Source organism: Rattus norvegicus, chromosome 6 (assembly GCF_021556685.1).
Source record: "Rattus norvegicus strain SHRSP/BbbUtx chromosome 6, alternate assembly SHRSP_T2T, whole genome shotgun sequence".
Lineage (NCBI taxonomy): Eukaryota > Metazoa > Chordata > Mammalia > Rodentia > Muridae > Rattus > Rattus norvegicus.
Genome location: NC_141539.1, coordinates 119996050 through 120140228, shown reverse-complemented (window position 1 = coordinate 120140228; position 144179 = coordinate 119996050). Strand labels below are relative to the sequence as shown.

The 144179-nt window shown below is 36.7% G+C and overlaps 2 long non-coding RNA genes across 13 annotated transcripts; one reads left to right on the top strand and one right to left on the bottom strand.

The window, feature by feature from the left end:
• Window positions 1-50852: 50852 nt before the first annotated feature.
• LOC120103596 (uncharacterized) lies at window positions 50853-89802 on the bottom strand. Of its 11 annotated transcripts, XR_015622519.1 has the most exons (8): window positions 89589-89802; window positions 84539-84634; window positions 80782-80891; window positions 69974-70035; window positions 56798-56935; window positions 55859-55923; window positions 55584-55643; window positions 50853-50997 (listed from the first exon to the last, which is right to left on the bottom strand). It is a non-coding gene; the product is annotated as an uncharacterized LOC120103596 (long non-coding RNA). The 11 variants fall into 11 exon arrangements; XR_015622517.1 differs by lacking the exon at window positions 55584-55643 and having other exon boundaries at window positions 89589-89790; XR_015622523.1 differs by lacking the exons at window positions 69974-70035; window positions 80782-80891 and adding an exon at window positions 54866-55084 and having other exon boundaries at window positions 89589-89790.
• A 93-nt stretch (window positions 89803-89895) lies between these two features.
• Window positions 89896-117947, top strand: LOC134479460 (uncharacterized). 2 transcript variants are annotated; one of them, XR_015623499.1, is made up of 2 exons: window positions 89896-90006; window positions 117775-117947. It is a non-coding gene; the product is annotated as an uncharacterized LOC134479460 (long non-coding RNA). The 2 variants fall into 2 exon arrangements; XR_015623498.1 differs by having other exon boundaries at window positions 89896-90105.
• Window positions 117948-144179: the final 26232 nt, after the last annotated feature.

The window sequence follows — 144179 nt, the reverse complement described above, 5'->3', positions numbered from 1 at the left end:
TGGGAGGAAAGGTCCTTGGTTCTGGGAAGGCTCATTTCCCCAATGTAAGGGATTTCAGGGCATTTAGTTGGGAGTGGGTGGGTGGGAGTGGGTATATCCTCATAGAAACAGGAAGAAAAGTTATGGGAAAGGGGAAAAGGGAAAAGGGATAACATTTGAAATGTAAATACATAAAATAGCCAAGAAAAAAATTTAAAAAAGAGAATTCAAATAGTATAGATCATTACTATGGCACAGAGCATAGTTTCTTAGACCTCTCATACCTCACTTCACTTCTTACCCTTCACCTCCTGACAATTATTTATATTGTAACTAGTTACACAATCTTGATTTTCACTAAAAGTCAGATGTCTGTAAAAGTCTCCTTCTAGACTGACTTCTTTCAATCAATATATAAGTAGGATATATTTGATGACTCCTCAGTTTATTCCCTTTTGATGCTGAAGAAAAGTGTAATGTAACCAAGGAGCTATGGCCCAGGGTTTTTAAAAATTCATGTATTAAAGTGTATCATGGTTGTTTCTAGTTTAGCAATTAACATAATATCACTTTATAAAAACATATTGTATGCATCCTTTTATATGTAAAGAAGTTGGTAAAATCCAAAGGGAATATATTCTAAGAAAAGAATGTATTTTACTTCAATGAGAAACTGCTAATCTGTCTTCCAAAACAAATTTGTCATTTGCATTCTTAATAAAGAATGGAAGTTCACATTGATATACATCTTTGTCATCAATGATGTTGTCAAATTTTCGATTTCAGCATTTATGATTTATGCACAGAATTTCATTCTTGGTATAATGAGCTATTCTTTAATGCAAATGATAATTAATCTGTGTGACTTTTTGGTCAGCTATATAATGAGATCATTTGTATGTTTTTATTCATTCTTGTTGAGGTTTGAACGTCTTTCTTATATTTGACAGTCTTTTACTAGATTAGTATAGTACCTTTTCTCTTCATTTTGAATTTTCTTTCACTTTCATAACAGTATATTTATACTTTTTAATTATAACATGTTAGCTTAGCAATCATTTGTATGATTAATGATGATACTTATGTTATACACATCATATTACAAAAACATATCAAACAAAATATACTGGGATTTTCTGCTATGTTTTCTTTATATTTTCACAATCTTGAATTTTACATTTAGGTTTATTATGTAATGCTAATTGCATTTTATCAAGAAGACTATTTTTTGTATATTTTATTGGTCATTTTTGCTTATGAATTTCCAATTATTCTAACATTATTTGTTTCAATGACTCATTTTTATTTTGATTGAATTTTATATCTTTTTTTAAGACAGAGTTTCATGTATTACAGCCTAGCCTTGAAATTGCTATGCTACCAAGAATGATCTTGAACTTCTGAACCTCCTACCTCCACAAGCCAGGTTCTGGGATTACAGGTTTGTACCATCATGTCTGGCAAGCTAAGGTTATTTAAATTAAAATGAGTCTCATTTATCTTTTTTATCTTTCTGAAATCATTTCATGCCTACTGTTATTCAGTTCATAGAAAAAAATGACATTATGTACTTTTACTATAATCTATTATCATTAATGACTCAAGTTTTCATATCACTTATAAGAGTGGGTGATCCATTTGAATTCATGAAGCTAGCAGGCGGGGAATTTTGTGTGTGTTTCCATTCCATTTTTTCTTTTGTCCAAATCATGTTACAGACTTACTGGGAGATATGTCACTAGTAAATATTTTTGTAACACAATCTTTAATTATCAACAATGCTATGGAAAAAGTGGAAATAAATGTAGCTGAATCACTTTGGTAAATCCCAGATAATCTCTTTATTTTGTATGTGTGATTACATTTACAAGTGGAACTTTGTTCTAATTGGGGTTATACACTGATTTCTTAAGTTGTTGAATGGTTAGTTATAATGATATTCTGACACTTAATAGTCAAAACATCATATTTCATCTTACAGAAACTTTTAATATATTTTATTTTGAAAAATAATGTTATTAATTTCCTTGGTACTTTAAGTTAAGCTTATTTTGTTTCATGTTTCCTCTGTTCCCATGTTGCTTTATCTTTATCTTATTTTATGTATCTCATGTGTTACCAGCATGTACATCTATGTACCCTGTGGATATGATGCTTTGGATCTACTGGCCTTAACTCTACAGATAGTATGGGTACCAGGAAGGAACCTGGGATCCTTGGAATTATAATAACTGCTCTCACCCATTGAGTCATTAAATTCTTGGAGAAATTAAATGCATTAGTTGTGAAAAAATCCTCACAAGGGCTCTGCATTGATTTCATAAAGACCTAAATTGCATGACCCCTTCAACTAGCTCTAATCTGAGTTTTTAGGTGAGCTCTGGAAAGATCTCTTCCCCTGTTCCATTTTAAGCTCTAAAAATCACACATTCTTCTCTGGGTTATTTTTGCTCCTATTTGTACAAAGTAAAATACATGGGCAGGCATCTTTCAAAACTATACAATTATGTGTACTCTTGGTAATAGGCTTGAACAGATTGACTTGGAATTCCCAAAATCAAGTTCTCTCCACAAAGGAGATGCATTCTGCCTCTGTGGGACAGAGGGCAAGGGAATAAAAGAAAAATATAGGAGACAGAGGATGTGAATAAGGAGAAATAAATAAGGGAAAGGGGACAGGGATATTTGTTATGGAAGGACAAAGAGCTGTGCCTAAATAGAGAGCAGACAGAGTTGGCCCATGGGTAACTGACAGTTTATAAAGATAGAAAGGGAAACCACAAGTAGGATATAGGCTTAGATTTTTCAAAACCCATTTTATTAAGGGTTATCAAATGCTTTGACCCTGTCCCCTACTAGCCCACCATTAAAAGGTAGGGGAGAAAAAGATGATAAATAGAACAAGAGTATGGGGATGCGTTTAGATATAGTTGGATAGATTCCAATCTCCCTAGTCAGGATCCTAGAAGTCCAGGTCTGTATTATCAGGATACCAAGAGTCCAGTTCAAATAGTGTGGCCAGACATAAGTGAGCAGTGGCTACACGATCCAGCAGAAACAGCCATGCCTCTGCTCAATCGGCACTGAGTCAGCTAGAGCTACAAGAAACCAGCCAGAAAGCCAGAAGTTCTATGCCGTGCCTCTCTCAAGGATGTGAAGATCAATGGAGATGAGAGACCAACACAGTATTGCATAGCTACCTATGCAAGTATTCTGTCACTGTCCTATATATATTTTCCCCAAGCATCACATGTCCTCCCACAGGTCTTGCTTCAGAAAAATATCACATGAGTCCATATCACATGACACAACCAGAAATTTCCACTTCATTAGGATGAAGGGTTTCATTTTAATTGGGCATGTTAATTAAGTGAGCCAAAGGAGGATTTGATTGCTGGTTGGATCCCAATATAGTGGGATGTCGAGAGGAGGAAGTTGCCCAATAAGGAAATAGAGCCTTAGGACTATAATCTAACCATTTTTACCAAGGCAGCGGGAACTAAAGAGAAAGGTAATGCCTAACAGAGCCATGCTCACCACTCTCCAGCAGGCCAGAGTCCCTTCAGCTTCATCAGTAATTCGTTGGCCACCTTCTTGTTCTCTGAACCTTCTGAGCATGTGCACACTTGGTAGCTTTATTGATTTGATGTGAAACCCTTTTTTAACTGTGCTTCTCTTTCTCTGACACTGGCCAGAGTCTTTTCACCTTCATCCTTCCTTTTGTCCACGTCTTCCTCCTGAGGATGACTACCAAGTTCTGGCTATCAAAGTATTGTAGTCCAGTAATCAACAGCCCCCTTTGGCTCAGCTATTTAACATGACCAATTAAAATTAAGCATCTCATCCAAACACAGGATTTTCTATTGTGCCATATAAACTGTCTTTTCCCTAGAGGCCACGTCTGCCTGTTCTCTTTCCAGAGGCAGTCCTTTGCCCCTCTTTCCAGGACAAATATACCTGCTCCCTTTCCCTTGTTCCCTTGCCTTCTTCCTTACCTCCTGTCTTCATTTCTTATTCCCTTTGTCCCTCTAAAGCAAATAAATATCCTTTGTGGTGAGGCCTTGTTCATGTAGGTCTGAGCTGGAACCCTTTCCTTCAGGTTACGGTAAAGTTTGTTTCTGGGCTTGATAGTCTCTAGAAGATGGACTTCAACTGAATAATTGTCTTCATCATGTTAGCCTGGAGTTGTGTCAGTGGGGAATTTTCTTGGCAGGCCTATGATGATAACACCCCTAAAAAGTAGGATTAAACAATATAGGAAGGTTAGCTAACTACAGTCCTAGGCACAAGACAGGAAGTAGAATTGTTTTGTGGCCTTTGCTTTACTTCTTGTCGCCATGTTTCTGCCTTTCTGTCCCTTGATAATGGACTATTCCTGTGATCTAAACAAACGCCTTCCTTGAAAAACATTTGTCTCTTGTCAGAATTTTATCGTAGGAGCCTAAGGTTATACACTTAGTAATCTCTATCTGATACTTCGATTCTGTATTACACTTGAGTAATTATGACAAGTTATTGGAAAGTAAATTTAAAAGGCTTGGTCCAAAATATCAAAAAACAAATAAACCAACAAACACACAAACAGAAAACCCAAAAGCCAAAACTAAATTCAAGTTGATGAGAATTCCCTTTGTTAGACCTATTAATTATCATTGTTCATTTAACTAAGACCTGTAGATGCTAGCATGTGTTTATTCTTTCATGGCATGAATTATAAGTCTAATATCTAACTTATAGCATCATCATTATCCACTTTTGGTAATTTACTTTAGTGAGTATTAAAAAGTGAAACTTGATCCTGTTCATTTCATTAAATTAATAACTGAGAAAAAAAGGGGTATTTCTAAGTACTCATGTCTCCTGTACTGCATTTCTCAAATTGGCACAGAAGTATCAATAATTATCATTAATTTTTTGTTGGACTTATACTTGCCAAGGCACTTTGCAGGTTTTTTTTTTTTTGATGTTGCATTTAGATAGAAAAAAAAAATCCGTCTTTCTAAATAGGGAAGTAAGTGAAACCAAATTATTTGATGGATAATTCTTTACTGAGAGGGCTCTATGACAGAGACGTCCCATTAGAATCCAATTATGTTAAACTGTGAAATGTTAAAAGCCCTTCATCAGAAAGTGTAGTGCTTTCTCTCTGTGCCTAAGTGCAATCTAATATTTACCTCTCCTGGAGTCTTTTGTAAAGGGTGCCCAGAGGAACTTTATTATGGAACAGGCAAGATTGAAATGTTTTAGTTTATTTGGTTTCAATCCTTTAAAACTCGAGTTGCCGCCTGCTAATAGGCATTCTTACAAAGTACACTATATGTTCCCTGGGTTATCAATGAGCTCCTTATAGAACCCATAAAGGAGCTGGCAGAACTCGCAGAATGAATGTCTCTCCTGAACAGCCCCATTGTTCTTCTAAGTAAAGCCAAAGAGGCACTGATGGAAGAGATTCTGATTTTATTCTATGCAAGAAAGAAGCCTTAGGAATGTGAACTATGACTGGCACTCTCAATACTAAGAGATACTCCTAGCAATACAAAAGATAATGCCTGATGGAAATCAAAGCAAACATGCCCATTTCAAACCACTGCTGCTGTTTCAAAATGTTTCTTCTTGCAAGACTGTAAACATACGTACTTCGGTTTCTTTTATTTATTTATTTTATTTTATTTATATATTTATTTTATTTTAACTTGAGTATTTCTTATTTACATTTCGAGTGTTATTCCCTTTCCTGGTTTATGGGCCAACATCCCCCTAATCCCTCCCCCTCCCCTTCTTTATGGGTGCTCCCCTCCCCACCCTCCCCCCATTGCCGCCCTCCCCCCAACAATCACGTTTAGTCTTAGCAGGACCCAGGGCTTCCCCCTACACTGATGATCTTACTAGGATATTCATTGCTACCTATGAGGTCAGAGTCCAGGGTCAGTCCATGTATAGTCTTTAGGTAGTGGCTTAGTCCCTGGAAGATCTGGTTGCTTGGCATTGTTGTTCATATGGGGTCTCGAGCCCTTTCAAGCTCTTCCAGTTCTTTCTCTGATTCCTTCATCAGGGGTCCTGTTCTCAGTTCAGTGGTTTGCTGCTGGCATTAGCCTCTGTATTTGTTGTATTTTTGCTGTGTCTCTCAGGAGAGATCTACATCCGGCTCCTGTCGGCCTGCACTTCTTTGCTTCATCCATCTTGTCTAATTGGATGGCTGTATATGTATGGGCCACATGTGGGGCAGGCTCTGAATGGGTGTTCCTTCTGTCTCTGTTTTAATCTTTGCCTCTCTATTCCCTGCCAAGCAAGCTATATAAACATAAATATTTTTATTCTGTTTTCTGATATATAAATATATAGAATTAAAAGTGGGGTTTAAAAATACTATTTCATTTTATTACAGATACAATTTATGATTTTTTACTTGTGTTCAAGGAAAAATATACTTAATATTTAAAATCTCATTTCACTAATTTAATTTTCATTTGTTTTTCTCAAGGCAAAAAAGGCAAATATATAAACAAAGAGTTTTAACACTGAGAGCACTTAAAGGTAGAAAATAAGAGAAAAAGGATTTGGTGACTATTTAACGTGCTATGCAGTTTTTACATTAAAATTTTTCAAAACTGTGATTATTTGTGTAATAATAAAGCAGATGTTTCTGAGCAATGTGGTCCATTTTTATAATCCCAGCAGCTGAGGGCAGTGTTAGATGGATCACTGCAAGGTGAAGGCTAGCCCAACAAATACGTTAATTTTAGGCTGGTCAGACATATATATTAAATCCTGTCTCAAAACAGGAACAATAGCAAAGCTTATTTTAACTTAGAGAGTAGAGTCTTCCTAAAATTTCTATCCAGTTAACTGTAATAACATATATTATTAAAAATAGTCAAGGAAGAACATTTTAATCTGTTGCTGTCTTATGAGCTATGTCTAATAATTGTTAGTACTTAACAAATCTAAATATTTACATATTTTCCTTTATGGTTTTTATTGAATTACTTATTTCGATCCTCCTAAAGTTATAAGTCAAAGAATGGAAATCAGTGGACATCATCAGAGGAGAGTTTGTGATAAAGGAGGAAGCACAGACCCCCGTGAAATTGTATGGAGACTCCACTCTATCTGAGATGATGTTATGATGGGAGAGAATTCATGAAATCAGGAGAAGAATGACATTATAGTAATCCTATGTATTAGAAGACATAACTGGGGAGGAAGGGGAAAATGAAGAAATGAGATAAAGAGATTAAGGATGGGGCTGGGGATTTAGCTCAGTGGTAGAGCGCTTGCCTAGGAAGCGCAAGGCCCTGGGTTCAGTCCCCAGCTCCGAAAAAAAGAACCACAAAAAAAAAGAGATTAAGGATGACATAATCATAGATTCATTTGTTTAATTTTTCAAATGGATTTGCCAAGTTTCTAATTGTGCACAATATTTTGCTGTGTTATGCAGATTTCTGAAGTGTAAGACTTTGGGACGTTCTGTTCCAGAAACTTTCCGACACTACCAATATATTGGGAGACCCTCATATTCTAGGAATACATCACAGTTGATATGAATGATTTCCAGTTCCTATGGACAGTCAGTCCAATACTCAAAACTGACCTGACACTTAGTGTCACCTGGCGTAAAGGGAGTCCATTTTGATCTTCCGTGCACAGTCATGAGATGACCAGGGCCTCAGTAATATCCGTATAACAGTGGATAGAAGGCAGGAGAGGTAAAAGGAATATACGCCCAGAAATACTCCTCATGGAGTAGATGACACACTAGACATTGACTGTACAATATTGTGACAGGTCTTGATCAGGGCTTGAAGGAGATGCATTAGGGAAAGCTCTTAGGCTCAAGTGAAGCCAGAACATTCCAGGACATACAACATATAAAAGAGTTAATTCTGTGGGCAGGTCAATCACCCAGCTAAGGAACCACCCGTCTGAAAGTCACAATCACACCTAAGAAGGGAATTCATCCTCAAACCACACTAAACACATGGAAAAATAATTGTTGATTTAATGAGATACTCTCTGCTTCATTCTAGGACTTCTGCTATCCCCTGGAGTGCCTTCCAGAATCCCAGGCATGCGCCTTTGTAAGTTGGCCCACATTTTGGAATCGTCCAATAACATTTTAAGTTTCTCCTTTTTAAATGTGTCTATTCTAACCAAACAGGCCTTACTCTTTCTCTAAGGCCCCCCTCACTGCTGTAGCTGCTGCTTTACACTGAAGCTGAACTTTCTGTCTGTCTAATTCCAGGCTTTCTCGCTTCTTCTTCCTTGCTACCTCCCTCTTGCAGGAAACTTCTGGGATTTACTTTTTATCTGCTTTATAAGTTTTCATTTCAATCCCAGTAAAAATTGCCTTCGAACACTCTTTTGCGTCCTTTCTTAAATTCCTTTTAAAATTAAACTAAAAGCCCCCCAAAGGGGCACCTGTTTATTCCAACAAGGACACTTTCAATAATTATTCTTCGCTAAAACAATGAAAATTTGTATGTGGGCTTATATTAAAATTGAAATTATTTTTAGCAGCTTATAAAATTCAGAATTTCTTCTTCCGATAGGAAAAATAGAGTTTAAGAAACAGGAGCTAGTGTAAAATTTACGAGTTTATGAGTAAAAGGCAAATAACTACATTAACCTTTGCACTTTAATTGAAAGTAATTATCATGTCATTTATGAATCGTGTCACTTATGAATCGATACACATCAAAAGTTAAATTGAATGAGTGTACACCAGTCATTGAGGTCTTATGCAAATAAAAGCAAGCCATCTAAGCCTTAAAACATTAAATAAAATGTTATTTATAATGCAAAACACATCGTTTTACATTGGTACTTTCTAGTATTTAAATATACTTTGTACAAGTTTACAGTGAAGTTCAAAGACTGAAAGTGACAAAGTGTGGTAGGTGTGTAAGTTATTGACTGCATCTTAGGGAGATAACAGCCCAGTTACAGTGCGATATAAAGTGGTGATTTATATTTTCCCTATTTATTCCTTCAAGCCCATAGATGGCCCTTCTGATCTCATCTGAGGTTGACGTCTGTTTGCATGACATTTGAAGGTGATTTGTGTATAAGCAACGTTGATCACTAGGCACTTTGTGTCCACATCTTATTGCCTTTGCATCTTGGTTAGTTGAGCTCCTTTTCAATGTGGAAATTTCTAAGGGATGCTGGGAGATGACTTGGATACATTTAAACACAAAACCTGCAAGAGTGCATAATGACAAGCATTGGAAGACACCGTGTTTCCTATTTCCTGAATTCTGATGGCAAGACCTTCTCCGATCAATAGACCAAAGCTAAGCAGAGGCACAGGGAAAGACTTCACTTTTGACTATGAGTGTTATTAAGTCATATTGTGAAATGTATGTGGCATATGAAGTACTGTCACAGTACTTTCTGGATGGTCAGAAAGGGTTGTAAGAATACTATAGATCTAGATGATATCTAAGTGAATCTAAACAGTGCATGTATTCATAGCTTTTTCTAGTTGTTCTGTCATATAATCATTTTTCAAATAAAACCTTGCCCTAAAAATAGTGCTTTTCTTTTTTCTTTTCTTTTTTTTTTTTTATTAACTTGAGTATTTCTTATATACATTTCGAGTGTTATTCCCTTTCCCGGTTTCCGGGCAAACATCCCCCTAATCCCTCCCCCTCCCCTTCTCGATGGGTGTTCCCCTCCCCATCCTCCCCCCATTGCCGCCCTCCCCCCAACAATCACGTTCACTGGGGGTTCAGTCTTAGCAGGACCGAGGGCTTCCCCTTCCACTGGTGCTCTTACTAGGATATTCATTGCAGCCTATGAGGTCAGAGTCCAGGGTCAGTCCATGTATATAGTCTTTAGGTAGTGGCTTAGTCCCTGGAAGCTCTGGTTGCTTGGCATTGTTGTACATATGGGGTCTCGAGCCCCTTCAAGCTCTTCCAGTTCTTTCTCTGATTCCAATAGTGCTTTTCTATTCTAAAAGCAGACAATCCTGATTTACTCTTAGAATCTATAAATATGAAAAAGATATAGTTGAACATTTCTTTAGCTGCTTCATGGCCATTTAATATTCCTCAGTGGAGAAGTCTTTGTTTAGCTCTGTACCACATTTTTAATTGGGTTATTTGATTCTCTAGAGTCTAACTTTTTGAGTTCTTTGTATGTATTGGACATTAAACTTCTATCAGATGTAGGATTGGTAAAGATCTTTTCCCAATCTATCAGTTGCCGTTTTGCCCTATCGACAGTGTCCTTTGCCTTACAGAAGCTTTGCAATTTTTTGAGGTCCCATTTGTTGATTCTTGATCTTAGACCATAAGGCATTGGTATTTTGTTCAGGAAACTTTACTTGTGCTCATGTGTTCGAGGTGCTTGCCCACTTTCTCTTCTATTAGTTTGAGTATCTGGTTTTATATGGACATCCTTGGTCCACTTGGACTTGAGCTTTGTACAAAGTGAAAAGAATGGATTGATTTGCATTCTTCTACATGCTGACCTCCAATTGAACCAGCACCATTTGTTGAAAATGCTGTCTTTTTTTCCCACTGGATGGTTTTAGCTGCTTTGTCAAAGATCAAATGACCATAAATGTATGGGTTCATTTCTGGGTCTTCAATTCTATTCCATTGATTTACCTGCCTGTCTCTGTACCAATACCATTCAGGTTTTATCACTCTTGCTCTGTTAAAGTGTTTGAGGTCAGGGATGATGATTCCCCCAGAAATTCTTTTATTGTTGAGAAAAATCTTTGCTATTCTGGATTATTACATGCATTCTTTAAGTGTCTAAGGGAAAAGTACATACATTCTGTGGGAAGAACTAGTCAATGGTATTTCAAACTTTTGACTGAAAAACATTTAGAACAAAAAGAATCATAAGAAAGTATGAATGGTCTGGTTGTCTCTGGTCTACACCTGTGATTCTACAAATATTTTAATGAAGGTGATAGACTTTAAAATGCAGATTGTTTATACAGTAATGTGAAAGAGGACAGCAAAGGGCTATGGTTCCGATGATTTATAGCCACCAAAGTTTCTAACCATTCTTTAAAATCTTTCTTAGGCAGCAGGAGCAGCTCGTAAGAGAACGAGATTAGAGAGAGGGAAGTGGTCATAAACAATATCCCATTATCTTATAATTAAAACTATATAAATCAGTTGCCACACACACACAAAATTGGCTTAGATAAACTTATGGTTGTGAAGCATGGTTTTGACTCATTTCTAAGTTTTCTGTTGGAAATGATTTTCTTTCATTCTTTTTCTGTTTGTAGGATGAGTTAAATTAAGCTCAAAATTTGGAGAGAAATCTGGCTCAAAAGTATTTTATAAATATTATGACAGTAAGTCTGTAGAAAAATGACTGCAGCCATGTTTACAAAAGGCAATATTTAAATGCCAAAATACTCTGGGTGTCTGAATCAGGGAAGATATTGAACTGTTTTCAGTGCACACATTTTCACATGTACTTTGGAGCAACTGATTTATCAGCATACTGGGACATATATTGTTCAATTTATATTACTTTTTTAAATTTATTACATATACATACATGTATGTATAGTGGTCAGAGGACAACTTCCAAGGGTTAGTTCACTGCCCTGATGGTGTGTGTTCTAGAAATCAAGCTCAAGACCTTAGGTTGAAGGCAGATCCCATTGGCCAGTCTAGAAACTAAAATTTCTATGAAAAGGATAGAAAAGCCTAAGTTGGACTTTTGGGCTCATCTTTGGGTATATATTTGTTCTCTTTGGGATGTGTGCTGCAAGGCAAACCATCCTGTGATTTTATACCATCTGTCAATTTTCTGTGAAGTTCTTAAGTACATACATTGCAACACTGACAATTCAGGCTAATTTTAAGTCAACTTGACAGAAACTAAAGTAATTTGAGAAGAGAGACTCTCAATTAAGATAATCATTCCATAACGTTGGACAATAGGCATGCCAATAGGTTATTTATCCATTCAATTACTAATATGGGTTGTGTTTGTGGTTTGTGGATGGTGCTTTGCATGGTCTGGTACTCCTGGTCACTATAAGAAAGTAAGACTAGCAAGCTAGAGTAAGCAAGCCAGTTAGCAGCACTCTTGTAAGGCCTGTGCAGCAGCTCCAGCCTCCAGGTTACCGCTCTGGATGAGTTTCTGTCCTGACTTTCTTCAGTGATGAACCATAATAAGAAAGCATAACCCATGAACCCCTTTCCTCCCTAAGTAATTTTTGATCATCATTTTTCATCAAAGCATTGGTAACTCTAACTAAAGTCCAACAGCTTTATACTCTGTATTTCAAATACCAATGTATGTAATGCAATATGGCCTGGCAGTAGAGTACGTGTTGAACATGCATGAATCCTGTGTTCAATTACTAGTACTAAATCTTTACAAAGGTAAATGACTTTATAAGAGCACGAACGAGCATGTTGATGCAGAGCTAGCGAGTTTAATAATGCTTGACAATCTATTTTACCTCAATCCTGAAGAATGAATCTTATGATCGTGTCATGGACCCCATGTTCTATAGTTTTGAAATCAAATTATCAGATTTGTATTTACAATTTTCTCAATAATGCTATAAGCTCTAAGAGTATGTCAGGGCTTCAAAAAGTCATAAAAACAAAAGATTAAAGCAAATAGTATCAATTTATTTTTTCTCTTAGCTTTCTTTATTTCCTATGTATGAACAATTAGCTTGCATGCATATTTGTGAACCACATATGTACATTTTATCCTTGAAGGCTAGAAAAATGCATCAAATGCCATGGTTCTGGAGTTAGAGATGGTTATGAGTCAGGAACTTAACCCTGATCCTCTGCAAGAACATGGAGAGCACTTAACAGATGCGTTAGCACTCCATTCCTCAGTGTTATCAACATTAATATTCGTTTTAAACTAAGAACTCTATAAGGTTCTAGGCTGTTACTTTGTTCTTCTCTTCCTCTCATTTTAATACTTCTTGTCTTTTAAATGTAAAATTCCTGCAGTTACAGCCATTTACTTATTATGTAGAAGTCCAAATGTAAGCATGAAAACAAAGGGAATTATGTACCTTTAATCAATCTCATTTTCACTGTTTCTAGTTTGGATGCCTAGACATGGCTACAGAGGATTAAAATGTAATTTTGCACAACTCTTGAAATCTGACTTTGTGTTTTATAAAGGAAGTCAGGTGGACAATAGACTGTGTACCGGAAGCTAACAGATATGTAGCTTATTCTCCTGCTGCCTCTGAAACATGTTTATAGCCTCTACCTCCTCATGGGATCTGTTGCCCTCTGCTACTCTTAATCTGGAAAGATGATTGGCTGGCAAAACAGGGAAAGGTTCAAATTTCTTAGTCATTACCTTAGGCTCTGGACAGCATCCTACATATGGATAGAGAGAGCTTAAAGGAGAAAGGGGGGGATAGCACATCCTACTTTCTACATTTGGCCACAGCAGATGTTATCTCTCCTTAACTGGGCTGGCAGCAAAGAGGGCCGAGTAGAAAATTGTCTTGTTGGAAATATTGCAGCCACCAGAATTGTCCATGATCTGTCAGTGAGTCCCAGTAGCATGGTCATTTCTAATCTCCGATGAGTTCCTCGTAAGAGAAGATGCACTTACCTGCCTTATATACTGCATATTCTTTCAACAAAACACTTGCCCAGATCGTTTTCACTTGACTCTACAAGGTAACAGCAGCAAACGGCTGGTACTGTCTATTCATCACCCTTCCTCCTACATTCTAAATGCACCAAAATTTTTTCAGTTTCTCAAATATCTTCCTTTTGTGCATATCTGGTTTTCTCTCTCCAAGCAAAATGCTAAACAAATGTCTTGAACATATTAAACAGAGGGCTGGAAAGCTCCTTTGTCCTTTGTTTTCTGATTCAAGCTTCTCCCTTGGGTGTCCACTGTTGCTTTCTCAAATATGGACGTGTAAGCTTAATTCACTTTCTCTCCTGCAAGTTGCATTGATCAGTGTCTTATCAAAGAGGAACTAAACAGAAAGAAATATTATTTGTACAATCTTAATTTTAACGCTGGGCAATTTACAACTTAAAATTATATGGAAAGTGTTTTCTGTAACATTTAACACAGTAATAATTCCAACGGGCTATCAACTGTTTTTCAAATTATGACTTCTGACAAGAATTTCTTTACTCTCATTTAAAGCATATTTCACAAACCGTCTCTGTACACCAATGACTCTACTGAGAAATACACAATTTCCTTATTGAGGGCAGATAATTATTTTGTTTATTTTATTTTTCAATTTGACTTTTAGGTTAAACAGTAATGCTAAATAACTTGAATCATACATTTACTGGGTGCATCTAGGTTTGGCTTTACTCTTAGTCAACTACTATATTTCTAGTGACTATGTAGAATCATTGCTTCTCACTTCAGGTTATGACGAATATATGATATTTGAATTCATGCTTTTAAAATATGTCATTTACTGAGTTCACTTATGAAGGAACTTCAAGTACCATTTCTGCCATATGTTTTTTCCTTACATTTATATAATTGGTTATTTAATTTATATTATAGTGACTAAATTGTATATATATATATATATATATATATATATATTACTACTCAATGTCCCCAGTAATATTTTTTACTTTATTTTTAAAAGAAAACAAGTAACAAAGCTAAAATGCTTCCCAGAACTTGGAGACAAGAGTACACACCATCTTGATGTAAACACAGTGAAATTCTCTCAAAAGTAAAAAATATTTTTTAAAATAAAAATGTTCCAAAAATAAATGCAAATAAATGCTTAAATGAAAACACACTTAAAGTGTTTCCTATACAAGACAAAAAAAAATCCGTGTTCCATGCAAATTTTAAAATTTTAGGGCTCTATTTCCATTCATGCAGCAGTAATTTTCAAGTTCTTCCCCACTACTAAAATCTGTTTGATTTTAGTCTACATTAAGAAATTTAAGAAAATTATCCATCCAGTACTTTATAGAAAATATTTTTGCAGACAACATACGGGACACCGATTCTAGAAACACAGCCCTGATATAACAAGGAGCCTGCCCTTTGGTACAGACAAGATGTAAATCTTTACCGTTATAACACATTGATATTTTAAGGTACATTTATGAATTCATCTGTTCTAAGCTGCACTGATACAGTCAGAAAAGCAAATGTTACCTATCAGCAATATCTTATAAAGATAGATTGCAGTAATTAATTCATAACCATACTCACATAGATGAATGTTTTCAACAAACAAATTTGAGAAAGTGAAAGTGAGTGCCACACTTTTCCTGGATGTCCAACTGCTTATAAATTCTACAGAATGATACAAATACCTGCTTTCTTTCTGTGCACTCTTCCAGCCTTTAGAAAATCCATATGGAGACCAATATCTTTAAAATACAGCATTCTGGATAATTCAACTGATAGATATTATTGCATAATTATAGGCTTAGACTTATGTATGTGACAGGGTTCCCGTTACATAGCAGAATTCCTTAGTAACATGTACTTACAAATGGGGGACCTGGCTTCATCTCCATAAATAGTCAGTCAAGAAACTCCGTGGCCCAGGTGACTCATCCCATTTCTCTGGAGCCCTAGTGGATGCTGAGTCTGATTCTGAGGTTACAGCTCAGCAGCTATGTTCGGGTATTTGCACAAACCTTTACTATAAAAGTGCCCCATAGGACATATTTATGACTTTTCGTGTTCAGATATGAGATATGGCCTCCAATTATTCACCTTCAGCAAGTTAATGAGAGTTAATCTTTTGCCAAATAAACTTATCATCTCTGTATGGATTTTGTAGTGCCCCTCATTTATCACACATGGCAGTTTTTCAACCTGTTTTGATAACGTGATCTATTCAAAGCCATCTCGGAGATGGGGCACAGGTACTGGGTGGATTTGCTGTCCAATGTAGTTTAAAGGAGGCCAAGAGAGAGACATCAATCTTTCCATTCCACTAAGATTCTGACAGTAGACTGCTAGACTTTGGGAAATGTCCTACTTTATAAAGATGTGCCTTCAATGACATTTATCAGAGTAGAATATAGGGAAAGTAGGTCTCCATGAAAACATGAAGAAGACATTTTTTATGTCTTTGCCCAATGCAAACTGGTCATAATTTCCTACAACTTTCTATATTTCAGTTATATTTAAACAAATTAATAAAAGCCTTAATCCCTTCTTTTTTAAACACTAAATATATTATTTTAATTGAAGCAAATAACAAAATGTTTCTACCAATCAATATATCACTCTTACAGGTAGGTCACAATTGATGACACTTTTAATAAAAATCAAGAGTTACATATTAATGGCCTCATAGAATTAATATTTTTATCTTGTAAAAAGTTGATCCTGAATGCGTACAAGAATTTCCTATAGATTCATTTCATTATTTTAAAGGTTTCTTGTGATTGTACTGTATGAATATCCTAAACTATTGTCCTAAATTATTGTCCTAAACTATGCCCCTATTGATCTATTAGGTCACAAACATGACAGAAGTGCCTATATAACATATTCAAGCAGAGTCTTGCTTCCAGGATTTCCCAGTGTTCCTTAGTCCCAACCTATTATAGAGTCCAGGCTCCCTACTCCTTCCCATCCCTTGAACTCTCTAGCCCTGAGACTGTGCTACTGTTATTTCAGCAGCTCTTCCACGTATATGACAGTTATTTTGCCTACTTTTTTTTTTTTCGGAGCTGGGGACCGAACCCAGGGCCTTGCGCTTGCTAGGCAAGCGCTCTACCACTGAGCCAAATCCCCAACCCCTATTTTGCCTACTTTAAAAATTGTTTTTACCCCTTTTCTCTTTTGACATCTTGGTCTCCTGGTCTCCTGAATGGGGTCTAGATCCTTCCCCATCTCTTCATGTGGCTTAGTTCAATGTCATGTTCACTCTGGACTCTCTCAAACGTCTTTGACTTTGGCTATGTTCTCTCTCAAATGACAATAACTTTCTCCATTACATCTGGGAGCAGCCATATCCTTCTATTTTATTCCTTTTCACTCATGGCCAGGTACTGTTTTCAGGGTTTTGTTATTATACTTAAAGAGGTGCTTTGATGAACTTATTTTTATACTCATTTTATATCATGCTATCTGAAGTTGTATTCTTTGAAGCAAAGCTGTCCAAACAGAATATACCTTTTCCATTTTTGAGGTGTAAGTTCAATGCAAAGTATGACTTCAGGCTCAGCCTAACTAAGTTGTGGCATCTTATGCAAGCGTCATGTCAGTTGGGCATCAGATGGAGGGTTGGCTCAGTCAACTAATATAAATTTGGGTTCATAGCTAGACTGTGATATCTGACATCACAATGCCAGGACACATCTCCATGCTGTAAGTGAAGGAATCCAAAGGCCACAGTGGTGACTAGTATAAGGTAGTTTGAGGTAGTATACTCTGCCTATTTTCTGCTGACCTCTGAACTTACAGTATTTCCCATGGCTAGAGTCAAGTTTCAAAGAACCTTTGTCAAATTGGAATATGTAATATAGGTTTGAGCACTTACATTCCGTAGTGAAATCACATGGTAACACTGGTTCTTAGAGTAATCAGAGAAATGATGCCAATTGTTATTTCATATGGTATTTTGGATAGAGAATAATTTGGTTAGTGTACTAAATATTGAAATTTTGTTTTGACCGAGTAAAGATCAGCGTTTAAGGGCCAGTGCCTAAACAGCTTGCAAATAGCAGTTATTTTATCCTGAGAATTTTTTTTGAAACAGAGCCCCATCTTTCAAGACGCCTATAGAAAATTTCTTGTAGGTATAATATATAGAAGTTTTCTTTTATCTTTTTTTTTTCAGTTCTTTTTTTCGGTGCTGGGGACTGAACCCAGGGCCTTGCGCTTCCTAGGTAAGCACTATACCACTGAGCTAAATCCCCAGCCTCTTTTATCTTTTCATTATTATTTGTGTCTCTTCTATGGATAATTTATTCCTTAAGTATAATTGGCATAGGGAATTATATCTAGTAATATACTGATAAGCAAACTAGGTATAATGGTAGGTGTTACCACTGTCTTAAAGTTGGGAGAGATATTGTTTTAACTCTTAGTATAGCATGAACAAATTAAATTATCCAAGAACCAATATAAAGAATCAATAGATAAAAAATTACTAAGGGTAAAATGAGAGATAAGAAGGATTCTGGTTATACAAAACAAACATTATTCTTACCAGCAATACTTTAAAATGACCAATCATCTCGTGGATGTTGGAGGTCGGAGCTTATCAGATGTTCAAGGGGTGTTTGGAGAGGAAGAATTTCACTGTATTGTTTTGCTAAGGATTGCTAAAATGGAATCCTACTAGAAAGGGAAAAGTACAGGAGAGTTTAAGAATCTTGGCTAAAGTTTAGCAAAGTAAAATATCTTCATCAGACAATGAATGCTTAAAATTTGTCAATAACATTAATTATAGACAATGGAGTTAACGAGGAGAAAATTGAGATGAGGAAAAACAAAAAGAGAGATGAAAGTTATTTTCCAGTATTTCACATCTTGCAATATGTTAAATTGTAATTTGACTTACTCTTCAGTCAGTCATTTAGAATGAATTTCAAGATGGCTCTTGGGATGGGCCTTCAGTTACTTTAAAAGTCACTGTAGTTAGTTTTAAGGACAAAACAGAGCAATATTTTATGTTTGTCATTGTTAGGTTTTCTGTTGCTACTCTAAAATACTATGCTAAAACCAACTTGGGGAGTAAAGGGTTTAACTGCTTGTGGTCCATCATCAGGGGATATGTGGATAGGCACCTAAGGCAATGGCCTGGAGGCAAAAAAATGTAGCAGAAGCCATGGAGGAATGCTCTCTGTTGGTTTGCTCTACATGGCTTGCTGAGCCTGCTTCTGTTACACAGTCCTGGACCACCCGCCCACAGGCACCATCACCCATAATGAGCTGTACCTTTCCACATCAATTACTAATTGAAAAAAAAGTCCCCACAGGCTTGCCTACAACCATATTTTAGGAAGGAATTTTCTTAATTCAAGTTTTCTTTTCTCAGATAACTGTCATTTTGCTATGTCAAGTAGAGACTCTTAGCCAGCACCATCATGATAATGACATCTTTATATTTTATTTTGCATATGTATGTGTGCAGACTCTTCATAACAGCAAATATTAACGTAAAAAGAGATCCAAACTTAGAAATAAAATTATTATTTGAAAGGCATAATTTACAATGTTTTAATGAGTCTTTTTTTTCAGTCACAGTCTGAGCAATAGGACTACTAAAGCCCAATAAGACAGATTAGAAAAGGCTGATGAAACAGTTAATAATTTAGGTTGAATTTCCCGGAGAATTTCAAGTCATGATACAGGTCCCCTTTTGATTAGGTTTGAAAGTTTGAAGGTAAAGAATCTAATCCCAATAACTCATGACAAAGGAAGTCAGAATTAGATGGTGACTACTAGTATGAAGAAGTTTGAGACACGTGGTGTAAGGACAATCAATAAAATCTTCAAAAGGTATGTACAACCAAAAATGTCATCTGACATTGTGATTTTTTTAAACATTTTTGTTGATGCATTTGTTTTTATACTAAAAAAACATAAAAATCTTCTATCATTCCAGGATATTTCACTTATATCTATGAGGATATACAAAATTTCTTAAATCATATTTCATCATATGATCAAGTATGAAGGTTTATTAATAGTTCAGATGAGATAATTACTATTATGATAATGATTAAATACTTCTTTTATTATAGTATAGCTTCTCTCCATTCATAGTGTTCTAAAATGAGTTTGATACTTTAAAGTGTTTAGAGGCAGTGTTTTGTCATTAATGTCTACACACACATATTCCAAGAACAATCAAGTTCTTGTATATTTATTTCCTACTAACAGGAATTTAGGATATATTTACCCCTCTGTTATTAAACCTATACCTTCCATGATTTGTCTCAATAAAAATCATTTCTGTATGTGTACAATGGATTAATAAATTACCTAAATTGGAATTAATAGGTCTAAGTATAAACAATGTTGTCATGCAAAGATTTAATTATTTTTAAAAATTCACTTTTATTGTTTTTTGTTTATAAGAATTTTGTCTTGTGTGTGTATGTGTGTGTGTGTGTATGTGTGTATATGTGTGTGTATGTGTGTATGTGTGTGTGTATGTGTGTGTGTGTTTGTCTTTGCCTGGTGCTCAGATATTTGTGGACTGGCAGGAAGATTGGTTCCATACAAGAAAAAAATAGTGCTCTTAAATGATCAACCATTTTCTAGTGCCCGCCCCCTGAAAAATTAATCATTAAATTTAATATTCATAAAGGCTTTTGAAGAAATTAAATTCTTTCAATATTTTACACTTATACTTAAGTACCATGTAGCTGAAAAGCTTTGGTTTGTTTGGTGAGTTGATATTTTCTCTTAAATTTAGACAAAATCACTCGGAAAGAAAATATTTCCTATTTATGACAGATTTTTTTCTTGTGGGTCTTTATAGTTCTATGCGATTTAGTTATATTGACTGCTCTTTTGCTAGGAAATTGTGAAACTAAATGATTTTGGACTTAGTTTTTCACCTGCTCTGGGTGGGAATCTGGGACTCAATTGTCTTTGACCTTGGGGTCTTCACTCAAATTGTCTGTGACCTATTTCTTCAAAATATGGATAATAAACATTCATCTCACAGGGCATTCCTGAAGTTAAGTAATTTAGGCTATTTAAAAGCCTTTAGAGAAATACCTGGTACACATGAAGATGAATTATGTACTGGAAAGTTTTAAATGTCACCTAATAAATTTTGAGAAAATTATAGACACAAAAAATTGTAGCATCATCTTACTATATATAGTTAATGGTCTTATAGATGGAGCTTGAATGTTAAAAACGTATATTAAGACTTATGATCGAGACAGAGTGGTACTATAAATGCTTAGTGTGTGCAAAACCCTCCCTAGGTAAATTTTTAAAAATCTAGTAATTTATTGCCTTTACTTATCACTTGAATTCTTGCGTGACACATGGTTTTTAATGTTTATTAAGTTGTTGACATCAGTATCCTTTACAAAATCAGCCTTCTTTTATAGCACCTGTGTTAGTGCAGCTAAATATTACTGTTAGTACCTACAGTACCATATAGTTTTGATAAGCATGGCTTGATAGTTATTTAATACCATTATGAAGTATTTGAAAATATAGAATGTATTATTTGCTAATGTTAAGCATTGCTAGTATGGATAGATCTTGGACTAAGAAATTTCCCCTGAATATTCATCTTCGTATACTGTATTGGTAGTAAAAGAAAGTTCTAAACTAAAATACAGAAGAGGTATTTAGGACTCAAGGTGTTTAGGGAAAGTGCTCTGTGAGTAAGGAGAGAGACTGTAAAGCACTTCTGTTACAGACGTGGGAGTTTACTCTATTTTGAGATTTAACAACTTAAAATGGAAAACAAGAAAGGATACCTTATTAGATATGTTTTCCATGTTGTGCTCATTGAATTTGTATATGCAGTTGCCATTTCTCTGTGCTGACAGACACCAGTACTTCTAAATATTAGTAGAAAATAAATCAACTCATTGACTATTTAATACAGTTGGCCGAGACACTTTTTATTGATTTTCCCCTGACTATATTTTAATTTTTAATTTAAATTTTAAAAATGTATTACCAACTTCATTTAGGGGGTGTTACATTTTCTAATCATACTCACCTCCTTCCCTGGGTTATCTTCCTCCCAATCCCTCTGAGATCCTTATTTTCACAACCTTCCCTCTTCGGTATTTATGTCTACATTTAAAGATAAGCCATCGATAATATCACTGAGAAGGGAAATACAATAGTCAACATCAGTGGGCAGGGACTGGTGGGGGAGCACTGAATGTGGGGTGGGGAAGCCTTGTTTAAGAAGAAGAGAGATAAGGTAAGGGGAAGGTGGAAAAGAGAGTTCTTGGAGAGACAGCTGGAGAGTAGGCATCTCTGGGATGAACTAGAAAACTAGGGCATTGGAAAATCCTAGATATTTATGAGGATGACCATAGGTAAGACTGCTAGCAACTGGGGATTTGGAGCCTGAAATTACTATGTCCTCAAACCAGGCAAGATTTCTAATAGAGGCATTCCAGTACCAGTCACACCACAAAACCTTCAACCTACAAGATGTGCATGGGTAATCATGGAGCAGTAACTGAGGGAATGGCCAACCTATGACTGGTTCAGCCTGAGTCCCATGCCATGAGAGGTAGCCCACCCCTGACATATTAATGAATTCACCAAAGTTGCAGACAGGAACCTACCCTAATCTTCAACAGTGCGTTCACTAGCAACTGATTGAAGCAGGTGCAGAGACCCAGAGCCAAACATTAGGCAGATCCTAGAGAATCGTGCAGAAGAAGGAAGTAAGAATTATAGGAGCCAGAGAGGTCAAGGACGCCATAAGGAAACATACAGAACCAACTTGCCAGGGCCCATAAGGACCAGAGAGCATGCATGGGTCTGAACTAGGTCCTCTTCATATATTTAGCAGAGGTGCAACTTGGCCTTCATGTGCTGCCCCTAACAACAGGAGCAGAGGCAATCTCTGACTCTGTTACCTGCCTTTGTGACCCTTCACCTGACTGGGCTGCCTAGTGTAGCCTCAATAAAAGAAGACCTGCCTATTCTTACTGCAACTTGATATGCCAAGGCCAGTTTGTATCCATGAAAAACATCCCTTTTTCTGAAGAGAAATAGAGGAAGAGTAGATAGAAGCTGGGAGTGGGATGGAAAGGACTGGGGAAAGTGGAGGGAGGGAAACTGTGGCTAGATGTAAATTAATTAATTAATTTAAAAAAATGAAACCTCTCTTTTAAAATGCAAAGGAAACAATTGAATTCTGTTAGGGTTTATGTGTGTACACTAGTGCGAAGTTTTTATTGGATCATGGGCAACTTAATTTTGGTTAAACTCTGAAAAAAACAAAAAAAAAAGTTCCCATTGTAATCTTAGCAGCTACTAATTGTCAATAGCCATTCAGCTAAGAGAGGATCTTCCAGTGACCCTCCCCATCTCTGCAAACAGTTGATGAGTCTTATACAGGTAACCACAGCATGCATCTGTGTAATGGCCATATCATGACCAGGATGCAGATTACACAACACTTGTCCCCATTGTTTCGTATTTGAACATGAGAATGGCCTTCCCTCCAAACCAATTTAAGACACATGGATTTCTAGGACAGCAGGCAATAGAGTAGGAGGCATTCGGGCATTGGTATAGCATAGGAGGGCGCTGGACCACTAATGATATTCCACTGCAGAATGTCAGTGGTCACTACATAGAGTCTCTGGACTGTAAAGTTCGTTTAGATAAACATGCATGAAAAATGACAGTTCAACATATGTAAATGAAATGTTAATGGATTTTAATCTCTACTACTAGGAAGACAAATGTTCCTCAGAGAGGACGCTGTTGTCATGCAGGACTTGGTCTATTTCAGTTCGTCACATGTGACTTTTCATACATAATTTAATCATGTCAACATCGTAATGACCTGCTGAATTGTAGAGTTTCTATAATAAAATAAGAAAACAAAAACAAACATAAAACAGTAGATTTTCTTATTGTTCTGTGGATGAAGATCTGAAGTGAAGAAGCCGATTGGATCTGCTCTTTCCAAGGCAGTGCAAAAGAATCTGTCCTTCCTTCTGGCTGCTGGAATCTGCAGGCATTTATCCTTTAGTCCCTGCCTAGCTTGTTATGTGCTGTTTGCCCTTTAGCACCTGGCCCAATTATATGTCTCCAGAATGTCTAAACCCTTTCTTTTTATGGATGAATCATTCATATTTGATTAAGAGAATACTCTAATTCAGCATGACCTCATCTTAACTTGATTGCATCTGCAAAGACCCCATTGCTAAATACAGCCACATTATCAAGTACTGACTCAGAACTTCAACATACATTTTTAGGATATAAAATTCACCCAATAACAGTATCTCAGGCAAGAGTAAGTTATTTAAAGTCACCGAGTTAGAGGACACATTCCTATCACTCCACAGAATCTTGGAATTTTGTATAAAGGTGGATTCTGGTATAGCACCTATGCAAAGTCCTCTGCCCCTGGGGATAACACATCTGGCTTGATATGTGTTAGACAGAGGTCCTACATCAGCTCCCTCCCCTTGGTCCCTTTACTATTTATGCTATGCTATGTTTAACCTAGTCAGTCCTATGATACAGTGGCCACACACTTCCTAAGCTTGCAGAGTAGTTGAGGGTTGATTTAGCCATTCCTTGTCTCTCTTCTGCCTGCCAGGCTGATCATGTTAGTGTTGTCCATGCACATGAGGGGACTTTCCCAGCTTCCTTCTGATATTCCCTCCTGAACTCCTAGAAATCCATGTTTTCCTCATAGCCACACAAGCCACATCCTTTTTAGTCCAAATTCAGATCTGGTTGAAGCACACACCTGCTGTGTGTGTATAAATCAGCAGTGTGCTCCTGTTTGACACTCACTTCATTAACATGATTTAGTATTTCAACACTATACAGAGGATTATAGATTTCATTTCACCTTGAGCCACATAATTCATTTCCAACATATTAGGACAAAAACGATTGGCAAACAGAAACTAATTGGCAAATAGCCGTTTATGTTAAATCTAGTAGCTAGTGTTAAACTCTGACACCTTCTTCCCCTTGAAAGGTTTTGGAAATAAAATTAAAATTCATCATTTGGAGATGAACGATTTATGCTGTGGAGAGCTAATTACCAGGCACATCTCAGGAGCATGTGCTTATCTCTCTTCCAGGCCACTTGTCTTAAACTGGAGTCTCTAGGTTCTACAGTCAGTGCTAAATCCCCCTGTAGCCAAAATGGGCTAAGAGCTGTTTCAACAAATGACATTCTCAGGAGACCGCAGTCTGATCAGGTGAATGGCAATAGCTGCACCTGCTCATTGTGTCCCCTGGCACCGTCCCTGAATCCCTGAGTGGGGCTAATGGCTGTCAACTGTGCAATCTGCCTAGAAGAGAGTGGCACATCACCCAGATAAATAAGTAAAATAAATACATTTAAAAACTGGAAATGTCTTCGTTCAAAATGCTGGAGGGAAGAGGAAGTTAGATGCCAATAGATTGTAGTCAAATTTCCAGTCAGGCTAGTAGAGGAATATGGAAAGTGGCCCAATGAATAAAAGCCAGACAATCGCCCCCAGCAGTGTCCAGGGCACACTGTTGCCTGCCATTTTGTAGAAGTCGTGGTGCTTGCTTTTGACTGTAAGAACTAAGCCATAATGGATGTATACAAGCTCTTTGTGAAAAAAAAACTGTTATAGTCATCTCTGTAATATTTCATTCGTGAAGGAAAGAATTTTGTCACAAGACAAAATAATTTGAGCAGAATTACTCAGACCAAGCATTGCAAAGGGAGATCTGTGTGGACTCAGACCAAGCATTGCAAAGGGAGATCTGTGTGAACTAATCTGAAGTAGGAAGAAGGCCCGGGAATTTCACATTGTGACTTTCAGGGATGATTTTCAGAAACATTACAGCTTCTTGGTCTTTTCTCTGTCTGTTTGACATGCTCATTAGTATCATTCTTGTTTACCCTTTCCTAACTTTTATTCTCATCTCTCATTTATAAACTATCCAAGATATTCAGCTCTCTGAAACAAACTAATGTCTTACTGCCCACCTCCCAGAGCACTGTAGTCTGTCTTCATGAATTCATCCCATTAGATTTTCCTCAAAAGACATGAGTCACAGAATCCTCCATCGACTTTTACTGGCAGGCACTACCAATTTATCAGATCTATAACCTGATACCAGAGCAATTTGCTCTTTTGGCACTTGCCTGGGCCTGTGGCCAAACACCAAATTCTCAGATTTAATCCATACATACCCAAACTTGGAAGGATATATTGCTTGACAAATATTGCTTGGTAGAAAAAATATAGATGGAAATGCTCTAGAATGTCTTGCATAAGTACATAAACTACACTGTTGACATTCGGAATTGTGGTCCCAGTAGTGACTAAAGCATATTATACAACCATGCTGTGATTTTACCTGTAAAACAGGGAAAATTATATTAGTGCCTGCTTTGTAGGAACATTAATAGAAGGCCAGCAGATGATAAGAAAAACAAACACTGTATACAAACACAAGCAAAGGGCTCCTGGATAGTCAGAGTGTTTAATATCCATTATTCATAATTATCATTGTTAGTCAGATACCTCTTATAACCCTAGAAAGTATCATTTTAGTTTTCCTATTTACAATGAGAATTTAATATTGGAATATTATCCTTTTAATTGCTTAATAAAACAGACTGCATTCTTCCAGTCATATATATATATATATATATATATATATATATATATATATATATATATGGCACTAAAGGAACTGAGAGGTTCCTTTGACTTTATATATTTAGGCATGTGTGTTATCAGGTGGTGTGTGTGTGTGTGTGTGTGTGTGTGTGTGTGTGTGTGTGTGTATGTGTGCATGTGCATGGGTGTGTGTATAAAATAACAAAGAATAAAGAAGGCCTGTTTTGAGATGTAGCAAAAGGCTGTGAGAGAAGTGTGAAAGATATAAGAGAAAAAGAAAAGAAGGCAATTGAAAATTTAAAACTTCAACAAAAATTTTTAATTATGTTCTTTGTTGTACAACTGTAAAATTGTGTTTTGATAATAGAGAGGACAGAGTACAACTTCTTCCAGATGTCCAGGAGAAAGTAAATGTTCCAATTTGCAAAGAGTAAGAATGCTCCTGTTTTGGTTTGATTGGTTTTTATTTTCAAATAAATTCAAATTTAAATTAATATTACACGAATTTCACTTTAATGTCATTAATATAACCCTTTGAAACCACTTGCTTGACTGGTAATGTAGTATTGTGCTAATTAATTTCGTATTTTGCATATATGGCATATTTATAAGCCAAACACAGATTGATTTTTAGATAGGTGGTTGATAGATAAATAGATAGGTAGAGAGATAGGTAGAAAGAAATATAGATTATGTTATATTAGATTATACATAATATAAAGACATGCTAGACATATGATATATAGATAAATAGATAAATAGATTGATAGATAGATAATTCATACATTAATACATACATACATACAAACATGAATGATAAACTGAAAGACAGACTGATGATAAAGAGACAAATATGGCAGGCTCAGAGAAATTTCTCTTTCCTTTTCATTTGAAATTATCAATGTAAGTCTCCTTCACACTTACAGATGACTCAGTATATTTTAAGAATTGTCATAAATCTGAGCTTTACCTGGCTTTCAATACTTGTCTTTCAATTGTCCTAGGAATCACAACCATGTGTGCAATCCTGAGTCACAAAATCTATTCTGATGGAGATACAGTTTTGTATCATTCTCTTAGATGGCTGTTCGTTTGACAGTTACAGGTAACTAGCTACATGAAGTTAATTGATACAGTAATCCTCAGAAGGTAAATGCACACATACCAGTGTGGTTTGATTTACCAGATATTTCTACCATTAAAATAAAAACATGCCTCTTTTATTTGGGACATGGTCTGACTGTTACAGGGGAATCTATTAGCAGAATTTATTAATAGTACCAAATATAGATTTCCCCTGAGTTCTCATTTGATTCTAAAAATAAATGTACAAACAACAAGTCTAAGTCAATCCTTCTATTTTGAAGAATATGTAGGAGTTGTGATTATGACTTTCCCCATTATGAGTTTTTATTTCCTTCTTCTATGCTTTTTACAAAGACCAGATGCATCAGAGGAAAAATAGATGCTTTATTATGAAAAAGCCTTTTGATAAAATTGGAATTATTTTTAGTATTTCCTAGCTTTTTAGTTCTTCCTGTGAAGGATTATTGATAATGCGTTTTTTTATGTTAGTTTCTTTTTCTCAGAATTTAACCTTCATTTAGACAATTTAAGTATCTTTTCATTTTCCCTATTTTTATTTTGTCCCTTCCTAGAAGCCTTCGCTGATTTCCCAGGTTGGAAATTTTTGTTTTCTTTCAGACTGTACAATACAAACATTGTATAAATGTCTTTCACCCTGGGGAAGCATTCTATTTGAAGCAAAATGGTTCTTTGCTACTAATTGCAACTGTATTATTTGACAAAAATCTATCAGGAGAAATGAAGGAATAATTTAAGTGGTCTAGGAGTTTAGACTCAGCTCTGAGCTTCTGTAATTGACAAAGAAAAAAAAAGATTTGTACTCTACAGGGAATATACCTTTAACATTCAACTTCAGTGCTATATACAAACTGAATTAAAATTATGAAAGAAACAAGGTACTAATAGAAACATGTCACGTTAAGGTTGCCACTCTAAAATCACCATCATACTTTCAATTATGTTGGTTATAGTTCTAATGTGCTCTGTGTAAACTAAGCACAATTTATTAAACATGTTTAGTAACTCGAAAATAACCAAATCAATTGAATGAGATTTCACTGACCAGAAGTATGCACTTAGGAGTTTTACAGGAGCAAACCTATAGACAAAAATGGGCTTTGGGGATTTAGCTCAGTGGTAGAGTGCTTGCCTAGCAAGCTCAAGGCCCTGGGTGCGGTCCTCAGCTCTGGAAAAAAAATGGAACAATTTTTTGAGTAGTACACAAAAAAGCCTATATAGTATCTTACCTAGGAAGTTGTATATTGTATACATATTTCAATGTTTCTGGAAAGCAAAACATACTAGCAATATTTTGGTAAGGAATTTATGAAGTCTAAAGTTTAGTTGGAATCAATGACTTTATTGACTCAGGTGAAGGGTATCCTTATCTTTAATCAAAGGGAATGTAACCAGAACATGCATTTCTTTTCTATTTTATCCTAAAGATTATAGATTTGTGGAATGACATGACATCTCATTCTGATGGAAAACTAAAGATGTACAGTTACCTGGATAATAAATTTTATTTAAAAAAGTATTTATTATCTAGCAACATGAGAAAATATGTTAGTTTCCTATTATTAAAACATGCTTAAATTATTAAAATAAAAGCATTATTTGTGTAGTAATTTCAATGAGAATAACCACTATAGAATCTTATGCTGGAAGACTTAGTCCATGGTTGCTTGAACCACTTTGAGAAGGAATGGACGGTATAGTCCTTCAAAGGAGGTATGTCGTTAGCTTTGGGCTTTGAAAATTTCAAAGCTCATTGAACTTTTCAGTAATTTCTCTCTGCCTCCAACTTTGAAGATCAAAACTTCTCAATTTTCATCCATGAAAGGAGGAGAGGTGGGGAATTGCAATATTAAGCTTTCTTTGTACCTGTTAGTACAACATTAGAGACCAAGCTTTTAAAACACAGGAACATACTGGACATTTATGATAGAAAGTATAACACCAGTATGGCCTCACAAACTAAATATTTGACAAATCACAATGAACAACAAACATTACGTATGGAAATACATGTGATCAAATATAAGGCATGATTACCTGAACCTCTCTACACTTCACTAGTTAGCCAACCTAAGATCTTCCTAATCGATACGAATCAGGACAATCTTTGTATATTATCATTCATTCTAGTATATCTATGTATTTTTTTCTTCACTCATATTTGAATAGTATACAAAGAACAAATTTTAATTAAATTAGTATAGAACACACATGTGATGTACAACGAACATTTAAGGTTCTGATGAACTAAGTATTGTTAGGTCACATCATTCTCACAAGATTTAAACAAATGTGACTCTAAACCACATAATGGATATTACTAGTGTTAAACTTAGAGAAACAGGGAATGTTACTGGGGTAACGTACAAAAGCAGAAATAATTCAAATACAGCTGTATCACCAAAGCCTACCACAGCATCGGTGACAACTCCCTAAAGCTGAAAACATAGAACTCAGTACACAACCTACCTGAGAACACAATAGTTTGAAGTGGGTCCGTTGCAGGTAGCTCGTGTGGTCGGACCCTCTTCCTGGTAGGTGAGCTCTTTCCTGCTCTGTCTGATTTATATGTTTCTTCCACAGGATTTGGCTGGTCTTGTTCCTTCCAAAAACTGCTCTGGTCTGGGTCACCTATAGAGAGCTCAGCTTATATAAGAGGCTTCTCTAGAAAATGCATGCGGAAAGGGACCGGATATAGATCTCTCCTGAGAGACACATCCAGAGCATATCCAATACAGAGGTCAATGCTAGCAGCAAATCACTGAACTGAGAATAGGACCCCCTTGGGGGGAATTAGAGGAAGGATTGAAAGAGTTGAAGGCGTTTGCAACCCCATAAGAACAACAAAGCAAACCAACCAGAGCTTCCAGGGACTAAACCACTACAGAAAGACTATACATGGACTGACCCAGGGCTCCAACTGCATATGTAGCAGAGAATAGCCTTGTTGGGGGACCAGGGGAAGGGGAAGCCCTTGGTCTTGCCAAGGTTGGACCACACAGGGTAGGGGAATATGGGGTGGGCAAAAGGGGATGTATAGGGGGCATACCGGTATGGGGGACGGGGAGGGGAGGGAATGGGGACTTATAGACAGGAAACCGGGAAGAGGAATAACCTTTGAAATGTAAGTAAAGAAATTTTTCTAATAAAAAACTTTTTTTAAAAAGAGGTTTCTAGACAGCTGAACGTGTCTAATGTTTCTTTCAACCTATATTGAAGCATCTGTACTATTGTGTGAATGAGGACCACAGTGAATCTGGTCACCTTCAGGAACCGCCTGAAGCATTTGAGTTCTTTACCACTTGTGATGTTTAAGTTCAATGTCAACTTGATACTGGCTAGAGACATTTGAAGAGAGAACTTCAGGTGAGAAATAACCTCCACCAGATTGGGATGTAAACAAGTCTGTGGTATATTTACTTAATCAGTTTTTTGCTGTTTGAGGGCCCAGTTAATTGTGGCTGGTGCCACACTTGAACAAGTGTCCTTAATTGTATGAGCGATCAGGCTGAGTAAGCCATGGGAAGCAAACCAGTAAATAGGCTGTCTCATGGTCTCTGCATCAGTTACTGCTTCCTGATTCCTGTCTTGCGTTCCTGAACTGGCTTTCCCTGGATGACGAATTCCAAGCTGAAATGTGAATTAAACCTTTTCTCCCCAAGTTGCTTTTGTTCATGATGTTTTGTTACAGCAATAGAAACCCTAACTAAGGGACGCCCTGAGTCTAAGAAACTTCCCTTGAAGAAGGATTATGTCATCTCACCAACAAAGAGCCTGTAGTTTCATCTCCCATCAAACGTCTGGGCCTTAATCAGTTTCATTCCAAAGGGGAAGGTTTAATCTCAGAACGAAAGGCTGTGCAGGTGAAACTCCACACCTTTGAAAAAATTGCATTCTGTTCATCAGATGAATAAAAATAATTTGTAAGTGCATAAAAGAGAATTATGTAAAAGGCAGTCTTTAATGTGATTAATGTATTTTATTTGCTAACTATGTTGTGGGATAGCAAAATACATTGATATTTGTGAGGTTCTCTGACAAGGTAACTATTGTAGACAAATATTATCTAGTATCTTAAAAGAGATTGCATGCTTTACGTTGATCTCATGCATGTCTTGTATTCAATTTAACTGTACTTGCCTAACATATTGGTTTTATCTTTGAAAACAAAGGGAAAGAAAAGAAAGAGAAATTCTATGGAGACTCTTGACACCTTGATACCGAGTAAACCCGAACGACCATTCTTATATTCTTATGTTTGGCTGTAACATAAGGGTACAATTCATATTCTCTGCTCAAAAATCTGTGGTCCAGATTCAAAAAAATTGAAGAAAAAATAAATCACTATCCCTTAAGATGAGAAAAGTATATGTGAGTGAGGATATCCCTATTGTTATGGTCACTATAAATCAGATTCTATATTGTAGATAAGATACATATGAAGAATATACTTGGTGTCATCGAAATAGGAGGACATCTCAACTACAACACAGAAGTTATATAGGGGAAAAACATGTCAGAAATAAAAACAGCAACTGAGAAATTATTTCCTATGGAGGAATCAACAAAGGTACCAGGAAGACATCTGCTCAAATGTTTCAGAAAACAAACAAACAAAAAAGTGACCAAAGATGTCGAACTGAAGTAATACAACAAAAACAGCTGAAATTAAGGTAACAGTTGTAAACCTGGGATGCCAAGAAGACTTTTGACTTCTGCTAGTGTTAAGGTAGGAAACCTGGAAGACAATTGAATAGAGAAATGAAAAAAGATTACTGATGTTTTAACATTGATCACCAAGAATAATACTTTAGAAGTATATTACTTGTGTAACTAAAAGAAACAATGAAACCATTTAGAGCATTTTTGCATATAGATTAGAAAAAATATTTCTAGCATTAAAGGCATAATAGTGGAGGGGGTAAGTTAATTATAAATATATTAAGATAGTGGCCACAAAATTTGATGACACAGTGAAATGAATTATTGAAAGGAAAGGCAAGGATGGATTTATGTTAATGTTTCCAGGAGAAAGGGAAAGCAAGTTACCGAGAGAAGACTGAAGAAAGAGTACATTTAAGCTGTACTGGGTTTTCCTACAACCTGTATTCCAGAAAAACAAATCTTGGCTAATTCCATACAGAAAATTCGTAAAAGCTTTGTTCAAGAAGCATAGATGGAGTTTATTCAGGAAGATGGGCCACCCATAAAGATTATTTCTTGACCTAAGTGATTATGTAAAATACATGTCTGGAAAGAATGGATAAGAAAATGACCATTGAATGCCTATTTTTGCTTATGCAATTTTAGGTCATTGGGAATGTGGTCTTCTGAACATTTATTCCTGAGTAGTAAGAGTGTCATAGTAGAAGTCATGTAATTTTGTCAATAGAAGCTCTGGTACAAAGCCACTTAATTTATGCCTTATTTATTTTTATGACTCTTTAAAAAGAGAGATATCTTTCCCATTGACCGAGAAGATTCTGAACTGGTATGTGATATCCCTTAGTACTCATCCTTATCCTTTTGAGATTTCCTTCACTGAAGAATGATATTTTCTTAGATTAAAGTTACTAGCTTTAGAGTCACTGAATTTAGATGTCATGTCACTACTTACTCCTTTACCAAACTGACAGTGAGAGTAGGCATAGGAACAAAGAAAATACTCATTGTTAATCTTAATCCTAGATACTCTTATTCCCAGTGTATTTGCAGTTGAGCAATAACTACCTTGAAAACTATAAGCATAGAAATAGCTGTGTTCATCTGTGATACCACTAGTAATAGAAAACTGTAATAAATATATATATATGTATATATATATATATGTGTGTGTGTGTGTGTGTGATTTTATGCTTATTGAAATGTATATGTAGAACAGGAAAGACAAAATAAGAGTTTTAAATTTCATTGAGATAAGAAAATTCACACATCTATTAAGCATGAAACTCTATAACAACCTAAAACCATCATTAGAATGAGGCATATGTTCAACAATAGATTAACAAGGTTTTAATGAATGATGCTGTCATGCTTCCAGAATCTTATTCTATAATCTTACAAAAGCAACTGCATCTTCATTCTGTGATACTTAACTAGTCAGTTATGGGAACCTCTCCATAGAATAAAAATTCTCTTAAACCCCTAAGATTCAGTATCTTAAAGAAAAAAAAAACAATACCTTCAAAAATCCTCCAAATAGTTTACTTCTTACATGGAACTGATGATTATAAAATTTTCCATGTGTTATACAGATAATCTGCTGTGACGTCATACAAATAATGTTTTAACTTTTAGGTTCAAATGTAGTTCATTTATTCATTCAGTGAGCTTTCTGGTTATTGAAAAAATCTAATGATACAGCACATTGAACTGAGTCTTCCTGGGTACCATTTCATGATTTTCCTCATGCCTCTTAAATGTCCTACAGACACTTATAAAACAGATTATTTTAAGATCTAACTTATGGTCCAGTATCTCTCAACTTTGTCTTATTAAAAAATGTCATTAATATGCTGCCTGCTTCCTCTTACAGACTATTAGCACAAGGCCTGAATGAGACTATGCTCTGAAGAAGTCCTGAATACCTATTAATCATTTTTTAAATGTATGATCTTTTAAGTTCATTTTTAATTCAAGGTACTGAATTATTCCTTGAGTCAACCTGTAGAGCTCCTTGTCCTCTCAAGGTCTTCAGAATACTTCTAAAGGTAAACACGACCATTTTATGACTTATATATGTAACCACCAGATTAATTATAAACTTTTTAGCATATAATTTATTTCACTACTGGTGGGCAACATCACTGTTTCTGAAGACTATTTACATACTTTAATACTAAAGATACATTGGTTAAATCTTTTTGCTTTTAGATTATGCTGTACTATCTAGCATTTTTACTCCCCTGGGATTTTAATTATTTGTTTGTTTAAGGTACTACCTGAATGTATATATGAATCCATTCTATTCTATTTTATTTGAGATGACATATCATAGTAGCATAACCTTAGCAACATAGCAAAACTTTCTTCACAAAGTTAGAGCTGAAGAACTCATGGGCAGGAGGTGGAAGCTAAATGTCTACTTGAAGGTTGCTCCTGGTTCAGAGATGATTAACTTCTGGCTGTTCTCCCACAGGTGGATCACTCTTGTCCTTGTATAACTTCAGGGTTTCACTTACCATTTTCTATAACCTTTGACTTTCCATAGAGCAGTCTAATCCTAGCAATTCACCATATATTTTATGTTTTATACATATATGCATATTTATATATCCTCATCTACACATCTACATACATATAGAATGTGCTATATAATGTATGTATAATATATATTCTACATTAATATATTATATATGTTTAGCTTGTAGTATTTCTAAGATCAAATTGCCTGCACACTCCCTGAGCATGAGACTATTCAAATATCTCAATGATGGAATTCTTTCCAGATGTACCTACAAGTTAATTGAGCATGTTGGTAAGGTAAATTATAGTTAGCATATAACTAATATTATTAAAGACTCTGGGTGCACTGTTTCAACAGAATTGATTCATTTTATGTAATTTTTTAACTTATGGGTCTCAATTTAAAAAAAAATGTTTATACCTAAATATACTGATACTATGGAAAGCCAATTTTTGAGGTCTTAGGCCAGGCTTATTTTGTCTTGTCCTTCCATTTACTTCTAACTTGTATGTTGTACTCTTTATTGGACTAATTCACCTCTGTGCTAGAACTTGTACAACCTCAATGCAATAGGCAATGCCACAATCACTTTTGTAATGTGTCACTTATCTCAGATTGAGTTATTATAAATTACAAACAATTCAAAGCAAGATGTGGGTATTTGACAACGTATAGGAGAATGGGATGCTATTCTGCTTTGATCCTTCTTAATATAAAGGACTAAATAAAATAAAACAAATGATGACAACAGTGGAGCTTAATAAATCCCCACAGGGCTCAAGGTTATTAATTGATCATTTGGTCTATAAACACTTAAGATGTACAAAAATATGTTTAATCCTACCACTAATAAAGATTTCTAATTCTTCAATCAGTTTCAATGTTCATAAAATACATGTCATATAAAGCTGGACGTGTGTTAGGATGTGGATTGGCAACTGTGCCTTGATTATGGGGAGACTGCAATTTCTTTATTCAAATTACGAATGCATTTTTTTAAAGAATAGTCAATAAATAGTTAATGGGGGCCCTTCCAGTCTGAACCAGTGCCCTGAGCAGACCGCACGTGCTGAATCCGCATCCAGTTCCACATCACCCAGAGGAAGCTAGACTCCCAGGTACTCTAACATGCCCAGGATCACAGTTTGAAACTTCACCTGGAGCAGACCTGGGTCACTGGCTCTGCATCCAGGGTTACAACACACAGAGGGAGCCTGACTCCCAGGTGCTCTGGAATACCCAGGTTCACAGGATCACACAGGAAGCTCAACTTCCAAGAGATCAGATACAACCAGGAGCAATGGCGCTCTGAGACACTCAAGATCACAACTGAAACCCCAACATCTTTCCCAATACAAAGGTTAACTGGAACCCCCACAGGAACCAGGGAAATACAAACCCTGCCCAGCAAGAGGCACGGGTTCCTTTCAGCTTGCAACAGTGCCCAAGACTCTGGATCTCAACTCCCTCCTGCAAAACTTGACTGCCACAACAGGATCTCAGGAGTTTGATCACACCAGGATTTCAAAATCCCAGACGCTGCTTGAGTCCCAGGAGCTCTGACACACCCAGGATCTCAGGATCCCAGAATCACAGGATCACAGAGACAGCTAGACTCTGAGGAGTCTGACAGAACCAGGATCACAGGAAGGACAGAGACAGAAAGGGCAGGTCGTAGTAAAGATAATCAGATGACAAGAGGTAAGCATAAGAACAGAAGTACCAGAAACCAAGGCTACTTGTCATCATCAGAACTACAGAAAATCCTAGATACCCCATCACAAAGGAAAATCAGGATTTGGCTTTAAAACTATATCTAATGATAATGATAGAGGACTTTAGGAAGGACATAAATAACTCTCTTAAAGAAAAACAGGCGAACACAGGCAAATAGGTAGAAAGCCCTTAAAGAAGAAACACAAAAATCCCTTAAACAATTACAGGAAAACACAATCAAATACATGATGGACTTGAACAAAACCATCCAGGATCTAGAAATGGAAATAGAAGCAAAAAGAAATCACAAGGGAGACAACCCTGGAGATTAAAAACAAAACAAAACAAAACAAAAACTAGGAAAGATATCAGAAGGCATAGTCACCAAGAGAATACAAGATGTAGTAGAGAGAATCTTGGGTGCAGAAGATACCATAGAAACATCAATACAATAGTAGAAGAAAATGCAAAATGCAAAAGCTCCTAAAAGCATTGAGGAAATCCAGAACACAATGAGAAAATCAAACCTAAAAATAATAGGTATAGAAGAGAGCAAAGTTCCCAAATTACAAGACAAGTAAATAACCTCAACAAAATTATAGAAGAAAACTTCCCTAACATAAAGAAAGAGCATCTTCCCACAAATCCAGTCCTAGAAATGATAATAGATAGAAAACTCCAACACAAGGAAGGAAACACACCCTAGAAAAGCAAGAAAGTAATCTTGCAACAAACCCAAAAGAAGACAGCTACACAAATATAATTTCACATCTAACAGCAAAAATAACAAGAAGCAACAATCACTTTTCCTTAATAACTCTTAATATCAGTAGAGTCAGTTCCCAAATAAAAAGATATAGATTAACGGACTGGGTATATAAACTGGGCGCAGACTTTATTGAATATAAGAAATGTACCTCAGTGACAAAGACAGACACTATCTGAGAGTAAAAGGCTGGAAAAAAATTTCCAAGCAATTAGTCCCAAGAAATAAGATAGAATAGCCATTCTAATATAGAATAAAATTGACGTTTAGAGAAAATTATCAAAAGGACACTTCATATTCATCAAAGGAAAATATACTAAGATGAACTATCAATTCTAAACATCTATGCTCTAAGTACAAGGGCACCCACATTCATAAAAGAAACTTTACTAAAGCCCAAACCCTGCATTGCACCTCACGCAATAAGAGTAGGCGACTTCAACACCCCACTGTCAGCAATGGACAGACCTTTTAGTTCCTGAAAACAGGAACTAAAGAGAGACACAGTGAAACTAATGGAAGTTTTGAACCAAATGGATTTAAGAGATATCTATGGAACATTTTATCCTAAGATAAAAGAATATAACTTCTCAGAAACTTATGGTACCTTCTTCAAAATTGAACGTAAAATTGAATGCAAAACAGGTCTTAACAGACACAAGCAGATTAAAATAATCCCATGCATCCTATCAGAACACCATGGACCAAGACAGGTCTGCAGTAAGACTGAAAACAACAAAAATCCAGATATACATGGAAGCTGAACTATGCTCTACTCAATGATAACTTGACCAAAGAAGAAATAAAGAAAGAAAGAAAAGACTTTTACAACTTAACGAAAATGAAGGCACAACATACCAAAACTTGTGGGACACCATGAAAACAGTGCTAAGAGGAAAACTCATAGCTCTGATTCCTCCAAAAAGATACTGGAGAGACCATACACTAGCAGCTTGGCAGTACACCAGAAAGCTATAGAAAAAAGGAAGCGAATACACCACCCAGGAGGACTAGAATGCAAGAAATAATCAACCCAGAGCTGAAATCAACCAAGTAGAAACAAAAAGTTCTATACAACAAATTAACAAAACCAGGAGCTGGTTCTTTGCAAAAATCAACAAGATAGATAAACCATTAGCCAGACTAATCAGAGGGCACATAGAGAGGATCCAAATTAACAGAATCAGAAATGAAAAGGGAGACATAAAAACAAAACCTGAGGAAATTCAAAAAATCATCAGATCCTACTACAAAAACCTATACTCAACAAAATTAGAATCTGGAGGAAATGGATAAATTTTTAATGTCCCCTAATCCCCAAAGAAATAGAAGCAGCCATTAAAAATCTCCCAACCAAAAAATGTCGAGGACCACATGGGTTTAGTGCAGAATTCTATCAGACCATCAAAAAAGACCTAATACCAATAGTCTTCAAACTATTCTACAAAACAGAAACAAAGGGAACACTACCCAATTCAGTCTTTGAAGCCACAGTTATGCTTATTCCTAAACTACACAAAGACCCAATGAAAAAAAAAGGAAAATTCAGACCAATTTCCCTTAAGAATTTCGATGCAAAAATTCTCAAAAAAATTCTTGTAAACTGAATCCAATAACACATCAAAATGATCATATTCACCATGATTAAGTAGGCTTCATTCCAGAGATGCAGGGATGGTTCAATATACATAAATCCATCAATGTAATCCACTAAATAAACAAACTCAAAGATAAAAACCACTAGGTAATCTCATTAGATGATGAAAAAGTCTTTGACAAAATACAACACCCATTCATTTTAAAAGTTTTGGAAAGATCAGGAATTCAAAGCCCATAGACAGCAAACCAGTAGGCTAGATCAAACTAAATGGAGAGAAACTTGAAGCAATCCCACTAAAATCAGGGACTAGACAAGGCTTCCCACTCTCTCCTGACCTATTCAATGTGGTACTCAAAGTCCTAGCCAGAGCATTTAGACAACAAAAGGAGGTCAAAGGGATACAAATTTGAAAAAAAGAAGTCAAATATCACTATTTGCACATGATATGGTAGTATACTTAAGTGACCCTAAAGGTTCCACCAGAGAACTATTAAGCCTGATAAACAACATCAGCAAAGTGGCTGAATATAAAATTAAATCAAACAAATCAGTAGCCTTCCTCTACTCAAAGGATAAACAGGCTGAACAAGAAATTAGGGAACTTTATGTGGCCAGAAAGAACCATTTGTCTGTTGGTTCATTACCACTTCCTAGAGTAGGATATACCGGCTAGAATTTTTTTATATTGACACAGACTATAGTTTTCCAGGAAGACAGATCCTTATTTGATAAAATGAAAAAATGTTTTCATCAATCTTACTTATACATGAATCTGATGGATGTTTTCTTGATTATTTATTAATGTTGGAGGATGGGATGGTGCCTATACTAGGAAAATGGTACTAAATTTCATAAAAAGCAGGATGAAAAAGCATAAAGAACAAGCCAGTAAGTAGCTTTTTTCATTACTGCTCTAGTTCCTGATTTGAGGTTGCTACTGTGAATTCCCAGCTTATGATGTCCATCTTATGATGAACTGTAAATATAAGGTTAAATTGTTCCTTCCACAGCTGCTCTTGGTCATGATACTTTATTACAGCAATCAACTTTAAATTAAGAAGAGTTTACATGTGTTTACACTGAAGGCCTTTTTTAGGTGGTTGAATCGCAGGGAAATAAGTTTCCCTAGTAACAACAATGAAAAAAAAACCCAACTGCTGTGAATAATATAATGTTAAAAAATAGTACAGATTCTACAGGGAAAGTGAGAAGAGGAATTTGGGATGGAATAGAAAGGTAAAGTATAAAAAATATGAAGTTGAATACATATATATATACACACACATATGACCTGGAATGAGGAAAAGTTTGCTGAAGCTGATGGATGGTAAAGTTTGAGAGGAGTGAACCTGGTAAGGATGTAAATGCAGGGAAAAAAAGCATATAACTTTAAGGAAGTAATCTGTAGTTCCAGAAGGCAAATAGTTTAGACCTATAGAAAGACTAATATCTAGATTTCAGATATAAAGATTCTATCCTCCCCTCCCTTTCAGTCAGTTTTGAAATCTTTAAAAGTGCACACACACACACGCGCACACACACACACACACATACATACACAGACACACTTCACCTACACATCCCCAACACACACAATTCAACACCCATTCACACAAAATATATGTGATATATAGTATATATTTTTATGTATTATACAGATTATGTTTTATATATTATAAACTCAGTTCATCATACGGTTTTCTTTCAAATCCTGAAGAAGAATGATATGTTTACAGAAAATTATTCCTAGAAGTAGTGACCCTTAAAACTGAATAAAATTTGGGCAAGAGAAATGTTTAAGAATGGCATTCTTGGTGGAAAATATTTGTGTGTAAAAGTTTTGGTGCTCCCCTTTAGGAAAGTATCATAACGTTTCACTGAAGGGAATATATTCTGCCAACATGTGTACAACTTGCTTTAGTTTTAGAGAAATCTTTCATCTTAGGTTAATGCTATCCTCCTACCATTCTCATTTCATTAATAACTCCAAAAATATAATACCTTCAGAAGCAGAAGTGATTATGCTATCAACTCAAATAAGTTTCTTAGACAGGATAAGAATGCAATTAACTAAAGCATAGCCAACAAATCATGTGCTTAAATTTGTATTTGTTCACTGATAATAATAGAAGATCTGTGGCTAGAGAGATAGCTTAGCCATTAAGTGGAATCATTGCTCTTATATAAGATCTTAGTTCAATTCCCATTTTTCATATGAGACTTCTGGCCTACACACATGTTCAAAACAATAACATGTCAGCAAAGTATTGACACATAAATTATTCTGAAAAATATTTAAAAGGAATAGTTCCTTTGTTTCTTTAATAATAAAAAAATTGTTTATATACACTATAGTTAGAATAATAAAATATTAAGTGATGATTAAGATTCTTGAAAGGTTCATGCAGGGAAACAAAGTAAAACATGTACACCATCCCAGCCACAAATCCCTTGATGTACGAAGCAGTCCTGCCTTCAAAATACAATAGGACACTGGGAACACAAATTTTTGGTCGTAACTAATGGAATTTTTATTTGACTTAAACATAACTACAGAAGATGGAACCCATACCCATCAATTCGTGAGTCATCAGTACCAGAGAGACTAGGTAACCTAGGAATCTAGGACAAAATTAAATATTATTAGTTCTAAAAATTTGTAATGCTAAGATGCTCCCTGGTGATATTTCTGTATTCTCATGGATCAGAGATCAGTGCCTTACACAGTCATCATCAGAGAATCTTTCTCTTAAACAGACGGGAACAAATACTGAGACCCACAGCCAAAGGGACACAAGGGACACAAATGTGCAAAGCAGAAATAATCTAAGATTATTTGTAATCGTGAAAATTCATTTGTTGAAAAGAATCTAGGAAAGCATAAAGCCTCAATCTGTGTCATATAAAAGTCACGAATTATTACCAGGTACAAAATTGTCTTGAAATTACAGTCTCTTCTATGTGTGTTGACAAAAACTTTTAGAATGTCAGCATTGTCTATTGTTTTTCTTTTTTTGCCTAGTGCTGTATGGAACATACCTGTATGTACCAGAATCTTCTTATTTTAGTTTGTCAGCCCAAATAAATAAAGCAAAATTGTCTCCTGCAAATCTCTGACAGAATAGCTGCAGGCCATTAATCTTCATCCTTCCTGGTTTCCCAGGCCCTGCATAAGCCACTTTCTGTGTCTACTAGGGATATTTCAACTTTTTTCTTCCTTGCCATCTCAGTGCAACTTTGCTTTAGCCTTAAATCATTATATTTGGCAGAAGAGTAGCTTTCCACATAGCAGTGTAAATGTGTCAGTATCTGTTAATATTTTAATATTATTGAATGGGAGGGTACACACCATAAATATAATGATGGGTATGCGAGTTCGCGAATGAGAAACTCTAATTTTCATGTCTTCTTTTCTTTCTTTGATTGATTGTTTGTTGGTTTGTTCATTTTCACTCTGCTTCTTTTTACCTTGTCATTCTTGTTTCTTTCCTAATTTTCAATTTTTCTTAATATTCTCTTTTTTTTTCTTTTGTATACCACTTTCTTATGTTGAGACATGTTTAAACAATGAAACAAAGTTTAGTTGAAATATTTTAACTGCATGAATGCAAAAGACCTCTTCGTGTTTGCTTTTCCCCTTCAGCCAGCTTTTTAAAAATTAGGAAAATTCATTGACTGTCAAAATGAGGAATTTATTTCCTTCTAAGATGAAAGCCAGTAAATAACCCCCAATCGGTGGCCCCTTTGATACAGATCACTTTTTCCTAGGCTTTAACTTTTATTCTTACTGTTTTCATTCCTGACTGACCCCTTGGCCTTGAAGTCTGACAGCTGTATCTAAATTTAGCAGATCAGAACCAGGAATTCCAGGCTGTGATCTTCTGCTCATTTCAGAATGATTCTAGCATTTGCTGAGAGTGACCCTCAAATGGTTTAAAAGTACAAAACAGATATTTCAAGGTGGTGAATCTTTGGAATCATCCACCTGCACAGCCATTACCCAAAATAAGACAGTGTTGTTGCAATGAAGAATGGGCACTGTTCAGTAAAGAAGGACATTTGAATTCTTGAGTTCCCCAGAGCCTGCAATTATTTTCTGATTACTTTTTCAAAGGATGGGCACATTGATTATAAAATAGCTTTACACATTAAATATTTCAAATAAGAGACAAGTGAAGACCCTTTCTTCTGTTTTATTAATTCTGCAATTATTCAAGGGTTTAAAATGTTGCTGTTAGTTTCTGATTTCATAGTGAAAATCCATGCAAGCCTTATTTTGGGAAGGACATCAATAGACTATCAAATACAGACTTCTAAATTCTCCATTTCATCTCACTAATTAGATTAGCTTTCAAATGACAGACAAAGTGTAGATTTCTCTGAATATTTTAATATCATAAAAAGTAACATATAGTGTATGTTATAGTGACAATGAGATACACTGAGAATTATAAACTGGGAATTAAGAGGTTTTGAGAAATGGGAAAAGATTTTTAACATAAAATTTTATTATATATAGACCTGCTGAATGCTTACTGCAACTTAATGTGCAAATTATCCTTTTATTAAGATTTTGCAACTGTGGATTAATAATTGATATTTTTCACTAATTTATCACTTATTGTTTAACCATAGTAAGTTAATACTATTTACTGGTTTTTGTTGATTTCTACTCAGTATAACCTATTTTTATTAAAATTTGTACTCAAAATTTTTTAGAATGTTCTTCATTTCCATTATGAAGTGTACACGGATGTTTGTGTAAATGAATTCTATCCCTCCCCTTCCTTTCTCCCTTCGTTCCCCCCTCCCTCCCTTCCTTCTTTCCATCTTGCAATTCATGTAATCCCGGGTGTAATGGTTAATCTCAAATGTTAATTTGATGAAATCTAGAATCATTTGGGTGATGAGCTTCTGGGTAGGCTTATGACTTATACTGTGTAGGTTAATTGTGGCAGGAGGACTTACCCACTGTGACTGGCAACATTTCCTGGATTTGGTTACTGGAATGTGCAGAAGCTGAGCTCAGGACTAGCATTTATTGCTTCTGCTTCTTGGCAAAAACGGGGTCAATTCAACTGGCTGTTTCTGGCTCCTGCCACTGCGATGACTTCCCTCTAAGAGGGTTGACTTACCTCTATGGGGGTTGGTGCGCTTGAATTGGCTTAAAAGTAAGCCCTTTCTACCCCCAAGGAACTTGTATGTATGTGTTCTATTACAGCCACTAAAAAGACAGAAAACATCACAGCATATTGAAGAACTCTGCTCACTAATAAGAAATGGAGGCTCACAGATCGCAACTAATGTTTGACGAGGCAGAGGAGCAAGTGCTAACACATTAGCGATTTATAGAGAAATCCAGGGTTCAGAATGTAATTCACATTCAATGTCTTTAAGTAACTCAATGTTTGTGGTCTTGTTGTAACATCTTTTTTTTTTTTTATTTCTTTCTTTTTTTTTTTTATTAACTTGAGTATTTCTTATATACATTTCGAGTGTTATTTCCTTTCCCGGTTTCCGGGCAAACATTCCCCTCCCCCCTCCCCTTCCTTATGGGTGTTCCCCTCCCCATCCTCTCCCCCTTGTCGCCCCCCCCAACAATCTAGTTCACTGGGGGTTCAGTCTTAGCAGGACCCAGGGCTTCCCCTTCCACTGGTGCTCTTACTAGGATATTCATTGCTACCTATGAGGTCAGAGTCCAGGGTCAGTCCATGTATAGTCTTTAGGTAGTGGCTTAGTCCCTGGAAGCTCTGGTTGCTTAGCATTGTTGTACATATGGGGTCTCGAGCCCCTTCAAGCTCTTCCAGTTCTTTCTCTGATTCCTTCAACGGGGGTCCTATTCTCAGTTCAGTGGTTTGCTGCTGGCATACGCCTCTGTGTTTGCTGTATTCTGGCTGTGTCTCTCAGGAGCAATCTACATCCGGCTCCTGTCGGCCTGCCCTTCTTTGCTTCATCCATCTTGTCTAATTGGATGGCTGTATATACATGGGCCACATGTGGGGCAGGCTCTAAATGGGTGTTCCTTCTGTGTCTGTTTTAATCTTTGCCTCTCTATTCCCTGCCAAGGGTATTCTTGTTCCCCTTTTAAAGAAGGAGTGAAGCATTCACATTTTGATCATCAGTCTTGAGTTTCATTTGTTCTAGGCATCTAGGGTAATTCAAGCATTTGGGCTAATAGCCACTTATCAATGAGTGCATACCATGTGTGTTTTTCTGTGATTGGGTTACCTCACTCAGGATGATATTTTCCAGTTCCGAAAATTTGCCTACGAATTTCATAAAGTCATTGTTTTTGATAGCTGAGTAATATTCCATTGTGTAGATGTACCACATTTTCTGTATCCATTCCTCTGTTGAAGGGCATCTGGGTTCTTTCCAGCTTCTGGCTATTATAAACAAGGCTTCGATGAACATAGTGTAGCACGTGTCTTTTTTATATGTTGGGGCATCTTTTGGGTATATGCCCAAGAGAGGTATAGCTGGATCCTCAGGCAGTTCAATGTCCAATTTTCTGAGGAACCTCCAGACTGATTTCCAGAATGGTTGTACCAGTCTGCAATCCCACCAACAATGGAGGAGTGTTCCTCTTTCTCCACATCCTCGCCAGCATCTGCTGTCACCTGAGTTTTTGATCTTAGCCACACATTCTCACTGGTGTGAGGTGAAATCTCAGGGTTGTTTTGATTTGCATTTCCTTTATGACTAAAGATGTTGAACATTTCTTTAGGTGTTTCTCGGCCATTCAGCATTCCTCAGCTGTGAATTCTTTGTTTAGCTCTGAACCCCATTTTAATAGGGTTATTTGTCTCCCTGCGGTCTAACTTCTTGAGTTCTTTGTTGTAACATCTTATCTTAGCCTAACTAAGGCAACTCTGCAAGCCACATCTGGAAGAGAAGATATTGGTTGGCTACAGCAGGAGTTTGCGAAATAATTACTTTGTTAGTTTTATAAGATCAATACTACCTTTTTTTAAAGACTACCTATATGAAGATTTTGATATCTGCTCCTACTGCCCCTAAGAATAATATTTTCACTCTAAAACAGCAATAGCATGACTTTTCATGATATTGCTTTACATTTACATGTATATAACATGTGTCTTTCATATATTTTTATGTATAGCTGATCTGTGTGTATTTTACCACTAGAACATAATTTTCATATAGAAAGAAATCATGTTTCAACTTCATACAACATGCAGATTACCTCCACCATTAGTAGATCTCTACTAGTCACTGAGTAATTTGTTAAAGAAATGATAATATTCAGGATTTTATAGGGGAAGAAATTGTTTTTCTGCCATTTTGCCTATTTCCTAGTAAGTTGAGTTTCAGACCAGGTCTGATGGGCTTTCCATGGCTCCTGGATGAAAGTGATGCATAGAATTCTTAGAGTGTGTCGGAAGTTAACTAAGGGATGAGGTAAATAATTCTCAACCATTCAGCAACTCAGAAGGGCAGCACTTTTTAAGTTTGCGTGTCAAAATTATAAAAGGCTCTAAAAGTCACTCGTTTTTATTGTTATTTCATTAGTAATACTGATAAATACAATTCCAATATTTGATCATAAATCTTTGCATTTGTTTGTCAAACCAGGTCTCTCAGTTGTACACAGTCCAGGACATGGGACCCAGGGTCACAGGCTTTGACAAATGCACTGCCTTACTTCCTGCTGAGAATTAGTGTCTCACAGAGTGCCCATTATGCTGATCCTCCGTGATGCTCTAACTAGGAGTCAAATTCTTCCTGTTCAAAGGCACCTGTTAAGCCAGGTGTGCTGCCCGGACACTATTAATTCAAAGTGATGCTGAAATGACACTCTGTTCTATGGAAAGCTTGAAGCCTAAGGCACGATATTTCCCTGTAGGTCTTCCATAGGCTTCTAACTCTTCACTATCTCACTTAAGTATCATGGAAACCATTGTCTATTGAGTCCTTGAGATATATAGTGTTGTATTAATAACTGGAGAAAATATCGACCATGATTCCTGTCTAAGTTTGTTAAACCTTTCATCTTATAGTCCTGAAGGCACCTAGAAGAAATGTTTATTTGCTTTTCTGTAGTATGTAAACATTTATCCATCTCTAACCCTTCAGGTAGTGTATAGCTGACTTTGGAGATCTCTTCATTTCTGTATTTATAATGAATTTGTTCAAATTTGGGGGGTATGAAATTCGCCAGCCCTCTACATGCTTTCTTCTTGAGTAATGAGTCACTGTTATGAAAATAATCTCTCAAGCCTACTATACGGCATCACACACTGAACTAATATGAAGGTTCTGGGTGTCCTTGTCTCACTTGGCTCTGTTATACTCACCCTATAATTCTGACTACTCTTGACCTCAGATGCTCCATTTTTTAATTAGTGCCATTTCACACCTCTGGTGAAGCTTCAAGTGAGCATATTTTCTTGAGCAAAACTAGCTGCCTAGGCTGCCAAGACGCTAGCATTTCTCGAGGTATATGGCACATCTATGTTCCATTCAACCCTCTGCATTGATTTCAGAGTCACTGACACCTGTGACTTTACTAAACTGTACTTCAGGTAAGCAGGAATATGTAGCTCTTTCTCATGTTTACTGTCGTGGTGAACAACCACATCATTTAAACTTCATCCAAAAGGCTATTGGTATATTAAATCTGATTAGCATTTACTTTGTTCTCATTATTAATTCATCTGTTCCAGTCGTGTACATATGACATAACCACCAGCCAAACTGTGCAATAAAATAAATGACTAAACATGTCACGAAATGAAGTGAAATTATAACTGGCAAAATATGTAAAAAATAGTTCACTCAAAATGTTGATTATTTTAGTAGAAACAGACTATTATATTGCTCTACATGAAGCTATCAGGAAAGTGAATGCCTGTATTATTAAGCTGAACAATAACTAGGACTTTTATCCCATCAGCTTTGGATTAAATTTCAACAACAATTCTACCATTTGTATGAAGTGATCGGTGCTGGTGCTGTATTCCAATTAATAGCTGTGTTTCATAAGATGATATTAAGAAAGAACCCTCTCCTCTTTGAATTTGTGTGTCTATTATTTACTTTATTTTAATATCATATTAGATTCTTATCAATTGAAATCTTGCCAAAATGTGCATTAGAGTCCTGTGTAAATGGGTCCATGGAGTGCCATTATCAACACAAGCACACAGTGCAATTCTTGGAGGTATATTCTTTATATTTTACTTTGAAGTAAAATTGCAATTAATCTCTCAATCTGGAAATTTCCATACCATGTTGTTATGATGTAGAAGCCCTCCTACAATGAAGAAATTATCTGACAGGTCAATTATGGAGCACAGAATATTCTTGCAAGGCTTAGATTCACTGGCTACCAGTATTTTTTTTATTAATTTTCTCTGTATCTTTTATCCTTGTTCAAACTGGTTTAGATGCACAGTCATCTACGCAAGCTGTTCTGAGTGAAAATTGTAATCATCCACACATTGATGCTTCAGGCATCCTTCAGTATTTGAAACCCAGGTTTGAAATTGCTTGGTTTATATCATTATTCTACCAAATCTGGTGACACATTTAACCTCACAAGCTCTGGTATCTATCTTTTACTCTGACTGTGCATATTTATGCTGTTTTGTGAGAAGCCTTCACCTGAACATCGGACATTCAGTTAAACTCTAAACATGTTAGAGGACATAATGCTCTTCTCATTTCCCACACAACCACACGCATGTAAGCCATCATGCTTCAAATATGCCGACTCTCATTTACGTGTTCTACCTGGTCTATCTTTGTGAAGTAAGGAAGAATTTCTGTCACTGGGATTCTGCTTTGAATTCTTCATTCTGTAGTTCTGTTGAGGTTTCTGCTGTTTTATATTAGCAATGCCCTAGCAATTTTCGGATTTGTCCTCCACAAACTTGGGAATTTCTAATGATTTTAGTCAGCATGGTGATCTTCCAATACTAACAAACATAACATCCAACTCAGAACTGGCAGAATTTTACTTTCTGGGAGGCCTAACCCTTCAGCTGACATTAAATTATCAATACTTTCCTTCTTTCATCTTGCTGTAAAGGTTGCTGGTTTTCATTGTAGATGGACCCCAACCTTTGCTTATGACTTCTCCTATCCCTACAGGCCAAAGGGTTTAGTGATTTCTAACACATGGCCTTGTCCAATTTTATGACTATTTAACCTGTCTCACTTGTTGAAAATAATTAGTTATACATTTTTAAATTCTCAAATGTGACTGTATCTATCTCTATCTGAATGCACAATTAGTCACGTTAATCACAATATCTTCAAACTTGAAGTCCATATGTTGACAGCTATTTAATAATATAAGTTGAATATTGAGTAGAAGAAACTTGAGCTGATTAGATATATTACTCTGAAGTTTACTTACAAAACTTCTTTTTGGATTACAAAGTTTTGTCTGCAACAGGGAGTGCTTATAAGATTTCCTACCTGCAAAATTTTGAAGGCTACTAAGAGTGGAGCTTAAACAAAAGGAAATATTGCCAGTGTGAGAAACTGCAAGGGAAAACGGTGATTCTTTTTGAGCATGACCTATTCTAGAAACTCCAGGGGGTTGCTGTTGCGGATCAAAAGGTATTGTACATTGTCTTTGCCAGTTTTATTGTTGTAACATGGATCCCATAATAGATATTTATTTCTCAAATCTTTCAGCATAAAAATCAGTGAATGGGTTGACATTATGTTTGGGTAATACATATTTTCCTTGATATATATATATATATATTATATGTACATATAATATATATATATATATTCCCACTGATTATCCACATCAAACTATTTATGGAGTTTTACAATGATCAGGAGTTTCTAAAGATAGCATTTAATAACAAGTATACAGATCTCTTATAATCACAATCCCCAGCCTACAGACACGAAGGTATAACCAGCCATCTTTGCCCAGAATTAGAAAGGCAGGGAAGCTGTCGAGCTTATCTCCCACTTTGGGGACAGAGTCCTTTCTTGCTGCACCTTGACAAATTCAGAGAGACTTTGACTGAGAGCTGCAGCGATAAAATGAGAAAGGAGGCCCACAATATTATCCAAGTCAGTGTTCTTTATTTTCAGTAAACACATCACCAGTGGAATGACACTCTTTTTAACATAATAATCAAACTTCTAACAGCCACATACGAATGAGGAAACCAGTTGCTTAGTCTGGAGGACCAAGGCTGTAGTAGTTTAACTCGTTCCTCTTTTCTAAGGTCAGAAAAGGAGTGGGAGAAATGCTATAAATATGCTCCTAAAATCCATGAGGCATTTATACTGTCCCCTGCAGAACTCCATAATTTTTCTTCTGGTTATGGATTTCCTGTAGTCCTCATCGGTGAAGGAGCCAGATTTAATGTTGGGGAGGGGCCCATAGGAATGCTGCTGAGTCTTCGGAATCTACAGCGATCCAGTCCAAAAGTTCTTTAACATCCTTTACTGTGATAGGCCTAGTTTCGTATTTAAGTCTGTTCAATACACAGACAGAGCAGGATGATGAACAAATTAATTTTTATAGTGATTGGTCTGGAAAAAGTAGTTATTTGAGAAATGTTTCCACATACACAGCTCTGATCATTTCATGTGCCAAGAGGATTCCTCCGTGGGTGAAATGCATCTCTGGCCTTTCCAAAAACCATTAATGACCGTAGCTCTGAAGCTCTGGGCACCAGAAGCTTTTCCACATTCACTTTATCGGCCTGGGATGAACAAGGCATTCAGAGCGACTTTACATCACCAGAGAGAACGGGGAAAGTGTGAGCTCTCAAGAGTCAGTCAGCCAGGAACATGCCAAGCAAAGCCTAAAAGCCCTGGCGTTATTATAAAGACTAAATCAGGCAAGAATGGGGAACTTGGGAATTATTGGGAAGCAGAGGGAGTGAGGAGCTGATAGTAAAACATGTTGGGCCTCGAGCCAGATCAGCCGGGCATCCGTAGAGAGGTTACTTGGGGGCTCGTCAAACCTGCAGCATCCCCGTTACTCACTCTCCGGTAATAAACCTGATTGAGCCCCACGGTGATCTCTGGGCTTCTTTCTCTAACGTTCTAAGTAATTGACCACACTTCCTTTCCCTGATTTAACTAGCAGGGCAGCCTTTGGGAAAATGGTGTTAAAGAGAGAAATCTGTAAAATGACATATCATTTGGTGTGATTTTATGCCTTTTAGTGGGTTTTTGGAAATAGTAACCTATCTATCCCCCTGTGTTTAGCTCAATTCTATAAGAAAAACCATTTTGGGCACAAATCACTAACACTTTTTAAATGATTTACTTTCAAAAGTGTACAGGAATTTTATTCTTGACCACCAAGGAGAGGAAGAATGCACCAGACTTCAGCAGGGCAATTCAACTTTCGCCAGCTGAGGCAGAATTAAGCATTTAGAATTGTTGTCCCCTAAAGGAAAATAAAACAGAAGGAGAGGGAATTAAGATGATCTTGCATCATTACACAGTCATGTATATGGCTGAAACATGTGCCTTTCTTATCAAGGTTATTAAGTGTAGGTTTGAATAATTATCCTAAGAAGCTAAATGGTAAAAATCAACTCAAGAGGTAATAGGAAAATATTAAAAGTTTCAAAATTTATATGTTGAGATAGTTTTTTCTCGCCCAAGTCATCATCATTGATGTACACAGAAGACACACTTAAAGGACTCTTGTCACTTCTAACATCCAACATAATAAAATGAACTGTTTTCCCTAGCATTTATGTACTCTTCCTTTCTTCTGAAAAATTTATTTCAAGAGTGTTCAATTTTTAATTCATCAAATGATCAATCTCAGAAATTTCTCAACTATCTGGGAGTGGCTGTTTTCTTTTCAAAGTGGATTGAGTATAGAATCAACCCATTAGTATTTTTCTACTATAGGAAAAAATGATGGAGCTTATGAAGCAGTTTGTCAAATGTCTCATGTCTCCATGGGGATAGGACCTCATTTCAGGACAATGTGGGTTTGTACATAAGAGTGAACTCTATATTTTGATGGTGATGCTTGGGTACATTTTGTGTCAGCCTATGTTGCAGATTAAGAGCTGAATTATACTTCTTTAGGAAATATGCTAAGGAGTTCATTTCAATTATGTGGCACATGGGTTCTTATATTAAGATTCATTGCATTGAAGACTTCGAGAGGCCAAAGCACATGGGATGTGCTAATGAAAAGCTGAAAGGTAAGTTTAGGACATTCTTTGTGTTGCCACATTTCCCTCAGTCATAAGTCAATGATATTCTGTGCTTAAAGCTCAAAATTCTGAGACAAGAAGGTTAGTGATGAAATAGTACCGATCCTTCATTTCTCTCAATTATCTTACACACTGGTTCTTCAGGTGCTAAGCAGAGGAATGGGTCAGGAAATGAACAGAAATGCAAAACTGAAAGCCTGTCTCCAAGCAGAGTGCTTAAGCATTTTACTACTCAGTTATTAAACACAGTGATTTCATGAAATTCTTAGGCAAATGGATGGAACTTGAAAATATCCTCCAGAATGAGGTAACCCAGTCACAAAGAACACACATGCTATATACTCACTGATAACTGAATATTAGTCAAAAAGAAGCTCAACATACCCACCATATACCTCACAGACCATATGAAACCCAAGAAGAAAGATCACAGCAAATCGTGGATGCTACAGTGCTACTTGGTAGGGGGAAGGGAATAATCTCTGGGGCATAGAGGGATGTAGGAGGGAGAGATGAGAGGGAGGAAAAAGGGGGGCCAGTTCAGATATGGGAGGAGATGGGAGAGAAAGAGAGGACAGGAATTTGACGGTAGGTGTGTAGCAAATGAGAGTAACCACTAGAAAGTCCCAGTTGCAAAGGACCCAAGAGGTTTCCAGAAACCAACAGGGAGAACGTTAGCCAAAAATACCCAACATGTGGGAGATAGAACCTGTAGAGACCGTATCCAATGGATAGGTTCAATCGCCAGTTGAGGGATGGGACCACCCACCCACCTCAAAAATATTAATCCAGAATTGTTCCTGTCAAAAGGAAATAAGGGACAAAGAGTGGAGCAGGGACTGAAAGAAAGGCCATCCAAAGACTGCCCTCGCTAGGGCTCCAGCCCTTCTGCAGAAAACAAACCCAGACACTATTGCTGATGCCAAGAAGTGCTTGGAGCCTGGTATGGCTGTCCTCTTAGAGGCTTGACCCGAGCCGGACCAATACAGATACAGATATATACAACCGAACATTGGACTAAACTCCAGGACCCCAATCGGGAAGTTAGGGCAAGGACTATAGGAGCTGAAGGGTTTGCAGTCTCATAGGAAGAACAATATCAACCAACCAAACAACCCTCCCCAAAAGCTCCCATGGATGAAAACATCAAAGAATACACAGGTGGTACCCATGGCTCCAGCTGGATATGTAGCAGAGAATTGCCTTATCCGGCATCACTGTGAATGGAGCCCCTTGGTCTTGTGGAGGATTGATTAACCGGGATAAGGGAAAGCTAGGTCGCTGAGGCAGGAGTGGTTGGGTGGGTCGGGGAGCACCCTTATAGGGGCAGGGAAAGGGAGGAGATGATGTGGAGGAGAAACTGGGAAGGGGGATAACATTTGAAATGTAAATAAATAAAATAACCATTTAAGAAAAGAATTTTAGAGAAGAAATGAGAATCATATTAAGCAGAAGTTCAAAAGACTCCTTTAAAACGATCCACCTGAAGCCACCAAGCCTCGAGAATCAAAGCAAGAACCAAGGAGTACACTTAGACTGAAATATTTTATCTGAATATACAGTTAGAAAAACCTGGACTTAGTAATCATTTGCATGCTATTTCCAAGAACTTCTGAAGTTTTCAGCTTTCATCAGGGTTCTTATAAATGGTACATACTGTCATGGTGATGAAATGAAAGACAGGCTTAGTCTGGATGTAGGGTTTTTCAGCTTTAAAGGAACATCAATAATCATATCTACACTGTGCATTGACTCTTTAAACTTGATCCCTTTCATTGTAGATTTTTCAACTTTTGTCTTAAAGCTTTCCTACCAGTAGTATTACACACTTATCTAATTCCATGATGGGGAGAGAAAAATAATGCATTTGCATACCCGTGTAACAAGAGATATCCTGAAAAATACAAATTATTCCATAAAATTTCACTTGAGTATAGTGAAAAAAAATTGAATACTTCTCCAAAACACAATAACATAACGAATTCTAAGAATTGAATACAGAATCAATATAGTGTGCACATAAACATATAATATATAATTATACTAGAAATATACATATATATATATATATATATTCTCGAGCTTGTTGAAAAAAAGAAAGGGGCACTTGCTTTCTTTGGTGAGGTTGCTTTCATTCAACACTTTCTTTGTTATATAGATATAAATATAGGTGTACATATCTAGATTTATTTAGCTCAGTTGATATTATAAGAATGTTATTTAAAAATATTTATAAAATTAAAAACAGAAACATTTTAGCACTCTGCTTTCAAGGCCAAATGAACTTCTGTCAGTTGAAAACCAGTCTGGTCTACAAACTAAGTTCCTTATCAGCCCAATATACATAGCGAGACCCTGTCTCAACAACAACATCAAAAGCAATGGTACCATAAGAATCACACTAGGGAAAGATTATCATTATTTGAACATTATATCTCTGACGATCTAAATCAGAAAATTTGCATGTCTGAATATGTTCGAAAGAAAGTTTTAATGTATTTTTCAAGAAGAATGCAGCTGAATCATTTTTAAGGGAAAATCATAAATATTTTAGCATGCCAATTTCATAAATATTTTTTGGTTAAAGGAGTTACACATGCTTCTGTTTTGCTGTCATATTTAAATGGTTTTACTATTTTGTTTAAAATGTTACGTTTAATATTCACATATTTGTATTGGAAATATTTAGTCCTTTAAGTTTGATCCAGTTAAATTTAATATCTTTGGACAAATTACGACACAACTTCTATTTGACTGCACAAATCATTATATGGAAACTTGGATTCAGAGTCAGTGTTCTTAACATGTATCTTAAATTAATAGATTAAAATGTCTTGTCAGCTTTCGCTTCGATGTTTGTTATAGAATTATTTCTACATATGAAGATAATTGATGCAAAAGTTTAGAGGGTCTCTGTACCTAGACAACTCTGTACCTGCTTTTAGTTTGCCTACGGCATGAACCCAAAGGGACTGTCTGATGTGGTTATTTGCATTTTGTTTTCTTTTTTAAAAAATAAATAATGAATCAACTAGATAATGAGAGACATACTTATATGTAAGCACATGGATTTTATACCTCAAGAAAAATTTGCTTATTGTTTGGAGCTGAGGTCCCGTCTGGGTTCTTCTGAAGCTCATATCGGTTGTCTAAGTTCCATCTGTTGTGGCTCTCAACACCTTAGGGTTAGATCAAGTACCTCATGCATCTGGCAACCAGGAGGCACTGCAGCTTGGTAGCGAAGAGAGAAAGGGTTGCTTGCTGGCTTGGGGGAAGGCAGCTTCTATTCAACACATTCTTTGAAACAGCAGAATTGATAGGCATGTGATTTTAGCCTAATTGAATATATAATTTTACTAAAATTTCAGATTTAGCTTTTATTCATTTTCACCAACCCTTGGTTGTTACACACATCTCATTGTCTGTGGGAAGTAACTGTCACTGTATCCACAGGATCTTCAACAATAGTAGCTTTCAAAGGTTCTTTTCTTTTGACTTTTCCAGAACTTGCATGGCAAAGCTATTAATCACCTCTGGAGAGACCATGTCTCTTTTTACCAGTGTTCCTTGTTATTGCCTCTGACTTTATTTTTTGGTAAATACACCAGCCAGGATTTAAAGGTTTAATTCATGAAGGATACAGAGCAAGTGGAGAATTATATTTTCCCGGAAAAAAGAAAAGTCCTTAGTATTTGTCAGACATGCTGCTATAGTTTGCAGATTGCTAAGGTGAACCCAAGAAAATGTGCAAGAGTCCGGCTATGGATGGGGTTCAATCGATAGAAATGTAGCCTACCATGTTCATGGCCCTGTGTTTGATCTCAGCACCATTTAAGTCACGCATGATGGTGAATGCCTATAATCAGAAAAGTTTTAAGAGTCAGACAAATCAGAATTTCATGGTAATCTTCTACCTCAGACCATGTGTTCTTCCAGCCGGAGCTACCTGAGACTGTGGCTCACGAAACCAAAATAAACAAAATCCATAGTTTCCATAGAGTCTGTCTAGTATTTAAAACAGATAACAAGATAGGGATTTGTCGTTAAGGCTGGCATGCCATGGATATTTACCTGCACAGATTGCTGGACAAAACGCAGTTAGATGGTATCTGCTGTACAAGCTACTCTTAGTGGCCCTGGGCAGGAAAACAGAACAAAAGGATCACCATCTTTAGAAAACTGATAATTTCAGATGTTTGCTACAATAACGAGAGGTATTATATCACAGAATGTATCTTTGGTTTTGCCTTCTGTTTCCTAAATATTCACATGAACCCTTTTGTCCACAATTCAAAGTTTCTGAGAGAAGAATTTCACACTGGCATTGGTTCCCACTACACTTTTTTCCGTCTTATCAGTATCTCTTAGAGAATCTGCTCACACCAGACACTGCAAATTTATTTGGAATTTTAGTCCTGATAGGAGTTGTTAAACACAATACAGTTTCGACAGTAGACTCTCATGACTGTGGATCAGGGCATGACCTCAGAATGTGAGAGAAGATGGACAAAAAGAGAAATACGATTGAAAACTGTCCGTCTCTCTAAAGCTTGAATGCTACAATCCAGTGTCGGGCCACATGATGAATACCACCACATCCCCAGGAAACCATGTCCTACAAAGACAAAAGCACCTACAAGGCAGGATATAACTCTACTGTTGCCTAAATATATGTTTAAACAATGTGTATTCGATTAAGGTCCTACTCTTGGGCTGGGACTCAAGCTTAGGAGCACAAAGGAGCCAGTGCCAGCATGTGCTATAGACACGGGATCAGCCCCTAGAACTGAAAGAAATAGTAATTTGGAATCATTGTTTCTTATACACAGAACAAATATTTTTAACTATTTGTTTATTCTTTTTGTTTTCTTTGAAATGAGGTGTCCTTGCTGATTGCTGGTTCGCTGCCTCCTAGCACCTACCTTCCTTAGAGGCAAGAGGACTTGAAGTTCAAGTAATCTTCAGGCAACATAAAAAGTTTTAGGCCAGCTCAGTCCACACAATACTCACCACACTCCCTATGAAAAGTCGCTCTCCCAATTTCTTTCAAACATTATATAAGGTCTGCATCGTAGCTGTATTAGATGACACAGCTGTTGAAAGTGCTAGATGGCAGAACAGACTGAACTGATTTTGATGCCTGGGACCCTAAAGGGAGAAACAGAGAACCTATCGACACAAGTTGCCTTATGATGTTTGCATGTCCACAATCATATAACCCCACAACAGAACATGTTCATATGTGCATGTATGCACACACACACACGCAAGCACACACACACACACACACACGCAAGCACACACACACATACACACACACGCAAGCACGCACACACACACATGCAAGCACGCACACACACACACGCAAGCACGCACACACACACACGCAAGCACGCACACACACACACACGCAAGCACGCACACACACGCACACACACACACACGTAAGCACGCACACACACACACACAAGCACGCACACACACACACGCAAGCACGCACACACACACACACACAAGCACGCACACACACACACGCAAGCACGCACACACACACACGCAAGCACGCACACACACACACGCAAGCATGCACACACACACACACACGCAAGCACGCACACACACGCACACACACACACACAGTACAAATGTATTAAAATGTAGTTTATGTTACTGTTGTCACCTTCCTTGGTAAGCAATGTGCTTGAAGAAATTTTATCTATATTTTTTCCTATTTATGTTGATTAGCTTACAAGTTTGTGGGCCATTCATAGTTGTTGCTATTTGACACAAGTGTAGCTAGAGACCCCGGAGTTTGCTTTCTGTGGTATATCATGCAGGCATTTCTCTCCTGGCATTGAGAAATCTCTAGGTGCTGAAGACTTGCATCTTTAAAGTGGATCTATGTCTATAACTGTACTTACACACTTGAATGAAAAGAATCTATGAAGCTCTCTCCCACTCCCTTTGCCCGCTCCCTACATTTTCTCTCTCTCCTTCTCTGTTCTTTACCCTCCTTCTGTTCTGTTTTCTATTGTTATGTTGTATTTCCTGAAATGTTTCCCCTTATCACTTTCTACTTTGAGGATTGCGTGGTCCTTCTCATGAATGTGTAATAGAGCATAGGTATTTATAAAGTTTGAGTGAAAACTGTAAGCAGGTTCTGTCTATCTGCATCATAGGAAGTTCTGTGGCAAAAGTAAGATCTGACTTTCTGATTGTAATACAGACTGAGAAAAAGGAATTCAGCACAGATTGCTTAAAATGATCTCGCCACTGCACGATTCAGACATGTTTATCATAGGCATACAAAGTTTGCCAACAAGGCAGATAATGCTTTTACAAACACACGAAAGAACAAATATATCCAAGTTTGGACATATCTGTGTTAGCTAGAGAGAGAATTCTCCGTGTTCCAATCTTGAAATGTAGGCAGGATGAGATATGTGTGTTTTAAGACACTGCTTTTAACCAAACTGTTAAAGATTCACTTACAATAAATGTCATCAAGTAATTGCTGTCTCATTATGTCAACAAGCCTATCCTCTGGGAGCTATCAGGTCAGGCAGAATGTATTCATTAGTTAAAACTCATTCTTTTTGTATTAAGACAGATACTTAAGGATTTTTATTAGTGCATCAATTTAAAAAATAATGGGTCTCATTATGTTATTTTGGTACATCTATACAATATATTTCTTGGACTGAAAAAATCCACTAGAGTCATATATATCAATTACAAAATGTAAAGACATGAAAAATTACCAAGCTTTTAATTGTCTGCAGAATATTTAAAAGTCTGGCAGAGTTAAAAAAAAAGATGAAACACAAAAGGTAGAAAAAATCTGATACTAAATGTGCTTTAAAATTATGAAACAGGGGTAGAACTTAATCCAGTGTTTAAAAATTCAAATTTTAATCAAAACACAAGCACATGTTTATAAGACAATAGGTACTTATCTGAGAAATGTCTAGGTTCTGAAAATATTTATTGGAACTAAGAATGAGAAGGAGGAATGGAGAGAAGAAAAAGAACAAAGAAGGAATTTCTTTGAGATGTTTAACTTTGAAATACCCATGATACAACTCACAGACCATATGAAGCTTAACAAGAAGAAAGGCCCAAGTGTAGATGATTCAGTCCCACTGAGAAGGGGAATAGAATAATCATGGGAGGCAGAGGGAGGGTGAGACATGGGTGGGAGTGGGGGATAAGGGGAGAAGGATCAGGTATGGGGGGGTGACAGAAGAGAAGACCAGAGGGCCAGGAGAAAGAATAGAAATGTGCAGCAGTTTCTGTTGGGGGCAAGGGAATCCATTAGATAGTCCCTGACACCGGGGATGTGAGAAGCTCCCAGAATCCAATGGCACATTAGCTGAAATGCCCAACAGTGGGGGAGGCAGAAGTTGAAGAGACCATCTCCAGTAGAGAGACATGGCTCCCAGTTGAGTGATGGGACCACCCACCCATCTCAAAATATTTTCCCCAAAATAGTTCCTGTCTAAAGGAAATGGAGTTATAATAATGAAGCAGAGACTGAAGAAAAGGTCATCCAGAGACTGGCCCCAATTTGTGATTCATCCCATCTGTACACACCAAACCCTGGCACTTCCACTGATGCCAAGAAGTGCTTGAAGACAGGAGCCTGATACAGCTGTCCTCTGAGAGGTTCTACCAGCACCTCTACCAGACACAGATACAGCTAATCATTGGAATGAGGCTGGGGATGATTTTGGAAGAGCTGGGGAAAAACTAAAGGAGCTGAAGGGGATAGCATCCCCATAGGAAGAACAACAATTTCTAACTGGACCTCTAAGAGTTCCCTGGGACTAAGCCATCAAGCAAAGATCATTCATGGGCTAGGTCATTGGTCCCCTCTACCTAAATAGCAAAGGATTGCTTTTCGGCCCTTAGTAGAAAGGGATGCACTTGGTCCTGTGAAGTTTTGATGCCCCAGAGAAGTGGGATGCTACAGGACTGAGGTGGGAGTGGGTGGTTGTGGGGGTGAGCACCCTCTTAGAGGCAAAGGGAATGCGGGATGGAGTAGGGTGCTCATGGAGAGGGGACCAGGAAGCCGGACAATATTGGAAATGTAAGTAAATAAAATAGTTCACGACAGCAACAATGAATAGAAAAAGTAGACACGAAGAAATGTGTGGTGGTAGAAAAAAGATATTTTGATTTTGTTGTTGGTTTACTTTTTAAGTATGAGTGGAAATTGCAATCAAGTTGTATTCATGATGATTGGTTTCAAACCATATTACTCTAAAGAATTTTGTTTTCTTGTCTTATAATATGTGATTTTTCTCTATGACTTCTTTTGTACACTGATATGTAAATGTAAACTTTCCTCACAAATTTTATAGCACATTTTTCAAGCAAGAGCGTTTGTGTCCTGATAATGCATAACTTCAAATACTTATTTGGCCTTACAATTTTAATTATATCAATGATATTTAATTTGATATAAACATATTTTTATCAAAAAAAATCAAGATCTAGAGTAAGCATGGTCTTCTATATAAAATACTTTGTGTTAAATTTAAATAACATATTGAGTTTCTAGGCCATTTAGGACTCTTCATCTTATGATTAAAATTCATGTAGCATATAACAAACAGATATTAATTTGGAATTTGTATTTATATCTTTGATAATGTTAATGTCTTTTTACTTTTAGGTTCAATGTCCACTTTAGACTAGACATAACACTGTAATGAGATATATACAAAGGCATGCTGGGGAGTTTCTATCCTAAATTCCTCTTAAGAATAGCATGGGCTGTTTTGAATTTGCTGAAGACACAGTAGCTAACCTTATAAAATACATTAAATATATGATTAGTATTATCCAGATTATAAATCACGTGCAGTATGTGTACACATAATGTGCATATATATATATATATATATATATATATATATATATATATATATATATATAGAGAGAGAGAGAGAGAGAGAGTTTTAGAAGGACCCAATTAGGAATGTATAACTCGCTCCTCCTGTCCTTCCTTTTTCTCTTCCACCCGCTGCTCCTCCTCCTTCTCTGAGCTCCGGACGTCCTGCAGCGGTCTGGGTAAGCCACTCCGCGCCTCCCGGCTTCAGAGGTCTGGATCCCTTTGGTTTGCTATCAAGACCACCAGAAAATTTGCTAAATATAGAATCACTTGATAGAAAACTCCTGGATAAAGATGGGCAGACATCAGAGGCCTTAATCATATGTATTCTTACATCTTCAAAAAGATGTCTGATGCAGACCCGGTGAGAGAGAGACCCAACCGCCTGGTCAGGTGGGCACTCCTGAGGCTGCAGAGCGGAAGAGACCACCAACACTGCTCACCCCTGCCCACATCCCTGGCCCAAGAGGAAACTGTATAAGGCCTCTGGGCTCCCGTGGGGGAGGGCCCAGGAGCAGCAGGACCCCTGCCAGAGACACCGCCGGACCCTGAAGGAAACAGACCGGATAAACAGTTCTCTGCACCCAAATCCCGTGGGAGGGAGAGCTAAACCTTCAGAGAGGCAGACAAGCCTGGGAAACCAGAAGAGACTGCTCCCTGCACACACATCTCGGACGCCAGAGGAAAAAGCCAAAGACCATCTGGAACCCTGGTGCACTGAAGCTCCCAGAAGGGGTGGCACAGGTCTTCCTGGTTGCTGCCGCTGCAGAGAGCCCCTGGGCAGCACCCCACGAGCAAACCTGAGCCTCGGGACCACAGGTAAGACCAAATTTTCTGCTGCAAGAAAGCTGCCTGGTGAACTCAAGACACAGGCCCACAGGAACAGCTGAAGACCTGTAGAGAGGAAAAACTACACGCCCGAAAGCAGAACACTCTGTCCCCATAACTGACTGAAAGAGAGGAAAACAGGTCTACAGCACTCCTGACACACAGGCTTATAGGACAGTCTAGCCACTGTCAGAAATAGCAGAACAAAGTAACACTAGAGATAATCTGATGGCGAGAGGCAAGCGCAGGAACCCAAGCAACAGAAACCAAGACTACATGCCATCATCGGAGCCCAATTCTCCCACCAAAACAAACATGGAATATCCAAACACACCAGAAAAGCAAGATCTAGTTTCAAAATCATATTTGATCATGATGCTGGAGGACTTCAAGAAAGACATGAACACACCTAGGGAAGCACAGGAAAACATTAATAAACAAGTAAAAGCCTACAGAGAGGAATCGCAAAAATCCCTGAAAGAATTCCAGGAACACACAATCAAACAGTTGAAGGAATTAAAAATGGAAATAGAAGCAATCAAGAAAGAACACATGGAAACAACCCTGGATATAGAAAACCAAAAGAAGAGACAAGGAGCTGTAGATACAAGCTTCACCAACAGAACACAAGAGATGGAAGAGAGAATCTCAGGAGCAGAAGATTCCATAGAAATCATTGACTCAACTGTCAAAGATAATGTAAAGCGGAAAAAGCTACTGGTCCAAAACATACAGGAAATCCAGGACTCAATGAGAAGATCAAACCTAAGGATAATAGGTATAGAAGAGAGTGAAGACTCCCAGCTCAAAGGACCAGTAAATATCTTCAACAGAATCATAGAAGAAAACTTCCCTAACCTAAAAAAAGAGATACCCATAGACATACAGGAAGCCTACAGAACTCCAAATAGATTGGACCAGAAAAGAAACACCTCCCGTCACATAATTGTCAAAACACCAAACGCACAAAATAAAGAAAGAATATTAAAAGCAGTAAGGGAAAAAGGTCAAGTAACATATAAAGGGAGACCTATCAGAATCACACCAGACTTCTCGCCAGAAACTATGAAGGCCAGAAGATCCTGGACTGATGTCATACAGACCCTAAGAGAACACAAATGCCAGCCCAGGTTACTGTATCCAGCAAAACTCTCAATTAACATTGATGGAGAAACCAAGATATTCCATGACAAAACCAAATTTACACAATATCTTTCTACAAATCCAGCACTACAAAGGAAAATAAATGGTAAAGCCCAACATAAGGAGGCAAGCTATACCCTAGAAGAAGCAAGAAACTAATCGTCTTGGCAACAAAACAAAGAGAATGAAAGCACACAAACATAACCTCATATCCAAATATGAATATAAAGGGAAGCAATAATCACTATTCCTTAATATCTCTCAATATCAATGGCCTCAACTCCCCAATAAAAAGACATAGATTAACAAACTGGATACGCAACGAGTACCCTGCATTCTGCTGCCTACAGGAAACACACCTCAGAGACAAAGACAGACACTACCTCAGAGTGAAAGGCTGGAAAACAACTTTCCAAGCAAATGGTCAGAAGAAGCAAGCTGGAGTAGCCATTCTAATATCAAATAAAATCAATTTCCAACTAAAAGTCATCAAAAAAGATAAGGAAGGACACTTCATATTCATCAAAGGAAAAATCAACCAAGATGAACTCTCAATCCTAAATATCTATGCCCCAAATACAAGGGCACCTACATACGTAAAAGAAACCTTACTAAAGCTCAAAACACACATTGCACCTCACACAATAATAGTGGGAGATTTCAACACCCCACTCTCATCAATGGACAGATCATGGAAACAGAAATTAAACAGTGATGTAGACAGACTAAGAGAAGTCATGAGCCAAATGGACTTAACGGATATTTATAGAACATTCTATCCTAAAGCAAAAGGATATACCTTCTTCTCAGCTCCTCATGGTACTTTCTCCAAAATTGACCATATAATTGGTCAAAAAACGGGCCTCAACAGGTACAGAAAGATAGAAATAATCCCATGCGTGCTATCGGACCACCACGGCCTAAAACTGGTCTTCAATAACAATAAGGGAAGAAAGCCCACATATACGTGGAAATTGAACAATGCTCTACTCAATGATAAACTGGTCAAGGAAGAAATAAAGAAAGAAATTAAAAACTTTTTAGAATTTAATGAAAATGAAGATACAACATACTCAAACTTATGGGACACAATGAAAGCTGTGCTAAGAGGAAAACTCATAGCGCTGAGTGCCTGCAGAAAGAAACAGGAAAGAGCACATATCAGCAGCTTGACAGCACACCTAAAAGCTCTAGAACAAAAAGAAGCAAGTACACCCAGGAGGAGTAGAAGGCAGGAAATAATCAAACTCAGAGCTGAAATCAACCAAGTAGAAACAAAAAGGACCATAGAAAGAATCAACAGAACCAAAAGTTGGTTCTTTGAGAAAATCAACAAGATAGATAAACCCTTAGCCAGACTAACGAGAGGACAGAGAGAGTGTGTCCAAATTAACAAAATCAGGAATGAAAAGGGAGACATAACTACAGATTCAGAGGAAATTCAAAAAATCATCAGATCTTACTATAAAAACCTATATTCAACAAAATTTGAAAATCTTCAGGAAATGGACAATTTCCTAGACAGATACCAGGAATCGAAGTTAAATCAGGAACAGATAAACCAGTTAAACAACCCCATAACTCCTAAGGAAATAGAAGCAGTCATTAAAGGTCTCCCAACCAAAAAGAGCCCAGGTCCAGACGGGTTTAGTGCAGAGTTCTATCAAACCTTCATAGAAGACCTCATACCAATATTATCCAAACTATTCCACAAAATTGAAACAGATGGAGCCCTACCGAATTCCTTCTACGAAGCCACAATTACTCTTATACCTAAACCACACAAAGACACAACAAAGAAAGAGAACTTCAGACCAATTTCCCTTATGAATATCGACGCAAAAATACACAATAAAATTCTGGCAAACCGAATTCAAGAGCACATCAAAACAATCATCCACCATGATCAAGTAGGCTTCATCCCAGGCATGCAGGGATGGTTTAATATACGGAAAACCATCAACGTGATCCATTTTATAAACAAACTGAAAGAACAGAACCACATGATCATTTCATTAGATGCTGAGAAAGCATTTGACAAAATTCAACACCCCTTCATGATAAAAGTCCTGGAAAGAATAGGAATTCAAGGCCCATACCTAAACATAGTAAAAGCCATATACAGCAAACCAGTTGCTAACATTAAACTAAATGGAGAGAAACTTGAAGCAATCCCACTAAAATCAGGGACTAGACAAGGCTGCCCACTCTCTCCCTACTTATTCAATATAGTTCTTGAAGTTCTAGCCAGAGCAATCAGACAACAAAAGGAGATCAAGGGGATACAGATCGGATAAGAAGAGGTCAAAATATCACTATTTGCAGACGACATGATAGTATATTTAAGTGATCCCAAAAGTTCCACCAGAGAACTACTAAAGCTGATAAACAACTTCAGCAAAGTGGCTGGGTATAAAATTAAATCACTTAAATCAGTTGCCTTCCTCTATACAAAAGAGAAACAAGCCGAGAAAGAAATTAGGGAAACGACACCCTTCATAATAGACCCAAATAATATAAAGTACCTCGGTGTGACTTTAACCAAGCAAGTAAAAGATCTGTACAATAAGAACTTCAAGACACTGAGGAAAGAAATTGAAGAAGACCTCAGAAGATGGAAAGATCTCCCATGCTCATGGATTGGCAGGATTAATATAGTAAAAATGGCCATTTTACCAAAAGCAATCTACAGATTCAATGCAATCCCCATCAAAATACCAATCCAATTCTTCAAAGAGTTAGACAGAACAATTTGCAAATTCATCTGGAATAACAAAAAATCCAGGATAGCTAAAGCTATCCTCAACAATAAAAGGACTTCAGGGGGAATCACTATCCCTGAACTCAAGCAGTATTACAGAACAATAGTGATAAAAACTGCATGGTATTGGTACAGAGACAGACAGATAGACCAATGGAATAGAATTGAAGACCCAGAAATGAACCCACACACCTATGGTCACTTGATTTTTGACAAAGGAGCCAAAACCATCCAATGGAAAAAAGATAGCATTTTCAGCAAATGGTGCTGGTTCAACTGGAGGGCAACATGTAGAAGAATGCAGATCGATCCATGCTTATCACCCTGTACAAAGCTTAAGTCCAAGTGGATCAAGGACCTCCACATCAAACCAGACACACTCAAACTACTAGAAGAAAAACTAGGGAAGCATCTGGAACACATGGGCAATGGAAAAAATTTCCTGAACAAAACACCAATGGCTTATGCTCTTAGATCAAGAATCGACAAATGGGATCTCATAAAACTGCAAAGCTTCTGTAAGGCAAAGGACACTGTGGTTAGGACAAAACGGCAACCAACAGATTGGGAAAAGATCTTTACCAATCCTACAACAGATAGAGGCCTTATATCCAAAACATACAAAGAACTCAAGAAGTTAGACCGCAGGGAAACAAATAACCCTATTAAAAAATGGGGTTCAGAGCTAAACAAAGAATTCACAGCTGAGGAATGCCGAATGGCTGAGAAACACCTAAAGAAATGTTCAACATCTTTAGTCATAAGGGAAATGCAAATCAAAACAACCCTGAGATTTCACCTCACACCAGTGAGAATGTGTGGCTAAGATCAAAAACTCAGGTGACAGCAGATGCTGGCGAGGATGTGGAGAAAGAGGAACACTCCTCCATTGTTGGTGGGATTGCAGACTGGTACAACCATTCTGGAAATCAGTCTGGAGGTTCCTCAGAAAATTGGACATTGAACTGCCTGAGGATCCAGCTATACCTCTCTTGGGCATATACCCAAAAGATGCCTCAACATATAAAAGAGACACGTGCTCCACTATGTTCATCGCAGCCTTATTTATAATAGCCAGAAAATGGAAAGAACCCAGATGCCCTTCAACAGAGGAATGGATACAGAAAATGTGGTACATCTACACAATGGAATATTACTCAGCTATCAAAAACAACGAGTTTATGAAATTCGTAGGCAAATGGTTGGAACTGGAAAATATCATCCTGAGTGAGCTAACCCAATCACAGAAAGACATACATGGTATGCACTCATTGATAAGTGGCTATTAGCCCAAATGCTTGAATTACCCTAGATCCCTAGAACAAACGAAACTCAAGACGGATGATCAAAATGTGAATGCTTCACTCCTTCTTTAAATGAGGAAAAAGAATACCCTTGGCAGGGAAGGGAGAGGCAAAGATTAAAACAGAGACTGAAGGAACACCCATTCAGAGCCTGCCCCACATGTGGCCCATACATATACAGCCACCCAATTAGACAAGATGGATGAAGCAAAGAAGTGCAGACCGACAGGAGCCGGATGTAGATCGCTCCTGAGAGACACAGCCAGAATACAGCAAATATAGAGGCGAATGCCAGCAGCAAACCACTGAACTGAGAATAGGTCCCCTATTGAAGGAATCAGAGAAAGAACTGGAAGAGCTTGAAGGGGCTCGAGACCCCAAAAGTACAACAATGCCAAGCAACCAGAGCTTCCAGGGACTAAGCCACTACCTAAAGACTTTACATGGACTGACCCTGGACTCTGACCCCATAGGTAGCAATGAATATCCTAGTAAGAGCACCAGTGGAAGGGGAATCCCTGGGTCCTGCTAAGACTGAACCCCCAGTGAGCTAGTCTATGGGGGGAGGGTGGTAATGGGGGGAGGGTTGGGAGGGGAACACCCATAAGGAAGGGGAGGGGGGAGGGGGATGTTTGCCCGGAAACCGGGAAAGGGAATAACACTCGAAATGTATATAAGAAATACTCAAGTTAATAAAAAAAAAAAAAGACAAAAAAAAGGAATGTATAACTCGTATTGGGAAGTAATAAGAGTCTGTGAAAATTCTCTTGGGATGATACAAAGCAAAACATGGGATAAATACAAGTAAAATATTTTAAACAGCATGGGCTACCGCAGGCATTCGGATCCAGGAAAAATACTCTGTGATGGTAAAATCAACCAGAGGATTCTGATGCTCCAGTCGAAAAGCACTATTGGAAATTATGTACGTGTGTGTAGAGCTTAGAGTTACAGATGTTTTCCAAAGGTCACATCATCTAGAATCTGTTTGTCAGTTATGTTGGTTATTTAGTTGCTTTCAGGTCTGATACCTCAGGTTAAGTGTTTATATTTAAACATCAATTCGAATTTTGTTATACAGGCATAACAGAATACTTTAATTACTTTACTTGTGTGTTTACTTAAAGCACTACATGCTTTTTGGAGAGTATATTCTTGTAAAAGTGCAGAACTAGAAAAATTTCATGCATTTTTGCAGTTATATGGATTTCCCACATATTTTAATTGAAGAGTTTAATTTCAAACATATATATTTATATACATATATGATATATATTATATATATAATGAATATTTTTCCTGAACAATTAATTATAGATTAGGCAACCAAGAGGTGAAAATAAATAAATCATATAATATGTTCCACATCTTTTGTTTTACAGGAAGTGAGTTGGGGACACAATAGATGACACACTTAGCATGAGATAAAAGATAGAAGCCAGTACTCACAGGAGTGGGCTTCTTATGGAATCAGTCTCAAACTCCCACATACCAAGCAAGATGTGATATGGAGATTTCAGACACAGCATACATGAATGGGCAGCAAGACATTAATTTTGATACATGTTTATACTATGCCATGGTCCAATTCATGGTAGAGAAGATAGTAGGAAGATAGTAACTGAGGGTTTAGTCCAAATAATAGAGGGTTTGTCTTACCATATTATTTTTATTAGTATAATAAAATTTCAGAATCTGGAACCCTGAAGGTACAAGACTTTTGAACTATGTACTTATTGGCTCCATTTTTATATTCTTCATGTTTACATTTCAAAAGACAAACCAAAAACAAAACAAAATGCTTCTGATCTGATAATCATTTATAGTAGGGAATAAGGCTAATATTACCTAGTGTGCTTACTTCTATGTTTGACCAGCCCCAATTTACACAGACTTCATTCTAACTCTTCTCCATCTTCCTGGAATTTCTTTCCTTAAACATGTTTCCAAATATGAAGACCACCACCAAAATAACTATAGCTTAACACTATTCTTCCAGTATTTGATTCCACACATAAATTAAGTCATTTCTTTTTAAAAATTACTTAAGATAAATCCTGATAAATATTAATCAGGGAATAAAGTTGTATACAGTGTAGCTTAGTAACATAGTTACAAGTGTTTAATTATTTGTCATCTATGTATCCATCTCTTACCTAACATTTTTATCTATGATCTATTTGTATATCCATTTATCTATCTTTATCATCAACAACTTTTCTTCTTCTCCTCCTCCTCCTCCTCCTCCTTCTCCTTCTCCTCATCTCCCTCCCCTTCCTTCTCTTCCTCCACTTTCTCCCCTTCTTTCCGTTCTCCTCCTCCTCCACCTTCTTTGCTTCTGCTTCTTCTTCCTCCTGATAAACTAGTGAACCCAAAACCCCTTGTTCACCTACAATGGAGGTGGTTACAGCATTAAATTTCTCAGCCAATGTTATAAAACAGATATTCCACTTAACTGAAATGAAATAATCAATTTAAAAAAATGTGTGTAAGAAAAAAGTAAAAAAAAATTAGGAATTAACTTATCACATTTTGTCATAAAAATTTATCTCATCTTCACTTCTTTTTCAGTGGCTTCTTATATGTATAACTCTGTGTTGAGGTGTTAACATAATTTTTGAGCCTTCTTTTGAACCATATGTATATATTTATTTGTACAAATATCAAATATGTAAATGAGCACTATGAAATGGTAGTAAGTACCTTGTAAAATTAAAAATCTGATGTTTTCCAATAGAGTTTCAAAATTACTTCCTTTATTTTTTGATAATTCAATATAATTATATAATTTTCCTTTCCCCTCCAAAACCTTCTGTGTAAGAGTCTTTGTTCTCTTTCATATCCATAACCTATTTTCATTAATTATTGTTATATTCTTATACATATATGATTTCATCACGACACTCATTTACATTTAGTGTACATTAAAATCACAATTAGTTCACAGCCAGTTTATGATATACTTTCAGTTTAAAAATTCTATTTAATCTTACAATTCTGGAAAAAACATTCATTTGAAATTACTTTCATCTTTCCTATAAAAGATGTTTAGTATTATTCATATGTATTCTCCTTTGTTGCCAACTGTTATGCTGATTTGTTGGGATAAGAACAAATTTTAAAAAATCTGAATATTCAAGATGAAAACAATTATTTATAATACACAATAATATATTGAAATATGCAGTGAAATGTGTTTATATGATAGAAAAATGCGACCTTTAGAATTAGATATAATTTCTTATCCTACCCACCTTTCAAATGAGATAGAAAGTCCATTCTTCATGGGGATCATAACAAAATGAATCACAAAAGCCTGAAAAAATGGTTATTATGTAATAGAGAATAAAAAATAAACATAAATTTACTGATGTCAAAATTAAAATGACTTATACTTACCTTTGTAAATGCTTTTAGATGATGTATAGGGCGACTGAAGAGATGGTCTATTAGTTCAGGCACAAGTGTTATCACATGGGACTGGTGCTTGGATCCCAGGACATACAAAGCAGATCACAAGCATCTCTAAATGCACTTCCAGGAGAACTTGAAGCCATCTTCTGGATTCCACAGTCATCACCACACATGTGGTATACACTCACATATGTACACGGTCAAAACCAAAGCTAACTAACTAAATCTTTACTAAACATAGGGATTATGTACTAATTTGGAAAGAGAGACAATTAACATTCTGAGCTGACCACACTTTCTTAGCATTCAGTTAGTTTCCACACACAAGTGGAGAATGTGAAGACCCTTCTTTTTAAGAATAATCATTCATTAAGGAATGTATGCTGGGAGAAACTTTATCCAGTTTTAGATACAACAGCAAATTCAACTCTTCCTTTAAAAAAGTCTCAAGACTAGGGAGGACAACCCAGTGCCACAGCCTTTGTGTAGATGACTCAACAAGCAGTGACATTGTGATGTCATCAGGCTTGTACACTTTTCAGAAACAGTGCAGGTCAGCTCAAAGGGAGAGGGGTAGATCCTGCTATCCTCAGCCTTCCGCAGAGTACTTTTTTGAGGGAGCCGAGTGAAAAGACACCCTGCATCTATTTTTAACTCCCAAAGATGGTTCTTCACAGCTCAGCACATAAGTTTAGTTAGCAGAAAAATCCTAGTTTCCATAATATTCTAACTTTCGATTTTAACAGGCCATATGCGTCTGTAAGTACCGTAATGCTTCCTGTAATGAAGAAGGCATATGCTCCTGGACAATGTCACTGTGAGAACTTCGAATGTTAGAAACCAGCACAGAACCTGATCTGAAAGCAGCATTACCCACTGCCAATAAACGATAATGTTGCCTTGCAAAACTCGTGTAGAATGCTGATGCTTATTTTAGTTATCAAGATAACAGCACACTTCTCCAGCCCATTTTGAAGATTTTTGTTCATGATAGAGCCAGACCCACTCTGCTTACACATACTTTAGATATGGGCTTTTATAATGAAAATTTGGCCAGATATCAAGAAATTCTGAAAAACATTTTAGGTCTTTTTGGTCTTTCTGCAGTGTCTTTCTTCTACACGGGCTTCTAAGTCACTCATTTCTATTATCACAGTTCAAAAAGATTAGGATTTCTTTGTCCTCAAGGTCTCGGCAAAGCAATGGAACCTGATTACAGTAAAGCAAATGTGAGTAATTGTTACAGCCTTATAAAAAATGTATATACTATTAAACAGTAAATTCAAGTCATCCTTATAATTTTATAAGTTACATATATATGTAAATGTATAAGATTTGTAATAGAAGTAGCCAAAATTTATACTATTTTTAGTCCCTGTTTTGAGAGGTGAATTTCTTCTGGTTTCAATGCAAAGTAGTATAGAACTGTCATTCTTTGTGATTTTACGTTTTGCTTCTGTTTGTGGTATGTGGGTGCATGTTCACATTTATGATAGCCAGAAGCTGACAGTGGGTATCCTCTTCTATTGCTCTCCACATGAATTTTTGAAATGGAAGGTCTTTACCCTTTCACCTTATCAAATTTTTAGACTGGCTTACCAGAGATTTCAGGGTGTTTACCAGCCTCTCCTAACCCAGCACTCAGATTACAGGCAAAGCACACCTAGCATTTTACATTGCTGTTGTGGATCCAAAGTCGTGCTGGAAACTCAGGCAGTTTATGTCATTGAGTCATGGCTCCAGTTTCCAAATCCTTTTTCTTGGGTGCTTTCTCTCCCTTAGGTGGTTAGAAGTATGATTACGTCTCTTTCTTTGATTCTTCCCAACACCCAATGCAGCAATTTTTACTATGACCATAAATACAAAGAAACTTTTGCTAGTGATCAAAGTGTACTCTGCAAACTCCAGAATTCACTGAAGGTAGCAGAATATTGAAACTTAAAGCTATTTAATATGAAAATCATTGTTCTATATAAACCTGTGAATTAATTTTATCTATCTTAGATGGCCATGATGACCTTAACAACCATCGATACAATGTACCCTTTGCATCTGCATTTTTCTTACATATCTTTGTATAACAAAACTATGAAATTCAAAATTCTTCTGTGGTGGTTCTCAAGATTAAATTATTTAGTTTCTTTGTGCATAAATGGAATTAGTCCCATTTGCTAATTGCAAAGTATTTTTAAAAATCCTTTCAATCTGTGAATCTACTTGACGGAGATCAATTTCTTTTTCAGGCAGTAAGCAAATTTTCTCAAGTTTGATGCCTGATTGCTCAGGTTTATAGACTGTCCTGGTGTTTGAAGAATATAAGATTTAGATGACACACAACCAGGTATGAAAAATGGAATGAGAAAAAGTTGGAAAGTTTAAGAAAGTTAAATAAACTTAGAATATTCTCATCTTAATATATTCTCAGCAAACACTCCAGGCCAATCATGGTGAGAGTCTTTGCACCCCAGCTGCAAAACTTCACCATCTCACAGGAAATGGTGTATGGGAGAAGCTTTTCACCCAGGGCTGCTGAGGCAGGAGATTGGGGATTTACAGAACAGATGCATAATGCATTTCAATATGCTTTTCATAAGGCCGATCTCGTTTCATTCTATGATATTCTTCTTATGCATGATTGTTTGCATAAAGGTTTCTTCATAAGTCCTTGAAAGTTAGGTTAGATGAACTGGTCAAAGTGACATGAAGAGACAGACAAACCAGTTACTTTTTCTCAAAAGTCATGCTTTATTCTGCTATAACTTTCTTTGATTTCCACTGGGCCCTTGAAAAACATCATACTCTGCCTTAGTATACCTTGGGTATCCTTGGGCAATGTCCTGAGTAAATAATTACAGATATATGTTATGCATGTGTGTGAATGATATATAAACATATGTAATATGTATTGGACCTGTGACTATATCCACCTGAAGACAATTAACCTTTTTCGTCTACTTTTCTGCCTCTACCATTTCACATTTTGTTACTTTTAAATTTTTCATCTTCTCCTTTTCTTTTTCTCTGTATTATCCTCATTTACCATATTGTTTTCAGTGAATTCATACTTTAATTTATACTCTCTCTTTCTGACCAACTATTTAACTATGTGTGATGGATGGATTAGAAGAGGCTGACAACTTATGTTTTTAAAACACAGCCAGAATACAGCAAATACCGAGGCGAATGCCAGCAGCAAACCACTGAACTGAGAATAGGTCCCCCGTTGAAGGAATCAGAGAAAGGACTGGAAGAGCTTGAAGGGGCTTGAGAACCCTTATGAGCAACAATGCCAAACAACCAGAGCTTCCAGGGACTAAGCCAATACCTAAAGACTATACATGGACTGACCCTGGACTCTGACCTCATAGGTAGCAATGAATATCCTAGTAAGAGCACCAGTGGAAGGGGAAGCCCTGGGTCCTGCTAAGACTGAACCCCCAGTGAACTAGATTTTTGGGGGGAGGGCGGCAAGGGGGGGAGGATGGGGAGGGGAACATCCATAAAGAAGGGGAGGGGGGAGGGGGATGTTTGCCCGGAAACCGGGAAAGGGAATAACACTCGAAATGTAAATAAGAAATACTCATGTTAATAAAAAAAAAAACCTGAAACAGTTTATCTTTTACTCCATTAGACAAATCTCACAGAAGTGATAAAATAATAGAAATATTTTAGCTTATATTACACACTGTAGAAGTTGAGAACCATCAGCTATTTATTATTGTAAATATGTAGATAATATAACATGCTACCTGAGAAATGTTTATTATTGTATTTGTACAAGAGTTACACTAAAATCAAATATAATAATATGCTCAAGAGATAGTCATATCTCTTCATTTACCATTTGGGAGGAGAAAATTGCATTACTAATTTAATTGTCTATCAAGAATTAGTAATAGAAAGTACCATATTTGTTTAAATCATGGAATTAAAGACAACAATGAAAAAATATTGCTTTTTGGTTTTCACTTATCTACTTTAATATCTGTATTTTGTTGACTACTCAAAGCAGTCAGTAGAGTTCTGGACATCGTTGTCAGGCATGACAATATATGACTTACATAAATAACATATCACTTGTTCTGTAAGAATGAGGTGACATTTCTCAGAGCACTGTGTATGGAAATTCAAAATTCAAAATGGCATTTGTCACATAATAAGTTACTGCTTAAATAGCATATATTAGACATTATATATGATTGAGACTAAAAAGTAACATTTTTTATATGTTACATACAGCCTATCTCTGATTCTGAAATAAAGAAGGACCCATATTATTAACAAGAGGAATGATTGCTAGAATTCAAATTTATGTACATATTATAAAATATTACTTAATTTTCATTCTTGATGACAAGATGTAAAAAATATACTATTAGGTTTGCACGAAAGTAAGATAAAGTTACTCATTATAATCAGCAAGTGCATAGTATAAGCTTTTTGAATGTTAATAAGTAATTTGAAAAATGTCTGGCTATAGGTTCTGCAGAAAAGAGTGACTTCACTGATTTTATCATTTTTGTCATTCATATTTCTTATTTCTTTGCCTCCTCTTATATTACCAGAAATACTTTCACCTTTCTACAAACCACACATAAAAATAGCATTATGCTTATCATCACTGACTTGGTCCCATGCTAGGAAGTTCTAAAAGGAAGGAGTTACACAAGTAACAGTCTCATTGAGTAAGATTTCCCTGTCCCTGTGTGGGTAGGAAGTGGTATATGTTGAAGTTGTTGAAGCTGATGCATAAAATAAACATCTTTAAGTGTTAAAGCTCCTGGCATTTTCTTTCACTACAATGGTGATTGTGCAAAGAAAATGCAAAGCCCAAATCAAGAATTTACTTATCAAGGCTATGATGGAAACTACAGATGAATGATGGTTTGAATATGCTTGGTCCAGGGAGTCACACTATTAGGAGGTGTGGCCTTTCGAGTAGGTGTTAGAAGAAGTGTGTCACTGTGGGGTTGGGCTTCATTTTTGCCACATGGAACCACTCTTCTCCTACTGGAGTTCAGGTCAAGATGTAGAATTCTCTGCTCCTCCTGAACCATGCCTACGTGAATGCTGACATGCTCTCCTATCTTGATGATAACGAGCTGGTCCTCTGTACATGTAAGCCAGTTCCAATTAAATGTTGTCTTTTTCCAAGTGTTACTTTGGTCATAGTGTCTATTCACAGCAATTTAAACCCTAACTGAGACAGAAGTTGGTACGAGGGACTGGAATAATGCTATGATAGGCCTGCACCTACTTTTGGTTGGAATAATGTGGATTTGGGGACACTGGAAAGCAGTGTACTGCTATAAGTGGGGCTTAGTGGCCCATCCTACTAGCAATATGGAAGACTTTGTTGTTGAGTGTGATTTGAAGCCTGGTTCTAGAGGAATTTTAGTATGTGATCTAGAGACTGCTTCTGTGGTTTTTTTGGTGAAGAATGGGGCTGCTTTTTGCCCTTGTTTGAAGAGTCTACCTGAGACTAAGGTGAAGAGATTTATATTAATTGCATTAACAAAGGAAGTCACAAAAAAGCCCAGCAGAGATCTAGTTCTCTGGTCTTGTCTCATAAACTTAGTTTTGATCAAGGGTAGAATGCTTAAAAAGAAACAAAAATACAAATATATGGTTCAAAGGTAAAAGGGCACCAGGAAGTAAAATGGAGCTGAATCCCAAGTTCAAGGACATAAACGAATTAAGGGAATTGAAGTGGAAACTTCTGTTTTCATTGCAGACTCAGTTGTGTCATGTGATGTTTTCCTGGAAACTATCTTAAGAGAGCATTTTTTTTTCTGATACAGAGACGTAGGAGGATGTTTTGCTAATTATAGACAGGTAATGGTCTTTTTTGGAGGCAACGTGGAAAAGGATCATGTGATGTTTTGCTAGAGTTGATGCTTGAGAGAACACATGATGTTCGGAAAGGATATACACAGAGCCCAGTGGACAATGGAGGAGGACGGATGATATTGGTGTGCCTTGGTGTTCTTTGCTGGTCACCCGTTGCCATGACATCATTGAGAAAAATGCACCAAAAAAACCCTTCTGCTGGTGTTCTGGCAGCTTCTTGCTACTTCTGCGGATTCTGGCTGGTGGCAGAGCATTTTGGTATCTTCTGGATAGTCCTTCTGTTGCTGATTCACGAATGTTCTCTGCAAGCTGATATCGCTGCTGACGCTGATCAGTATGAACTGAACGGCTGATATCCTGACAAGACTGATTGGATTTGCTCCAAAGAAATATTTCTAATCAGGTCCTCATCCTCCTTTGTTCTAGTAAGCTATCCTTTTCACTACCTCTTGTGGGTGGTGGGCTAGAAGGGAGGGGAAAGCACTTAAGAACACTTATTAAAAGTTGGTTTTGAAAAATCTAAGTCTACAGGGAATGGAGACCTCGAAGTAAGGTTCCACCCTGAGAAACTATTTGTGACTTTGAAGTTGAACAAGGGACTTGGTATTACTTTCATTTGGACTTTTAGCCTGAAATGAACTACAACCCAGAAATTGAAAGCACAATTGTGATGCAGATCTTGAGGCTGGAAGACATAGAGTTTTGATGCAAAACTTGAGAAATAGTGGCCATAAAAAGCTTAATTCCAAGCGTAGTGGTACATATCTTTAATCCCAGCAAACAGAGGCAAACTGATCTGTGAGTTCAAGTCCAGTCTGGGACAGAGCCACTTCTAAGCATAGTGTAGCTTAGGTCCAGGCATGTTGGTACACACATTTAAACCCAGCATTCAGAAGACATAGCCATGCAGACCTCTGAGTTCATGGTCAATCTACAAAACAAATTCCATTAAAGCCAAGCTTAGGTAGTGAAGGAGTTGGAAAACAGAAAGCTGGTGATAATGTAATAGAACAAGAGAACCATGTTCCAGCTCCAGTAAGCAACAGAATACAGCAGCTTCAGCCATGTAGCTATGGCTTTACAGTCCAGAATAGAAGGAACCATTGGGACAATTGGTGCTGGTTAGCTTTAGCTAAGAAATTAGTGATTAAGAAGAGATCAGGAACAATGAGCTGAAATCTTCTGGGAAGTATTTTCTGAGAGCACAAATAATTTGGACATAGTTAGGTATAAGAATCACCCATGTGGTCCTCGTTTTGAAGGGCAAAAGGGGTCATGGAGAGTAACTGAGGCTTCACACTGTGTAAGGCCAAGGAAAGCAATTGGTGAAGGTGCATCCTCAGTTGCAGTTGATGCCCCAGGACTGAAGGAGTCATGTAAAGAATTTGAGACTTTGCCCCATGGAGAAAGCCAGTGACAGAATATTCATAAAGCCTAATTGTATCAGAACATGATGGAGATGCCAGTAGCATGGGATGACCACCAAGAACAGCAGCAGTAGTACAGTAGAGTTAACTAGAGTGCTGCAGTGAGCAGAGCTGGAAAACTGACCCAAGCCCTGTGAAGGAGCCCAGAAGATCATCTGTAGATCCAAGGTATTGGAACAAGAAGCTGTAAAGTTGAAGTTGTCTTAGATATGACAAGATGTTTAAGGTATTAGAGCCATGGCATACCTGCAGAGGAAGCGTCTAACAAGGGGTAAAGAGAATGAACTTTGGTGTCACTGAATGCCCGATCTGCCATGAGCAGTCAACAAGGGTGAAAGAAGTTGGAAATATGAAGAATACTTTTATCTACATTTCAAATATTATCTCCTTTCCAGCTTTCCCCTCTGGAAAACCCCTTTCTCATCCTCCTGCTCCCTGTCTTCATGAGGATGCTCCCCCACACACACCCACTACCTTCCACCTCCCCGCCCTGGCATTCCCTTATTCTGGAGCATCAAACCTTAACAGAACCAAGGGCCTCTCCCCCCATTGATGCTGAACAAGGCCATCCTTTGCTACATATGCAGCTGGAGCCATGGATCACTCCCTGTAAACTCTTTGGTTGGTGGTTCAGTCCCTGGGAAGTCTGGGATGCCTGGTTGGTTGATATTGTTCTTCTTCCTATGGGGTTGCAAACCCCCTCAGCTACCTCAGTATTTTCTCTACCTCCTACACTGGGGACCCTGTTCTCAGTCTAATAGTTGACTGTGAGCGTCTTCCTCTGTATTTGTCAGGCTCTAGCAGAGCTCCTCAGGAGACAGCTATCTCAAGCTCCTGTCATTTTGTACCACTTGGCATCCCCAAGAGTGACTGGGTTTCGCGACTGCATGTGAGATGGATCCCCATGTGTGGCAGTCTCTGGATGGAATTTCCTTCAGTCTTTGCTCCACACTTTATCTCTATATATAACTAATGTGAGTATTTTGTTTGCCTTTCTAAGAAAGACTGAAGCATCCACACTTTAGTCTTTCTTCTTTTTGAGTTTCATGTGGTCTGCAAATTGTATCAGGTATTCAGAGAGTTTGGGCTAATATCTAATTATCAGTGAGTGTATATCATGTGAGTTCTTTTATAATCAGGTAACATCACTCAGAATGATATTTTCTAGTTTCATCCATTTGACTAAGAATTTCATGAAGGCATTGTTTTTAGTACCTGAGTAATACTCTATTTTTTAAATGTACCACATTTTCTGAATTCATTCCTCTCTTCCTCTGGGTTCTTTACAGCTTCTGGCTATTATAAATAAATAAAATATCTAATAGAAAAAATGAAGAAGAAAAAGAAAGGAAAGGTAAAGGTGATTAGGCTTTGGACACCTTGCAGAACTATCAGATTTGTTGGAAGGTTCAGATTGATCACAGTTCTCCGGAAGAACTAGATTCAAGAAAATAAAAAAAAGTACAAAATTTCATCCTAACCAGTCCGACCATCCTCCACAGACTGACACATTCCATGTAGAACTCTGAAAATACTAAAATTTTGTTTTGAGATTGATATATTACAGAATGTATAGCTTTGCTGACTCTCTGTCAGACATTCTGAATGACCTGCTTGAACTCCTGATCTCAGGGACTTTGAGATGGATCAAGTCAGGACAGGCATCAGAGACAACAATCATTGGGTGGCCTTCTGAAGGCCTCATTTTCCCTACCACCTCACGATATCTCAAAGCCGATATTTAGCCTGAAAAAGTTGGGAAGAGTTATCAACCCAATGTCCTGAACTTGGAGGGTTGAGGATGGTGGTTCTGAGGTTGTCCTTCTGGAGAACATAGAAATGGTCATAATTTAACAGAGAAGAATTAGCAAAAATTGTATAGCAATAATCTCATTTGGTAAAAATCCTTATATTTGTTACTAAACTGAAGTTATAATCTCTTACAATGGTACAGAATTTATTTGATACAAATTTAAGTTTTCATTTGTACAAATTTCTTATTGATATAAAATTGAGATTGATACTGTTACTGTCATATTGGCACTGTGCTTATACAACACATTTAGTAATAAAAGGCTTACACCCAGTCCTATAACTGTTATTATTACTGAGCTGAGATAATTAAATATCCGAGTTAAGGGCCAGATAGCAATTTCATGGCTCTAAGTTTACTGTTAGGGTGTTTTCAAGATAATTTATTAGAAATAGCTAAGGGTAGTCAACAGACAACAGTCCAGATTACTCTATATAGACAGATGGTTTTCAAAAACCTCAGAAATCCACAGAATGTGACATTTAATGTTATGTGTTCTTTTGTTAAGGCATATCTGCTCCTAGCAGCTCCCCTTTTGTGGATTCGAAGATGAAATTGAGCATCTCTACCTCCAAGTGAGATAATACATTGTGACTAGATAGCTACTGGGCAGAATTTAACTATTTCACCTACACACAAAATACTGTCCAGAAAAGGACACATAGAAGAGTCAACTGATAATCTCTGGCAAGTCACAATAACCAATCCTTCAAAATTCTATGTAACAAAGTTCTATCAGATGCTACTGGGCCAGAGGCTGAAGCCTGATGCTCTTACTTGTTGCTAACAGATGATTGTATAGGTAGGTGGTGGTCTCTACAACTTGCCTCCATTCTAGAAGCCGTGTTAGGCTTTTTATGTTTTCAGATGGGATTTGTAATTCTCAGATTTCTGATGGGCATTGAATACTAATTAGAGCCTCATAGCCCACCCAGGCTATTTCACATTGAGAATGCGTATGTATTTAGATAGTTTTCAGATAATACACCAGGTAGCCAAGACAGGACGCATAGATTTTCAGCCTTTCTTAAGCTACAGTAGACAACAGAATTTACTATTTAATTGACAAAAAATGATAGACTGGGTCTTAGGTATTTTATACTTTATAATTACAGAATGGTAATAGTTGTGCTCAGCTTTCATTTGAAAGAAAAGTTCCTTTTTTAATTAGACAGGAAGGGTGATGTGTAGACTGTTGTCTTTATGCAGGTGAAGGCAGGCATAAGGTAATGCAAGGCCTGTGATTAGGCAGTAAAATAGTAAGGTAGGCACATAGGTTTGAAGAGAGGCAAGAGAGAGGAGAAAGAGGAAGAAGAACCAAAATAGAGGAAGGTAAGGGTGACCCAGATTTGTGTGACCTTAGTGGGCTACAGGTAGTTATGAATATTTCATAAGAGATAGATTTTTATACTAAAATTAGTCTTATCTAGGTGGGCAGTTTATATCATTTTCAATTGGTTGTGATTTTCTTTGTGCAGATGTTTTGTGGAATTTAAATTTACTGATATAAATATGATTGTTAAATAAAAACAAAACAAACAACAATAAAAAAAAGTACCTTGCTACCAGACATGGAAATACAGAGTTTTGAGTTTGTCCAGCTGGTTTTTGGGTCTTTCTTTGGTCCAGTTTTCCGCATTATGATGTTTAGGAGTGATGATGCATATCCTGTGATATTGGAGGTAGATAATCTGTTTTTTGTAACTATGATTTCTAAAGGTATTACAGTTTAGGGATTGTATAAGTCTCAGAAGAGACTTTGAACTTTGGGCTTTTAATATTGTAGAAACTGTTATTGACTATGGGACATTTGAAGTAGGACTAAATGCATTTTGCATCGTTCTATGCCTAAGTATATCCCCAGTAGACTCATGTGTTTGAACAAGTCTATGGTGGCCAGGGATTGAAATGTGGTGCCTTGAATATGCTTGGCCCAGGGAGTGACACTATTAGGAGATGTGGTCTTATTGGAGTAAGCGTAGACTTGCTGAAAGAAGTGTACTACTGTGGAGTTGGAATTTGAGAGGCTCCTCCTAGTTATGTGGGATCCAGTCTTCTCCTAGTGGCCTTCAGATTAAGATGTAGAATCCCCAGCTCCTCCCAAGCCATGCCTGTCTGGAGGCTGGCATGCTCTCTTGCTTTGGTTATAACGGACTGAACCTCTGAACCTGTCAGGCAGCCTCAATTAAAGGTTGTCCTTTTTGAAGAATGGCCTTGGTCATAGTGTCTAATCTCAACAATGGAATCCCTAAGATAGTAAGCACATAACCAATGCCTTATTAATTAGGACTCAGTGTTTGCTAAATAGTTTGCAATAGATTCCAACATTGACTCTTCACCAAAAGATGTGTTTTTATGATTTTGAAATATTGTACATGATATCACTATTCCATTTTGAATAGATTTGTAACACATAGGTGCTTCTTTCATGGGAGGTATTTATTTTTCATTATTTTCTCAACTGTGGTCATGAATGATAATAGTCTCTTCTTAAGGATTAAGAAATTGACATGCGTACACAATGCTGTCAGAGCCATTCCCTGATAACAAGACCATCTGCTTTCATTCTATTTGCTTTTGATGTTATAATAAACAGGACCAGATAACTATATATTAGAGGGGAAATTCTTCTGGGCATTTTCTTTGATTACAATGGATTTTTGGACTACACAAACAAATACTGGAACACAAATCAAATAAGTTCTGCAAAGAATGAAAATTATCAAAGCTAGCTCTATTATGGTACACAGAATTTACGACAGTACTTTTAAATGTTTGTTTTGTTTCTGTCTTAAAAAAAGAAGTAGAAAATCAAAAGTTAGGAAAAAAACACAATAAATATATGGTAGGAGTCTGAGAAAGCTCATTACTTGGTCAGCAGTAAATTTTCTAAAGCTATTATGACAATCAAATTTCTATGTGGCTATTAAAGTATGACTAACTTCTCAGTACTCTTTGCTTAAGGTCTTTGGCTGTATTGATTTTTATTTAGCAGTGGTGCAATTTATTCTTTCTTTTATTGGTCTGTGCATGGATTTCTTCCACTTTGAATCAAGGTTCTATACATTTACAAAATCTATAGTCCTTTATGGTGAAAAGTCACTACATGCAAAGAAATAATCAAAAGAGAGGAGTCTAAAACCGGAATCTAACCATGTTCTCTTTTACCCAATTGCCTGACTCTAGAACAGAGAAAACATTTCTTCTCTCGACTTCTATACTTTCACAAAGAGGAAGTGTTTAAGAAACCTGGGCACTGAATTCTGAATGTGAATGCTCAGACAGCTAATGAGTGGTTTTGTTAAAATTTAGATACTGAACCATATTTTGAGATATGGTCTGAGATTGCATTTCTCCAAAGCTTGTAGGTTAGACAGAGGTTTCTTGCTACATCTGAATTTCTCATTTTCCTTGCCTAGAAAATAGAATCATTTTGTGAAAATTTCAAAACTATAAGAACCCATGTCTCATCTATCGTGTGGAATTCAACCCTGGATGTGGGATCAAGCACAAATATTTTTCATGTTACCTGGGTGATCTGAATGTTATGTGAAAACAAAGAACAACCTTAGGACATGGTGCCTCATTTCTGCCAAAGTTCTATAACGACCTGAGTAGAAACAGTGGATTTTGTAAAAAAAAAAATCATATGTTTTTTGGTGAATTTTAACCTCCTGCTCTCTGCATAGATGATATGAGAATGGATAATTGTCAAGACGGTGAATTTACATTACATTTAAGGGTCTCACTGCCAGAAGCAAATCGGGAAACTTGACAAAAGTAATTGAATATCACCCCTTGTACCAGAGGGAGATTAGGAATGCACTTAAAAAAATGATACACTGTGCTTCAAAGATTGAAATATGAAGCACAGAAAAGACAAAGGTCAAACCCGCATTTAATTAATCCTGGGAAAGACACATGTAATTAGCAGCTGTGTGGCATAAATATCCATGTCTGTGTGCTTGTAGAGGGGAAATGGATCTGCTAAAGTAAGGGCCTACAACCTCAGGAGAATTTCCCATTGTGGTGCTCAAGCTAAGCAATGCTTTGTTTCTATTGGGCAGAGTATAATTAGGATACAGGAAATAAAAGTATGACATCTACTCCTACAATCCTTGCCTAACCTCAAGCTTTCTCCTCGAAACTGATGATCATCTGGTACACCATGAAAAATATAACATATGTTTACACTAAAATATAAAAAAAACCCACTTTCACTTAAATTCCTGTCTTCATGCAAGGAGATTAGTTAGAATGATGTCCAATACGCAACACACCCTCTGCATATCATGTATTGGGCAAATAAACGAAAGAAGGAGAGCGATTTAGAATGGAGTAACCTGGGGTTAAGGATTTAGCTCAGTGGTAGAGCACTTGCCTAGCAAGTGCAAGGCCCTGGGTTTGATCCTCGGCTCTGGAAAAAACAAAAAACAAAACAAAACAAAAACAAAAAAACAAAAACAAAAACTGCTGCTAGAACGGAGTAACCAAGTATGATACAGCAAATAAAGAAGAGAGAGATCCAGCTATACTGTGAGAAGATCTGAGAGGCCATTCTTACTCCTACTGGCTATTAGGGACTTTTAATATTTCTTCTGCATGTTATCCCAACTTTGTAAATTGTTCTGAATTATTGTGTCTAAATGTTTTAAGGAAGTTTGTATCATATTGCTCTCGCTGAGTAAAAACACTTTTAATTTCTTTTTTATTCAAATGATAACATTATATTTTATGAGAAACAAATTGTTTCTATCATGTTAGATATAACATCCTTTACCAGGATAAAAACAAATTCTTCTGATTGCTGCAGGCCTAGGGACATCTCCTTTTGCCCAATGTTTGATGGATTCCCTGCCCAATCAATAATTCACATTTTATTGGAAACATTAAACCACATTGGGGTTTGATTATAACATTCTTTCCATCTAATAACTTTGATAAATGCCAGTACCACTGTTCACTGTTGGGTTCAGATCCACAAGGTTGAATCTCATGAGGATTTGGGGCAAATTCCTTATAATGTTATCTCATGCATATCTCTATGCTTTGAGTACAGCTAAAAGGTTTTTCTTCCAAATTTGAGGAAACACTGAAATACACCCAGCAATCATACTATACTTCACAAAGCAAACAGGAATCGCACCCCCAAATGCATTGAAAGTCATCATCTTATTATAAGTTGACTCCCCAGTTCAGAGAGATCCAAGAAGTTGTGTATTATTATCGGTTATTTGAATCTCCAGTCTGGACCACACTACCAGATGTATTAGTGGAGGGTTAGGAACATAGGCCCAGTAGACTTCACCACTTACAGGAACCATGATCACCAGAGAGTTAATCAGCAGGAGGGCAGTATTGTTCCAATTGTCACACCAAACTTTCCTGCAGCCATCTTGCCCCATTTCTTCCTGCGAAGAAACACAAATATGACCTCATCCCCATATGAGCACAGGGTCACTTTCACGCCATTTGTTTGCTGTAGGCTCCTTCCATTTCACTGAAACTTACAGAGTGGAAATGTGAGGGAGCCAAAATGCTCGGCAGCTGAATGTCCATGAACATTCAAATTTAAAACATTTAAAATAAGAAGAGCATGATACAAATAGGTTTGTGGTGTACAGGGATATAACTCCCCAGCCCCCGGGCCCCAGACAGAAGGAAAGGCCATCCAGAGACTGATCCATCTCATATACAGAGACCAAACCCAGACACTATTGCTGATGCCAAGTAGTGTTTACATACAGGAGCCTGTTACAGCTTTCTCCTGAGAGGCTCTGCCAGCTCCTGACAAATACAGAGCCCTATGTCCACATCTAATCATTGGACTGAGGATTTGAGGACAGGGAACCAATGGAGGAGTTAGAGAAAGGACTGAAGGAGCTGAAGGCATTTTCAATCCCATAGTAAGAACAACAGTATCAACCGACCAGACCTCACAGAACTCACAGGGACGAAAAACCAACCAGAGTACACATGGAGCGACCCATGGCTCCAGTTGAAATATGTAGCAGAGGATGGCCTTGTTGGGCATCAGTGGGTGGAGAGGCCTTTGGCCCTGTGAAGGCTCCATTCTCCAGTGTGCGGGAGTGACAGGACAGTGAGGTAGGAGTGGCTGGGTGCATGGGTGGGGGAGCACCCTCATATAAGCAGGGATGGGGGATGAGATAGGGGGCTTCCAGAGGGGAAACCTGAAAAAGGGATAACATTTGAAATGTAAATGCATAAAATATCCAATAATTAAAAAACTAAAAACCCTAAAATTTGTAAATGGTGTGGATAACGTGTGTGTGTGTGCGTGCGTGCGTGCGTGCATGTGCGTGTGTGTGTGCGTGCGTGTGTGTGCGTGCGTGCGTGTGTGTGTGTGTGTGTGTGTGTGTGTGTGTGTGTGTGTCCGCGCATGCGCTATGTATATGTGCTCATGAATCAGTCTGTGAGTATGCACACACCCATGCAGGACTAACAGAAGCAAGAGGTTGACATGACATGAGCTTTTTTCCAAAAGATGTTATTCATCTTTGTTTTTTCTCCGTCTTCAGTGCCGGGTCTATCACTGAACCTAGACTTCACTATATCCACTAGGCTATCAGGCTAAGGAGTCGCACAACCCATCTTGAGTGTTCCTTAGAAGGCTGAGATTGTAAACAAGAGACAGAATGCCCAGTGCTTAAATGGGAACCGAGAACCTCATACTTGCATGGCAAACATCTTACCCAAGAAGTCATCTTTCTAGTATAGTCCATTTAAAGTCTACAATTTTTTTCAATGTCTTATTTATCAACACATAAAAGAGGAGAATATTTTCCCTCTGCTGAATGTATAGGCTCTACAAAAGTATGTTTAATAAATCTACAATGCGTTTTAACTGGATTTTTACTAGTTTATATTCATATCATATATAAACGTGATATATTATATTTATAATTATACAAATTACTAAATAATTACATGAGTATATTAAGCAATATACATATATGCAATATATAAAATATTATATATTTAAATACTTAATGCTGAACACACTGATTTATTTTCTGCCGCATATGAGTTCAACTCTTTTTTTATCTTCAAAACATTAATCAATTATTTTTGATTTTTAAAGGACTGCTGAAAACTGATGGTAGAATTAATTCATATAAACTTAAGAGAAAAATACTTGAATTCAATTGTAAATTTTAAGCAAAATATATTCTTATTTGTGTTTAACAGTGTGGTTAAATCAATGGAGAAAATGGCAACCGCTCATAATGAGCAACCCATTTCCCCTCCATTAAGTTTAATTCTAAAACCTGGGCATAATGAATCACTACCGACCACAGGCCACTTCATTTCACTCTGTGGTCATTGTGGCTGCTGGTGGCTGTAACTTTTGCAACTCCAATTAGTTGTGGAAGAAAAAAAGAGTAAGCAAATTTCTAAAAGTTGTAAGTATATTATGTAAGTTGCTTATGGAACTGAGAAAGGAAAAAGAAAACAAATAGAATATATGTATATATAAAACTTTGGTTCACTGAAACCTCAAAGTTTGACTTCACAGAAGTTGATTCTTTTAAAGTCCTTTTATTTTGACTCTCCAACTTAGAACGAACAATCCAGAAGGGCATTTATGAGAAACCCTAAACTCTACTGTGAGCAAACTACCATAACTGTATTTTAAATTTGTTTGACAAAGCCTAAGGCAGTTCAAAGAGCCAGACAAATGATGTGAAATTCTTTAGTTGTTTTCAAGCCCACAACCATGAGCATAAAACAAAAGTAGCTGCCTTGAGATGATTGCAGCAGCAGGAGATGCCAACACAAGAGAGGACGTCCTAGTTATTACTTAAGGGAAGCCAAGGGGAATCAGAGGTCATGGTGTCAGAAGAACGATGAGCATGTGCATGCATTCTGAAGGGGAATATTAAATGGATGTTAATTAACTAATGTCAAAGTCAGAGGCACACAGGCAATCATTATGATAAAATATCCAGATTAAACAGTTTTTTTTCATTAGGTCTATCCAGAGTATTCCATGTTAAGACCTATTTGGATTGGAACTGCATGTTTAAACCAAGAAAGTATAAACAATAGTGGTTTAGAAACAAGAGCTATTTTTATCTGATTTTGGACAAAAGTAAAAGCTAATTATAGACTGCACATAGCTCGAGAGCTCCAGTATTGCCTCAGATTTAAAAACAAGGGAAGATATTTTCTAAGAGATCCAATCACACACAGAAACCTCTAACTACATTTAAAATGTATAACTGTGTGTATAAATGCAAAACAAAAGCCATGAAAAGTGAAAAATCTATTATATAAATCCTGATTGTTCAGATCTAAAGGAAGATGAGCCTGAAGAGAGAAACTTTAATTGTTATGCTGTGCTCCTGTCTGCAAGCATAATTGTCCTCTGAGAGGCTCCATCCAGCACCTGACCAAAAACAGATGCAAAAGCCCAAAACCAAACATTAGATGGACCTGAGGGATTCTTGTGGAAGAGTAGGGGAAAGGATTGAGGGACCCTGAGAGGACAGGGACTCCACAAGAAGACCAAACTTGACCCTGTGAGGGCTCCCAGTGACTGAACCACAAATGTGACATGAGATGTACCTCCCTCCCCTACCCTCTCACAGCACTTATGTAGCAGGTGTACATATTGGACTTCATGTGCCCCAACAACAACTGGAGGTAGGGGGTTTCTCCCCGACTCCATTGCCTGCCTGTGGATCCTGTTGCCCTAATTGGTCTGCCTTGGTTGGCCTTAGTGGGAGGGGATATGACAATCCAGCAGTGACTGGATTCTTTCCCCTAGTCCAAGGAGAAGGGGAGGGGAATGAGAGACAGTGATGTGTGAAAGGGGACTGGGAGAAGAAGAGTGGTATAGTCAGGATAAAGTGAATAAACTAAAGGGAACTAAGACTTAATTGCTAAAAGAAATAGTTTATTGCACATGTCAATTTTTTCAGGAACTATAAAAGGCTAAGAAAGATAAAAATCTTACACTTTAGACTCAGAATACCGATCTGGAAGAATATGTAAGTTCTGACTGCAAAGCAAATAGGATAACCTGAGGTAAGAGATAATTCCAAATGGGGAGCTTCACAGGCAGAAGTCTCCTTCCTGTACTTTGCTAAGATTTATTCTTTCAATTTTCCCTACAAGTTCACATGGCTTCTGGATCCCCACAATACTATCGAATATTCACACAATGTTATAGAACATCCCATTGCTGTCTAAAAGTGATGCACTCATATCACCTGCTGACTTTCTCCCACCTTTTACTCTAACTGTAGCTTAGTTTCCTCTGTAGATCTTATTTGAATCTTCTGCTTATTTGTGTACTATATCTTATTTGCTCCCAGGATTTAAGACATAATTTAGGAGCAGAGGGATTATGATGCTTTTCTACTCTCCCAGCACCGTACAAGTCATAGAGAAAGCTGCTCAAGCTGCCTGACTAGCAGAAGCAAGAGCAAGGTGGAACTCTGAAGCACGCTGTTACAGAAAAACATAAGCATCTCTTGAAATTTAGCGTGAACCATATCAATACTATTTTATATCTCATAAATAATTCCATTTGTTCCTTGATATTGAATGGAGAACTTATAATAAAAAATCAAACAAACAGAACCATGGCTTACTATAATGAGCTTACTATCTTTTCCTAACTGGTTCTTTTCAATTGTGTGGTCTTGGATATTTAACCATTTCCTCAAGTCTCCCAGAAATTGTAAAATGTAAGAAATGATGACTTAGAAATATTTTCTAGTTCAAAAATATTCCACTGTAGAAAGTATATATCCATTTGAGTTTTCTGAGAAAGAGAAAGACAGAGACAGAGAGACAGAGAAACAGATAGAGAGATAGATAGATAGAGAGAGAGAGAGAGAGACAGAGACAGAGACACAGTACACAGAGACACAGAGATACAGAGAACAGTTTTCAAATTAAAAATTGATCATACTTGGGTAGATAATCTCATAACTGTAAGTAGATAATTAACACAAATTTGATTCAGCGTTTCTATACAAATATTTCAAGTTGTAGGAGTGGAGGAAATATAAACACAAAAGGTTTAAATGAAATAATCAGAGAATTATTAAAATATATTTTAAAATGATATTTTTATCACAAACTAAAAATTGTTTTTCATTTTTCCAAATACTGAGTTTCTTTGGTCATTTTGATTATCGTTAACTGTATAAGGAAAGCTAACATCCGAATATGTGTGACACATTTGTCTTTATAATTTTTTTAATTTTATTTAATCCCCTTTTACAGTTCAGATTTTATCCTCCTCCCTGACTGCCCTCTGACTGTTCCACCTCACCCCCATCTCCATGAAGATGCTCCTATTCCCCATACTCCGCACCACAAGAGACCTACCTACACCCTATGAGTCCTCTGCTGTGTATGTGCTGGGGGCCTCATATAGGCTGGTATATGCTGCCCGATATCTGAGAGATCTCGGAGGTCGAGGTTAGTTGAGACTGGTCCTCTTACAGAGTCGCCCTCCTCCTCAGCTTCTTCCAGGTTTTCTCTAATTCAACAGAGAAGTTAGCAGCGTCTGTTCATTGTCTGGGTGCACATATCTGCATCTGACTATTTCAGCTGCTTGTTAGGTCTTTCCGGGGGCAGTCACAATAGGCCCTTTTTGTGAGCACACCATAGCCTAAGTAATAGTGTCAGGTCTTGGGGCCTCTCCTTGAGCTGGATCCCAATTTGGGTCAGTCGCTGGACCTCCTTTTCTACAGGATCTTCTCTATTTTTTCCCCTCAGTTCTTTCTGAGAGGAACAATTATGGGTAAGAGATTTTGACTGTGGAATGGCAACCCCATCCCTCACTTGATGCCTTGGTTTTCTGCTGGAGGTGGACTCTACAACTTCCCTCTCTTTACTGAAGGTATTTTATCTAAGATCCCTCCCTTTGAGTCCCGAGAGTCTATCACCTCCCAGTTGTCTGGTACATTCTGGATGCACCCCCCACCCCCACCTTCTACCTCCCATGGTTGCCTGCTTCCATTCTTTCTGCTTGCCCTCAGGGCTTCAGTCCTGTTCCCCTGCACACACACCCAGTACCTGATCATATTCCCTTCTTCCCCTCCGTGTCACTTTTCCCTTTTCCCACCCAGGTCTCTCCCTCCTTCCCCTCTCCTGTGATTGCTTTATTCTCCCTCCCAAGTAGGATTGAGGCATCCTCATCTGGGCCCTTCAGCTTGCTAATCTTTTTGAGTTCTGTGGACTGTATTCTGGGTATTCTGCATTTTTTTACTAATATCCACCTATTAGTGAGTACATGACATGTGTGCCTTTTGGGTCTGAGTTACCTCTCTCAGGAAGTGTACTGACTGGATTTATATGCCAACCTGACACAAGCTGAAGTTATCACAGAGAAAGGAGCCTCAGTTGAGGAAACGCCTCCATGAAGCCCAGTTGTAAGGCATTTTCATAGCTAGTGATCAAGGAGGGAGGACCCAGTTCATTGTGGGTGGTGCTGACCCTGGGCTGGTAGTCCTGGGTTCTATAAGAAAGCAAGCTGAGCAAACCAGGGGAAGGAAGCCAGTAAGTAACATTCCCTTCTTGGTCATTTTGTTTGTGCAGAAATACAAACCCTGACTAAGACAGGATATTTTTTAGTTCCATCCATTTGCCTGCAAAACTCAGGTTGTCTTCATTCTTAATAGCTAAGTGATATTCCATTGTGTAAATGAACCACATTCTCTGGATTCTTTCTTCTGTTGTGGTACATCTGGGTTATTTCCAGCTAATTGTTTATAGTTTCAGTGACTATACTTTAGAGTAAGTTCTTAGTTTTGTCTTTTATTTTCACATCTACTTAAAAAGTGATGTACAGGTTTATTTAAAATTGCTCATGACGGTAATTTTTACAAATTTCCTCTCCAATCTAGAACCATTGTGGTATTTACTGTATGACAGTTTGCAAGGGAAACACATGCCATGCAAGTAATAAATAAGGGAAATCGAGTTTTCCATAATTTCAATCAAAATGCAAATACCAAAGAGAATAATTCATTCTTTTATTCATGGTTTGAAAGAAGCCCACAAGACACTGGTGTACTATTGGATTGCCCTTACAGATTCCCTCTCAATACTTCAAAATTTACTATTGTTGTTCTGATGGCTAACTGGCCAGCAATATTTACGTATTAAAAAGTTTGAAACATTAGTTAAAAAGTCAACAAAATTAAAATTTAAAACAAATGTGCTTCAGATAGGCAAACATGATATTATTATGGTACCAAACTAGATTGTAAAATAAGTAGCAGTAAAAATAGATTCTTTAAAAAGAAGAGACTTTTGAATGTGTTACTCATAACGGGGTGCAGTGTCTATTTACCCTGTAGTAGTTTAGCCTTTCAGTAGCAATGAAAACATTTTCTTTTTTGGCCATATTTTATACTTCTTTGTTGAAATTTATTTTAAACTATAAAATTCTTTACTAAAATGAAGACCTTTACACACATAATTTTTCTAATAATCCTATCTGTTTAACTTGTGATAGTATTGCAGAGAGAGCATATATATATACATATATATACATATATATATACATATATATATGCACATCAATGCATACATTTCAATGTTAGAAGTTCTTATTATGATTTCTTATTATGATTTCCCTCTTTGGTTATGTTTTTTATGTCACTTATCACACCGACCACTTAGATAATGCACTAAATTCCATTTATTTTTAAAGAAATCATAGCAGAAAAAAGCAAGGTCATTTGACTGAATGATGTAGCATGTAAGTGATTGAGGCTAGAATCAGCTGTTACCAAGGAAGCAGATTTTTGAGCGTGCTATCCGGTGCCAGTCAGAATCTCTTATGCCTCTTCTAAGCCAAACCGTGTGCATCAAAGTGAAAATAACTCACAAATGAGTTTACAAACTGTTTTGGTGAACATATAAACAGTGAATAAACATAAATTTTATTCAGGGGTCAGTTTCACAAGAAGTAGAGAAGTACTAATATGTATGACGTATGTTTGCAAGGTCAATACGTGAACATTCAGTGAGAATGGCTGAACCTCAAGCTCATTGGAGGTAGGTTTCTTTCTTTCTTTTTCCTTTTCTTTTTTCTTTCTTCCTTTTTTGCAAGTTCACAATTTCTTATTAAGAGCACTCCACTTTTTCCTAGCCTTTATCCAATGTTTCACTTCTAAGAATCTTTGTAACAGACATTCAAAAGGAACTAGGCAAATACCCAGTATCTGGGGAATCTCCAACACACTGTAACATGTACATTCAGTAGATTATTATGTAGCCACTGCCGATATTTCAAATCCCTGATAACAGTGTAATTGCTTGTGACATATTAACAAGGAAAAGTAGGCTAGATATTGAATATGCAAATATAGTTTCTTTTGTTAGCAAACAGAGTGGCCATATTTTGGATGTAAAATTAGTACCGATTTTTAAATTTTCGTCTTTATATTCTTCCATATTTTCTACTTTTCATAAAGAACACATACTATGTAATAAACCATTTCATAGGTTGGATGTTGAAAAATATATTGCCACTAAATTAAAGGTTGACTTGGACTCTTTAAAACATTGATATGTTTAATTATCATGACTAGAGCCTATGAATCCAGAGAGGTAGTACCCGGGTCTGCCCCAGAAATGTGGTATGCTCAGATGCACATCATGCCAGGATATGCAGGGTACACATTTTTAGCAATGATAATCACTACTCACAATTAATAAACATTTGCTTTATATAACTTCCTGTTAACTGTTTACTCTACGATGTCAACATATATTTTTCAAAGCACATATGGAAACAACTATTACTAGACAAATAGGAAATTAATATTAACAGCCAGATTTGAGGATGAAGATCATGTTATCAAATATCTAACTATAAATCCATGCTCTTAATGGCTAGACTTTCATGCTGGGGTATTACTGTCAATTAATTAAATGAAGAATTTCAGTTTATAAAACAAGCTTGATCTAAATAATTTCAAATCATTGCACTATGAACCAAATATATGTTTATGGTGATTCAGGAGATGTAATAACAATGAATGAGTGGTTACTCTTATATAGGTTAAAGAAAGAGGGATTTGAAGACATTCCAATGTGGAGTCAGGATAAAAAAATAACTGTAAAAAATAATGCCTTGTCAGGGTCCTTTAGGGATAAGGAATGAATGCCTCCAAATGGCTTTGTGCAGCTAGCAGAATGGTTGAGTTTAGAACTTTACCTTTAACATTCCTGACAACATAAATAGCTAACAGAGTAAATAAGTTAAATTTGTATGGAATAAGAGAGAAGAGTAAAATCCGTGCTATTAATTAATCTTAAATGATTAAACTCAAATATGATAAACTCAGCTCTTGTCCATGACACACCCCTCTAGAAAGCATGTGCTAACAGGAGTAATAATGAAACATACTGTTTTCTCTTAAAAATACAAATAAACATTTTGTTCAGTGGTACCAATAAACTGATATATATATATATATATACATATATATATATATACATGCAAATTTTCTTGTCCATGAATTTATGGATGTATGAAAGAAAAAACCAAAAATCTTTTAATGGCATAGAAAAATTTATGGTAAGTCTTTTGAGATCTTTTCTCTAGAGAGCAAAAAAAAATATTGTTTTTTAATAGGCTTATTACAAATAAGATACTCACATATTTGTGTATATTATCCAAAACCTATAAATTATATGTATTGTCAGTGAAAGATGCTAGCATATTACCTGATATGTATGTTACATCATAACTCTACTGTTACTGCTAAAGGCGTAAAATAAAATGATCTATATGCTGTAATGATTTGGTAGGAACAAAAATATTTATGGTAGAAACTACTGATATATTACTTATTGTTGATTAAGTGAGCAGAGATAGGGGAGTGTGTAGAGGTGAGGAAGACACAGCTGTGTTTTTTTTTTTTCACTTCACTTTTTCTGATATCTCTTGAAACTGGCATGTATTTGACTAGCCAAAGCTGTCAGTATAAGAAATCCAGACCCTCTTCCTTTATAAAAGAATGTTGGTAATTCTACAGACCTAAGCATGGTGGACTATACAATTGATTACAGTAGTCCCCGTTTATACAGATTTCTTCCTGACTAATCTCTCTCTCTCTCTCTCTCTCTCTCTCTCTCTCTCTCTCTCTCTCTCTATCTCTCTCTCTCTCTCTCTGCATGTGTGTGTGTGTGTGTGTGTGTGTGTGTTTGTGTCTGTGAAGAACAGAGGGTGAATTTAGTTCTCTAAAGCAGTGCTCAAGAGTGAGTAGAAAAATGTGTTAGTGGTTACTAGCACACACAGAGTTGAGTTACTAGTACTGATCTAGAGGTCAATAACCATCTCTAACTCCAGTTTCAAGGAATCCTCTTCAACTTTTAGTGAGCATCCACATGCATGATGTACAGACACATATGCAGGTAACTTATCCATAAACATACATACATACATACATACATACATACACACACACACACTCTCACGCATGCACACACATACACACACACATGCGCGCTAATATGCATGCACATATGTCTGTATGTCTGTCTGTCTGTCTGACTGTATGTATGTATGTATGCATGTATATTCAGAAACAACAACAAAATAACACTATGTTTTTAACCTAAAATTACACAGAATGGATAAGGATTCATCTTGGGTAGATGTAGGAAGCATCATCTCTAAGGACTTACCAGGACCTGGAATTGTGGAGGCTCCATGGAATCTATGATGGGAACTCTTGTTGAGACTTCTAGCAGTGGGATATATGGAGCCTGAAGTGGCCACCTCTTGTAGCCACAGAAGTCAGAATGGAGAGATAGTGACACCAACCCACCCCCCCCCCAAACCTTTGACTCAAAATGCATTCTCCCTATGAGATGTACAGAGAGAAAAATGGAGCAGAAACTGAGGGAATGGCCAACCAATGACTTGCCCAACTTGAGACCCACCCCATGGGCAAAAAGCACCCCCTGACAGTATTAATGTTATGCTTGTGAACAAGCAACTAGCATTGTTGTACTCTAACAAGGCCCCACCCTGGAGCTGACTAAAACAGATACAGAGACCACAGTCATTTAATGGACCTCAGGGAAACTTGTGTAAGAGTTCTTTTTCTCTCTTAAACTAAGTGCACACACATTGCAAGCTAGAAATTAAACTTCTATAAATATGATTAAAACATTGTTTAACGCACCAACTTGGTTGCCTTTGGTAGCTAGCCAAGCCCAGTGTCCCGTCCTCAATGCTGGAGCTATGGGCTGGGATTTCTCTACCTGGTTTCCTACATGCATGCACGGATTTAGTCTCAAGTTTTCAAGCTTACATTACAATTACACTGCCCACTGCTCAGTCTGTGCAGCTTCATGAGCTGTTATTGAGAAATTAGTATAGCTGACACCCTGCTGGTGAGAAGGGAGCTGTTTTGTTGTTTGCTCATTTGTTTATTTAGGAGCATAAAGAGTGATAGAGTGCAGCTGAAAAAAGTAATTGATAGAAGAAAAGGAGAGAAGGACATGGTAAAGAGAATAATACATTCTGAATGAAAGCTTTGATAACTATTGTACAATGAAGTGTTTATATCTACAACAACTTAGAAAAAGGCCCAAGATTAACAAAATCAACGAATCAATAATTTAATTAAAGGAAAACATAAATACAAACTCTTAATTTTCTAATGATTTAGAATAAAAAAATACAAAATGAACAATTTGTTTATTTTTTTTCAATTAAAGGGATTTACATAGTTCTTAGAAAAATAGATAGACATTATTCTAATACAATTAACAGTTTGATAGAAAAAATAGTTTGTTTTCCATGTTTCGGGAATAGCACAACATTATATTTACTCTTTAACATGCATTATAAATTAAATCATTTTTGGTATGTGCTTTATTTAATCATGCTATTTTTGTAATATATAAAACAAGGGAGAGTGAATCTGTATCTCACCACTGGGGTCATGAATAGACACTTCAAACTGATGTTGACAGGGGTGATCCCAAGTATTAGACATTTATATAATAAAGAATTAAACTGATATTGTATTTCTTACCTTGAGGTGTGGATTCAAAGAATTATTGAGAATTATGCAATGATGACATAGTAATTCAAACACAGCATTAAGAGTGGATTTTATGTAGCAGAGGATGACCTTAACTGACATCAATGTGGGGGGGAGATTGATGTCTCAGCATAGGGGGATGCTAAAGGGGTGAGATGGGAGTGGGTGAATGGGTGGAGGAGCAACCTCATAGAGGGAATGGGGCTGGGGAAGAGCAGGATGGGATGCAGGTTTGTGGAGGGGTAATGGGAAGGGGAATATCATTTTAAATGTAAACAAATAAAATGATTAAAAAAATACAGGGCCTGATGGGGTCACATCTGTGGCAATGCAAAAGGGACTAATGCTGCCTCTCAAAGTGGGTTCTTATAAGAGCACATTGTAATACAGGAAGTTCATCTCATGTACCTGGCCTCTTCTGTAAATGGCCATTTCCTTCTCTACCCTTTGTTTTGCAGCTAAGTGGGTCCCCAGCTGTGACCAGACAGGGATATCAGATCTTGTAACTTTCAGTATCAAAAACTTCATTAAACATAAATCTCTTTTCCTTAGAGAGGAGCCAGGTTCAGCTGTTTGATACAGTAATCTAAGACAGACTAACAGACTCTTTATCTACTTCCCATGATTCTATGTTACATTAATATCCAAAAGGGAAAAAAGAAAAAGAGAAAAAGAAATGTTAGTGTAGGGTCCAGTTATTAATAAATGAGATCGCATGAACCATTAAAAAAAGAAGAAATCACTACATCTTACAAAAAATATCTTCTCATATGAATACCATTCACCTATCAATCTTTACATACATATATTATTATATAGTATACATTGCAATATATATATATGTATATACATATAGTAATTCTTTTAATAGGCCATGAAATACATTTTGTCAGAATTGATTGATATGTTCAACATATGAAAATTTGTTTTCCATTTCTGGAAATAAATATTACACTCATTGAAAATATGAATGCTTGTATATCTATGTGATAGAGATTTACTCAAACTCCCTAAAAATTCATCTTTATATGTTAACTGTAGTAGTTACTCTTCTAAGTGTATTCTATATTCTACCTAATTCACCTTTCTTGGACCTGCACATCTTAACTCTTCAATCCTATATGTTTTGTTTGAAGACTCCTAAATGTCCATTTCTTTTTTTTTTCTTTTATTTTATTAGATTTTTTTTAAATTTACATTTTAAATGTTACTCCCTTTCCTGGATTCCTGTCCATAAAGCCCCCTATCCCATCCCCCTTCCCCCATCTTCTATGAGAGTACTCTTCCTCCCCAACAACCTCTCCTTCCTGCCTACTCACCCTGACATTCCCCTAAACTAGAGGGTCTAGCCTTGGTGGGACAAAAGGCTTCTGCCTTTGGTGTCCAACAAGGCCACGCTCTGCTACATATGAAGCTGGAGCCATGGTTCTGTCCATGTGTACTCTTTGGGTAGTGGTTTAGTCTCTGGGAACTCTGTGTGGTCTCATTGATAAGGTTGTTCTTCCTATGGGGTGGAAAACTCCTTCAACTCTTTAAGTCATTTCTGTAACTCCATTGGGACCCTGTGCTCAATCCAATGGTGGACTTCAAGTATTCACATCTGTATTTGTCAGAATCTGGCAGAGCCTCTCAGGAGACAACTATACCAGGCTCCTGAAGTGTAAGCATGTGCTTCTTGACTTCATCAATATTGTGTAGGTTTGGTGTCTGTATATATATGACCTACATCTCAACATGGGGTAGGTTCTGAATGGCCATTCCTTTAGTCTCTGCTCCAAACTTTGTCTCCATATTTTCTCCTATGAATATTTTTGTTCCCCCTTTTAAGAAGGACTGAAGCATCTGCAAGTTGGTCATCCTTCTTCTTAAGCTTCTTGAGCATGAGGTCTATGGATTGTTATCTTGGATTATTCAAGCTTTTGGGCTAATATTCACTTATCAGTAAGTACATACCATGTATGATTTCTTGTTCTTGATTTTGGGTTTTCTTTTCTTTCTTTCTTTCTTTCTTTTTTTTTTGATTGGATTACCTCACTCAGGGTGAAATTTTCTATTTCCATTCATTTGCCTATAAATTTCATGAAGTCATTGTTTTTGATAGCCAAGTAATACTCCATTGTGTAGATGTACCATATTTTCTGTATCCATTTCTCTGTTGAAGGTCAACTGGGTTTGTTCCAGTTTCTGACTATAATAAATAAGGCTGCTATGAACATAGAGGAGCATGTGTCTTTGTTGTATGTTGTATGTATTTGGGTATATGCTCAGGAGTAGTATAGCTGAGTCGGAAGGTAATACAATGTCTCTTTTTCTGAGGAAATCTCCAAAATGATTACTAGAGTGGTTATACCAGCTTGTAATCCCACCAACAATGAAGGAGTGTTCCTCTTTCTCCATATGCTCACCAGCATCTGTTGTCACCTGAGTTTCATCTAAGCCATTCTGATTGTCACCTGGGTATTTGATACTAGCCATTCTGACTGGTGTCAGGTAGAATCTCATGGTTGTTTTGATTTGCATTTTCCTGATGACTAATAATGTTGAATATTTTTAAGGTGCTTCTCAACCATTCAATATTGCTCAGTTGAGAATTCTGTATTTAGCTCTGTTTCCCATTTATTTGGTTTTCTGGAGTCTAACTTCTTGAGTTCATTGTACATATTGGACATTAGCCCTCTATCAGATGTAGGATTGGTAAAGATCTTTACCTAAACTGTTGGTTGCCATTTTGTAATATTGGCAGTGTCTTTTCCCTTACAAAAGCTTTGCAATTTTATAAGGTTCCATTTGTTCATTGTTGATCTTAGTGCATAAGCAATTGGTGTTCTGTTCAGGAGAAATTCCCCTGTACTCTGTACCCATGTATGTATTCAAGACTTTTCCCTAATTCCTCTTCTATTAGTTTCAGTGTATCTGGGTTTAAGTGGAGGTCCTGGATGTACTTGGACTTGAGCTTTTTATGAGGAGATAAAAATGGATCAATTTTTGTTTTTCTACATATAGACCACCAGTTGAACCAGCACCATTTGTTAAAAATGTTGTTATTTTTCCACTGGATGGTTTTAGCTCCTTTGTCAAAGATCAAGTGACCATAGGTATGTGGGTTCATTTCTGGGTCTTCAAATATAATCCATTAATCTAATCCCTGTCTCTGTACCAAAACCACACATGTTTTTATCACTATTGCTCTGTAATACACCTTGAGGTTAGTGATGGTGATTTCCTCCAGAAATTCTTTTTTTTTTATTAATATGAGTATTTCTTATATACATTTCGAGTGTTATTCCCTTTCCCGGTTTCCGGGCAAACATTCCCCTCCCCCCTCCCCTTCCTTATGGGTGTTCCCCTCCCCACCCTCCCCCCATTGCCGCCCTCCCCCCAACAGTCTAGTTCACTGGGGGTTCAGTCTTAGCAGGACCGAGGGCTTCCCCATCCACTGGTGATCTTACTAGGATATTCATTGCTACCTATGAGGTCAGAGTGCAGGGTCAGTCCATGTATAGTCTTTAGGTAGTGGCTTAATCCCTGGAAGCTCTGGTTACTTGGCATTGTTGTACATATGGGGTCTCGAGCCCCTACAAGCTCTTCCAGTTCTTTCTCTGATTCCTTCAACGGGGGTCCTATTCTCAGTTCAGTGGTTTGCTGCTGGCATTTGCCTCTGTATTTGCTGTATTCTGGCTGTGTCTCTCAGGAGCGATCTACATCCGGCTCCTGTCGGCCTGCACTTCTTTGCTTCATCCATCTTGTCTAATTGGGTGGCTGTATATGTATGGGCCACATGTGGGGCAGGCTTTGAAGGTGTTCCTTCATTCTCTGTTTTAATCTTTGCCTCTCTCTTCCCTGCCAAGGGTATTCTTGTTCCCCTTTTAAAGAAGGAGTGAAGCATTCACATTTTGATCATCAGTCTTGAGTTCCATTTGTTCTAGGTATCTAGGGTAATTCAAGCATTTGGGCTAATAGCCACTTATCAATGAGTGCATACCATGTGTGTCTTTCTGTGATTGGGTTACCTCACTCAGGATGATATTTTCCAGTTCCAACCATTTGCCTACGAATTTCATAAAGTCATTGTTTCTGATAGCTGAGTAATATTCCATTGTGTAGATGTACCACATTTTCTGTATCCATTCCTCTGTTGAAGGGCATCTGGGTTCTTTCCAGCTTCTGGCTATTATAAATAAGGCTGCGATGAACATAGTGTAGCACGTGTCTTTTTTATATGTTGGGGCATCTTTTGGGTATATGCCCAAGAGAGGTATAGCTGGATCCTCAGGCAGTTCAATGTCCAATTTTCTGAGGAACCTCCAGACTGATTTCCAGAATGGTTGTATCAGTCTGCAACCCCACCAACAATGGAGGAGTGTTCCTCTTTCTCCACATCCTCTCCAGCATCTGCTGTCACCTGAGTTTTTGATCTTAGCCATTCTCACTGGTGTGAGGTGAAATCTCAGGGTTGTTTTGATTTGCATTTCCCTTATGACTAAAGATGCTGAACATTTCTTTAGGTGTTTCTCGGCCATTCGGCATTCCTCAGCTGTGAATTCTTTGTTTAGCTCTGAACCCCATTTTTTAATAGGGTTATTTGTCTCCCTGCGGTCTAATTTCTTGAGTTCTTTGTATATTTTGGATATAAGGCCTCTATCTGTTGTAGGATTGGTAAAGATCTTTTCCCAATCTGTTGGTTGCCGTTTTGTCCTAACCACAGTGTCCTTTGCCTTACAGAAGCTTTGCAGTTTTATGAGATCCCATTTGTCGATTCTTGATCTTAGAGCATAAGCCATTGGTGTTTTGTTCAGGAAATTTTTTCCAGTGCCCATGTGTTCCAGATGCTTCCCTAGTTTTTCTTCTATTAGTTTGAGTGTTTCTGGTTTGATGTGGTGTCCTTGATCCACTTGGACTTAAGCTTTGTACAGGGTGATAAGCATGGATCGATCTGCATTCTTCTACATGTTGCCCTCCAGTTGAACCAGCACCATTTGCTGAAAATGCTATCTTTTTTCCATTGGATGGTTTTGGCTCCTTTGTCAAAAATCAAGTGACCATAGGTGTGTGGGTTCATTTCTGGGTCTTCAATTCTATTCCATTGGTCTATCTGTCTGTCTCTGCACCAATACCATGCAGTTTTTATCACTATTGCTCTGTAATACTGCTTGAGTTCAGGGATAGTGATTCCCCCTGAAGTCCTTTTATTGTTGAGGATAGTTTTAACTATCCTGGGTTTTTTGTTATTCCAGATGAATTTGCAAATTGTTCTGTCTAACTCTTTGAAGAATTGGATTGGTAATTTGATGGAGATTGCATTGAATCTGTAGATCGCTTTTGGTAAATGGCCATTTTTACTATATTAATCCTGCCAATCCATGAGCATGGGAGATCTTTCCATCTTCTGAGGTCTTCTTCAATTTCTCCTCCAGAAATTCTTTTATTGTTTTCGGAATAGTTTTAGATATCAAGTTTTTTTTTGTTATTCCAAATGAATTTGTACATTGCTTTTTCTAACAGAATTGAGTTGGAATTTTGATGGTGATTGAATTGAATCTGTAGATTGCTTTTGGCAAGATGGTCATTTTTACTATAAAAATCCTGAGAGTCCATGAACATGGGAGATTTTCCATCTTCTGAGATCTTCTTTGATTTCTTTCTCCAGACACTTGAAGTTCTTGTCATATACATCTTTCACTTTTTTGATTCAAGTCATACCACGGTATTTTATATTAATTTTGACCATTGTGAAGAGTGTAGTTTCCTTAATTTCTTTCTCAGCCTGTTTATCCTTTGATTAGAGGAAGGCTACTGATTTGAGTTATTTTTTATGTACAGCCACTTTGCTGAAGTTGTACATCAGTTTTATGAGTTCTCTGCTGAGATTTTGGGGGTCACTTAAGTATACTATCATATCATCTGAAAATAGTGATATTTTGACTTCTTCCTTTCTAATTAGTATCCCTTTGATCTCTTTTTGTTTTCTATTTATGCTGGCTAGGATGTCATGTACTGTATTTCATAGGGAGGGAGAGAGTGGGCAACCTTGTCTAGTCCCTGATTTTAGTCGTTTTGCTTCAAGTTTCTCTTCATTTAGCTTGAGTTTGGCTACTGGTTTTTGTATATTGCTTTTACTGTGTTTATGTATGGACCTTGAATTCCTGATCTTTTCAAGACTCTTATCATGTAGGGGTGTTGAATTTTCTCAAATTTCTCAGCATCTAGTGAGATGGTCATGTGGTTTTCTCTTTAAGTTTGTTTATACAGTGGATTACAATGACGGATGTGGATATATTGAGCCACCCCTGTATCCCTGGGACAAAGCCTACTTGACTATTATGGGTGATTGTTTTGATCTGTTCTTGGATTCAGTTTGCGGGAATTTTCTTGAGTATTTTTGCTTTGAAATCATATGTGAAAATGGTCTGACATTCTCTTGCTTTGTTGGGTTTTGTGTGGTATAGGTATGAGCATTGTAGTCTCAGAAGGAATTGCGTAGTGTTCCTTTGGTTTCTATTTAGTGGAATGGTTTGGAGAATATTGGTATTGGGTCTTCTTTGAAGGTTTGATAGAATTCTGCACTAAACCCTTCTGGTCCTGGGCTTTTTGGTGGGAGACTTTTAGTAACTGCTTATATTTCTTTAGGTATTATGGGACTAATATTTAGTTGGTTTATGTGATCCTGATTTAACTTTGGTACCTAGTATCTGTCTAGAAAATTCTCCATTTCATCTAGATTTTCCAGTCTTGTTGAGTATAGGCTTTTGTACTAGGATCTGATGATGCTTTTGGAGTTCTTCAGTTTCTGTTGTTATGTCTCCTTTTTCTTTCTTTCTTTCTTCTTCTTCTTCTTCTTCTTCTTCTTCTTCTTCTTCTTCTTCTTCTTCTTCTTCTTCTTCTTCTCCTCCTCCTCCTCCTCCTCCTCCTCCTCCTCCTCCTCCTCCTTCTTCTTCTTCTTCTTTTTGTTTGTTTTGTTTTATTTTGTTTGAGTGCTTTTTTTGTTTGTATTACTGATTTTTACTCACTTGTTTTAATTTTATGTTTGTTTTTTCTTTTGTTTTGGGGCTTTTAATATTTTTTAAGAGATAGAAATAGGAAGAATATTGTTTGGTGGGTAGGGAGGTGGGTATGATCTCGGAGGAGTTGGTAGATGGAAAAGAATATGAACAAAGTATGTTGAATGAAAATTAGGGTTTTTCTTTTCTCTCTCTCTCTTTCTTTCTTTCTTTCTTTCTTTCTTCCTTTCTTGTGTAGAAGCTGGGGTTAAGCATTAGAATTGCCTTCACCTCTATTTTGTTTTTTATTTTCTATTTACATTCAAATGTAAATGACATTTGAAATGTAAACGTCTCCCTTTTCATTTCTGCCTTGTTAATTCGGAAACTGTCTCTGTGCCTTCTGGTTCATCTTGCTAAGGGTTTATCTATCTTTTTAATTTCCTCAAAGAACCAACGTCTAGTTTGGTGGGTTCTTTGTATAAATCTTTTGGTTTCTACTTGTTTGATTTCAGCCTTGAGAATGATTATTTCCTGCCATCTACTCCTCTTGGGTGCATTTGCTTCTTTTTGTTCTAGAGCTCTCAGTTGTGCTTTCAAGCTCCTAGTGTATCTTCTCTCCAGGTTATTTTTGGAGTCACTCAGAGCTATGAATTTTCCTCTTAGCACTGTTTTCACTGTGTCCCATAAATTTGGTATATTGTGTCTTCATTTTCATTAAATTCTAAAAATTCTGTATTTTCTTTCCTAATTTTTCTTTCTTTGCCAAGTTATTATTGAGTAGAGCAGAGCACTTTTCAGCTTCCATTTGTATGTGGCTTTTCTGTTTTTTTGTTTGTTTGTTTCTTTGCTTTTTTTTTTTCTTTTTGTTATTGAAGATCAGCCTTGGTCCATGGTGGTGATCTAATAGGATGCCTGGATTATTTCAGTCTTCTTGTATATGATGAGGCCTTCTTTATGACCAATTAATTATATGGTCAATTTTGAAGAAGGTACCATGATAACTGAGAAGAATGTATTTTCCTTTTTTAGGATGAAATCCTCACAGATATCTGTTAAATCCATTTGGTTCATATCTTCTGTTATATTTTCTTTATCTCTGTTTAGTTTCTGTTTCCATGATCTATCTCTTGATGAGAGTAGAGTTTTGAAGTTTCCCAGTATTATTGTGTGAGGTGTAATGTATGCTTTGAGCATTAGTAAACTTCCTTTATGAGTATGGGTGCCCTTAAATTTGGAGCATAGATGTTCAGAATTATGAGTTCATCTTGTTAGATTTTTTTCCTTTGATGAATATGAAGTGTCTTTTCTTATTCTTTGGCAACTTTTTGTTAAAAGATGATTTTACTTCATATTAGAATGGCTACTGAAGTTTGTTTCTTGGGGCCATTTGCTTGAACATTTTTTTCCAGCCTTTTGCTCTGAAGTAATGTCTGTCATAGTAACTGAGGGGCATTTCCTGTATGCTGAAAAATGCTGGGTCCTGTTAACGTATCCAGTCGGTTAGTCTATGTCTTGTTATTGGGTAATTGAGTCCACTGATGTTAAGAAATATTAACAAAAGATGATTGTTATTTTTGTTGTTCTAGTTGGAATTATGTTTGTGTGTGGCTCTCTTCTTTTGAGTTTCTTGCAAGATTACTTTCTTGCCTTTCCTAAGGTGCAGTTTCCCTCTTCATCCATTCATTATCCTTTGTAGGGATGGGTTTTTGGAAGGATATGGTGTCAATTTGGTTTTGTCATGGAATATCTTGGTTTCTCCATCTATGTTAATGCAACATCTGCCCAGAATCTTCTGGCTTTTAAAGTCTCTGGAGAAAAGTCTGGTATAATCTGAAAGGTCTGGCTTTATATGTTACTTGACCATTTTCCCTTACTGTTTTTAATATTCTTTCTTTGTTTCATGCTTTTTGTCTTTTGATTATTATGTGAAGGGAGGAATTTCTTTCCTGCTATAGCCTATTTGCAGTTCTGGAGGCTTCTTGTATAATTGTGGGCATCTCTTTCTTTAGGTTAGGGAAGTTTTCTCTATAATTTTGTTGAAGCTATTTACTGGCCCTTTAAGATAGTAATCTTTACTCTCTTCTATACTTATTATTCTTACATTTGGACTTCTCCCGGTGTCCTTGTTTCCTGGATGTTTTGGGTTAGGAGATTTTTGCATTTTGTATTTTCTTTGACTGTTATGTCAATGTCTTTTATGGTATCTTCTGCCCCTGAGATTCTTGCTTCTATCTCTTGTATTCTGTTGGTGATGCTTGAATCTATGACTCTTAATCTCTTTCCTAGGGTTCTATCTCCATGGTTGTCTCCCTTTGTGATATTTTTTATTGTTTATATTTCCATTTATAGATCCTGGATGGATTTTTCAATACCTTGTTTGGTTGTGTTTTCCTGTAATTCTTTAAGGGATTTTGTTTTTCCTTTTTAAGGGCTTCTAACTGTTTACCTGTGTTCTCCTGTATTTCTTTAAGAGTGTTATTTATGTCCTTCTTAAAATTCTCTATCACCATCATGAGATATGATTTTACATCTTATTTCTCTGGTGTGTTTGTATATCTAAGGCTTGCTGTGGCTGGATAACTGAGTTTTGATTATGCCAAGTAGCTTTGCTTTCTGTTGATTAGGTTCTTGTGCTTATCTCTTGCTATCTGCTTATCTCTGTGTTAGTTATTCTTGTTGTATGTGACTGGCGACTGTTCCTCTTGTGAGCCTGTAAGCCTTTCAGACTGTGACTCTGATCTTCGGTGTGTCAGCACTCCTCAGGGACCAACTCTCTCTAGGCAATACCCATGGTTTCTTATGCATTTTTACAATCCACAAAGTCTTCTAACTATCCTTTTTAATTCCACCCCTCAGTTAGTAGTAAGCTGTTAGTCACTGTATAGACCGTTGCCACAGGTTCGAACTGGGCAGTGATTTGTACAGCCAGATGTGGAGTTTCTTTCTGATTGCACAGCTCATGTTCACTGTAATAATACATTGTTTTCCTATGTAAAGCTCAGCAGAGGTGCAACATCTGGTTTCTGAAGAAAAGCCAACATAATTTACTCAAATCCCTGGTGTGATCTGCAAAAGCACCAAAAAAGGTGGAACATTCTGCAATCTTGTGGAATGCCAACGGGCTGTGTCTACATTGGCAAAGGTTTTCTAAATGGCTCATTTAAAGCAATCAGGGAGGCTTTCATTTGGTACCACCCTAATAGCACAAATGTTTACATTTCTAAAGGAAAACCTTTTTTCCCCCCTTCAGCTTACAACATTTCCAAGAAAAAGTAAATGCCTTAGTCACAGAAGGCAAAGACAACACTTGCCTTTGAACAGTAGAAATTGTAAAACATTTCAGAAATATTGCAAACACTGTGGCGAACATATAAGCATCTGATAAACTCTTAGCTTAAATGTAGGTATTAGGAAATGTTTTAGTAAGTAAGTTCTTGTGTTCAGGCAGAACAGCGACTCTTTCAAGGCAGTGAAATGCTATTTGAAAAGCAACACAGAGTGCAAAGGTAAATGGAATGCTGATAGAAGGCACATTATCGGGATAATTGAAACCAGTTGCCTCTTGTATGCATACATTTAAAAATTGATACATAAACATAATGGCAATACATATATTTTTACCCATGTTGTTTTGTTTCATTGAGAAAGGAAACTTAACTTTTGAGGTAGTTATTATTTAATTCATATTTATTGAGTACCTACTATATAATGCTGGAGGTGCTGTTAATAAAACATTGAACTTGTGTTTCTTGTCGGGATAGTATCTTTAATTAGTATTTTGGCATTTTATTTATCTGTTTTTAAACTCAAACTGGTATGTAAGGCACAGGTGGCTGCCACCAGGTGTTTTGCTCATTGACATTATCATAACAAAATCAGAGATCTCATGATCAGTGAAATGAAGTACACTTAAATTTTCTACAACAAGCAGAATGGAATACTTTTCTGCAAAAATAAACAAAAACTTTTATTTTAGATTCAAATGCTATACAACAATAAATCAGTATAAAAGATGTGAATGTGACACAAGTTATTTTTGTAAATTTTAAAATGAGTAAATATAAAACTGATATAAAACATTCTTTATGCCATTATGCATAATTACATACAGGATATCCATACTCAATTATTTCACTGCACCAACTAAGAAACCTGTCTCACTGTGTTGAGTTCATGACTCTGTGTATATTTGCACATGTGCATGTGTATAGGCATGTGTGTGTGTGTGTGTGTGTGTGTGTGTGTACGTGTTTGTACATTTGTGCATCTATTTTAAAGGTCAGTATATGTACCATTAATACTTGTACAAGTACGTCAATACAAAACTTACGTATTTTATTTTTGAAACTGAGTGAGTGAATGGACAAATTAAAAATGTACCACTTTAAAATTCTACACCAGTTATAAAGTATGATAGAAGCCAACAGAACAAATTTTTTATGGTCTCTCTTAACAATTATATTAGTTCTTTCTACTCTCAGAACAAATGTAAACAAAGAATGATCCCTCAGTTCTGCAGAACTTTTGGTAAAAATATAAGAACACTTGTTTGTTCTGATTATCCACATTCACTGATCTCAATGTAAATGTATTTAGAAATGAATATTACACCCCAACCTACAAAGAAAACATACTTTAGCCCACTATTTGGGGTCCTGCTTTTTTTTTTACATTTTTTAAATGACAGAATTGATGACCTTCTTTAATATTTCTCAATATTAAAGGTCAATTATTTGAAAAAATCTTGATACTGAAATGTGGACACTTACATGTGGACATTTAAAAGTGTCAAATAGACACATGTTCCAATGAGAAGACATATCAGATAGCATTGTTATTTTTAAACAGTTTTTAGTGGGTTTTGGTTTTTGCTTTTCTGTTTTCTTTCATTGAAAACAAGATTTTTCATTCAATATATTCTGTTTATGGTTTTCCAACACCAAACATTTTCTCAGAGATTCCAAAGACCTTCCCAATTCACCACGTATCCAAACTTAAGATCTTTCTTTTACATTTCTTTTTAGAAATCAAACAACCAGGGCAAAAAATAAAATAAAAAATCACAAGAAATATGAACACACATACACACACACACACACACACACTAAAATGTAAATATACAAAATCAAAAACCACAATATACTAGCCAAAGACCTGAGATCTAAAAGATACTACTGGGAATGGGCCTACTCTTAAGTATGGTTAATATACTCAATGAGATTCCACTGCAGTAATTGGGAACTAAGAAACAGAACAAAACCTGAACAACATGTAGAAGTCTACCTTGATAGCTCAGGAAGCTATACAGAAGAGGAGGCAGAAATATTGTAAAAGCCAAAAAGGATGAATGAAACCAAAGAAATAGAAATTTCCAGACACAACAAAACTATGTTCATAACAACTTACAAACATTGTCCAAGCCTGATAAGTCCTATCCTTTAGATGGAGTAGGAACATAGGATCCCAACCAAAACCAGGAAGCTAACTGCAAATAACACACAGTTACAAAGAAAAATTAGTGTTCTCTTATAGAGTCTCATTGATTTTCTTTGTATCTTGTACATTTTAATTAAAATATAATTACTTCATTTCCCCCCAGTTTTCTATGTGCATAATATTTTTCCATCTTTATTAACTTGGATATTTCTTATTTACATTTTGATTGTTATTCCCTTTCCTGGATTCTGGGCCAACACCCCCCAACCCCTCCCCCTGACCTTCTATATGGGTGTTCCCCTTCCCCTCCTCCCCCCATTACTGCCCTCCCCCCAACAATCACGTTCACTGGGGGTTTAGTCTTGGCAGGACCAAGGACTTCCCCTTCCACTGGTGCTCTTACTAGGCTATTCATTGCTACCTATGAGGTCAGAGTCCAGGGTCAGTCCATGTATAGTCTTTGGGTAGTGGCTTAGTCCCTGGAAGCTCTGGTTGCTTGGCATTGTTGTACATATGGGGTCTCGAGCCCCTTCAAGCTCTTCCAGTTCTTTCTCTGATTCCTTCAACAGGGTTCCCATTCTCAGTTCAGTGGTTTGCTGATGACATTCGCCTATGTATTTGCTGTATTCTGGCTGTGTCTCTCAGGAGAGATCTACATCTGGTCCCTGTCAGCCTGCACTTCTTTGCTTCATCCATCTTATCTAGTTTGGTGGCTAGTTATGTATGGGCCACATGTGGGGCAGGCTCTGAATGGGTGTTCCTTCAGTCTCTGTTTTAATCTTTGCCTCTCTCTTCCCTGCCAAGGGTATTCTTGTTCCCCTTTTAAAGAAGGAGTGAAACATTTGCATTTTGGTCATCCTTCTTGAGTTTCATGTGTTCTGTGCATTTAGGGTACTTCGAGCATTTGGGCTAATAGCCACCTATCAATGAGTGCATACCATGTGTGTTTTTCTGTGATTGGGTTATTTTACTCAGGATGATATTTTCCAGTTCCATCCATTTGCCTATGAATTTCATAAAGTCATTGTTTTTGATAGCTGAGTAATATTCTATTGTGTAGATGTACCACATTTTCTGTGTCCATTCCTCTGTTGAAGGGCATCTGGGTTCTTTCCAGCTTCTGGCTATTATAAATAAGGCTGCTATGCATATAGTGGAGCATGTGTCTTTGCTATATGTTGGGGCATCTTTTGGGTATATGCCCAAGAGAGGTATTTTTAATTGATCATTTTATTCGTTTACATTACAAAAGATATCCCCTTTCCTGTTACCCCTCCACAAACCTCCCATACTCCCTCACCCTCTTTGCCTCTATGAGGATTCTCCCCCACCCATTCACTCACTCTCACCTCACATCTCCTTATGCTGGGGTATCATGCCTCCACAGGACCAAGGGCCTCCATTCCCATCAATGTCAGATAAGGCCATCTTCTTCTACATATATATCTTGAGCCATAAATCCCTTCATGTAAACTCTTTGGTTGGTGGTTTAGAATCTGGAAGTCCAGGATTATCTTATAAGTTGATATTGTTCTTCCTATGGGGTTGCAATTCCCTTCAGTTCCTTCAGTTCTTCCCCTAGCTCTTCCACTGGGCTCTTGAGGCTCAGTGCATTGGTTCACTTTGAGTATCTGCATCTGCATTGGTCAGGTACTGGTAGAACCTCTCAGGTAACATCTATACCAGACTCCTCTCAGCATATACTTCTTTGCATAAACAATAGTGTTGGAGTTTGGTGTTTGCAGATGGGATGGATCCCTAGGTAGCGCAGTCTCTGGATGGCCCTTCCTTCAGTTTCTGTCCTATTTTTGCCCCTGCCTTTCCTTTAGACAGAAGCGTTTCTGTGTTAAAATTTTTTGAGATGGGTGGGTGGTGCCATCTCTCAACTTGGGGCCATGCCTATCTACTAGAGGTGGTTTCTACAGGTTTTCTCTCTCTCTCCTTTCTTGGGTATTTCAGCTACAGTCATTTCAGTTGGGTCCTGGGAGCTTCTAGCTTCCCTGGAGTCTGGAACATTTTTAGTGGCTAATGCCAGTTCCCCTTTTTCCACTGCCTCATATTTCTATTCAATTTCCTGACCCTCTGTACTTCTCTCCTGTCTCTTCCAATACCTAATCCTGCTCTCCTATTCCCCCCCCCCCTTTTCTCTCCCTCTCAGGTCCCTCCCTCCCTTTATCTCCTGTGATTATTTTCTTTCCCCTTCTATGTAGCATTGAAACATCTACACTTTGGTCGTCCTACTTCTTAAGCTCCATATAGTTTGTAGGTAATATTGTAGTATTTTGAACTTTTGGGATAATGGATGGTACTAGAAAATATCATCCTGAGTGTGCTAACTCAGATACAAAAGAACACACATAGTACATACTCACTGATAAGTGGACATTTCCTTGCTTTTTGTTTCCTCATTGCTTCCCTTCTTAAGTGTCCTCCCTCTTGATTCCTTCCACATGTATTGGTAGTGTGTTGGTTGTGAGCAGTTGTGATTATTTGTGTCCCACTCACCCTTTGTAAATAGGTTAGTTAAAATTCTATATGTATATACCTGTTGCATATATTAGATAATCAACATATAGATAATAGATGAAGTTAGGTCAACAAACAAACAAAAAATGACCCAGATTATTTCTTGGAAAACATTATAAAAATCACTTAATAGTTGCTGAAGAAATAGTTGAATTGGTAAAGGACCTGTTATGCTATCATGATTACATCAGTTCAAATCCTCAGATCCCATGTAAAAATATGAGAATAGATTTGAATGCTGAAAATGTCAGCCTTGAATGGGGAAGAACTGGTGTGCCATTGGACAGCAAATCTAGTTAAGTAATCAAGATTTAGGGTCATTAAGAGACCTTTCCTCAAAAATTAAAGAAGGAAAGTAATTGAAGAAATACAACAATCATCTACCTTGACAGCCTAATGAGAACACTCATGTGTCTGTATACTGACACATAATGAAAATGATACAGACAGAAATGTAAAGGTTTCTTAATCACTACCTGGCAATTTCATAAACTAAGTTCTACTTACATATATATTCTTATAGAGTTTATTTTGCTTTGGTTTTATGAACTATCATTCTGTTCATAAAATAATATACTATCCATTTACTCATTTATTTTAGAATTAGACTATTTTGAGATATATTTCTAGAAAATAGTGAGATAAAGAAATAGCACTCAAGCTGGAGAGATGGTTCAGCAGTTAAGAGCACTGGCCTTCTCTTCCAGAGGTCTTGAGTTCAATTCCCAGCAGCTAGATAGTGGCTCACAACTATCTGTAATTGAATCTGATGCACTCTTCTGACACAAAATAAATAAATCTTTAAAAAAGGAAAGAAAAATAGCACTCAAGTCTTATGCATTAATGCTGTCATGGTATGGAAGAGGAAATATATAAATAAATGAATATATAATGTGTCAGAAGACAAAAGTATAACATGTCAATGTTCTTCAAGGATACAGAATAAATTGACTATATATGCATGATTGAGAAAGGTTTATTTCTGAAGACATAACCATGGGAGATGGTAAATTGAATATTATTAAGCTAGACCTGGTGGCCAAGTTAGTATCACAATCTTTAGTGTGAAGTCTATAGAACAGGCAAAGAGAAGGAAGCTTGAGCTAAAATTTCTATTCCATCTGACGTCACAATTCCTCCTCCTGAGAAAAGTCAATTATTTGATGCCACTAACAAATTGGAAAAGGGACAACCACATTTTAAGTTCTGTTGCCCATTGTAAGCTTATCCTAAATATTAACAAGACCACAAAGCCTTCAGCAATGACACGTAAGGTAGTGCTTAGATAATCTGGTCATGGCAGTCTTGTGTGGGTGATATAAAAAAAATTAGCCACAGTCACAATGAGAAGGAAAGAGAAATGTTTTAAAGGGTGAAATAGTGAGGAAAGAGAAGTCCTTCATAAAAGCCAGTCACGGAAATCTCTCTTAAGGCCATATACATACCAGAAACCCTTCTACATGAGACTCAAGCTCTTGAAAAATTTTGGATCCAAAATTTAACACATAAAAGGCCAACTCATAAGGCTCCAGAAAATTTATGAGAGAGGAAAGGGAGCTAAATGCACTAGGAGAACTAACCCAAAAGTAATATAAGCATGGGAAGGCAACGGCAGATTTTATTATCAGTCAGACAGAGAGCCAGGAGAGAGAGAGAGAGAGAGAGAGAGAGAGAGAGAGAGAGAGAGAGAGAGAGAGAGAGAGAGAGAGAGAGATTGTGTGTGTGTGTGTGTGTGTGTGTGTGTGTGTGTGTGTGTGTGTGTGTGCGCGTGTGTGTGCATATTACACTCCACGGGCAATTAATTGTAATTATAGCATAAGAATGGAGATCCATGAAAGACAGGTGAAAGTGTTTTCTTTTTTACTCTAAACTACTGATGGGAAAGAACAGCAATTACCTTTACAGAAACAGAAGCCTCAGGCAAAGAGGTGCTTTCCTGGCAAGTGGGAATATAGAATACAAATTTTGAGCTGTTTGCCGACTAACTAAGCAGAGAGGCCCAGGTAAAATAAAGTGCTGATGACAAGCATGATATTGGACACAGCATATTCATAGTAATGTGAATTCATTGTAGTGACACAATCACGGGTTTATTCGAAAAGGAATTTAAAGTACTAAGCTATGTCATTAGGCTGCGCTTGGGAAAATGAAAATATATTACAATAAAGCCCTACTAAGAGTAGCAGCACCAACAAGGTCACTAAGAAAGCTAAATGTAAACGAATGCCTTTTTTTTTAATTCAGAAGTGCAAACAAGTGTATGCCTGGAAGATTAGTCCTGATTGCCTTGCCATCTGCTAAGGTATTCTCAAATAAAAGAGTTTATGTCACAACTCATTTCCCCAGTTCTTCAGGGATCTTAGAAATTCTTTTCCTTTATTAATCATTCCATTCATTTACATTTCAAATGATATTCCACTTCCCAGTGACGCCCTCTGCTAACCTCCCATGCCAGGATATCCCACTTCCGAGTCACCCCTCCACCAATCCCCCATCCAACATCTGCCCTCCCCCCTTCCCTTTGCCTTATGAGAGTGCTTCCCCATTCATCCACCCTCTCCTACCCCACCATTCCAACATTCCGCTACATTGGGGCATTAAACCTCCCTAGGATCACGGGTCTCCCCTCCCATTGCTGTCAGGCAAGGTCATCCTCTGCTACACATGTATCTGGAGTCATGGATCACTCCAGGTACTTGGTTGGTGGTCTAGACTCTGGAAGAAGTGGTGGTCAAGCCAGTCTATCTTGTTCTTCCAATGAGGTTGCAATCCCCCTCTGCTCCTCCTGTCCCTCGGCCAGCTCCCCTACCAGGTTCCCTGAGTTCAATCTGAGGGTTGGCTCCAAGCATCCACATCTGCATTAGTCAGTTTCTACAGTTGCTAGCCGGACCTCCCAAGGAACCACCACAGTAAGTTCCTTGACCACAGCAACAGTGTTGGATTTGTTGTCTGCAGACAGAATGAATCCCCAGGTTGGGCAGTCCCAGGTTGGACCTTCCTTCAATCTCTGTTCCATTTTGTGTCCCTGCTCTTCCTCTGGACAGGAATGCTTCTGGGTTAAAAACTTTGAGGCGGACTTTGGTGCCATACCTCAACCAGATGCAGTGCCTATCACTGGAGGTGGTGTCAACAGGTTCTATCGCCACCTTCTTGCACATTTCAGATAAAGACAGGAGTCTTCCCTTTCCCTGATGTCTGGGACCCTCCACAGGCTATCCCCAGTTCCTCTTCCCCCTGCTACATACTTTTGTTCAGTTTCCTGAACCTCTGTACCTCTCTCATATTTCCTCTGATTCCTGATACTGCCACCCTTATTTCCTCTCCCTTCTGTCTCCCTCTCTGGTCCCCCTCTCCTTCCCCTTCCCACAATCATCCTGTTCCCCCCGCAGTGCAGGACTGAAGCATCCACACCCTGGTCTTCCTTCCTTCTATGCTCCATATTGTCTGTGGGTTGTATCATGGGCATTGTGAGCTTTTGAACTAATATTCACTTATTAGTGAGTCATACCATGCGTGTTCTTTTGTGTCTGGGTTACGTCACTCAGGAGCACCTCTATATACATATTGAGAAAATCAACAACAAATTCAGCCACCAAAATTGTTAAATTCAATATTATAAAATTATTTTATTATAATAGCTGAATAATTTTTCCTTAGTGTAATTTTTCTGCAGTTTTAATTTTATGCCTCAACATTAACATTGAGTATTACTTGATTTGGCCTGTATTTCCAACAAATAACTGTCAATATTTTATTTATTCTTTGTGGACTTAACAAAAACGACACCAAGGAGAAAGAGCCTGAGAACATTGTGTCACTTTATAAAAAAAAGAACTAAATGAAATTTCACTACATTTATCCATTCTTTGTGTGGCTTATGCCAGTGTAAAATGTATTATTTCTTAATTTAATTTTAAGAAGTTTATTATTGGATTCATTATTTTTGTTTTGTATTTTACAAAGTTGCTCTATGAGTTTATTAATTCTAAAGTCTTCTTGATATAATTTGTTGGGTTTCTATACATAATATAATATTATCTATCTGGTAGAGAGAATTTGATGTCATTTCTCATGTTGCTGTATGTTATTCATTCTTCTGGTTAATTGTTCTCACTGAGACTTATAATAATGTGCAAAATAGTCTATGGGAAGTTTCTTTGCCTTCTAATTTCAGAAAAGACCATTATTTTCTCACATTTATTAATAATATTAACTCTATTCTTGTCATAATTAGCAATTTATTTATTCCACTGGGTTAAATTTGTGTACACTACTTGTAGATCCTTATTTCTATGGTAAAATATGTGACATGCTTTTCTGTAGTTCATTAATGTTGCTGATTAAATTAATGTTTCCTTGGGCTATTCCATTTTTGCATTCCAGAAATAAACATTAAGAATCATGGTGTAGGAGTACTTTAATAGGCTGAGGTTGAATTATTTTTTTCTATGAATTAGTAGATAAGTTTTTATCTTTGTACATCAATGGTATTGTTCTATACTTATTGTTATATTTCTTATGCTGTAGTAAAAGTATAATATGATATCATAAATTAATAGAAGAAAAGATAAAATCTACATCTGGGAAATTATAAAATGCTAGTTAATGAAATTAACGAAAACACAAATAGAAACATATCCTGCTTTCCTGGTAGGAAAAGAAACATCAAATGCCTTTATGATCCAATGTAACATACAAATTCAATGTTATTCCTATGAACCTTCATGAGGCAGATCTCACAGACATCAAAAATGTTTATAAATTCATATGCAAGTATAAAATTTTTTCATAGTAATCTTGCAAATAAGCTTTAATACCTAAAATGTATAGTCTTAAAATATGCCTCAGTGATCTGTAGCTAAAATTGCATGTTTTAGCACAATATTAATCAGGAAATAATAAACAATAAGTGCCTAGAAATAAATTCAAATATTTGCTTCATTGACCTTGGTGAAGTTCCCGAAAACATAAAATATGAAAAGGAGAGATTTTTCAGTGAATGATATTAAGGAGCACAGGATGTATACTTGGAAATAAGTGAAATTTTCACTTTATGCCATATCATAAATAAAATATAAACTTAAGAGAGGTGAAGTAATTCAATATAGAGTTTTATCCTACAATGACATTGGAAGCAGCAGTGCATATAAGATCAAAACCCAAACTATCATAGAAAATAAAGAAGTCCAATGGTACTTTAGCAATGGGAAAGAAACCATATAAAATAGCACCAGAAAAGTGAAGACAATCTCTACAATACAGAAAACATTGTGACCCAGTCCTGTGATAAGGAGTTGAGTGAAAAAATGCAGAAGAAATCAACCAACTGTAGCTCTAGATAAAAATCAATTAGAAAGTTAACAAAGAGTCCAAACACACTTTTCTCCCAAATGATACACATATAAGACAACACTATAAAAATAATTCTGTTTAAAAATCTCTCAACGATCAAAGAAGGGCAAACTTTAACTACTAAAAGATATTATTTTGAACCTGTTAATATCACTACAATAAAAATGGACTACAGTAACAAGAATTGATGAATATTGAAATATATGGGACCCTTATGTACATGAAGCATAAACCCAAAAATAATCCCTTAATTATACTATTTGATGCATATTAACAGGAAAAAATAATATATCAATGAGGCTCCTAGAAATTTTATTCAAAGTACCCCAAATGACCATGAACTAAAAGATTTGGTAATTGTTGTATATGACTGTAACAATCATGTCCTATGTATTTAATTATGCTCTAACACACACACACACACACACACACACACACACACACAAACACACACAGGTGGGGGCGAGAGGGACTGGGAGAGAGTCAAAATACAAGATACAAGACTTATAAACTATGCAGAACATGTTTTGTATGATGAAGATGTCTATAAATAGTGACATGTATTGACATATAATTGTCAAAGTCTATAGAGCTAGAGGAAAACTGAACACCACTCAAACATGACTTATGACAAGACAAAGTTTGGAGTGAATTAAAAATGCTGAACCTAAAAAAATGGGGCTGAACTGGTTGAAAATGTTACAGAAGTGGCAATATTAGAGGCTAGACTCCCCAAGTATAATGGAAGTTATCAGCAGATGAAAGGCGAATAACTGTTCAGTAGAAAATTTGATGTCATCTTCATGAAAAGACATCAGTTGGAAAATATTATGATTATTGTGTGATTCTCTGTTCAAATCACTGATAATCTTTTGATACATGTGTCAACAAAAATAACGTTCTTTTATCTACTGCTCTATGACTACAACTTTAGCAGCCTCTCACCTCTCTTAATTAAATTAATCCAGTAAACGGTTTCAAAAAGTGCATTATATCCAACATGTAGAGAATTGAAATGCCAAATCTGGACAAGCAAGACTTATTAGAATTAAGTTTTCTAACAATAAATTTATTAAGTATACAAGATGTCAGAAAACTTGATTTCTTATATTCATTGTTCATTATATATTCATTCATTATATATCACTGGTTTACTCAGATCTTCTTTTGAATTAATGAATGCAGTTTGATTGTTTCTAGATGTTATTATTTTTTCAAGACCATCTTGGATTGCAATTTTGCCTGTCTTCACTCCTCGGCTGACTGCAGTTTGACTATATGGAATTAACACGCCTGCCAATTCCTGTCACCATGGGCTTGCGACAGAGTCATCATATAGAATGAAAGGCTGATTAAATTTGCTATGCCACTAATATTTTTTTGTATTTTTATAGTCAAGAATAAACAGTAGAAAGCAAAAAAAAAAGCTGTAAATTGTTAGCATCAAATTCTTGTATCGACTTTCAGAAGCTGTAGTTTAAAAAGGCAAGAGATTGGACCCCTCTCCACTACTAAGTGACAGCTTTGCATTCTGGGAATTGATTTGCTCCTGCACAGCAGAAGTGAGTTCTGTAGTATTGACAGCATAGTGATAGGTAAAAAAATTGTGTGTAATATGGTCATTTTTGTATTATTAAAATATATCACAATTGCAGGATCCTCTGTATCCTGTATCTATACTCCATAGTTTCTGGCTTCACCTTACAATGGTATAGCAAGCTCTTGTTCTACCTCCTGTACATGGTGATCCATCACTGCTTGACTTTTTACTCATCAAGTGAATGCCAGCAATTAGTAGAGAACCATTAATGATGACACAGTAAGAGAACGAAGTAAAGTCATTGATGCTAAATGGGCACTGGTGAGGTTTCTTGTATCTTATCATTGTGTGCAGTCTAAAAGATGAGGAGTCACTCAATGCAAAGGGTACAAAATGGTTATAGATTATATTTTTTCAGACTATCAAAGAATTAATTTTGGTGGGGTTTAGTGATAAACAGCTATATCAAAGTACATAAAAGAAGTATTACTGAAAAAAGGTCAGTGACTAAATGTTTTGTGGACCCCATGGAAAATTAAATATATAAAACTGGAAAGCAAACTTACTGGTTCCCTGATGAAAATATACCATTGAAAATATCTGGAGTGCATGGTAGTGCATTTTTATTTGTATGATTGTATCAATAATTCTCTTTTATTTGGTTTTCTTCTCTCACTTTATTTGTATCTCATGATTATGTTGATTTATTGTTCATGAACATTACAATAACAAAGTGTTAACTTATAAACACTATCATTGCCCTGTTATAATTCAGGTTCCCCCACATATGTGACAAAAATAAATGAAAAATGCATGTTCTTTGTCAAGCCTTAGAGTTGACAATATTAATGCTTTAGATATAATTATTGAAAGCACTAGCATAAATTAAACACCATTTCTTCATATTTAACCTTTAAGTGAATGTGATCTAGTTACATGAGCTGATTTTTGTCAGCGTCTTGTTCATTCTGGTTGGTGAGTGGTAGCCCTGGCTGCAATGTATAAGACTAAGTGCAAATGAAAGCTTATGAGTCCATGAACATAAAAGAGTAAGCTCCTTTGAGCCCACCACTCTCCAGTATGTAGTCCCAGAGTGAAAAACATAGTCAAGAGCTGGTTATAAACATTTCAGCAGCATCAAGGAGGAACGTGTCTCCTTTCTCTTTAAAACATGACTGGACAAAGTCCTTCTGTATTTCTTTTTCTACAAATTTAGGTCTGCCCTTGAGGAATGTTGTTACTCAGAATGTTGCAACTTTTATTATGTGTAGAATGTTCTTCTTTTGTAGTCATTGACACTTTATCCCAAAGTGATTTGAGTATAAACAAGAAAGTAGATAATGATAGTGATTTATTATAGTGAAAATAAGTCTATGTCTTAAATTCATCTAAAGGAAAATCGCTCCTAACAGGTAATACTCTTAGAAATGCTTATGAGCTGCATAGACTTTTTGTTGTCTTCTGAACTTTCTCAGAACTGCAGAAAAGTTCCATATTATTAATTCCTGAGAAAATAAACAGCGTAACACGATTTCCTCTTTTTGTTCTTTAAACAATTAGTAAAGACAATTAAGAACAGGCAGGATTAACTTATCTTTATTCACATATTAACTATTAATTTGTTAGTCTGTATAACTCATAACTTAAAATTATTAAAAATGTAAATATTTTAAAACACAGGTACAAATAGTTCATAAATGGACTTTATTAATTTAGTATCTAGTCGCTGTTTGTATCTTTGGTCAACTCATAAGATTGATTTCCTTTAGTACAATGGTGACAATCATATCAATGCTTTATTTAATTGGCATGAAATTGTTAAATATTTTTAGGTATGATGTGCCCTGATGTGTTAAACTATTTCAACAACAAACTAATGAAGGTATACAGTGATAACTCAGTGAATAGAAGTACTTCTAGAGGACCTCTGTTCAATTCCCAGCACACAGGTCAGTGGCACATAGCTGCCTAGAACTCCAGCTCCAGAAGGAGAAACAGTCTCTACTTGCTTCTCTGGGCACCTACACAATCATAACTATATATTACTTTACATATAAATATAAATAATAAATCTTTAAATTATGTATATCAGATTTTATATTAAATTCTCAATATATCAAGCAAAACAATGTTATATTTAGTATTTAGACTTAAGGGATATTAACTAATTTTTCAGGCTCATAATTTCTTATTTTTTTGTATCTAAATGATTGCTTCTCAGCTCTCCTTTCATGGCATCATAGGATATAAGTGAAGTATTTTCACATCTCTTATTTTAGAAGTCATATACTTACTGGCCACTGTGTTTCTTCCTCAAAATAGATAGAAACCCATTATAAGAAACCTTATTACACTTGAGCAAGCACTCTGAAGGCATTGTATTTCTTATCTAAGTTGATAATATTTTAATTTCCATGTGTATATTTGTAAGACGTTCTGCAAGTTACATGACAGATGAAGGTTAGTATAAAATATGATGCTTTCATTACATAAAAGAAGAAAAGAAATTAAGATTGCTTAAGTGCTTAAATGCTGGGCAAGCTTCTGTAGGTTTCTCCTCCCTGAGCAAGTGGAAAAGCAAGGATACACTGAAAGTTCCACTCTTATTTATTTTTAGATTCTTTATAAATAGGAATATTCCAAAATCTTATTTTATCCACAACACAGATTATGAAAGAATTGTCCCAGATATTCAACATTAGTGGGTGTTTCAGTGCTATTTCAGACACACACACACACTCACACACACACACACACACACACACATACACGCGCGCGCGCGCGCGCACGCACGCACGCACGCACGGACGCACACACACACACACACACACACACACACACACACACACACACACATATATATATATATATCAAAAACTCTGAGGAGTTTTCAAAGAAGGAGGATGCTAAAGAGAAAACAATAGAAGGAAAAAGGAAGCAGAGGGAAGGAAAGGGAGGTGGGAATGGGAAGAATAAGAAAAAGAGAAAGGAGACACGGAGGAAAGTTCAGAGTAAGAAAGTTCGATTATGTTAGCACTCTTTGATTTACACATCTACTGCTTCATTTCCTGTGCAATGCCTTTTCCCCCAGAGCACTGGATCAGTGTAAAAATCAACCTTTGGTTAAAAATTCCTAGTACAAATTTAACATGCAAGAAAATTAAAATTAAAAATTAGATCAATATCTTGTGTCTATATTAACATGAAGAAAAAATTCAAGTGAACATTGTACAGTACTTTGTCAACATGGTTTGCACCTCTGGATTCTGTATTTGAATGCTCATATTAGAAGATCATGAGTTTACATCTGGCCAAGTATGGCTGAAAAGCAAGATTCTCTCTTTAAAAATAAATGAAATAAAAAAAAATCTAATGACAACCATCTTTCTCAAACTTTGAAGCTGAACAACCCTCTTCCTACACTTCCCTTTTTTTCTCCTTTCAGACTACACACTTCTTAAAACTCTGTTTTCCTTTGAAAGACCAATTTATTTTTGTTCTACACCCCCATAAAAACACTTTTCTTTAGATTATGTTGGAAAGTGGGCCTTCTACATTTATCTTCTAATTAAATGAAAACATACTAGTCTTCAATTTTTAGTTTTCAAATTACTGATAGGAAGACAATATCCTTTTTAGTCCCTCACTGAAGGAGAGGTCCCGGGACCATTTTTCTCCCTCTCTCTGCCTCTACAACAATTTAGCCTTGACCTTGACTGACTCATTTAGAGAATAAACATAGCTGAACAGTGTTCTCATTGATGAAGAACAGGAGTCTGTGATAAAGTTTAAAAGGGATGAGAAGGGAGGAGAGTTGATGTGTTTTCTGCAGAATAATTATGATTAATAAAACCAGACCCTCTAACCTTGCCTGTGTTGCACTCTCTAGACAGAGTCAAAGGTAGTAGCTATGATCTTCATAGTGAATTTATTGTCTATTGACAGAAATGTAGCAGATGCTCTCAGCACTATTTCATTCCCATATGAGGAGATTCTTCCCTTATCCAATGGCACATTTTGAAAGGGAAAAATAAAAGAGGAATTAATGCTTTAATTTTGATGTACGTTTCAAGCTACTTAGTTGCAAAATGAGTCAAATGCTAAAGGCAGATCATGAATTGATGTTCACAAACACATAGCATACAGGGCTTATATTTAGTGTGTGTTTGTGTGTGTGTGTGTGTGTGTATGTGTGTGTGTGTATGGTGTGTGTGTGTGTATGTGTGTGTACATAGTTTTTATATGTGTGTGTATATGTTTGGCATGTGTGTATGTTTGAGTGTGTGTATATATGTATATTTGTGTGTATTTTTGTGTCTGTGTGAATATGCATGTACTCACTGGACAGAGTCAAAGTTCATAGCTATGAACATAATAAATTTATTGTCTATTGACAGAAACGTAGCACCATTTCATATGTGTGTGTGGTATTTGTACATGTTTGTATGTATACATGTGTCTAGTATGTGTTTGTGTGTGTCAGTGTATGTGTGCGTATGTGTGGTGTGTACGTGAGTATATGTGTGTATAAGTGTACTGTGTGTGCATATTTGTCTGTATATGTGTGATGTGTGTGTGTGTGTGTGTGTGTGTGTGTGTATGTGCATTTGATTTGAAAGTCAAAAAGCTATGATGGTAGGGAACTAAACTTTTGTAGTTATATTAGAGGATTTCTTTTGATCTCAGGAATAAAGGAAAATCAGATGAAGTTATAAGACTAGGAGAAGCAAAAAACCTGAACAGTAAATGTGTCCTCAGCCAGAGACCAATTTTCTGTGTTAAACTAGTTATACAAGCTACACAAGTTTATTTCATCTAGACATTAGAAAACTTTTCCTGAAAGTGCATCCTTAGTCTCAGGTGCAATTTATTGTACATTGCAAGTGTTTTCTCATCGTACTGTGGAGAGAATTAAATAGGAATGGCTATGCTTCCATGTCATTTTAATCACAAAAGAAAAGGTAGTTTGGGTTGAGCTATCGATTATTTGAAATTTGATGAATCTCACTCTTAGAAAAAACAGACTCTATTTGACCGAAGGATATATACAAGAGAGGGATTGATTTAAATTGGCCAGCATTCACAGTAGGTGACAGACACAGATGCATAGATAGTGGAGTAGATCTGGGAAGGCCATGAACTTCATGAAATGCCTTCAGGCAAGCTTCTGGGAGATAGTGAAAAAAAGATTGTGTCTTGTCATGGAGCTGAGGAAAATGCATAGATATATAGGATTAAGTCACCTGATGCAAAGACCCCCAAGTAATTTGAAGCTTCAATATGAGATGTAAGATTACATTTGAGAGTTGTATAAAAAGGTTGGAGAAGACATTAAATGTCTTTTTGAGAGTAATATTTTACCTTGTCCTTGTTTGCAATGATTAACTCTGGGAAAGTTTAAAGCAGTGAGTTGGATGTAGGGAGAGGTAGTGATTCCCTAATTGGTTCTTGATTGTTTCAATAAACAAGGTAGACATTAGTCAATAGGCGAAGGGAAAATGGTGGGCCTTCTAGTTTCCAGAGGGAAGAGAGGCAGAAGCAGAGCAAGCAGTGGAGCAGACGAAGCAGCAGACATACAGGTCAGGTCTCCGATAGTTTGTAGCCTCCACTGGGCTGAAGCTAAGGAGAATGGGGCAGAATGTTCTTTGCCCAGCCATTGAGTTATCTGGTAGTTTTAAAATATTAAGGTTGCCTGGTGTTTTCCATCTACAGCTACAAAGGTGGGCAGGAGAAAGGGCACAGTCTGATTGGTCGTTGGCAGCTTGTGGAGCTTGTCGGGAGAGGTTGAAGGAGCTCAGGCAGAGCTCTCGAGAAGGAGCACGTGTGTTTCTAAAATTACACGCTACAGTTGGAGTTGGAGCAAGTGGATTTTTGTTGTTGTTTTCTTTGTGGTTTTTGTTTGTTTGTTTGTTTTTTAAGACACCAAATATTTCTCAGTCATTTGCTCCTTAGTTTTTACAACTGAGCTACCGAGTTCATTTATCTATAGAATTAATTTCTAATAACCCACTGTCCAAAGGGGTTTTCAAATTTGCTTATTTCAATTTCCTTTCAGTTCCAGTTCCTTATAATTTAAAGTTAGGTTTAATGCTGTGTCTAGATAGAAGGTAGCAGAAATCTTCAAGATAGCTTCCCACACATTGTGGTGAGATTTGCATCATTGATCAATGGACTTTCCAACTCTGTATTCTACTGGGATGGCCACAGATGTTTGAAAGGTGTTCCCTGGGTGCCAGAGTAAAGTTTATGAGCGTTACTTTCTAGCATTTGCTTTTGCTAAATGAAGCCAACTGGTCCAGATATACGTTGCACCTTCTACTTCTTAGTCCCAGGCTTTGGTGAATAATTAAAATCACTTTTGTTTTACATCTCAGGGAACCATCTGTTCAAATCAGCTCTAACGTAAACAGCTCTTGCAATCTGTTTGAAAAACAAAATACCAACAAGTACATTCTCACTATTTTCATTTTTCTTGTGACTCCTTAACAGATTCCTTCTTTCTTCACTATTTGGGCTAAGGCTAACATAAAGAGCTAGCATCTCTCACCCTTGAGCTGCACATCTGTAGGATAATTTGGAATAGCAGAGTCCAAGAGGAATTTAAAGCAAATCCTAGTTAGACTGCTGTCTAAAGATTAGATGGCAATTACATGAAACAAGGCAGTATCAATTGGAGGATATTGAAGGAAGTAAATAATTTCATCTAAAATAGTTCAATATAATCACAATGGTTCAAAATACAAGCTAATAGGACTTGTTTCAGGTGAAGGTCATAGTTGCCAAATAACCTGAGTTCAATCACTATAACATGTGAAGGAAGTTGGCAACTGACTTCTAAATGTAAATTGTTATATGAATATTCCCCTCCTCTTCAACATTAACATGTGGCTATTAAATATGTTATATTAAATATTTAAATAAATATTAAATCTATATGTATATGTAACACATATATTAAAGTACATTTTACTTACAAAATTAGGGATCCCGTGACATGACTTAATAGGTGGAGGAGCGTCCAATGCACATCTGATAATGTGGGTTTAGTCCTGAGCACCTATGTATAAAAAGTCTATGTGGAAGAGCACCTCTCTAATCTCCACACTTTTCCAAGGAGAAGTGAAATTGGGAACACAAAATTAATCCCCATAAGCTACTGGATCAGTTATTAACTCCAGAACACACATCATAGCAGAAACATGACAAACCCCTACAACAATGTAGTCAAGAAATAAGTCCGCAGAGGTGGCTTCTAACCACCCCCCATGGTGCTTTCACAAGTACCTTAACATGCTTTCATTCTGTCTCTGCTCTCTCTCTCTCTCTCTCTCTCTCTCTCTCTCTCTCTCTCTCTCTCTTTCTCTCCCCTCTCAAATCCAACATGTACAAACATGAATAAAATTTCAAAAATCATTTTCAGTCTGAATTAGTTCTCCTGTTATAAAAATTATATGCACAAACATATGTCAGGCATGTGTAGTGGAAAGTTATTAGCATGCTCTTGTATTTATGTAATACATTTGCTCCAATATGATGTCTTCAGGCCTTTCTGTTGTGTATTTGGATAAGCAAATTTTTATTAGCTATGCTTTTAGGGCCTGGAGGTCCAGTAAAACTTCGACATGCAATAACCATAGACATCTATCCCCCAACCCCCACCATGTGAGTCAATAGTGAGTTTCTTTTCCCTTGTGAAAGGCAATACAAATACTCAAAACCGTTTACATCGAGAAGGAAGAGAATGTTTCCTAGTGAGAATCCAGTGTTCACTAGAGGCTATTGTTAAACCCTGCACTTGTACATTTAATAATTGCCTTGATATTAAGGTCTTGAGGGACAATCTAAGGTATAACCAATGTTTTGAAAGATGGTGTAGCAGGTAAAAAATATTGCTAAATATTAACAAAAATCATTGACATATAGAAAACATTTATGTTATTAGGTTCACCACAGGAAAAAAACCTGTTATTCTCATCTCTCAATTGAACATTCATAGCTCTCATGAAGGTAAGTTAATTGAATTCATTCAGAATCAATACTAAAGTCTCTGGAAACACATGACCATCCAGCCTGCCATACATATCTGTAAACAGCAAGAGATTCTGCCTCTGACATAGTGGAATGCAAGGACGGACACTTGCAGTTATCCTCTGATCTCCTCACATGTACTTTGTGCTTGTACTTCATAGTCACAGACATGAAGACACGCAAACATACTCAAATTCACACACGCATGACACACACAGAGAGACAGAGGAAGAGTGAAAGATAAGGAGAGAGAGAAAGGTAGAGAAAGAACAAGACTGATATAGAGACAGAGACAGGAACAGAGACAGAGAGAACCAAGAAAGACAGGACTGTAGCTACACAGAGCAGGACTAAGTTATCCTAACTTATAGCTAATATGGACCTATAGGGTACTGTGGCCTTGAACATATAATTTCAGGAAATGTAATGAAAGCATATATTGCAGAATATAGCAATCATAGAGAAACAGTCCAATTCCTAGTTCCAAGACTCTTTGTTTGCAAACTGTTGTATCCTCTGCTACTTTACTCTGTGCACATATCTCCTTTGTTTATCAATAATTGGTCTGAGTATATTCACTAGGACAGATTTCTTCATTTTTGGTATGTTTCATGTTTTAAATATTTCTTGCTTTAAAAACTGTGCAAAAGTAAAATTGAAGCAATGCAGAGAAATAAAATTATATGAATAGGGGGTTGGGGATTTAGTTCAGTGGTAGAGTGCTTGCCTAGGAAGCGCAAGGCCCTGGGTTCGGTCCCCAGCTCCGAAAAAAAGAACCAAAAAAAATTATATGAATAAATTACCAAAGAAGAACAGTAAATTCTATGGTGCTTACCCTTTTTTCTTCTTCTACTTATTTGTCCAAGTTGGATCCTTTGGTCTCCGGGTTAATTTTATAGTTTGTGTTGGAACCCTCCAAAAGTCTTCCAGATTGACAAGGTATAATAGTGATAAGACCTGTGATTCCCATTGCTTATGATTCATTTCGGCAAAAATATTCAATAGGAGAGAAATCTCCTATTTATGAAAATATGTGACAGATCTGAAATGAGCAAATAAAGATGAATAATTGAAGATATTATGTTTCGTCTGACAAGCCGCAAATGATGAGTGTCAGAGCCTCCTCTGATCAATATATTGATAACATGTCATACCTATATAAGTTTTGTAGGTTTGAAAGTAATAATGAAAAATGTAGTTTTTAAATTTAGCTAAAAAATAACATCCACATAGAAGAGAAAACTGATAATATTTATTGACTGCTATTAAGTGAAAACTGTGTTTCTGAATTTTTAGTTTTATAAAATTAATACCTTAAAAAGAAACTATTATAAATAAATAAAACTTCTGTACAAAAATTATTGTGAAGGAGTGATTTTTTTAAAAATTTGTCTTAGTTGGAACTTCTGATAAAGAGATATATGAATGACTTAAATTGCCTATTATCTTGTTCAAATAAAGGATATTTTCTCTTACTCTGATGGCCACTACTGTTATTTTATTATTTTGCTACTACTTGTTCATCTTGCATCTAAAAAATACATTTTTTAGTCATCAATACAATCTGTTTATGTAAATGCAGTATACAAGCAACACACAGGACTATCGAGCATTAAAATGTGACTAGGCTGTCTAAACAGCTAAATGTTTATTTTCATTTAATTTTAACTGAATTCAACTTAAAGCGCACATATGGCTAGTGTCTACCTCTTTGGAAATTCGAGCTCTAAAGTAGAAATTTCAATTTCTACACAGGCAGCATTGCTAAAGTGATAACTTAAACTTTAGCATCGGCATGGAGGGTAAAAGAGAGTTAATCTTTCCGCCAGAGTTGGCCTTCTCTATACCAAGGATTAATTGATGCATTTTGAAATAAGGAATGACAAGTTTCCCTTTTATGTGTAGATTTAGAGTGAAGAACTTAACTGCCTAGGGAGGGTGTTGAATTTTCTTACTGTGACAAATTAATAACATGTTTTGAAGATGATTTAAAGGAGTAGGATTGACAGGCACTGTTTGAGGAAAAGAATCATGTAACTCTGCCCATTATTTCGGAATGTAGGATGGTGAGATTTATGGATAGACTCTTGGCATTTGCCCTTAGAGATGATCCTATCCCCCAGCAGTTAGACAAGCTATTTTGCCCACTCATCTTATACTCTCCTGATAGGGCATAATTAACATCTCCTGGGATGGAGGAGAGTTTTTTAAGAGCATGCTTGGAGGAATTTAAAGAACATGTTCTCATTTTCTTTCTGTCCTCGGACAAGTTGTTCTTAGAAAAGAGGAACATAAATTGTGGAGAGAAATGCAATGCCCTTGTTCCCTATGCTCTACTTAGGCTGTGTGTAAGTCTGCTCCCTGCTCTCTTTCATGCCTGCATCTCTCCATATGTTGGTGAGGGAACTCACCCAATAGTTACTTAAAGACACTGCATCCCTCCGCAGTTGATGACCTTTCAACTTACCAAGTTCTTAAGGTAACTTATTAAAAGTATTATTAGTGCTCACTGAAATGTACTCAGGAGTTAAATAACTACAATTCTATGTCTATGTGCCTTTCTTCTTTGCCTGCCTGCCTGCCTTCCTTCCTTCCTTCCTTCCTTCCTTCCTTCCTTCCTTTCTTCCTTTCTTCTTTCTTTCTTTCTTTCTTTTTTCCTATAACCACTGCAAGCTTCCAGATTAGCACACTGGATTAATGTTGACTGGGTTATATTATATCCAGTCCTTAAATTACAGTGCTTTGCTCTCTGTGTCCCAACATTTTAATGCAAATACAGGAAACAACATAAGTGAAACAATTTCTACATTGGACACATTTTCAAAATCAATAGCACTTCAATTGCCTAGCAGATTCTTTAAACATTAATGAAGAATGGATTAGTTGCTACAGTGGAGAAATTAAGCCTTTATCAACAGTAACTTCAGGGTCTTTGCAATATTTCTTAGAAATGTTTTATCTTCTTTAACATTGCCTGGTTCTTCATTGTTCCACATTTTAAAGCGAGGCATAATGTCAAAGGAAAAAAAAACATGCCTTTTCATTACCGGATACTTTTATTAAATACAGTGGAAATTTGCAGACATTTCCTTGGACACTTCCATTCAATAGAGATTATTTGCAAGGAAATTAAATTGCATGTTGAATGAAAGGAAGGTCAGTGACAGTCTGTCTCACTGATTTAATCTGCCATTGTCCTAAGAGTACTTAAACTTTGCCCACAAATACAGTGAACATGAAAGCACTGTACACAGTGAGGCAATTCTATAGAGAGCCATGTCTGGATACACAACCTTAAATATACAACCTTAAATGAGTTTAGTATTGTAAACAAAAGTAGCGCAAGCCTCTGGCAGGACTGTAATACTCTGATTTAAATTTTGGACATATATATATATATATATATATATATATATATATATATATAATCTTTGTCTCTCCATTTGTCTCTCTGTGTCTCTGTCTCTCCATTTGTATCTCTCTCTCTCTGCCTCTTCGTTTCCTTCTGTCTGTCTCTATCTCTTTCTGTCTGTCTTTTTCTCTCTATCTACCCCTTGTTCTTTCAAACAAACACATGCACACACACACATACACACACTTACACACACACACACACACACACACACACACACACACACACACACACACATCTTTTGACCTAATGTAAAATAGAGAGAATGTAAATGACAGATATATTGAAAGTGGGATCATATTGAAGAAGTTATTCTAAAATTTTCTTCATCTTTTAGTAATGCAATGATTCTCTTGCAGCATAATAAACATACTATCTATACCTGGATTCTAGGTTGGACATGGCAGCTTTAGACCCACTAACCTGGAATTTCTATTCTATTCAAATTTTATTATTTTATTCTTTTTTCTTTTATTTGATTTTTATTGGATATTTCTTTATTTACATTTCAAATGTTACTCCCTTTCCTGGTTTCCTGTCCATAAGCCTCCTAAGAGCTCCCCCTCCTCTTCTTCTATAAGGGTGTTCCCCTCCCCATCCACCCACACTTAATGCTCCCCCCAAGATAATCCCCTGCACAGGGGTCCAACCTTGGCAGGACCAAGGGTTTCTCCTTTTTTTGGTGCCCAGGAAGGCCATCCTCTGCTACATATGCAGTTGGAGCCATGGGTCAGGCTTTGGGTAGTGGTCTAGTCCCTGGAAGCTCTGGTTGGATGGCATTGTTGTTCTTATGGGGATGAAAGCCCCTTCAGTTCTTTCAATCTTTCCTCTAATTCACCCAAAGGATGTCCTGTTCTCAGTTCAGTGGTTTGCTGCTAGCATTTGCCTCTGTATTTGGCATGTTCTGGCTGTGTCTCTCAGGAGAGGTCTATATCAGTTTCCTGTCAGCATGCTATTCTTAGCTTCATCAATCTTACCTAGTTTTGGTGACTTTTTGTATATGGGGCAGGCTCTGAATGGTTGTTGCTTCAGTCTCTGCTCTAGACTTTGTCTCCCTATCCCCTCCTATGGATATTTTTGTTCCTCCTTTTAAGAAGGAGTGAAGCATCCACATTCTAGTCACCCTTCTTGAACTTCATGTGGTCCGTGGATTGCATCTTGGGTAATTCAAGTTTTTGGGACAATATCCACTTATCGGTGAGTGCATACAATCCGTGTTTTCTGTGATTGGGTTATCTCACTCAGGATGATATTTTCTACTTAATTCCATATCACTATGAATTTCATGAAGTCATTTTTTATAGCTGAGTAGTATTCCATCGTGTAAACGAACCACATTTTCCATTCCTCTGCTGAAGGTCATCTGGGTTCTTTCCAGCTTCTGGCTATTATAAATAAGGATGCTATAAACATAGTGGAGCATGTGTCTTTGTTGTATGTTGAAGCATCTTTTGGGTATATCCCCAGGAGAAGTATATCTGGGTCCTTAGGTGGTGTGATGTCCAAATTTCTGAGGAACCTCTTGACTGATTTCCAGAGTGGTTGTACCAGATTGCAATCCCACCAAAAATGGAGGACTGTTCCTCTTTCTCCACATTTTTTCCAACGTCTGCTGTTACCTGAGTTTTTTATCTTAGCCATTCTGACTGGTGTGAGGTAGAATCTCAGGGTTGTTTTGATTTGCATTTCCCTGATGACTAACGATGTTGAACATTTCTTTAGGTGGTTCTAAGCCATTCAACATTCCTCAGCTGAGAATCCATTTTTAAATCTGTACCACATTTTTAAAGGGTTATTCGGCTCTCTGGAGTCTAACTTCTTGAGTTCTTTGTATATTTTGGATATTAGCCCTGTGTTGGGTATAGGATTGGTAAAGGTCTTTTCTCCATCTGTTGGTTGCCATTTTGTCCTAATGACAGTGTCCTTTGACTTACAGAAGCTTTGCAGTTTTATGAGGTCCTATTTGTCGATTCTTGATCTTAGAGCATAAGACATTGGGGTTTTGTTCAGGAAATTTTCCCCAGTGTCCATGTGTTTCCCACTTTTTCTTCTATTAGTTTGAGTGTATCTGGTTTGAGGTGGCTGTCCTTGATCAACTTGGACTTAAGCTTTGTATGGGGTGATAAGAATGGATCAATTTTCATTCTTCTACATCCTGACCTCCAGTTGAAGCATCACCATTTGTTAAAAATGCCATCTCTCTTCCATTGGATGGTTTTAGCTCCTTTGTCAAAGATCAAGTGACCATATGTGTGGATTGTTTTCTGGGTCTTCGATTCTATTCCACTGATCTATCTGCCTATCTCTGTACCAATACCACACAGTTTTTATCACTATTGCTCTGTAATACTGCTTCAGGTCAGGGATGGTTATTCTCCCAGAAGTTCTTTTATTGTTGAGTACAGTTTTCCCTATCCTGGGTTTTTTATTGTTCCAAATGAATTTGCAAATTGCTCTTTCTATCTCTATGAAGAATTGAGTTGGAATTTTGATGGGGATTGTATTGAATCTGTAGATTGCTTTTGGCAAAACAGTCATTGTTAATATATTAATCCTGCCAATCCATGAGCATGGGAGGTCTTTCCATCTTCTGAGCTTTTCTTTAATTTCCTTCTTCAGAGACTTAAAGCTCTTGTCATACAGATCTTTCACTTGCCTGGTTATAGTCACACCAAGGTATTTCATATTATTTGGGACTATTGTGAAGGGATTTTTTTATTTACATTTCAAATCTTATTCCCTTTTCCAGTTTCCCAGACATAAACCCCCTATCCTATCCACCTCCCCTTATTCTATAAAGGTGTTCCCCTCCACCTCTACCCCACTTCTCACCCTCCTCACAATTCTCCTATATTGGAGTTTCAAGTTTGGCAGGGCTAAGGGCTTCTCTTTCCATTGGTGCCGAACAAGGCCATCCTCTGTTACATATTCAGCTGCAGTCATTCATCAGTCCATGTACAGTCTTTTGGTAGTAGTTTAGTCCCTGGGAACTCTGGTTGGTTTGCATTTTTCTTATGGGGTTGCAAGCCCCTTCAGCTATTTCAATCCTTTCTCTAATACCTCCAACAAGGTTTCCCATTCTCAGTTGAATGGTTTGTTGCTAGCATTCGCCTCTGTATTTGACATGCTCTGGCTGTGTCTCTCAGGAGATATTAATATCCGGTTATGTCAGCATGCACTTTCTCAGCTTCATCAATCTTATCTAGTTTTCATGGCTGTATAGATATGGGGCACATGTCGGGCAGACTGTGAATGGCCGTTCCTTCAATCTCTGCTCCATATTTTGCCTCCATATCCCCTTCTATGAATATTTTTTCCACCTTTTAAGAAGGAGTGATGTATGTATACTTTGGTTATCCTTCTTTTTGAGCTACATATGGTCTGTGGATTGTATCTTGGGCTTCTCAGCCTTTTGGCAAAGATCAAGTGTAGTATCAAATTATATTAAAATGTTTCTTCTGCACATGTGTCATCATTTTTTTCTTGCCATTATTTATTAAATGACATACTGTTACACATAGCATTTACATTACACTTGTTTTTATAAGTAACCTGAAAATAGTTTAAAGATTTCACAAGAATATGTATTAGGTATGTGAAAATGTTATATAATGTTCTACAGAGACTTAAATTATCTTAGCTGTTGTCAACAGATAGTACAGGAGTCAGCCCTACATGGATGTTGAGTGGTAGTGCCATAATTATATTAATTTATGCAAACTAGATCCCACAGTGATCAAGCAGTGCATTGACTGGTTCATTCCAGAGGAAAGCATCATGAGAAAGTTAAGACAGCATGAAGTTTATTGGCTTAGGTGTTCGAAGGATGTCAATAACATTTCTAGAAAGTCTAAGGCATAGAAAGGATCATTGTTGGAAGGAGCAGCAGACATTGTACACCTTACCATCTCTGGCCAACTCAGGGAAGATTGTGTTCAATATTCCAAACAGAGCAGGGATGGCTACTCTCAGTCTTCCATGAAATAGTGATAAGTACTTCCTTTATATTAGAACAGATTAGAGGTAAACATCAATTACAATACAATGCTTGAATACAGTAAGAAGCCAATTTAAATAAATAAATATATTTCACTCCATTTCCAATACATGGGAAACACAGAATAATTTTAAATCAGTTGGAATTATTTGTAAAGTCTATCTGCCAGCAATTAAAGTCATCTCTCTCTTAATTTCAATGGAAACAATGAATTGGGGGAGAGATGCTCTAATCAAAATTTTCCAATAATATTACCGTCTACTTTCTTCTGAAATATTTCACCAAATTTTAAAATAAGAATTAAGCCTATTAATGCTTTTATTTAAAGATGTCATGTTAAAATTTTGTCATCAGAAAGGAGAGCAAAATTCTAAACCTATTAATCACAGGTATATAGCTGATAATATAAATTTGTATATATTAACTTTTAACATGGTTCTTTAAACCTATCTTTAGATTTATTCTAATTACAAAAAAATCAATGTGATGTGTGTGTGTGTGTGTGTGTGTGTTTGTGTGTGTGTAAACCCATTGTCAATTTTAATTCTCTAAGGAAACATCTACTTTAATATCATACAATTTTTCTTAAGTAATGATGGTAATATTCTGTTAGATACAAACTGTAAGCATTTTACCACATAATTTTATATTACAATACTGTACACGATATACCATAATATATTAGTGTTCGATAAAACTCACTAATCTAGAAGTTTGCACATATCTCAATGAGGTGCCTTTATTTAATAGCAGGAGTTTTTATGTTCACTGCAAAGTACTACAGTAATAACCAGTAAGTATAAAATTATACAAGATGAGTATTAAGATACACTATCAAAAAGCAACCTACCATCTATTCTGTAGGCATACTCTTAGATCCACCAAAGAATGCTACACAGGGATCAGGTCTACATTTGAAAGAAGATCAGAGCATTTTGAATTAATTAAAGACAACACAGTTCTCATTTATTTTTAAACAATAAGTAATTTGAAAGTGAACTGTCTTCTTTAAAAGACAAACTTACATTTAAAAAAAGGTATTTAGTATAAAAGAAAAGAAAGCAACTTTTTTAGTCTTGTCATTGAAAGGCAATTTTTAGTTTAAAGATTATAAGTGAGTCAAGCAGACAGAGCACATCTGTGAACACATCTGTCTCTCACTCAATTTATATGTAAATATTGCTGCTGTCTCTCATTTTGTTGTGTGTAGTTTGTCTTCTCACAGTCCAACAGAAGTTGTGACACAATAATACATATTTTATTGGTTTTAATTTAGAATTATTTTAACTAAGGCAAACAAAAGGAGAGAAAAAGCAGCTTTTAAATAAAATATTTTATACTTAACATAAAGAATACTAGAAAGGACTGGCTTATTATTCTTACCTTTCACACACTTCTACACTATTTTGTGGTGGTACAAGTCACTACCTTTTTCTCAGATTGTTAAAATGACCATTGACAAAATATAATTCCCATTGACATAAATTATGAGTTACGAAAGTGATTGAACTATTGGTGTCCTAGTTTTCTCTGGGAGTACCTCATAGTCTCCGGGAGTCTTTTATCCTGAAGAAAATCTAGCTTTTGGAAAATATTGCATTTCAGCATGAATTAAAATATCTTGAAAAGGTAGGTCAGATCATGTGAGTGATAGTTTTCTTTCTCATTAGTCAATCTCTACCTAACAATATTTAAACTGAATTTATACCAACATCAACACTTTCCAACGTTTTTATTCATACCATCCGCTACCTCTAAAATAGGCTTTATGTATACCTTGTGTACCAACAGCCTTGTTTATACTTTAATTTTTATGTCTTTGCTGTTACTTTTTCCAAGTTTGAGTACCCTGATTTTGCCTCAGTAAAATTCTAGTACAAATCCCATGTCCTCCAGTAACTAACTAAAGTATCTAAGTGAATTATAAAGGTATCAATCATTTTATAATACTCCCTGTCAGTGGATATGTAACAAGTAGAATATATTTTTAAAGTTCTTTATTATTTCATTTTGTTATCAATATCATATACTTTTCATTAAGTGGAGTTACATTTAGCTCAACTTATTGTTTATCAGTTATTAGCTGGATAGTTTTATTTCAGTTTGACACAAGATAGTGTTATCTGATAGGAGAGAACTTTATTTAAGAAACTGTTTTCATACGAGTGTGCTAGAGACCATTTTCTTAATAAGTGATTGATGGGGGAGGACCCAGTCCATTTTGGATGGGGCCACACCTGAACTGATACCCTTGTGTTCTATAACCAATCTGAGTAGGCCACGATGAGCAAGCCAGTAAGCAGCATCCTTCCTAGTATCTGCATGAGCTTCTAACTCTAGGTTCCTTCTTATCCTGAGGGACTACGATCCAGAAGTGTGCACAAAATAAACTCTTTTCTCCCCTGCTTGATTTTTGGCCATGGTGATTCATCACAGCAATAGAAATTCAAAGTTAGACAAGGTTATCACCACTTTTTTAAAAAAATGTTTACATACGATTTTAAATTTTTATCTTTTATTGGGGGTGTTTTGCCTAAATGTATGTGTGTGCAACAGTGGAATTGAGTTACACACAATTGAGAGCCACCATTGGGTGCTGGGAATTGAACCTTAAACTCTGGAAGATTAGCCAGAGCCATCTCCCAGCCTCATTGCTTATTTTTATGTGTTTCAGATACCTTATCCATGTTACTATAGTTGGTAGTATTATTGTGATTGCCAATGACTTATTATAAGCAGAATGATTAATAAGCATCCCATTCAGAGAGAATTGGCAGTGACCTCATAGTTACCAACACTACCACTGCATACTCTTAATGGAATATAATATTTAAAATATAAAGTTCAACTATGGTCATATATTTCTGACAATTAAATAATGAATGTATTTTTGGTACAAATATATTTTAAATTATAGTTAACTTTGCTATCCTCTTCTGCTTGATTCTATCCTCTAACCTACCTGAAAAACATTCAGTATCTAAATGTATCCAAATGCATTTCTCGATTATTTTTGTGCATTGTAAAAATTTCACTGTTAATTTCATCACAAATTTCTTGAGCATTCTTTTTCAGGAAAATATTAACTAGACACCCTGAGTTGTCAAAGGATAAGTGTTCTTTGGAAAGACATGAACAGTTTATCTTTTTTATTACTATTTTATTTATAATAAGAATTCCCTCCATTCCAGCCACCCCCACCCCTTTCAGCTTCCTAGTCCCACATTTTCTCATCTCACTCTCCACCCCCTTGCTTCTGAGAGGGTGCTTCCCCTTCCCTGGGACCTCCCACTGAAGCCAGACCAGGCAGTCCTCTGCTATATATGTACTCTGGGCCTCGGACCAGCCCTTGTATGCTGTCTGGCTGGTGGCTCTATCTCTGAAACTTCCTAGAGGCCCGGGTTAGTTTAGAATGCTGGTTCTCCTATGGGGTCAGCCTCACCCACAGCTCCTTCAATCCTTCCCTTAATTCCTCCATAGTGGTCCCCGACTTCAGTCTAATTCTTGGGAGTAAGTACTCTTCTGTCTCAGGCAGCTGCGGGTAGGGCTTCTCAGAGAACAGCCATGCCAGGTTCCAGTCTGTAAGGACCTCATAGCATCAGTAAAAGAGTCAGGCCTTGGTGCCTTCCCCACCCCTCCATGAGATGAATCTTAAGTTGGACTGATTCCTGAACAGGCTCCAGGCTCTTCTCCATTTTTGTCCCTACAGTTGACTCTTCTCCATTTTTGTCCACACAGTTCAATTAGACACGAATAATTATGGGTCAGAAATTTTGACTGTGGGTTGGTCTCACACTATTCCTCCACTTAGAGCCCTGTCCGTCTACTGGTGGAGGACTCTTCGACTTCCCTCTCCCTACTCTTGGGCATTTTAAATATGGTCAACCCCACTGAGTCCTGGAAGTCTTTCACATTCCAGGTTTCTGGGACTTTCTAGAGGGTCCCCTCACCTCCTACCCCAAGAAGCTGCATATTTCCATTCATTCTTCTAGCACACTGGGGTTCTCTCCTGTCCCCTCCCCCACACACAAACCACATCCTTTCCTTTATTCCCCTCCTCACCTCTCCTCTCCAACCCAGGTCATTCTATCCCCCTGAAGCCTCCCTTTATTATATTGTTCCCCTTTCTAAGTGAGATTGAAGCATGCTCACTTGGGCCTTCCTTCTTGTTCAACTTCTTATGGTCTGTAGGCTATTTCCTGGGTATTTGGCACTTTTAGAATAACATCCACTTACCAGTGAGTACATACCATGAATTTCCTTTTGGGTCTGGTTTACCTCACTCAAGATGATATTTTCTAGTTCCATCCATTTGCCTGCAAAATTCATTTTTAATAGCTGAATATTATTCCATTGTCTAAATGAACCACATTTTCTGTATCCATTCTTCTGTTGAGGGACTTATGGGTTGTTTCCAGCTTCTGACTATTACAAATAAGGCTGCTATGAACATAGTTGAGCATATGTCCTTGCGGTATGGTGGGGCATATTTTTGGGTATATGCCCAAGAGATATATAGCTGGCTCTTTAGGTAGAACTATTTGTGGGAATGAAATCTATGTACTTGGAGTTTCTTTGGCTAAGATTATGGCTTAATCAGTAAACTTGTTATCACACAAACACATGAAAACCTGAGTTTGAATCCACAGTCCTGGTATAAAAGTCAGACAAAGGGAGGCATTCAACTCTAACTCCAGTGTTGAATGCGGTGGAGAAAGACATGATCTCAAGAATGGATTTCAACCCTGAAAAATATGATGAAAAACAATAAAGAGAGACTATCTCAACCTGAGGCTTTCAGACATACCCACGGAAGAGCATTCACACGTGACCTTCAAAGAAATATACTGAAAAAATAAAACATCTTTTTGATTACTATAAAATTTTATTCATGGATAATTTTACTTCATTTTATTTTATTTATTTATAAACGAATAAATTTATTTCATAATTTTATGTGCGTGTGTGTCAATTCTCCAAGTTTTCCCCTCAACTAAATTAGTAAAACTAATTAACAGTGTTTATCATTAATCTTGTTTTTGTTCTATAAAATATATGGAACGTTGCCTTAATTCAGACTTGAAGAATGTTCTAGAACTTATCTGGAACAACTGTATAAATGTGAATACTAAGTATAATATATTTCATTCATTTTTAAATATGTATATATATACATATATAATTATACATATGAAAAGTATGTTTATAAAATGTAGACTATATGTTGTTTGTGTGACAAATGGACCATGCCAAAAATGGAATCTGATGTAACTATTCTCAGTACTTCCTTTCAAGGTTTTACTCATTCCCCTCTTAGAGAAAAAGACAATTACCTTCTTACAATGTCACATCGAGTTTAAGTTCAGCTCTAATGCCATGTTGGCATTTCTATCTATCCCTGTTTTTAAAATAAAAAATAAAGCATATAAGAAAGTTTTAGGCAGCTTATGTTGGTCATGCTGTAAGCATGTACCAACACAATGGCTGACTTGGGTGGATCATTAAATTACTCACACATTTTTCAATTTTCTGAAAAGTAAGGAACTCACATTCCTTTGCACTCTCCTGTCATTATCAGGTACTTCAACCCTAAAAGAGTGCATTTGCTGAATAAAACATCCGATCATCTGTGTTCTATACACAAAGACCTTAAGAAAGTTATTTGGTGGAAAATGCCCTAAATTAATTCAGGAACTCTAGTATGAAGGAAAGATGTGATCAAGGAATGAAACTATACTTGAATGGTGGTTCTAAAGCTTCCTAGGCTTTTCCATTTATGCGCCATATAAGATTTTACTACAATGTTGGAAATTAAACCACATTAAAGCAATCAAAGCTTTCTCAGCCTTAACTCTGTAATAATGATGATTGAGGCTTAAAGGTACATCTGGTTTTCATTAAGACTAGGGCTTTAAAATTATTTAGAGTAAAATTAAAAGAAAAAAACTTTAAAAATTGTTTGCATTTTAGAATATTAATATAGGAAGCGACCATGTGGGAAGGGGTGTACTTTGAATCCGTAGCACTTTTTTTCTCCCCTTTTAATTGTGCCCCTTTGAACACAACAATGTCAAAAACGATGGAAGTTTGGCAAACCTGTTTATATGAATCCAATATTCCCCAAATTTATTTCCCATATGCTAGCACATTTCTGCCTTATTTTGCTCCTGGCTCTTCAAGAAGCAAAATCACATAAAGCCTTTCTCCCCACCTCCATCCCACTGCTCTTTCTTCATTCACTTGAATTTAATGCTTGAAAGCAGCTTATGCCTGTTACTTCACAAATGGACCAGTATAGAATCTAGGTTCTACAAAGGAATAATGCGATTCCTCTTTCCTGAACAACGGACAGAAATGAAAAATTTCCAGACTAAAAATAATCGTAACTTATTTTAGATAATGAAGATACCACAAGGTGCACCAGATTAACCACCTTTGCTTAAGTGTGGCACCAATCGCAATGAAAGAAAAAGATTTATGAGGATTGTACTAATCTCATTTAGATTGGAGATAGTCAGCTGACATCATCACTTTCTGAGTCAGTAGTCATAGCAAGGTCATTGACATTTGTTATGAGATTTTACTCCATTGCATGATTCAGAATACATCTACAAATGCAGTAAAGACTCTATGCGTTTTTCAAGATGACAAACTTCACAAACCAGGCAGATTACACTTAGTCCCAGATAGAGAATCAGGATGACGATAAGTTTTACACCTTGTTTAGTCACCATTGGGCTGGATTATTTTAAAGTTGCAATGTATCAAAGATATTTTATTCTTTTCATAGTATTTGTTTTGTCCAATTTATTTCACAAGATACTTTGTGTTTTTAACCATATTCTCTGTTCTTTATTTTAAAAAACATACTTGGCCATGTGACATTCCTTTCAAGAGAAATGCCCTTTCTCTTCCTCTTCTGAATATATTTCTAGCATTTCTGATTTCCTGGTTCTTTCCTATTGGTCTCTGAACTCGCCTTACCCTACCCCTCTCCCCAATGCATCCTGCCACTCTCCTGTCTCTCCCTACATAATGTAAATCTGAACTTGTACACATACAACTAGTCCATATTTTAATCTTTCCTGTATGAGCAGGGACACCTATCAACTGAATAGCTGATCACGTGTATTGATGGAAAGTCTCAATGTTTCCCTTTCTTTCTCTGATAGTGAGACATTGTGGGAAGCTTAGTAAATCAGAGGCATTTTCCCATATTTGTACTTTCCTGCAAAAATTCCAAAATGAACCAGTAACAATCTTTATGTACTAACACTCTGAGAAATAAGAAAGGAATTCCTTTACAGATTAAGATCAAAATCTGTGCCATCACTGAAAGGAAACTGGCATGAATTCAAGTCAGTTCCCTGCTTAGAATTCCTACCAGCTTTTTAGACTCCTTCTCTCCTCATGCACAGACATGCTTAAAATATGCCAGAGTATGAAATTCCAACCGCTTCTTTAGAATTATACATTTACACAACATTTTGACCTTTTAACAAGTCAGTTTCTGATACAATATTTACTTAATTCTTGAGTAACATATGAACATTTTCTTTCACTGCCTCTCTTTCAGAGTTTTTCTATGAAGACAATGTGCAAACTTCTGTTAAGTTTCATCAACCAACTATGCTGAAAAATTTAAATAGAAAGTTACATGTTTGCTTTTTGTCTAATATTATCAAAAACCTTTGCGAAAACTAGGAAATCAAGTTGCTAAAAATATTTCTAATTTCATAAACACTGCAAAGTTAAAATTGCAAAAATACATTGAGAAACTTTTTAGCTTTTCTCATCATATTTAATAGGACTTTCCCTTTTCGAAATTCATAATTTCTACATGTATATTCATATTTCTCAAGTTTTACATTTGATATACCATTAAAATTATGAAAACCAAAATACGCCATTATAGGATACAGGAAAGCAATATTAACTACATTTTTTTTTTGCTGTCTTATTTACTTGTCCATAGTAAGGACTGAACCCTCAGACCTCACATATGCTACCTAAGTGCTTGACTACGGAACTACACTTTTTTTTAACTTTGCTTTTTTGTTTGCTTTGCTTTGATTTTGTTTTTGCACTTTCAAGCAAGATTGTATTGATTCTCTCCATCTTAAATATAAATCAAAATTTAGGAATTTTCTGCAGCAGAAAAACTATGAATGGGCAAAGAGGGAAATAATTGCAGCAATCGGACCCTTCCCGCCCTTGGGATGTGTTCCACTTTTAAGTGCTTTGACAAAGTGTCTGGAATTACAATGATTTAAAGCAGAGATGGATTTATTTATTACATACTTTTCTATATAATGAAACTAATATTAAGTGCTGTCAAATATAGAGTAAATAGTGAATGCATTTGAGTTATCTCTGATATGATATGAGGAATCTCTGAATTGTAGTTTGAGATGAAAGTATTGCTTTAAGTCATTTATTGTGACAGAAAATACTTTTCCTTCACATATATATTTTATAAAATGAAAAGTTATCTTAAAGGTCAAAGGAAGGTGGCTGGCATCAGAAGAAAAAAACTGGAGTTAGGTCAGATAGAGAAGAGGAGCGTATGTGCTTCTGTTTCCACATACAAGAATCACTTTCATACATGCATGTTGTCATAGCCTCCTTCATATCATTCTAAAAGGGTACTTTCTCCACTTAAATAAAGATAGTGAAATCAACCAAGAAGCTGTATAGTTTGTATGTTTAATGTCAACACCTTGACCAGACCTGGTAGTGGTGATTAGGGATAGCATGGACCCCTGGTGTTGGGGTAGAACTCATAAGAGAAAGTGGGTTGCTTTTGAGTTGATCTTGAATTTTGCAGCTCAGCCTGCCCACTTCTTATCTCTCCTCTGCTTTTTATTTCACCTGTAAGTGAGCAACTTCTCATTGGCACAGACAAATAAATGACGCCTTTCACTGTCATTATGAACTCTATCTACCTAAAGTGCACCCTTCCCCTTTTAAGTTGTCTTTATCACTATTTAGTCACAGTAAGTAAAAAAAAATTACAACACAAAAGGTGGGTAAAGAACTGTTTTTTACAGATTAGGAAGAACGATCTGAAATTTAAAACAACGTGATCCACAGATAAAAATAAATCTTTAAAATATCACAATTAACAAATGGAAAACATGCCATTTATCTACAAAACAAATATAACATTGTTAGAGTTAAAATGAGAAGAATACCGAACCCAACTTCTGCTACACAGAAAATGCTCTAACCTAACAGGAATGATTGCCATCAGTCAGAAATGCAGTGATAATAATAATAGTTTCTATTCCTGTAAGAGTTTTGTAAAGCATACTTTTTTTTAACTGAGTTCAAATGTTTAAGAATGTCTTTGTGACTTGGATAAAGACCGTGAATTCATGAATCAGTGATATTACATTACATTGCATTGATTATCGTAGAAAAACAAAAGCCTGCCTCCTACCTTCACATTCTCTTCCCATGCTCTCTGCTCCTCACTTCGTTCCTGCTTTAGTCAGTGGCACTGCTGACCACATGAGCATATGTCACGTGATCAGTGGTACTGCTGATCACGTGAGCCTATGTCGAACAAATGAGTTGCTTAAATATTTGCCAGCTAAGGAATATGATTCTCCTTCATTCTTCTGGCAGACTTCGATGAGAGATGTTTAAAATAAGTCAGGCAATTGAGAATTTCATTGACACTATCAAATTATAGTCTGAATTTTCGCAGGATCTATAGAGAATTCGGCGTTCCATTAGTGTAAGAAGAGCTGCCAAACTATGCTACTTCATGTGTTCTATTTACCCAGTTATTTAAACTTACTCAAAGAAACGGAATAAAAAGAGATACAGCTTCCTGATAAATGTCCTTTCTCTAGCACAAGGAGAACTCCTTTGCCAGTATTGTCCAAACTCTAAATCTCTATTCTCTGTGATTTCTTAGAGAATATCTGTTCATTTCAAGTAGACCAGTCTCTGGGAGGCTGATGTGTAGAGCATTTGGTAGAATTGCTGGTTCAGAGAATAGCCCAGGTTTGTTGTGTTACAGAACCAAAAACAATTTGCAGCGTGAAGTAGTGAGCTTCTGTTCTCCATTCTTTACCAAACAAATTATGCAAGTTGTTTTAAGTTTTCAGTTAATAAATGGCAGAAAGAAATTCACCTATTTTGGACCCAGATATCTATCAATAATAAACCTCAGGTTAAGGTTTTTAAATAGAATTTTCTAAATAACTGCCAGAGGTCAGAAACACTGAGAAACTCTTAGATTGTACCAAGTCCTTTCTGATTTTCTAATAGATAATTTATTGAAGAATGTGACAGTTATCACTATTTTCTGATGATGAGACCTAAAAATCTTCTGGCACAGATATAATCAAATGACAAACATTTTTAGAACTCTAGTGCTGTAATAATGTAACACTAAAGCCATAATAGCTTTAAAGACTCAGAAATTTAGTTCTCATGTTACAGAAAACTAAACAGTTCTAGATCTAATGTCTGGTAGAGGCCATTTTGTTTTTCAAATAATAATAGTTTGTAACCTAACATGGTAGACAGCACAGGTAGAGCAGAGCACTAGATTCCACATGAATATGTCACAGTTCCTAGACATAATGATCACATGCTAATAGTAAAATCGTGTC